The sequence below is a fragment of the Symphodus melops genome (assembly GCF_947650265.1).
Source record: "Symphodus melops genome assembly, chromosome: 10".
NCBI classification, from domain to species: domain Eukaryota; kingdom Metazoa; phylum Chordata; class Actinopteri; order Labriformes; family Labridae; genus Symphodus; species Symphodus melops.
This window is the reverse complement of record NC_136700.1, coordinates 3581200-3725378: the sequence shown is the minus strand read 5'-3', so window position 1 is coordinate 3725378 and position 144179 is coordinate 3581200. Positions and strand designations below refer to the sequence as shown.

General features: G+C 40.5%; 2 protein-coding genes across 7 annotated transcripts in view; both read right to left on the bottom strand.

The window, feature by feature from the left end:
• The window catches only part of arhgap42b (Rho GTPase activating protein 42b), a 58605-nt gene extending 43732 nt beyond the window's left edge, over positions 1-14873 (bottom strand). For all 5 annotated transcript variants that reach the window (XM_079354179.1, XM_079354180.1, XM_079354181.1 and 2 more), the window contains exon 1: positions 14560-14873. In XM_079354179.1, the coding sequence (XP_079210305.1) occupies positions 14560-14713 (154 nt within the window). In that variant the 5' untranslated portion in view covers positions 14714-14873. The remainder of the gene's footprint in view (positions 1-14559) is intronic.
• A 24496-nt stretch (positions 14874-39369) lies between these two features.
• On the bottom strand, positions 39370-140967 carry cntn5 (contactin 5). Of its 2 annotated transcripts, none has more exons than XM_079353292.1 (24): positions 140590-140967; positions 110155-110273; positions 97434-97640; positions 92247-92370; positions 91960-92135; positions 85099-85194; positions 80805-81008; positions 75137-75239; positions 70099-70280; positions 66904-67040; positions 66608-66737; positions 63551-63695; positions 59049-59176; positions 58467-58654; positions 56242-56362; positions 54654-54812; positions 51468-51617; positions 49762-49832; positions 42905-43139; positions 42698-42807; positions 42381-42567; positions 42076-42188; positions 40772-40940; positions 39370-40276 (listed from the first exon to the last, which is right to left on the bottom strand). In XM_079353292.1, exons 2-24 carry the CDS (start codon positions 110207-110209, stop codon positions 40173-40175), a joined length of 3294 nt encoding a protein of 1097 aa, XP_079209418.1. In that variant the 5' UTR covers positions 110210-110273; positions 140590-140967; the 3' UTR covers positions 39370-40172. The 2 variants fall into 2 exon arrangements, with proteins under 2 accessions (XP_079209418.1, XP_079209419.1); XM_079353293.1 differs by having other exon boundaries at positions 58479-58654; positions 140590-140966.
• Between the last annotated feature and the right edge of the window lie 3212 nt (positions 140968-144179).

Sequence of the window (144179 nt, the reverse complement as noted above, 5' to 3'; positions counted from 1 at the left end):
AATAAGAATAACAAGCCCTCGACTCTTCAGTGCTCCTTTCCAGCTCATCTGCTGCTGCAAAATGGATTTTGTGTTGAAATACATACAGCTCATACTGTGACAACAATAGTTTATCCAACCGGCTTTTAAAGCCTGCCGAAATCAATACTTTCATCTCCACAGGAGCATCAATTATTTGGAAAGCCTGATGGAGGAGAAACAAGCGATAATTGTCAGTGAGTGCCGTTTGCTTGGACATACTATAGTTGTGTCGTCGTCCTCCGTCGGAGCAGCGTAACAGGACTTTGACTCAATGAGACGGACACCCTGAAAGGCTCTGGAGGACATCTCCTCCACCTCTGGAGTCTTTCTGACCTCTTGTTAATGTTGCTGAGTGGAGACTCAACGTGCCAGCGATGAGCTCCCGTCATTTCTGCTTGGAATCTCAAGCTGCTGATTTCCGGTCGATGCCGCCTGGACGAGCTCGCCGTTGCCATCGATGAGCGATGATCTTTTTGCTTCTGACATTTAGACGTAGCTGCGACCTGAAAAACGAAAGCTTTATCGCCCCTCTGCCTCCAAAATCCAAAGGTACACATGAAGAAGGCTTTGAAATGAAACGGTAAATGTTAAGTGAAGCTGGTTGATCACTTTCCGCTCTTCAACACGCTTCACACAGGCTGCTGTGTACAACGACCATCAGTGGAAACTAATTCCATTCAAACACATTCATACTCCGCCAACGAAGCAACAGGAGCAGCTCGGTGTTAAGTGTTCTTGCCCAAGGGCACATTGGACATGTAGCTGCAGAGACTGGGGATTTAACCCCTGACCTTCCTCTCGGGAAGGATAAGAGACGAGCGACTCCGCCCACTGAGCCAGTTTCACTCCAGCCTCATATCTGGTGAAACACACTGCTAAACCTAAACACCAACATGGGCAGGAATTATTCACAACAGAGCTGAAACAGGAAACGTGGGATTGTCCCCCCCCCCCCCCCCGGCCACCCCCCCATGCATTATTTACTGACTTAGGGAATCACCAGAAATAATTTGACCCTGTGCACTGCTGCAGAAAAATATTGCACCGACGAGTACAAAAGAAAGTAAGTGAGTTAAAGTGATCCCGAGTAACAGCGGTGAACGGGGAAGGGAAGCAACGAGGAGAAAGGAAGATAAATGAACGGCTGGATGTGTTTTTTTTAGGAAAGAAGTGAAGGCATAAAGAGTTCAGAACAGCGTGTTGCTGAATCAACAGTTGAACTGGAAACTGTGGGCAGTGACCGTCTGCTCCGAGGATGGCACACAGACAGAATGATTGTCAGTAAGTTGATCTGTACCTGCTTTTTGTCATGAATAAACGCTGCTCATCTAGTGACCAGCACTGATTTTTAGTGCTGGGTAAAATGATTCCAAACTCATGACTCTCCATTTGTCAGGTCAAAGGCAGCCTTATTACAATGATACAAATCAGAGGTCACAGCGAGTCTGATGCTGTACTGCTACATTACTTTCCACCTGAGCAGAAAGGAAGAGACAGAAAGAAGGAGGAACCTTCTTCAGGTGTAATGGGGGGGGGGGGGGGGCTTCATGGTTCCCCTGATAGTTGGACTCACTCCTCTACGTCTGCTCTGACAGAGGCAGGAGTGTGGCGGTGAAAGCGAGCTGTGCTGTTCAGAGGAGAGAAGGAGAAAAAAAAAAGGAAAGGAGCGTAACTTTGATAAGGTGTGAATCTGAGGATGCTATTTACCACATGAAGAGTCTCTCTGAAGTCAAAAGAAAGAGCTCATTTACACTCTATTTATACCAGCAGCACCTTAAAATAGCACCTTCTAATTTTATTACCCTCAGCACACGTCTCATCTTACCCTGCCTGGAGTATTTCTACCCCTATCTGAGTTTGACCTGCACTGATGCTCCCTCTCTCAGTCAAAAACAGACTGACCAATCGTCCTGGTGGACTGTCCTCCTGAGCAGCTTTTAATCAAAGAGGAGACCTCTGACCATCCAGCCAAGACACGGCTGGATGGAGCAGCTCCCCGAGTCAGCGCCCAGTGTGTGTGTGTGTGTGTGTGTGTGTGTGTGTGTGTGTGTGTGTGAGATGTGAGAGAGAGGACTATGGCTGTCAGTCTCCACACAGCAGAGCCCCCATGGGTGCACACTTTATCTCGTCTCCAGGGCAACCGCATACTACCTAATTCCATCACCTGACAAGCCCTGACAAAACACAGACGACGCTGCAGGGAAAGTCTGCCGTTTGGATGCACGCAGAGGAAGAGGTGCACGGACCGCCGCGAAATGAAAACTCAGGACATGCATGGATTTGACATCAGCGCGATGCAAGACTTCGTCCACGTCTGTGGACGTGTCCTAAAGTTTGGTAGAGCTGCAGAAGTCGACTAATCAAAGAGTCAAATCAAAAGCAGCATGAACTGCTAATGTGTTGGCTAAAAGCTGCAAACAATTGCAAAAAATTGTAAAAAATTAAAAAAAACTTGCTGCTTATTTTCTCATGTACAAAAACAATCCAGCCTGTTAGCTTGAGACCGTTCAGCTGCTGGGAAAATCGATTGTTTTTGAAGTTGTCTCTTTGGGTGGTGGGATATTGAGATGAGCATTTAAGGTACCTGAAAACAATAAGATCATTGATGTCAGTTATCATGAGTTGCAGCTCTTTTGTTTTCCTTGTATTTGTATAGCTTAAGCCTCTCTGTCAGACTTTTCTTCGATCCTCGTGCTGTTATCTTCAGGTGCAGCGATGCGTCGATATTGTCCACGACAGTCGACGACAACATTTGTTGGAGACCGATGTAATCGTTGATCGTTCGTCATGTTTCTTCGTGCTGTGCGTCTTCTCGAGCCGAGCGCTGAGGAGGATCTCAGCTGGACATGTTGGACGTCTCTTCAAAAATTGTCTTCAACATTCAACTTAGCAGTCCAGCAGTCCGTCAGAGTGGGGAAGCTTTCCCTTAGAACACGTCTCATCTCTTTATCTCACCGCTAGCAGCGAGCAAACACTTAGCATAAGAGCTACCAGGCTTCAAGCTCAAGACAAAACAGAAGCTCAGAAGACACATTAAGAAATGTGCAAAACCTTCTCTGATCATTGGAATCATCATTTTAGTGATCACAGTCGACCAGCATGAGTTGCAGCCCTGGTATCTGATAACACTGTGTTTCTTCAGCTAAATTTGTGATCTGTAAATGCTGTCAGTGTCAAACTCATTCCTGATATTCGATCAGAACGGTCCCATCTCGCGTCAGCTATTAGACGCGTCATACTACCTAATTCCATTTAGCAGCATTTCTTTTTTTTAAGTGTGTGCAAAGTTTCCAAGTAAGTTGGATCATCGGTTTTGAAACGTGTTAATGTGACACCACGAGTCAATGTCTGAGCCATCACCTCGCTGGGAGAGACTAATTGGACTAACAAAGCGCAGAGCATAGAGCTGAAAATAAACCTCGAGCGAGGGCAGGACAAAGTGTTAGAAGAGGGAAATAGGGAGACGCAAGTGTCAATGATGAAATTCTTTAGAAGGCAGAGGCTGCTAATGTTCAGTTACAGTTTAATCGTGGCGTTTCTTTTAAACTATTATTGAAGCAAGACAAAGAAATAAATGCATGCCATTTATTTTTTCTGTCATTTAAACATGTTAACACGTCTTTTATTGTCTCCTCCTAACTGCAGCCTGCAGCGCGTCACACTGGGGCTCCTGGATTCGCACATTCCTTTCAAAAGGGGTTAAATTCAGACGCCGTCACAACCACCGCAATTTTTGCCCGTCTTGGTAAATCACGTTGCGTGTACTAACTTAACTTCTTTGCATTTTCTCCTCCCAGTATTTTGCACGCTGAGGCAGAAACGCCTCGTTTTGCAAATTCATTAAGGCAAACGTACTGTTTGGACAATACGAGTTGTTTTGCTCATATCAAAGAGCAATCCTCACTGCACGCCCGAGACTTAGCCAATGAGTGGCTTGATTTAGTTGATTTTTTTTCTGACTGTTTCTTTGAAATGTAATCTTTGTAATCTGAAAAAAAAATCAGATTACATAATTTACATAAGCAAAACTACATTTCTGTTGGGCAGTGGGCCCATCAGAGAATAAACCTTCATAGAGGCAAATAAGGTGGTGAACAAAGACATCTGGAATGACCTACACAAGATCAGATAGCACATTTTTTCATACATGCAAACGTTTAGTAAATCAGGCCCAAGGTTATAAAATATACACTCTTGCTGACTGAGGCTGCAACATGCCTCGACATGTGCAGCCCTCGTGTGTTGTCTGTGACCGACATGCTCCGCACAGCGCTGATTACCCAACAGCATCCTGGTTGTGCATTTTTACTCCTCGCATTGTTCGTAGGGCTTTTAATGAAGTACTTTAACGCTAATGAGTGCACGAAGGCTTTTAAAACCTTGAGTCACTGCATAAATGTGCTCCATTAAAAAGCAACTATCTGCACAATAAAGCATTCAGCCTTTTTTTTGCTGAACAGCTACGTATTTACACTTTCCGTCAAATGGCTCCGAGTGCTGTCAAGGTAATTTCTGTTTAGCATTTACCAGACTTTAGCACACGTCTTTGTCTTTCATTGAGGAGAACAAACGGAAAACAACAGCGTAGCCGGGATGCTCTTCTTTCGTACGTACGGACTGTCTGTCTGCACACGAGCACGCTGGTGAGAACCAGCAGCTACTTCCTGTGTTCAGCGAGACGCAGCGCATTTCACATGAGAAGGCGTTCAAGGCTTCTATGCACCCAGCTTAACGAGAGCTGAGGCGATGTCTTTGATGCACCAGTGGGGTGCACGGTGCCACTTTGATTCCATTTGGAGGGATTGTAACACGGAAGCGGCCCCACAGGTAAGGCCCCTTCAGCCTGCTCGCTGTAACATTCAGCTGTCAGTCGCCCAGCAGGAGAGAGAGAGAGAGAGAGAGAGAGAGAAGAGCTGCGTGAGGAGAGCCGAGCACACTGGCTTGCTGTACTCCTGCAGCATACTGAACGTTTCCCACAGCAGACCTCTGCATGAAACAAAAAGCCCTATCTAATGAGTGGCAGCAGGCTGTAACTTTAAGTAGCAGTTGGTCAACCTCCGGACTCATTTTTGAGGAGAGAGGTCTTAAAACTGCTGAATTAAACATGAAGGGAAGAGACGAACAGAGAGAACACTGTCTCTGGGCTAAAGTCATATTCCGTATACTCTACTATTCAAATGCATGTTGACCAACACTTCCTTTAAAACTCAAGTAAGAAAGTTCGCCGTGGTGTCAGAGTCCATCCACGACTGATATTCAAGAGAAGAAGAAGAAGAAGAAGAAGAAGAACATCCATTACAGTGTACTTACACCCATTGGATGCGAGTGCGGAGGCGGGCCAAACTTTTTTGACAACTTAACCACGGACTTCAGCAGCACCAGAAGTGTTACTAACGCACACACACACACACACACACAAACACACACACACATTCAGGAGTGGCATTTATCCACCCTTCACTCCATTAATCACGTCTCCTTTACATTCTGTGTGTTTCTGATACTGAACGATACAAAAGAGCAGCAACGTTTCGATCTTCTCCAGCTTCATCCTTTAAGGACATTAGAAAAGATGCATGTCCACATTGAAGTCACAATTCAAGCACAAAATGTATTCTTTAAAATGCAATGGTGGCTTTATAGTGACCAAAACAGTTGATTTAAACACAAGTCCCGCCTCTGTCAAAGCAAACAACCAATCATAGTACAGGATTCTCCCTCTAGCCCCCCTGTATGTGTGTGCTGACTGTCTGCTCCATTATTAAATCAATGACCTCAGTATGAACAACAAACAGGTTGCTGATGAGCTTCAGGATGAGAGAGATGCATTCGTCTCTGCTCACACTTCCCTGCAGAACACGTGAACGTCTCTGTCTGGTCTAAACGGTCGGAAAAACAAGCGTTGGAGAAGAAGGAGCCTGACCCTGAGCGTTTGATACGAGGCTGATGCAACGCCACAGCCAATTCTTAAACTCCAAAGAACAGGATCAGAGTTATTAGCTCTGCAATTCTGTGGGAATGAAAGAAGCCAGCCGGGCCGGCCTCCACCATTTATCACCCGGTCTGCAGCCTTTCGACGGAGTTGAGAGATTTTTTCCTTTCAGAAGACACTCTCACAGCACATCTGACACAAACTCTGACAGAGATGAACTCGCCTCTGAAGGGAGGAGAGCACAGAGAGGGGGAAAAAAAAACAGAGAAGCAGTTTCACTTGGATGTGTAATAATAGTTGGCACACCACTTCACAATAAGATTTTTACAGAACAGCTTTAATGTGTGTGTGTGTGTGGGGGGGGGGGGGGGCTGCTGTTCTTATCATGGCGCAAACAATTACCCAGAGAGACTCTTCAGAGGGAGACGACGGAAAAACAAAAGAGGGGTGCAGAACTGCCCCCCCCCCCCCGGTCCACGTGGAAATTCTTCATCTCTTACTTTCCGTTGGTTTGATAAAGTTTGCCTGAATGAGGCAGTCAGGAAATGTAACTTAGACATATGAACAACACACACACACACACACACACACACACACACCTATAAGACAACATCATGCTGCCATCTTCAGACCCTTACATTCTGAACCATAGCTTTCATCCTGATAATAAAGATATTAGATTTATATGTCACATTTCTGGTCAATGAGGCACTTTATCTACACTGAGCAGAAAAAGAGAAACGCACACACATATTCTCAAAAGTTCAACACTCAACACATCCAGCTGGAGAGGCGGAGAGATCTTTTGATGTTGTGGAGGTGCGACACTAACGCATCACTTTATTCTTCCCGGTCTGAAGGAGCCACAAAAGCAGCAGCGTGCGACGCCAGCCGACTGTTAACATGAAAATGGCGTGCTCCCTGACAATCACTCTGATTGGCAGTAGTAACAACGCTGGCGTCAGGACAGACCTCCATCCCGAGTCTAACACCTTTCCCTGCACAGTCTGAGCAGAAGCAGCTTTCACCACCACAGCGTCTAATCCTTGTTATCAGAAACCGTCCACACAAACAGCCGCGTCCCTCGCAGAGCCGCGATCACCGCTCAACAAGTCACTGAAACTCTGAACTGCTGTTTTTATCTCCATAACAAGAGCTGCAATTCATCACACGAGTCAAAGTGACTGCAATACATTCTACATGCTGTAATCCTGCAACACGCAGCCTGCTATACTGACTACACACACTGACTACACACTGCACATACACACACACTGCACACACTACACACACTGCACATACACACACACTGACTACACACTACACACACTGACTACACACTACACACACTGCACATACACACACACTGACTACACACTACACACACTGCACATACACACACACTGCACACACACACACACTGCACACACTACACACACTGCACATACACACACACTGCACATACACACACACTGACTACACACTACACACACTGACTACACACTACACACACTGACTACACACTACACACACTGCACATACACACACACTGCACACACTACACACACTGCACATACACACACACTGCACACACTACACACACTGCACATACACACACACTGCACATACACACACACTGCACATACACACACACTGACTACACACTACACACACTGACTACACACTACACACACTGACTACACACTACACACACTGACTACACACTACACACACTGCACATACACACACACTGACTACACACACACTGCACATACACACTGCACATACACACACACTGCACACACTACACACACTGCACATACACACACACTGCACACACACACACACTGCACATACACACACTGCACACACACACACACTGCACACACACTGCACATACACACACACACACACACACTGCACACACACTGCACATACACACACACTGCACACACTACACACACTGCACATACACACACACACACACACTGCACATACACACACACTGCACATACACACACACTGCACATACACACACACTGCACATACACACACACTGCACATACACACACACTGCACACACACACACACTGCACATACACACACACTGCACACACACACACTGCACATACACACACACACTGCACATACACACACACTGATTACACACACACTGACTACACACACACTGCACACACACACACTGCACACACACACACACTGCACATACACACACACTGCACACACACACACACACTGCACATGCACACACACTGACTACACACACTGCACATACACACACACTGACTACACACACACACACTGACTACACAATGACTACACACACACACACTGCACATACACACACACTGACTACACACTACACACACTGACTACACACACACTGCACATACACACACTGCATACACACACTGACTACACACACACTGCACATACACACACAAGTACTGACTACACACACACTGCAGATACAAAACACACACTGCACGTACACACACACAGTGACTACACGGACGGACCAAGCCCACACACTGCACTTACACACACACACACTGCACACTGCACAAACACACACACACACACAGCACATACACACACACTGACTACACACACACACACACTGCACATACAAACACTGACCACACACACACACACAGACTGAAGCATATGATGTCCGGCGGGCCCGTGCTATCAGAGGGAGGATGGGGGATGGTTTCAGTGTGTTTACAGGACACTTCCTGTGGCTGCGCCTGGGGAGCATCATCTGTCCTCAAACAAACAAACACTCAGACTTCTCTAATCTGGAAGGGCTTTAAAAATCTCCCGGCTTCTTCATGAAGTAGAATTTGACACTAAATATAGTCGTATTAAATTGCATAAATACAGAATTATGCAGGCACAGTTGGAGGAGGTAAAGATGCTGCTTACAGACTTGTTAAAAACAGTGATTTTTATAGAAGCAACACCCAAGTGTGTCAGCCTTTCATTATGGCTTGTATCTGAGGGAGAAGGCGCTGGTCTGGAGCTGCGTGGTGAACAGGCGTGACACACAGTGGCGAACATAATAATGTGCTGTCGTCTTGTTTAGACGGAGCTCATCTCAGAGTGCTTTTAAAAGCTTGTAAAAATTAAATGCTTTGCGGGGTTCACGAATCTTCTTCGAAAAGGCCTTCTTCGAAAAGGTGCCTGAATAGTGTGTGCAGAGACAGTGGGCACCTGGGGGAACTCTTTCACTTCAGCACAACATCTGAGCTCCAGGTCTGGAGAGAGGCAGTGATGAACAGCTTCCTGAAGAAAACACTCGACCAGCTGGAGCGACAAGCAGCCAACACAACGCTGGCTCTGCAGTGTAGAACAAATACTCACAAATGTGTGAAACGTTACATTTGATAGTTCTATGAAATGAATAATGGATAAAGTTTATCGATTCTCCCCCCAAAAAAGATAAATCATAAGAAGAATAGATTCATAGTTTGATTTTGATTCATGTTGAAACCCCCAACCACTAGAGGGCAGTGTTCAAATCTATAATCAACTATTTTAGTATTTCTGCTCCAACGTAACCACAACAGAAATGTATATTCATCATCCCTGTTGTTTTAATGATTGATATCATGGGAATGTACTGTAGCTTTTCAAAAAACTGCTTTCAGCGGTGTGTCGAGGAATCGATCCCAAATTTGTTGGCAGGGATTCGATGAGGAAGTGTTTGTTCAATTTCATCAGTCTGGACTTTTCCCGCATGCTTAAAAAAAAAACAATAATTCACCCAAACATGCAGTGCTGAGGATTTCTCCTGTTGTTGTGGTGTTGAAGGAGGGATCGATAGTGTTTGAGTTTTTTTTTTGTTTTTTTTTCTGGTGTCATGGCAACCCGACGTTACCGTACCAAAAAAAAACCCAAAAAGGTGTAGGAAACGGAGTGAAATAGGGTTCATTTCATCCTCCCTTTTGTCTGCGGCACTTGAGCGTGTATAAATAGGAGGATGAGTTAACACTGACGGACACTTTACCCAGCAGCCTCTGTCATCAGTGTGTGAATGTGGAGGTGTGACCGGCTGTGTAAAAACATGTCGAGCAGTCAGAAGACTAAACGTGCAGTACAAGCTTTACCATTTGGAGCATTAGCACACCTTTTCATTCAGAACTGATAGTTTCTATAATCATAGCATTCCCAACATAACACTCATCCGCACAGACACTTAATCCTAACACCTGCAAAGTGCTCGGTTACGCCAGTTTCCTGTCTTTACACAGCCAGAGTCGGCTCATTCTTTAACAACTGTCTGTGAATAATTAGTGAAGGACAAAATTCATCACCTGCAGTCTTACCCGAGGCAAAGCAAGTCTCCGAAGACACCGTCACTGCTCTGGAGCCACTTATGTGCCTTCAGTGCAAAGCGGTGTACAATGTTTTATATGTATTTAAATCGAGGCGCACAGCCTGTGGGTTTTAAGCAAAGTGTTGATGGTGCCACTTTGAGCAGCTTTTAACAAGACATGCCCACTAAATGTGGATCAGCAACCGTCACTGCGTAATCTGTTTTTAAAGACTAAAAGCTGACAAAACAAGCGGTTGTCCAAAAGGCGGGGTAAGCAACACACACACACACACACACATACACATTCATCAGTCAGCCGGTGAGAGTCAATGCGCTCTCTATCACTGTGGAGACGGAGAACAGTGGAACTCCCACAGGATGCACAGGTCAACACACAAAACCCAAAGGACTAAAAACTGACCGCCAATGACGTCTGCCGACCATCCAAGTTCTTACCATACAAACTGGTGAGCTCTGATCACTCCTGCCCACAAAGACCTTATCAGTGTTTTTAGTGTATTCAATGACAGGCTAGCAGAGGGATTTATACAAGGCAGGCTGGTTATTTACACCAGCTGTTAACAGCTGGTGCCAGCCGCAGATAGTAAGCTACAGCGTCTGCAGATAGATGAGACCAACACCCAGAACAAACAATCCGTACCAATAAAGGACTAGTCCACAAGCCTCCCCTTGAACACTACACTAAAGACTGTCTTTTTTTTTTAATGTTCACATTGTATAGAGAGCACAGGCTACATAAGTATAAGTTAAATTCCTTGTGTGTTAAACATAATCACCGGTGTTTGGCAGCTGCCTGTCCAACAGAAAACTAGCTAACTCTGCATGTGTTGGTAATTTAAGCCAACCTCATTTTGGAACCAGTTTTACCTGTGTGGCGTTTCACCTCACTATGGTTAAATTGTCTCCACTTTACTGGTTTAATCCAAATCGCTGAACTGCATCACCTCCTAAACTCATCTGTGCGCTGTGATTGGCCCGGCAGAAACACACCAGCCTCCGGCCCAGAAACATCCAGCATCAACCAAAACAACACAAAGGATCAAAATCAGAGTGGTGATTTAAAAAGCATTTCATTTTTGAAGGAAAAAGCTGCCAACTATCTTTACCAACAAGTGAGGAGTAACATGTACCCGACTAGACTCTGCACTTGCACGCTTCAGGACAGTAATCGATTTAAGATACTGCCGAGTGTAGTAACGTGTGATGAAACATTTCACTGCTCATTTCTGAACATGAAAGACAATCCACGCTTGATAACAGCATGTGCAGAACGATGAATCACAGCACAATATTCAATCCTGAAACATGAGATAATAACTATTAAAAAAGGGTCTATTAGAGGTCTTCCAGTAATGTCACCGCTGATGGTGGGTCATAAAGGGGTCGTAAACCTCTGTGGCATCCAGAGTTTAAGACCATCAATAATTTACCGCCGTCTCTCCTCTTCCTGTGCTCACACTCCGCCCCTGACTGAGACTCTTCAAGTGGGCTGCAGCTCGTCTTGACGAAGACAAACACAATCTTCCGACGCGCGGCGTAGCGGTGCTACATTTTTGGGTTCTGAAATGTGAGGGAATAAACATCGAGCTTCATCACTTGATGTTTTACATTCCTCTGTTTTACCTTTCTTGGAGTGGGGACATGTATTCAATAGGTCTTTAGATTCGCAGCTTCCTGTAACCATGAACTTATCAAAGGCAATCGAAGACTCAGCTCACCTTTCTAACGTGCATTCTGAAAACTGGGCGTAAAGGTCTCATTGGGTATTAAGCTGCATTGACCTTTGGCACCTTGCAAGTGAGTGTCCTAAATGCCATGAATAAAGCAGCGAGCAGGCTGTGTGTGTGTGTCCTCCTGTGGCGCCCTGCCCACTGACACAACAATATTTCTGCAGAAAAGCTACAAAATAGGTTTGGCCTTCAGCTGCCCTCCGAAGTGCTTCTCATCGTTTCTGTTGACATCGAGAGAACCCACAGAAACACGGAACAGAAACAGTGAAAACAACACCCACAAAGGCTCTCGACAAATCTCCAGATGCACTGAATGTCACTTTTCTACAGAGGCGTATCGCATTCACATGAAAAACTAGAAACCTGCTCTGTTCTTTGAACCAATGAGATGCAGGATCTTCAGAGGGCCAACGGAGGCTCTTATTTAAAGTAGCTAACATTCTCCATACTGTTGACTTCTTGTATTGCTCTTTGGGTCTGAAACAAGGGGTGATACTTGTGTGGTTAACATAGATGCTATTTTTATTAGTTTGTCCACTTTGCACACCTAACTTCGATCTTTGCAGTTCAGACTGAAACCCTTCTCTGGTCTGTCAGACTACATGCTTTATTAATAATAATGTGAGTAACCTAAAGACTGCATTCAACTGGACTGCCTGGTGATTAGAGAGACAAAACAACTGAATATAGTGCAACAGAGACACCGGTGCTGTGCTGGCAAATGAAAACACATCGTGACTGGTAATTTGGTGATAATAATCCCATTAATACAAGAACAACAGAGCAGGTTTTCATGTTCCCACGTGAATGCAAAATGCTTCCAAAGTTTTCTTAACCAATGTAAACGTATGTCATAGCAAACACTCATTATGTGTGACAGTTGTCCCATCAGTCTTCATCAAGCTCAACGTTCAAAAAGGCCGATTTGGTCTTACAGAGAAAATGGGGATATGTTTCTATTATTGAAATGTCTCATCAGTCCAAGTTAGAATTCCTCATTTTAAAATGTGTGGTATTGAAAAGTATGTAGGTTTTTTTTAAACTTACAATATCAATCTGTTTCCTCTTTTGGCTTAAAGCTGGCGGTGTATACACTTCATTATGCATCATTCTGTGTTGCCATCGAATCAATGAAAATGTCGACACCACATCCCACAGACATAACAGAGTAATAATGTGCTGCATGTAAAAACTAATGAGTTGTATCTGTCTGATATTCTACAAACTAGAAGAACTTTGATATTGCAACTTAGACCCCTGTTGAGAACTCATCTGTTGTATTTCAGCTTCAACGACAGACTCATTTCCTCGTTCGCCACAGCAACAAAAAGCAAACACATGTACAGTCGACGTCCTGGTAGGGGAAGAAGAGTGGAAGCACGAAGAGTGACGCTTTCTCACAGTAAAGGCTGACAGGACCACGCAGGGACGAATCATGAAAGAAGTAATGGGTTACTGCTGAGACTTTCCCATTCCATCCCAGACCAGCTCCTTTCCATATTTATCAGGCCCGTACTTCTAATATCTCTCCATTTCGCAGGCACACTTCTGACGGCAACAGACCAAACTCCCATCCCCACAGGGACACACAGCAGAACAGGAAGTGCAAACTTTAATGAGCGTGGTGGAATTTGAGAGGACAGTGACCCATGTCAAAGAGCTGAGACAGTCCCACAGCTCCCATTCATACACTTATTAAAAAATAGCCCGTTTTCATTAACTTTCGAGGGGTGACGTTAAAGCCTGAAGGTGAAAGCATCTCTCATGAATGGACTGAAGTTTATTCAGTCCAGCTCTGCCTCAATGTTCCTCACATGCCAGCATGAGGCTTTATGATCAGGTGTCATTAGAGTAAAGCAGTGGTGTCCAAACTTTTTTTCTTGCGGGCCAAAATTGTCACGTTAGAATTGCTCACGGGCCACAGGGTTTTTTTGTTTGATTGTTTTTTTTTTAAATATTGGAAGGAACTTTTTGTATTTTGACCTCTTCAAAAAATTATGTAAATACACAATAACTAATTGCAGTGGGAAACTGTTGTGTTCTAATTTTTTGTAAAGAATAGTCAGGCTTTTATAGGTATAAGAAAAACATAATGAAATATGCCATCTGATGAGGCCTGGGGCCAAAATCTTCTGATTCTTCGATTTGAAGTCAAGGGCCACAAAAAATCCACTCAAGGGCCACAAATGGCCCCCGGGCCGCACTTTGGACACCCCTGGAGTAAAGCCATTCCTATAATTGTTTTGACTCCGAGTCTGCAGACACAAAGGCAAACGACAGGATGCTTAAACAACCTCAAAGTAATGAAATGCGTGCAGTTGTTGTATTGGAAGCTTTTAGCAGGGGTATAAACGCTGACAACCCTCCTTGTTGAGACATGAAAGAGAGACAGGACCACTCTCACACTTTGGACTTCAATACGCGCTAATGAAGGCTCCCTCTAATTACGAGTCGCCTGTGGCTTTCAGGTAGTTACAGTTATGTCACGTGATCGGAGAAAGGAGCGCACTTACTCCTGAGCGCAGTGATGAGCATGTTTCCATCCTTGATGAGGTCTTTGATGAATTTGTTGGTCCGCTCGAGCTCGATCTCGTGACATTTGAGGCGCTCTCTGAAGTCCGGACTGTCCAGGAACGAGTCACTGAACTCCAAAGTGGGGAGTCCCATTGTACCCTCAACGACGAAAGACGTCCTGTCCAACTGTTCAACTGTGCGCACAGACCAACACAGTTTGCATCCCGCAGACCCGATGTAACACAGCCGTCTCCAAGTTTCTCCAAAAAAGTTTTCTCAGCCCGCTTACTTCCTCACTTCCGCTTTGATTTTCTCTAGGGGTTTTTTTTTTTTTTTTTTTCAGCTCCCCATCATAAACACTAGTGGTCGTGAGACTCCTGCTGGCAAGATGTGGAGGGCTTATAACAGTTTCGGTGGAACAACTCTGGGAGCCTTTTACTTAAAGATTACTGGACAGATTGCGTACGTCATCATATCGTGAAAATATAGCCTCTATGGTTCATGGTGCATCTGACAAAAAAAATATAAACAAACGGATATTATCTTGGTTAGTTCCTGGGAGACAGCATCTCCACAATGAGTTACAAATTATTGTTAGACGATGAATGAAAGCAGAGCTGCTCAGGATTATTTGAGTTCCTGGTGTCTCAGTTGTATACTGTGCACCTGTACATTTATACTTAACAAATAATCACAGACAATATAGCAAATATAAGAATATAAATTATGTTTTAAAAATACTATAGGGACACAAACCTTAATGCAAAATTGATGATGCTGCCAGCCAGTTCTGTTCTGAGTCACACTTTTAATTTTATCCAGCATCAATATGCTGTGTCCTTTTTTTAATGGAGATTTTCACAGCTAATTTAGACCTGCAACACCAGACTAGTGCAGGTATAATTTCATGACAAATTCTTTTTGTATCACATCCAAACTCTGCAACACAAACAGCTGAATCACGTAACAGGCTTTTGCACACATTTAACTCTTATTATTATTACTCTGAGCTGCACACTATATTACACTTTTTCATAATGTATTCCTTATCTTATTATTACACCCTCTGAGCTGTGACTCAGCCACATTTTAGGATTTTGGTTCCACTATGCCAGCAGGCTGACTTACTAAAGTCATGAACTGTGTACTGCGCGGAAATTATGGGTGACAATGCTTCATAGTGGAATTAGTGAGGGTTTGAGGAGAGGGATCTGAATTAATACCTTGGTAAATGGAAGTAATTAAACAAGAGCATAATTGGAGACGGGGGAATTTGTCACTTTCTCTTCAAGCAACAGGAAGGAATGATGATAATGATGTCTCACCCCAAATGAGTGTTTTGGTAGGCAGGACGCTGAGGCTCTGTCACCAGTGGCACTAAGTCTTTTGGATGACTCTTTCTTCTTATGGTGCTCTGCAGCATCAAGGGGCTGGGAGGAGGCTTTATCTTGGTGCAGAGCGTAAAAAACAATCTCCACAGAGATGCACATGTTGCAGCATTGGATAGAAAGAACACATGGTCAAATGAAAACACATTCATTATTTAATGCTTCACTATGAAGTGCAGACCATGTGCCCTTGTGAGGAGAGCGGTGTGTTTGTTCGGTGTCATTTCAAAGGTTGCCCAGTACACTTCCTCCTTGATAACTAACTTGCAGCCTTTTCCTAATAAGGAACCTGCTATGACTCCATGCAGCAAGGAGATAAATCATCAAAGACAGGTTACCTTCCTTGGTAGCATCTTAACAGTAGTTTGTTTGTTTCAATGTCATATTCCAGCAAAGGCCAGGGGTGTTGTGGTCAAACTGCATTTCCAAAACATATATATGCACGCACACACAAAACTATATAAGAAGTATATCAATAATAATTTATCGGGGCTTCGATTTGCATATCCTGCCTCACATTTAGTAAACATTATGAAGGTGTCATAACAAGGGGAAAATAAAGGTTGCCTTTGTGCTGCTGAATGAAACAGGTGTGGCTTCACATACATAGCAAACAACTTCATAAATGAGATGTTTTCTGAGATGAGATCCATTTATCCACAGTCATTATGGTCTCCTAAAACAGTTTCTCAATCCGAGGACCTGAATGACACAAGACAAACATTGTTTACGTCATGTCAGCATCATTAATCAGCCCTCCCTTATGAAATGTATTTATTTAATTTCATCATCATCATCTATTTAAATCCTCGGAAAACACATTGAGGGAGAACCCTCATTTGCAACGGTACAGAGGTATGTACATTAATAGAAAGGGGGCATGATACAAGTAAAGCTCGTCTCAAGTATCGTTATCATTTCACCTCTGATTTTAGTATCTGTCTATACTCTTTTTTCAGGGTTGATTCTGTGACACACATTCTCCAAACGTCTCAGGAGTGAGCTCCGCCCGAACAGCGACTGGCCTCTGGATGCACCTGAGGTATCAGCAGCAGCAGCTGCAACTGTTCCCGAACACACGTGCATTTATGGTGATGCAATCTCAAGTCTGCAAATGAAACCCAATGTGAAACCCTGAGTGATTCATTGGGAGGGTATAACACTTATTGTGGTCACCAGCACTAAAATCGCATTAAAATTGCATGTGACAAAGCTGGCCAGGGAGCCCAGACTGCCTGGGGGAATGTGATTATCACAGCCGTAATATTGCCCTTGGATGCCTCATCCATTTGGTGGAATATGACTGTGGGAACAGCAATGGTTCAGTGATGAGGTAATTCCCTGAAAATAAAGTGAATAGGATGTGCATTCCTGCAGTATGCTACTTCTGGAAGAATTATGCAGAAAAGTAGTCTAAAATATTGAATCGACGACGCACCAGTAGAGACTTGTGGACGAGTGCTTAACTGTATGAAGCACGCCTAATTGCAATCTAAAATAGCTGCCTGTAGAGTCTTTGAGGGAAATTTGGTTTAATTAAGATGATACTCAGTAGAGAGCTGTGTCCCTCTCCTCTCATATAAAGGCATTCACACATTTATATTAGTCATGCAAACTTGAGTCTACTGAGCAGCTCTGCACATGTTTGCACACACATAACACACACATTACAACCACACAGGCCCTGGCACAAATAAGGGACTGAGACATCTTCACATAATCAGATATGAGACACATCTTCCCACGTCCTCAGTCTTGTTCTCACTGCATTACACAGAGCCACTCAAACCATGCCTGACGGAGAATCAGCAGCTCAAGTGGAAAAAAAAAAGGCTTGAATTTCACAAAAGATATCAATAATCCATGCAGAAAACGCATTGATTAGCTCTCCAATGACTTATGCTCAAGTCAGGCAACTCCTGATTAGATTTCCTCAGATATCACTGCATCACACAGTGGGGCAGTGTGTGCATGATGAGATGTCTGCTCTGCTCTTGGTGGCGGCGGAGGAGGGAGGCTTTTGGTTTCGAACATGCCCTCATCAATTGCAGCCCCCCTGCCATCATTCTGCAGCAGCAGCCCTCTGGGGTGCAGTTTGTTACATCGACGCAGTGAGCAGAGAAACGTGATACATTAGTGTAAATGTTGCCCCCAGTTAATTGCTGTGTGCTCTGCGCAGTGGCGAACTGGGTTATTGGGTGAAGGATGATGACTGAGTGATGGACGAAGAATAATTTCAGTTTCTGCTGAATGAATAACGCTCAGTTCTCCATCTGAAACAGCAGAGATGATCGAGTTTAAGATGTCACACTTGGCATGTGTATCACTGGCCAGGATGAGCAAAACAACTGTGACCACACTAGAGGAAGACATTTCATGTTGCATTCAGTATGAGCTGTGACTGCACAATGTGGGCAGCATCAGATATAAGTGATTTTAGTGTTGCATTAATTATGCAACTGGGACAAACATATGAATCATAAAAAAGACAGGATGAGATGACCAGACTCCTTCTGATAGCAATTACCTCTCAATAATAGCTGCTTTTCCTCGATTAACAATTGACACTACCAGGCATACTCTTCATTTAAATCAGGTATTACGGTAATTGAACAATTTCCGGGTGACACTAAGCTTAGTTCCAGAGGAGAGCTTTTGAGAACGAGACCTGTCAGTGTTTGCTCAGCTAATGATTAATGACCCTAATTTAGCAGTTTTTTTAATCCAATCATGCTCTGACATTTCCTATCAGATGAGTCCTTCCTCATTCCTTCCGTTGTTTACCTCCTGACAGTGCAATCTGCCAAAAGTGGCAAGAACTCATTTATGACTCCCATGTCCAGATGACGTTTGAGCAGTTATGCACGATTACCTCCTCCTTCCACAAAGAGGCACCTCTGAAGCATGCAAGTGTCCACAGGGATTCCATTTATTGCTTTTCACTGCTCAGTGGAAATTGGGATGCTAAGCTCTTTTAGCTTGAAATGCCAAAGCCGCATATGAGTTGAGCCTGGTGTCAGGTAAAGGACACGTTGTGGGGAAAATGCAAGAGCAAGAGAGTAAATGCAGACCAGCGCACATGAAAGCCTCGACTGTGTCTTTGCTTCTGTCTTACAAATCTTCTCTGCACACAAAAGACAGGTTTCAGGAGCAAAGCGGCTTTCGTTTTTGCCTCATTGACCTTCATAAGGTGATATCTGTCCAGACGGACCTCCAGCACCAATTTAAGTCCGGGTGATAAATTACTTGAGCTGCTCCACCAGCTTTGTAAGCAAACACTTTGTTTGCTCTGCTGGGACTTTAGCTTTAATTTGGTCGGACACAAGTGTGTAAAAAAAAAAAGGCTTCCCGATCCCGGTGCAACCTGTCGAGACCCATAAACCACTCTTTGGCACCTTCATCTGTCCGCCTCACGGTGAGGTTGTCTTGGTACATCACCAATCATTGTACAGAATGTAAAAAGCTGAAACTGTGAGGCAGAGAATGATGCTCAAGAGATTTTACTGAACTAGAAAAGAGAGAAGCCTTTGTTCTTATTTTTAAAACCTGATGTAGGCTGCAGTTTGCTACTTCAAGAGCTGGTAGCATCTTTTGATTTCCTCCAAATCTCAGAAAAGACTTTGATTCCATTTGAGCTCAAAGTAGAATATTTCATCTGAAACGATGTTGGAAAAAGTGATGATTCACCTCACAGAACAGAAAACACTTTTGTTTTCCTTCCAGCCTTTTGACCATGCAAAACTAAATTCTGTCTGGAAGAGAAAGCGAAAACCAATCCAAATATTGTTGGAGTTTTTTTTATTACTATGTATGAGTCACATAAAATACAAACAAAATAAGAGAGATAACATTATAACACAAAAACCCAGTCCCACTGCAACCAGCACCAAAAGAAAACTATCCACAAATCCAAATCATCCTCACCCCAACACATTCCACAAACAACACCAGTCACTCTCATCTCAGTAAATTCACTGTCCATTTCATTTACACACAGATCACAAGCAAGACAGGCAGAGAGGAGGAGAACAACAAGACAACATCATTGCCAGACTGAGAACAGACTAAAGAAATAAACACTGTAACCAATCAAAATAGCAATGCTCAGTTTATTTAACTTCTCTTTTTTATACATAGGAGGTTTTTTTTGTTTATTTCTAAGGTGATATAAAGTTATTTTTTTCAGTGGTGCTGGGCTTTCTCTTTCTTTTTATTCAACAACCTGAAAACTATTTTTCCTATCTGACTATTCCCATTACTTCAGTGAAACATTCTTCGACAGATTGCACATTTAACTCAATCTGATTATTAAGAATTACTTAACCTTTTGAAGGAAGATTTTACACAAATGATGGATGTCTTCCAGTATAACTGTTTTTACTCTGAGTACAATGGCTGGGCCGAAGCATCGTTTCTCCTCTAAAACTAAGGTTCTTTGGTAAACTGTCCCTGATTCAAATAAACTAATAACTAAAAGAAATAGAACAAATAGCCTTAGCTTGTTTTTTGTACATCAGATTGTTGTTTGGGGTTATTCCATATCGAGGAGTTTTTGTGTTTTTGTTCTCTGATATTAAAATGTTACTCTTCCTGTCTGATTTAGATTTTCACCTCTTAAAAAAAAACACAAAAAAAAACATACAACGTGCTGATCCATTTGTTTCAAAAATGACTGTTACAAACATATACTGTCCCTTCTAAAACCAGTCAGATGCATTAACTTAACTTTTTTTTTGGCCAATCCATGTTAACCATCTGGGAGAGAATAGCAAAGGATTCAGTTGATATCCTGGTCCCAACAGAAAACAACAGATTGCATATGAAACTGGATCATTCTCTCTTACAGCTTATTCCATCTGGGCACCGTGCTTCAGACCAGACATCCTCTTGGAGTTCCATTTTGGTTAGAAATGATGCCACAGATTGTATGTTATTCTCATCAAATGTGGGGCTTTATAGAATTATTTGTTAATAAAAGAATTCGTTGAAGTCCAGAAGTAATTTTCTTTAGTCCAAAACCAGGATTTCAATCGAGTGTTTATCTTCCATAATCAGAACACATTAGCTGCTCCTCTTTATGGAGAGATTAGTTTTAGATTGGACTTTAACTGTTACAGTTATTTTATCTCATCTAATAAATCTAAATATGTCTCAGAGATGTGTTTTTGTTGAATATTTGTATATAAAGCTAATCCTTTTGCAGGAGAGAAATAATGAAATATTGTTCTCCAAAGCTACCAAAACATCTATTTTTTGCAGGGACAAAAATACTCCACAAAGCGGTCACAGTTACAAAATGTGGGTGATCAAATATCGCAGCCTCAAATTGTGTTATTTGTAACAACATAAGTTTTGTTCATTTTCTTTGGTGTCCTCGGTTTATTAGTATTCCTGAAGCAGACCTCGGAGAGCTGTTGAGACGCTCTTGATCAGATAAATCACTGTTAAGGCTTTTCATCAGAGAGAGAGAGTTGTACAGGTCCTCCCGTGCTTCACAATCTTCCTCTGGGACTCCAAATTAGAATTTTACATTTCTCAAAAACTTTTCCAATCATCTTCCCTTTTCATGGTTAAATTTAAAGTCCATTAGTTTTATGTCACCTACAGATCCAGTCTATTTCTCTTGCTGACAGAAAGAAAGGGGCCAAAGACATTCACGTCTGCAGAACATGCTAAAGGAGAAATCAGGCTTCTAAAATGCATCACTGTTTACTTGTACTTGTTTAATACCAAACAATGCAATCTTTGTTATTTTATGATCAACAGTATTCGGACAAAAAGTGCTGACAAAGTGTGACACTACATTTATTGGACAGGAAGAGAGATCAATCTGTCAAAGAAAATTGACGAAAACATTTAGGTACAGAAATGTTGTCAACGTGTTTTGTCCAACTTAGAAAGTGTGCAGGAGTTTGCCTGCAACTTTTGTCAATAGAAAACCGGAAATGACCCGACATTGGTTGCCTTGGACCTATGCATTAGTTGCAGAGGTATCAAATCAGGCATTAATATTAATAGATGTTTTTTTTTCTATTATCATATCCAAGATGAAACTTCAGGCATATTAACCTTAGCAGCAACACTTGGCTGCTGTACTGTTTTATGTTTAAAACCTGACCAATTAATTGGACAGCTGATAATATCGTTCATATCGTCTGAGGAATCAACACGATAAATGAGTGTGTATATCTATATCTATACCTCTGTGACGATCTGACATAGATCTCCTAAAGATATCAGCTGATAAATCAGCATCCGGTTTTTTTTTCCTCTCCCTGATATCAGTATCAGTATCGGCCCTCGATCCCATATCAGTCGGGCCTTAAAAATGACTACTGCAGACTTTGAGACATGTTTTGTATAAATGGGAGTGACATGTTGTAGGTATGTGTCACATTCAGTTACTGACACAAAGGCAGTTTTTGTTGAAGTAACTAGACGTGCTTTGATGGCACTAAGGCTCAGTCTCAGTTATTCTGTCTATTTCAGGTTTGAAGAAATATCCATGAGTCGAGGAAAGCTCCTTCAGAAGAGTCAGTTTGTCTTGCAGAGGAATGTGCTTTGCAGGAGAGACTTAATAACTATGCAAAGCTTTCGATTTTAACAGCACCCCTGAACATGTCTCCATCGCTGGTGACTGACTGATAAAAGCCTTGTTTGCTCTCACAGCGATCCCTTCAGCTCGCAGGTAATTGAAAAGGATAAAAACAGTCATTGTGCAGGCCATACCTACAAAGGAGCCCACACAACTAAAAGCAGTGTGAAAGGACCACCAATCAGCACAGATATTCATCTGGCTTCTTCCATGCTTATAATGCATTTATAATCGTCCAAATCCATCAGCACAGTGCACATCATGCGACAGGTAAAACACTGCTGCAGAGCACGGAGAGAGGTTAAAGCCTCAGCACTGTCACAGTTAAGACAACAAATTCATAACACAACCAGCCTCATCAGCACTTACATAATCATCTCAATAGACTGATGCCTCACAGTACACATTCAAGGTGCAGTAATGCTTCACACCTGTGCTTTTCAATCAAGCTCAGGGACACTTTAGATTAAGACCCAGAAACTAAGAATTCAATGCCAAGTAGTCACAGGTTTAAAGCATGTGTGATTCAACAACAGCCTAATAAATAAAGTAAGGAAGATACAAATGAAACAAGGAGAGTTGAATTTCCAAATGAACTAACTTTTATTCTCATTATATTTCCTTACAGTAAGGTTGACCAATTAGAGCATTGTTTGAATGCATAGGCACACTAAGGGAGTTATTGTTCTCATTCTCAACAACGTCATGTTTGGAGACCTTTCAGATGTAAATATTTGCTGTCATCAGATTTTATTTTGGCAAAACAGGGACAATGTTAACATCTGAATGGTTACTATTGTTTCTAAAAGTAGAAAATGACAGGACACTGGCTCTGCATTATCATTCATTCCCAGGATTTTATTGTTTTATCTAAAGCTTTGATGTTAATCCTCCACAAGGTTGTGAACATGTTCAAAAGCAGGTTTGGAACGATCAAATATCCTGTGTTTTAATGGTATTTAAAAAACCTGTCAGATCTTCAGTCATGGTTTAACAAAAAGGTGCTGCGAGTGGAAGAAGAACACTTTCGAAGCAGGCAGTGTTTCATGTGCAGGACTTGGTTTGCAGTTTGTGGCACAAACAAGAACTAACTCCACAGGGCTTCTGTTTTTATTACCTCTGAATCAAAACAGGCATCAGTAACATTTGATTTTTACCAGTTTAGAGTCTGTCATCATGCAGATGTTGTCAATGGGATCTTAATCAGCAAAAACTTGCAAATAAAGCAGAGCAAAAGGAGTACACAAATGTCCTCAGTTAAATCAGCTGAATCCAAACCTAATAATTATATTCCTCTACACAGACAGAAAAACATGTTTTTTCCTTCTGATTAACTGTGGGACTGTGTGTTTCTCTGATGGAGAAGACTGCTGGTTGAGAAAACTCTCTGACTTCTTGAGCTAGATAAACATTCGGCTTAGATCCGCAGAAAACTGTTTATTTCATTGAGCTCATGACAAGTGATTTTGTTCACAGACTTTAGAGACACTATCACAGTGTTATAAATTATGATGGATGATGAAGACGAAACTACCAAACAAGCACCATAACACCTTCAGGAGTAACGTACAATATTCATATAAATTCAGCAGCATAACATGAAAACAGAAACATCATTTAGAACAGTCTGACAGAGACTATCTTGTTTCAAAAAAAATATCTTTCACTTCGTTTTTTTGGCAAAAAGTTCTTATTACACTAAACTTTAATGCTGATTTTGTTTGAGGGCTTATTTTCACAAACATTGTTGTCTTTTTTTTTTCGACCCAGTGCAAACATTTTTTCAAGTTTGCCAATTTTCACCAAACAAGGCAAATTGTCAAATGAGACCAGATAAAGCTGCAGCTCGAAATTGAACTGAATTGAAAAAAGGGTTTCTTCATATTGTCCAGTGATGTACTTAATCCTGCCTTTTTTTAAAAACCCATCCAAGAGCTGTTTTCACCCGCAGAGACGGACCAGTCCTATAGAACATTTAAAAATGTTTAATGCAGTTCCACTTTATTAGATTCAACAGAGGCACAAACTATTTCCCCAAGAAATTATTATGTTGTATCATTGTTGAAACAGGAGCAAATTTAGACATGCTAGCAGGATGTGACTCTACAAAATAACTAAAAAACATATTCAAAATGTCATAAAACTTCCACAATGACACGGACAGTGGACTCTGAAATTACCGGATTCCAACATCAAGTCCATCCACTGTTTAATATGTGGTGATTAAGAGATTTAATACCCTGGAAACCAACATGCAGCGATCCCGAAATTTATGACCACATAGCAGTTTTTTGGTCCATTAATTAAATCAGTTTGGCATCCAAGCAGGCAGAACTTCATTAACCAAGAATGTTGACATTTCGACTCCGCCGTTTCTCAAAAGGTGTCCAAAATATTGCCTCACAAAAGACCCACAAACAAGAGCCCACCTCTACATTTCTCATCACCATCCTCACTGTGCAGCAGATGTTGCCCCCAAATGTCAACTTATTATTTTCACTCGCAAACAATATAGAGCACAGTAAATGAGATGCCTCTCAATTTGAAAGCCTTCCAGGCTATGTCTCAGCACCAGGTGAGGTCAGGACTAATGACCGTCTCGAGTGTCTGTAAAAACAGCATCAAACTCATCATCCCTCTCATCACCACAATGTCCTTACACAAGCACAAAGCTGGTAAATAAGCAACGGGGAGTGCCGACTGCAGCTGACAGAAGCTCAATAATCCAAGGTCAGGGCATTTAAAAGACAAAGACAAAAGGCTTATCTGGTCACTTTCCGTTTGTCTCCCATCACACAGTAATGCCAGTCAAACCCAATGAGTGACAGCTTCCACTTTAAAGATTTATGCTAATCTCAAAGGTTGTGTCGAGTTTGCCAAGTTGGCTGCGTGTTAACGTGTCAGGGTCCAAGAGTGGGTCAGAACAAAAGATGCCCAAAACAATAAAGACCGTCTTCCTTCAGGATGCAGCTTGATACTGACGAAGGTATGATGTTGTTTCTGTGTTCAATATTTCATTGTTTTCATATAAAAATACAGCAGAAATACAAAGAACAAAACCTCAGTTCCAACCTCTCTGCGTCTGGATTCCCCCCTTCTCTTGAAAGCAGATTAAACCCTCAGCTTTCATGTGTCATGTGATTTGATATGCAGCGTTGCCAAACATCTCTGGCTGCTGAATGAGGGGTACTGTAAGGATAGGACTGGAAAGGAGACATCTGATCTGCTGAGGCTCACATGTGACAAATCCCTCCGTGGGGTTTGTCCTAAAACAGCTGCAGATTAGAAACAGGCTGCTCAGAGGGGAATGTGACACAGCTGAACAATACAGAACAATCAAGTGATGTGATTGTAAACTAATTCTTTACTCCTTTCTCGGCATCATGATATGTTCTCATTTCAACAGATGAAACATGGAAATGTATATTTACTCTGGCAGCTGCTCTGCAGTGGTGAAAAAATACCATCTGATTTAGTATAAAACCGAGTGAGAATGGTGTGATTGCTGCTAAACATCTATTCTCTCGTATTGCGTCTATTGCACTGGGGCAATAAATCCATCTTTGTTGTTGTCGAGTCCAGTTGTGCTCGAGGTTTCTGCCTGTTAAGATGATGCTTGTGTTGTCCTGCTACTGTATCTTAGTTGAATGTGCTGTGCTCAGGGTGGATTATTGATGGGTCTCTGTAAATCATATAATAAAAATTTAGGCCTTGAGCGGCTCTTTCTGTAAAGAGTCTCGAAAGAACGTTTGTTATGAATTGTACAAATTAAGATTGAATACATGGATAGAATGGAGGAATAAAGGAGTTCTGTTTTGGAGAAGTAGTAGCAGTCTGAGAGCATATGATGCATACAGGTCGTAAAACCATTGTCAACCAAGAGAAAACTTTATAATCGCAGCTGCAAACTCTTTATATATAATGATGTTTCATTTTATTGAATTTTCAACTTTTCAATCCTGTTTCTGACCTGGAAAACTTAAGAGAACAGCAACGTTTTTCATTGAGCCTCATTTGCTCTATCAACTGTAAGGTGTACTGTATATCTGATTCTGACATGTGCAGCTGGAGTTGTTACAGCTAATCAAACAACCTTTAGTTAAAAGTCTGAACAAGTAGCTGTTTATATTGCATTCTGAACAAAGTCAATAAATCTTAAATACATTTTCTGAAAACAAGAGTTGAGTTATTTAATACCATATTTGTATCTTGAATCAGCCTTTTAAAATGTTTATTTCTGTCGTAAACATTAACATTTTAACGTGCTTGTTTATGGGACGTCTGGGGCTTTTTTAACACTGGGGGATACCTCGTGGTGCAGACAGACAGCCTGACCTTCTGACAGATCCATGAAGAGAGAGTTAGATAACATACCAGAGTCAACATCTTATCTAACTTTTGAGCCAAACTACACTATTTTTCTTTGTTAGAGGTCTCAGAAAAGACGACTTCTTTGAAGTCTTTTTTTTCTGTTTTTGTTTCTTTTCATCTGATTCCAGGAGCCGGCATGTTGTTTCTTTAGTTCTCTTTAACCCTCTCAGCTTTAAGTGGTGATCCCGCTGAAAGTTATAAATAGCCTGGTGAGCTCAGGATTTGTCAGTTAGCACAGAGTTCATTAGCATGCACTGCATGACTGATAAACCAAGTGTGGATTTCAAAAGGGAAATGCTAAGCATGCTTCATTTCTGCTCAATTTTTCTTCTTTTTTTTGTCACTTACAGGAGATGTCTGTCAAGTGTCGGCTGGCAGACGTTTTTCTTGTGTGAGAGAAACAGGGTGGGATGATCAAACAGCAGTTAGGACTCTGAAATGACATGGCTGAGGATGGCTCTTCATGTTAACAAAAGAAACATCTCACACCTCGCACGTTTTCTAGCTTTACTCATTTATTTGATCTGACCTCATAGACCTTCGTGTTGCTTAAGTGTTTCTGTTCTGCTTGCTTGCTTTTCATTATTTTTAACCACTGACATACTGACAGAGCCCTGCTCATGTACTGTGCAAGAAATCTGTGCAGATATATAGTTGTCATTGCTGAATGAACAATCTGACTCATAAAAATGTCAATATTCCTGCCAAAGCATCAGCTCCTCGGGGACAGTCCGGTGGGAGACGGCTCGAGCGGCGGCTTACATGTACAAAGATTGAAACTGAGGGCTACATGCCATTGTTTTCTCATCTCAGGCTTCTGGTAGTCGTCTTTTGTTTGAGCAACCACAAAGACTGTTGTATGGAAATGCTAAACTGAGATTAGCTCCAGCAGCCTAGCAGGCTACATGGCGCCTCAGAAGAGTGCACAGTAATCACACAGTTGCTCCGATGGTTTGGAAAGCCCTGAAACCCAAGCACTTAAAGCAAACTGCACAGCTGCTTCAAAAGACACCCAAAGGAAATCTCTGAAGATTATCCAGCAATTGCACAAGTTAAGACATCCAGCAGGATATTGTGAAAACAGTATTACATTGATTTTGTGCCAGTGTTCAATACAGTAAACAAATCAGTGGCTCTATTGATTCAGCAGCTCTGTTTTTGGGGGATAAATGGCCGTCTTGGTATCAAATGCGATCATGCTAAATCTGTATTTTCCCCACCACCTCCAAGATCTTCAGCACAAAAATCCACCTCATAGCTGCACTTTATTACAGCCATCTATCAGAACATGAGGTTGACATGAGTGCTGCGATGCATTGCCTTTACAATAATTTCAATTTCAGTGCTGTATCAGATCATTTAGATTTTACCAACATAAAGAGGATATCCATAAATCACTCTTCTTTGTACAGTCAAATTGTTTCCCCCAGCCTGATAAGCTCTCCTGGTTGTTAAAAAGGATAAATGTTCTTTCAACAATATGCTTATCTTCTCATGTGCAGCATCAAACATGTGTGCATGGCCATTTCAAATTGAGAGGCATCTCATTTACTGTGAGGAGCCTGCATGCTGTGATGTGTGCAGACGATAGCTCACGCAGAAGCCACTATTATTTGATGATTTATTGTAATTCTCTTACTGTGGGTATCTGCTTTGTTTTCAGATCTGTACTGTCTCGCTCCCCGTGGCTCTTTCCCGTCGTGTATTTTCGCCGTCGCTTTGTCACAACCATAAAGGAGCTGTCCAATGCGCTGATTCGTCTCCGAGACAACGTTAATCAAGACCCTCTCAACAGCGAAGGCCCAGACGTTGGGTCCACCTGAACAGTCAGTGTGGCCATCTGTGGCCCCATTCCAGCTGTTTGTCGAGCACGTTCAAACAAATTTGGCCTCTGTTCTCCTCTGCACAAGAAAATTGGACTGCCCAATCTGCTGTCTGGAGAAACACGATCCACACATTTGACATACTGGTCTGAACGAGGGTAAAGTGTAGCACTCCAGAGAGCAATTTCCTCATTTGAGCCAAAAGTCAATAAGGTCAAACATAGGACATTAATCACCCGTGTTTTCAAAAAAAAAAAAAAAAAAAGAGAGAGAAAATCTCTGCGTCTCAGTACAAAGTGATTTGGTTCTCTGCTCAACCTATGAGTGTAAACCGAGATTTCCAGCCTACAGCTCATTAAATCTGAATTGAATTTCTTTTCCGTTGCCTGTGTTGAAGATCTGTATTCACCTCGGGTGATAAACCTCTTCTGGCTACCAATTAAGGAAAAACATTTACATGCAGAGCCCAATTTAAATGCAACCACCATCAGAGCAGACATGCTCAATCACCTGCAAGTCTATCCCATTCATCATGCTCTTACTTACAAGCTGCAATCTCTCCTTGTATTGATTATGCAGCACGTGTGTGTGTGTGTGTGTGTGTGTGTGTGTGTGTGTGTGTTTTCCCTCCACACTTTTGGGGGAGAATGTAGCTCGACTAGGACACCACCTCAGGTTGCTGCTTAGCTTTGATGGTGTGAAACTGTCATACAGAGAAGACACTTGCAACACCTAGTGTAAGACATCAGAGGTGAATGATTTCAGCCTTCAGCACATCGGCAGTCTGTGCGGTAACGACGCTGCCATTGATTCTACAAGTATCACTGTTGTATCCACCCTTTAGATGTTGGCTGCCTGCTGGGCTTTGGAGCTTTACATTGACATAATCTGCTGCAGTTTGTTTAGACTGGGAAGAAGTCCTCTCGGCGAATTAAATTAAAGTCAGTTTCACAAAAGGTTCATCCAAAATCTTTCAGTTTTCACATGCTGCCCTGGTAAATTTCACCCTTTATCTTTCAGTGTTGAGATTTTAATCTTTGGATCTTCCCTGCCATCAGTTCAATAAAATAAATGCATTTGGTTTCCTGTGAAGATTTTTTTGACCAATTTAAACAAAGTGATATTTCAGGAACAGTTTCAAGGAAGACAAAATCACTGCAACAATATTCACAGGATTTAGGGGACGCCGATAGTGCAGTGGCACTATGCGCGTCCCCATGTATCGAGGTCCAGACCTCACGCGGGCGGCCCGGGTTCGCGTCTGGCCTGTTCGCGTCTGGCCTGTGGCGATCTTTCCCGCATGTCCCCCCCAAAAAAAAAAAAAAATATTCACAGGATTTATTTCTTTGGTAGTCAGTAGTTCATGTACAAAATATGAATTGAGGTCCGAGGATGTCCGTGTGTGTCCCACACAAAGACAAACTGATGCACATACTTGACATGATTTTTCCACCTTTACTTGATTAATCTCTGGATTAAATCTCTGGGTATTCTTGTGGTTATGTTGCACGCCCCATGTACAGAAGGCTTTAGTCCTCGTCGCAGCGGTTCGGTTTGAATCCAACCTCGACCCTATGCTGCACGTCATCCCCATCTCTCTCTCCTCCTGACATTTCCTGTCTCTCTTCAGCCGTCCTGTCCAATGAAAGCAACAATAACAGTACAAGAAAAACTGAAGTTGACACATTCATTTCCGTATGAAAAAGGACCAAATCACTCTTGTTGACGAAAAGGAAAACCTTCTTCCTTCATCGTACATTCTTTAAATAAACTTTTGCGTGCACTTGTGACACACAAAAAACACAAACACCTCCACTGACTGAAGCTTAAAGAGCTCAAAAAAAGAAACAAATGATTTACTAGACGTGAGATACTGACAATTCTCATTCTCATAAAAACCCACAAAACAAGTCATGAGTTAACAACTCGAATGTCTCACCAAGAAGCTGGAAAAACTTAGCTAACAGGTAACATATACATTTCACCTTTGCGCAGCATGCCCCACTATAAAATACCATAATGAGAATCAGACTACGGTCTATATCATTAGACTTGATGCAACACTCCTTTCTTTCATCTTTCTAATGGAAACTGTTTGTGTTAGCATTTAGAGACCTTCTAAAAAAAAACATCACACAATAAGCTCATTCATCTTTTTACAATACGTTAAATCCCAGCTCCGAGGAGTCTGAGCAGCTAATTGAAAGCAGTGTACAAAGAGTGCATCAGTGCTGTTAGTTCTTCCTTCTCTTCACAGAGATCACAATTAATGAGCGGTTCATACTCCATACATTCAGGGTGTCAGATAATGCATGCTGATTTTATGCTTCATGACAAAAAGAAGGCGTCCGTGAATTATCTGAGATGCTCTTTAAGCTCAGCAGCATCCTTGCCCAAACACTTGGTAAGTAGTCAGTGTGAGAATTAGACTCAAACTGATGCTTTTGAAGTAAATCAGTATTAAATACCACAGCTGTTGTTTGTTCGCATGCTGAGATTCACATTTCAAATGTGGGTGCATTTTGTGTCAAGCTTAAGCAACAGCATCATTTCAACACAATAAGTGTGAAAGGGCTTCGACTTTATTACGTCACGGAACTTCTCTGATCTTTTCTGCTTCAGTGTCTCACATGGGCAAATATGAGGCTTTTTCATAATCCAGCCAATTTAAAAAGTGGAGAAGAACAGGGGAAAAAAAGAAAGAAAGAAATGAGATGAGTGGGGCCTCTTTACTGTTTTATTACTTAGTTTCACTTTGAAGGAACCCTCAGATTGCCTCAACTGATCCTGGTTTTACTGTGGCCTGCCACCCAGGGAATCTTTAAATCAGGTAATATGTCAGCCCCATGAAAGGTTCGCTGCACCTGGCTTTACTGTAAAGTAGGCAATGAAGCTGTAAAAGGCCAAGCGATGAACTGGATGCTCTCTTGCACAGCCAGGCTCCAGACCAAGGATAAAGCCAGCATTTACCTTTTCTTTCTGTCCTTCTGTGGAGAATGGAGGGGGGGGGGGGGGGGGCTGCAGCAGGGTCTTAGCGACAGGTCAGGACAGTTCAATCCAGAAAGAAGCCAGTGCATTAAAGGGACTGATGAGACTTTGATTCATCAGGATCTAAAAGCAATGAATAAAACATCAGGTATTATCCTCAGATCCTCTTGTTATTAAGATCTTAAAGTAATGAATATATGCGAGACAAGGGAAGCTGTGAAGCTGGACACCTTTAATCCAATATACAGAGAAGAGGATACCTCTGAGTAGTATTTGTCGTCAACATGTACCACATGTCCAGCAGTACAAGACCACAGGTGCACCATAAAAAATGACTGAGTCTCACTGTCAGAAAGAAAATAGTTAACTAACTAAAAGTTAAATAAGGGTGTGAAGCAACAGCAGCCTCTATTTCTTTTCTGAGACGGTGGGTGAATATCTACCAGGAACACAATTAGTCGTTAACATCTGCAGACACCCTGCACTGCCTCGCAATGCCTGATTGGCCATAAATGTCAGAGACGAAAACACGGGACATTCTGGTGGGCATCTTTTTTTTCACAGATGCTGAACTTTCCCTCGTCCTCAAGTTATTTCTTTCCAGTTTGAGGCTTGTTAATGTTAATTTATGAGCTTGGTGCTGTCGCTAACATGCAGAGAGATTGAGCTGACGCTGCTATAAGCTCTTAACCCTTTGCCTTAATATCAAGCAATCAAGGTAAATATTCATTCCCCAACTGTAAACATGTTTATTTCTGATGTAAAGCAGGACTTTTGCAGCCAGCCTCAAATGGACATTTGCCACTTGGATGCAATGAAAAGGACAAATCTCCACTTATTCTCTAGGAAGTTTTCTTGTAACCAAACTTAGATTATCATTACATGAACTGGTTCATGTTTTTCTTTGTCTCTTTATGTATCATTCTGCAGGGTATACCATGCTGTGTTCCTCACACATAACTAACTTTGGTCATCTTTCCATCTCCTCTGTCTCTCTCTTATTATCTATCCCTCTGTATGTATTCCTCTCTCTCTCCCTCTGAAACAACTCAAAAGGCTTCTCATGGTCAAAAGCCCAACAGGTTTCCTTTAATGTCCATTCAAAATACCTCTTACAGTAGTTGAAATGCCATCAGCTCCAGCTGCATCTTCCTGCTGATGTTTGCTGTTTAATGTCAAACTTCAATACGAGTCATTCAGACCTGACAGCTTTCAGAGTCACACCCTGAAATGAAGAAAACTCCAGAACTCCTCGTAAAATATTCTACCCACAAAAAGCTTTCAGCAGGAAGAAATAACACAGAACGCACCAAGTTTGACATAAATGACATAAATGTAAGTAGTTCTCCGAAGTGTCCTTTGCCCACACACCAGTGGAGGGCGCAATGATTAGATAACAGTTACCTGAACATGGACAGTATTTGTTGTGCAGTCTCCATGTGTGTGTACAGGTTATCTTGATGGCTAATAGGCCGGCTAGCCTCCCAGGTGAGCAGTGCTCAGAAGACCTACTTCTTTATTTTGACTTTCAAAAACAGTTTACAGGTACACCACTGCCACCTAATGGACTGGAAGGTAGAGCAGTAGGCCTACACATACGTAAACATTCACTATGCTTCATTATGACAGGTTGTAGTTTTTTATCTGAAGAAAAAAAAACACGTCATTGTCCATGCATTATAATAAAACAAGGAATTTTGATCTCATATACATGTACAAGTTTTAACTTGGCATGAAGCATGTCAAGCTCAAAATCACCATCAGGTTCACATTGTAATTTCCAACGTCCTACACAGATGTATCATTTACTTTGCAGTCTACTGCCTCCATCAGATACAAACCTTTAGAGTTTTGGCCTCATGACTTTTTCCTGCCAGGCTTTCCTCAAGCAAAACACCGGTGGCCTACATAGACCTGCTGGGTTATCTACCTGGAATGATACTGACTTTGAAAAGAAGCAGTTAACCAGGGAGATTAAAAAGGCTTGACAGAGGTCTGCGCTGAGCCAACTGCTTTCTTGCTCGACCTTTAAATCTCCACACGCAGCCTTAGATTTACAAATCCATATCCGTTATATTTCGTCACACAATGGGTTCTGAGAAAAGCAGCTTGCCTTGGATCTCCAAATTGAATCAGCACCTCCACCAGTTTGCAAGGATGAAGCTGAACCCCAAAATGCGTTTAAACAGGCCACCCTAAATTTGACTTTGACTTGGTTAAAGGGTTCACACCTTCACTGCAAATTCAGCTTAATGTTGGCTTATTTGGGTGGCACGATACACACCACCATTCAGGAAATATATGCTGGACAGGTGCAGCAAAAGATAAGTATGTTGGTCTACAGAGGAGTTTCTTATTCTATGTGAGTACTAAGGACACATTGTGATATGTTCCAACCCTATAGTCTTGTGATATTTCAGAGCCTTCTGATGCTCGTGGTATTCAACTTTTGGTGAGATTATATCAACACTAGGTTCACTGATCAGGAAAAAAACAATTCAATACTGCACACCATTGCTGCATTCAGTATTTGGCAAAGGTTCAGGAGTGGAAAAAACACTAGAACTGAGCTGTAAAGGGTGGAAAGTTTAATCAACAGAATTTGTCTTTTTTTTCTCTGTCTTCATATTCACTCTTAAATGTGTCTTCCTAATGAGTCCTCTCAGCAGGGAGCTTTTACTTTAATTTCTTATGAGGGAGGATTCACACTAGATCAAATGAGCTGGCGTATCTGAAGAAGTTTCTCTCTAACACTACACCATCTGCTATCACACTGGCAAGAGCATTTGTGTTGGGAAAAAAAAAAACACATAATAGTTCTGCAACTAGCGGGGTCTTTAGTTAGACTTTAAACACTTTATTTTTGGAGACAAGCCCCTGACTTGGATTTCAACAAACGAACCTGCAATCATAGTGTTTTGTAGCATTTCGTCAGGCCTATTTGATGTCAAAAGTTTTGGTTTTTTTATGCAACACACCAACAACCCATGACATATATTGATTTATTAACAGATACTGTGCAGTCATTTTCTTTTTAACACACCCTTAGGAAAGAAGATTAACTGTGAAGTCTGTCCTGAGAGTGGTGCTGTAGAAAAGGTCAAAGATCATCACAGTCTGAAGGGTTTATCCGAGAGAGTGTGAATGCAGCCTGCTAGTTCCTGCAGTTAGTTTTCTTTATTATGATACTTAACAACATCTCTTGTGTGAAACAAGCCTGAGAGAGAAGCTCGAGAAAGAGAAAAGCTCTGCACTGGCTGAAAAAAACCCCCAACAGCTTCGTCCTTCAAGCAGCTTCAAAAAAGCTCTTAGATGTATTCAGCCCTACCTTTCAACCCTTTATTTCCTTTAATAAAAAAATCTACATTTAGTCCTTGATGTGAGTACACAGAAAACATAGGACTCCTCAAGAATGAATATGCAAGCTTATTACTTGCTTGAGAAAATATACACAAGCTGTTTTTCTGAATGAACATGAAACTTATCATAATAATTCAAAACAAGACTGTTTACTAATGGAGTTCACTACATTGTTTGATTTAAATTAAGAGGGTTGCATATCTATAGTAGGCGATTTTATTTTCTCAAGTGAATCACTTTTGATTTGGTTTTGTGTTTTAATTTTTTTTTTTTTTTTTTAATTCTGGCCACTAGTGGGGAAAAAAAACTGAAAAACTGAAAAAAAACCTGAAAACAAATAAACAAAATGCATCATTATTTTAAACCTGCTCAGTACCGCAGCACCAAAATACTGTGTGCCACGGCTGCCTGACTGTACAGATGGTTTTAGAGGTCAAACGACAACTTCAATTATAACTTCAGTAATTGCTGGCCTGGTGCAATCCAATGCTGGATGTTGACTCTTTGTGCAAAGCTGCTCCTTTAATCCCCCTGTTCACAGTCTTCAACACAACATGGCACTCTTCCCTAATTCTCATTCTCTGCCATCCCTGCCACTGCCGTGAGGGACCAACAGGCCGGAAATCCAAACATCACCCAAACCTCCAACAGCAAACACAAATTAGCCGGCTGTGTAAGAAGTCCCAACAGTTTGAATTTGACATTTCCTTCGTAAAAAAAAAACACAGAATGTTGTGTACTACAGTCAGACCCGTCACCAGACCTTAGTCTTATAGGGGACATGGGCATGCATGGGGGGGCACAAATATTATCAGCCAGTACGCATATTTTAATAATCCTATACTGTATTCGCGCAGCACGCAAACATCATGTTAAACATAACCAACATCAATAATGGAGAATCTTTGGAGGATCATTTGAATTGCAGTTTTCAGAGAAGGAAACACAATATGGAGGACATGTGTTACACACCAACGAGACCTACTTCATCAACATGCATCGTATGTTAAAACTACAAATTAGACTCTTATTGATATCTTATTGCATTGATATTGTGGGGGATGTTTGATACAGACAGACATCCGACATACAGATATTTTTATCTACTCATTTTAAACAGGTTATTCTTTAGCAGCTGATTTGAATTATATTAACTCAACTTTTTAAAAGGTTAGATGTAATTAACAATAATGTGTGCAATCTGCTGCCTCAATTTTATAGTTCCTAAAGTTAGGGCAAAGGTGTGTGCTGTGAGAACAGTCGGCATAGCCTGGATTTATACGGATATCCATGGCGAAATGAAGTGAGTAAGCCGGCAAAAACTCATCCAGCTTTCAAGAATCCGTGGTAACGTCGAGTGGCTACAGTGACTTGGCTACATCACATACGTAGCTTAACTTTCTTTTTAGTCAGTCTGTGATAGGCTGTTGCAGTGTAAATTCCCATTAAAGACAATCACACCACTGATTCTTTATATTTTTAAACGTTTACTGATAAAGAATGCAACATCAATGCAACACAATTTGCATCCCTATAGCCCGCCGATAGCGACGGGTGTGACTACAGCAAAGATAGGAAATAACTGAGATGATATCTTACTCCACATAAATAGAAACCTCATCTGAAGAATTTTTCATTACCACAGAGGGCTTCATATCACACACAGGATTTTAATTCTCCTATAACCGTATTAACCAGACATACAATGGTAGCAAATTATGATTTGAGGACACTTAATTAGAGCGTATTCAGAAAGATTGCAGGAAAAATTGAATTAGGTGGGACTGCAATCATGCTTTTTAATTCAGCAGAATTTGTAAGTGGTCCTGAAAAAGAAAATTCTCCAGAACATCAGAACATGAACACACACACATACACACACACGCACACACACACACACACACACACACACACACACACTGAGCCACGTTCAGCATCACCACACATATATCTATCTTAATTTTTAAGAAGCCTCTATTCTGTTTTGTATATGGGATCGGCTCCTGCACTGACGCATCGTCTTCGATTGCTTTCACATTTTATCTCACCATGTGTGAGGTCAAGAAATTCAACAGCTGACTCTGAAAATGACACAAAGGAGTGTAATGTACCAGCTTTGTGAATGCAACTCAACTCAAGATCAAAAGCAAGACAGACAAATAACACAAAGCACAGAGAGTCTCTCTCTGTCTGATATTACAGTTTACCTCTTACTGTAGCTGCAGTGCCTGGTGGAGGGCTCTACGCCTTCAGCTATTATAGGATGAGTGTTAAACTGTGACCTGCCTGAAAAGCAAAGTCACAGCTCAGCTCTCAATCACTGAAAAATATCTGACAACGACCCCACTGAGAGAATTTAATACTTGACTTTGTAAGTTTGAAAAGGCTAAAGGACATATAGTCACTGATGAAGACAGAAGTAGTATAAACCGATGCTTGCTGGATTTTTTTGGATGCATATAAGTTAAGAGGCTTGTGATTAAATGCTTCAGGATTCAGATTGTATATCATGTGCATATGGTGTTTCCTGCAGAAAGCATCACTGTTGAAAAATGAACTCTTTAATGCAGTATCATTAGAAGTTATATAAAGTAGTGCACAAGTCCTTCAACTTGATGTTTCTCGGATCCTAAGCAGCCCTCCTGATGAAGTGTCCTTGCAGCAGAGCAGTTGAATCCTTCCACTTTAAGGCCTGCTGAAAGATTATGTGAATTTATGTGCATTGTTAAAAACTGTCAGGGGGAAAAAAATATTTCCCTTTTCAATTTCCGGATAGTTTACACATATTAACCATAAAGGTATACTGATCAGACTCATCTTTAAAAAAAACAAGAGCGAGCAAAAAGTATTCATTGATCTCAGAATAATGACAAAAACAAAAACATTACACTAAAGTTAAGTCAAAAGAATCTTAAGTTTAAGAAGATTTTGTTTTGGACACAATGTAATTGCTAATAGGGTTGTCTCTGTGTTTTTCTCAAACTATTTTCATTGGCCCTGAAACTATCTACAAACATTGAAGTACAGTATTTCCAATCACACGCTCATGTGCACACACTCACACTCGTACTGACATTAAGCATAGTGGGAGTTCATGCTTTAATTGCTGACACTAGAGCTTCTGGCTCTCTGATCCAAATGGGCCCCCTTGCAGGATAGGATACATAATCCATTATCATAAATCAGAAGAGCCAACACCGACAGGTGCTGCATGAATAATTAAAGGTCGGTACATTAGCACTTGTGCGGAGGTATGTGTTTGAGCCGACGTCATTGAACAGGCTAAAAGCACCACAAAAACCCTCCATCTACATTAAACAGCTTAATGCTTTGCACTACACAGGGAAATGATGAACACGACAGGGAGAGGGAGAGGGAGAGAGAGAGAGAGAGAGAGGGAGAGGGAGAGGGAGAGAGAGAGAGAGAGAGAGAGAGAGAGACCAACCTACCCATCCTCCTCCTGTGCATGTAGCCAAAACACAGAGGTCTGACAGAGGAGGAGTATCCCTGGGATAGACGGCGCTCGGAGCAGCGTTTGTCCTCTGCATAGCTGTGTGGTCCCATCTCTCGTGCTTGAGCTGGTACCCTTGTCTGAACCTCAGCAAGCTAGCCACGTTGCTGTGAATGTGTAATGGAGAGTCCAGGGAGCTGCAGGCAGGGCAGGGAAAAAGGTCTGCTCTGGCAAGCAGGTCTTAGGTCTACAGATCTTCATTCTAACATTAATTACACTTGAGGCAAATTCATTTGGATTCTTGCCCAGTGAGAGATAAGCTCCTACTGCAGATGAGGCAGCAGAGGAGCCAGAGAGGAAGGAGAGATACTCCTGATGCTGCCCTGTTCTGCTCTGCAGTGGCTCTTTTATCACACTAAGTTTTGTGGCCTCTAATGCCACGTGTGAAGAATTCAATCATCCAGACATAAAAATACAGAAAGGTCTGATAGCCCTGCAGCATTCTTACAATGACAAGTGGAATCTGTGATTGAACTTTAAGTCTAAGTTTATAAAGTAGGGGATACATAATAAATTGATATCACATGTAATTAATGTTTTGCATTCATCATTTGTTTATTCCTGGAATAAGATACTTACTGAATTCTTTTATTTTGAAATGTAAAGATTGTAAAATGATTTCCTTTGGATCCTGGACTATTCATCTGACAAACAAAGCCTTGTGAGGCCCTTGGTGTTTGGGAATCATTGACTAGATGAAATGATTAATTTGTTCATTCAAAACACAACAGACAGATCTGTATTGCGAGTTTTAGAAATTACAAAACAACAAGTTTTTAAAAAATATACATCACATTTATTTGTACCGATACCAAGAGTCCGTACAGAGTTGTCTTTGTCTATTGATGTGTTTGGGCTCTACAGGTGACGACCTGTTTCCTACTTCCATACATCCAACAGTCAACAAACTGGATCACCAAGCGTTGCTTAACCACTACCAAAAAACAGAGAGTTTGACATAGCACACAACTGTGTTTGTTCTCTAAAGGTAACACAATGTACAAAAAGCAAGTCTGGAAATAGTAAGATTCTTGTTCCCATATAAAACTTTTTTTTTCTCCTCAATGTGTGAATAAGAAAACAATGCACTTATCTCTACTGAGCTTCTGCTGCATTGCCTGTTAGGCGGCCAAGGGGTAAATTGATGCAGATAAGTAATGAAAAGAAACAGGCCGGCTGATCCCTGTAATACGACCACAGCAGCTTTCGAGGAATTGTTCACGCTCTGCAGAGCCACAGAGCTGTAGCAGCCGCCTGAAAGTGGTTAGACGCCAGTCAATGAGGGCAACACATGATGTTAGAATGAATGACTAAACAAATCTTTCCACACAATGTTCACTACAGTACACCACTACTGTCATGGTGGAAAGTTCTGTGCAAATCAAATGTCCAGGGCCTCGGAGGAATCGGGGAACTAAAAAAAACGTGACGTCTGAAGAGCTGCATGTTAAACTCCCCTTTGGAAGACCTCGGCCCTCTGGGATGGTTTAAGGCCAAAGCAATCAGGCAGTCGGAGGGAACATGGGAGCAGAAGACTGGTGGCTCCCACCGTGACAGTGAGGACGGCACAGTGGCCTCACCAGGAAGCGGAAGGCACCAGAAGAACCAGCAGCAGTGCTGTCCATGTTAGGCTCTGTGGCGGGCAGTGCACCGAGCACTGGTTGCTTTTTGCTCGAACACCTGAGACATGGAACGGGGAGAGAGAAAGGCACAGTGCTCATGAAAACAAAGTTGCTTAACTAAACCCATTCATAACTTTATTGATCTTTTGAATGACTTATTCCCGTGGTGATTTGTCTCGTGGGAAAGAAATAGAGAAATGTCTTTTTTAAAGAGAAGAAAATGGACTGCGAGTAAAAATGGAAATGAGACGGAAAACAGCAATTCATCGCACTGAAAAGCCGCCTGTCCACGTCACACTCAGGACTGCAGACTTGCTGCTCATCCTGTTGCTCAGAAGTTAATTGGCTGTGCAGGAGTAGGAAGGCTTGTGTGGGCGATGTAATTAAAACAGTATTAGCAAAAGAAAACTTGGCTCGCACAACAGCTGTGGCGACTCAATTAAGGGCAGAACATAAGATTAGTACAAAGAGAAATGAGGCTGTGCATAGAGATGGGATTTCAGAGGTCATGTAATGCAGCGTGAGGGAGGAGACTCGCTGACTTCCTGCTTACCGGAGGAGGTGACCAGTCGGACTTGAGAGCTGACCGCTCCCTCTCCCCCTTCACTGAGAGCTCGCACTTCAATGATGTAGGTGCCTCCCTCTGGCAGTGAGACTATGGTGGACGGGTTAATGGTTCTTGTCACCTGGTTGTGGCCTCTGCCCTCCTGTTTGAGTAACACCTGCAGCACAGCATTACAGCACATTCACAGGTCAAACTTACAGAAATAAAAAAAGACATTAAAAGTTTTTCTTCAGAGACAGTTCATTTCTCTGTCCAACAAATCCAGATAAAAGCAATGGGCCTAGGGTGGTAAGGGGGACTAGTGGATGTATGTTGTTTTTTTATTGATTTGTTTGTTTCCACGTATTGCTCTGTTTCCATCGAGGACCACTTTGCAAATAAGTGTTTTAAGTAAAGTTTTTATGTGCTATCCTCTGGGATCATAGTACTGTGATACACCTTGGAGTTTAGCTAATACTTTTAAATGTCTAATAAAAATCACATCAAATCAAAAAAGCTTTTCAGTAATCTGCGATTTGTTTGTTCTCAGGCTAAGCTGGAAATGGATTGGTCATTTTTAAAGGAGTGCTATACATGATTAGAAACTAGCTTTACAGTAAATACTTGAATATCTACATTGCCACACTTTGTGAACGTCTATAAAAACAGGATTTTCAGTGTATAATTTTATTTATTTCACATACTTTATGAATCCCTAAGGGAAATTCTGGTGTTTATTGAAAGACATGATTCTCACACAGGTGCACTAACAGGACCTGTGGACATGCATCAATGGACATATGTTAGGGTGGATGATAACAGTAGACTTTAGAAAGCCTTATTCCACACTCAGCAGTGAAACAGAGGGACTTTCATATGTGTGGATCATTGTTGGATGCATGTATAAACGTCCTACAGTTATTTTACCTTCTACTGGATAATGTTCTGTGGCCCCTCTCACCAGCTAACATAACTCTAGTTTCTATAGTATGAGGAGCTTGTTGTGAACTCCCTCTCTAGCCTCTCTTTTTTAGTTTTAGTGGTTAGATGTATGGCTTTAAAATCTTAAAATTAAAAATAGTGTTTATATTTGAATGTTTTACTTCATCTCAGTTTTACAGTTATTGTCCCTTTGATGATAACATTTGATGAAATACATTTGATCCATTAAGTGAAGTGTTATCAAGCAGAGTCTTGTGTTTCTGCTCATTGTGGTAAACATTTGCTCCTATACATATGAGGTCTTTCCATGAATGTTTATGTCTTCATGTTCTGAAAAGTGAACAAACTCGACTTCAGACTCGCATATTTACCATGTACCCGATGACATCAGATTCGTTGTCTTTGGCCTTCACTGGGTCCCAGCTAAAAGTCACGTTGTTGCCCTCTTGAATCCACATGAGGTTGGATGGTGGCTGAGCAGGAGCTGAGGACAGAACGCAAAAAAAAAAAAAAAAAAAAAAAAAAACTCTGGGTGCAAATTCAAACAGACTTTTAAGCTGAGTTTCAACCAACTGGGTCAATTACTACACTTTCCCCCGGGGATTTGGAGCTAACTTAACAGGTAGCCTCTATGCCATAAATAGCACTACATGATTAGTGTCAGTGCTGCACTCACGGGCTTTCCTGGTCCTGGCTGTGACAGCAGCAGTGGCAGGACCCTGGCCGATGCTGTTGAATCCTTTCACTGTGATGAGATACATACTGTTGCCCTCCAGTCCTGTCAGGACCATGGAGGTTTCATTCTTTAGAGTTCTCCGTTTTCTTCCAGACTCCTCCGTCTCTGCATCTTTCCAGTAGCTGACCTGTTAACAAAAAAGAATACGCCTCGAAATAAGTAAACTCATAACTCATGCAGTCAGGCAATCTTGCTTTGGAAAACTGTCCGACAGTGATGGCAAATAGAAAAGTGGGAAGAAATCAGTTCACAAGCACCTCATATCCTCTTGGTTTTCCTGGGCCAGGATTGGGCGGTTTCCAAGTGACCCTAATTTCTGATGAAGAAATGCTGTGAGCTCTCACATCAGATGGTGCTTCTCTTGGCTCTGTGAATATGAGGTCAGAGCGAAGGCTTTTAGAAATGCTGAAAACTATTCCCTCTGTGCTTTTCAAATCCATGCGACCCCAAACAGTGAAACTCACCCCCCTCGGCAGAGTGGATGACGACAACTCGGCTGAACGGCCCGTCTCCTTTATTGTTGTACACTCCGACCTTCACTTCAAACGGGGTGAGGGGAGGGAAAGTCTCGTCTCTGTATTTGTACGTGGTCGAGTCTGCTGAAGTCACCATCTTCTCCTTCCAGCCTCTGGACCCGTTGGCACGAAATGCAACAATATACCCGAAGCCCTCGCCGTTTTGAAACTCCTCCGATACAGGCTGAAAATACGGGAGAGAGAAACATAAGGATCAAAGAGCGTCTTCCACTGAGATGAAGCGCAAACGTGGTTTAACAGCACTGTGAAGGTGGATTATTTGCATATTTGCAACATCTTCAGCATGCATATTTCCAGGTTTCGCTTCAACCCCTTCACTGTAGCTGCCTGCCAGTTTTAATAAAGATGCGGTCAGTCTCCAGTAATGGAAACAAATTATATCTGGCTCAGTTGTTCCCAGCATTTAGCAGTTTATCTTTCCATGTGTGACAGCAGGATTTTTGGGACACGGGTGTTGTGTGCTGGATTCCATGTGTATCTGCGGCTTTTCTGAAGTGGTGAAACTGGGAGCCGTCTTCCACAGCTGCTCCGTGTTTAATCAAGTCAAATGGCAATTTATTAAGTGAGCCGGAATTTAATTAAAATATGAGCTGCAGGGATTGAATCTTTGGCTATATTTAATAAATGACAAACACCTGTACACCTGTTTCTGGCTCCGAAAACGGCTCCTGCTGTAAAGTGTCGATTTGCATAGGCTTCAAAGTAATATTGTCCCTTGAAGGCATCCTCCAAATTAGCCATCCAGTCTGCAGAAGGTTTGTTGCGAGATAGAGATGTAGTTCACATTTCACCAATCACAATGACTGCATAATTACAGGGATGATCAGCGGAAATAAATGAGCTGCCGTCAAAGTTATCATTGAAGCTGGCGATACTTTTCAAGAGATGCAAAGGAGTGAGAGTCTTTAAAAAACAGCATGAACAAATTATCTGGTTAAGCCCAGACAGACTTGCTGGTTTGGGAACGGAGAATGTGACAGAAAAGTGTGGACACGGTGAGCGGGCGGATCCACCTGAGGAGAGTCTTTTGGATGAAATTGAGGGGCCCCGCTGGGCTCAGTGACGGTGACTGTGGGGGCATCACTAATGGTCCTCGCAGTGGCTCCCCATGAAAAAAAAAAAATGAATGAAGCTGCAGAGAGTGTTTAGTCATTCATCCTGCTTAATAACCCTGCCCACCATGGCCGTCCAGACTCTGACAACTCTCCACAGATGATTGGAGAGGCAGAACTGCCATGCGCTCACATGCCTCGACTGCCAAAGAGGGCCGACATTCCTGCTCCGTCTCCTTTAATATCCATCTCCATTGATCACTGACAAAGTCCTGATTTATTTCCAAAAGCATTTAGCAGGAGCGGGGAGAAATAGGGCAGAGCTTAAAGTGACTTAAAATGCCGAGCAGCAAAAGGAGGGCACTGCACTAAGTGAAGCGTCTCAGCACCGGCCCGTTGTTCTCTACAAAAACTGACAGAATTATCAATGTGTGACCAATTATTGCACCGTACAACGGGGAGAAACACTATTTTGAAGGTAGTACTTTAATTCTGCACTTTGTACACTTTGGATGGGAACTGATCTCATGGCTAAAACCTTCTGAATAAAACTAAGTAACAGTCAGACTCACTTGTATGCTGAAGCTTGAACAAGTTTTTCCAATCTGTAAAAGAGCTGAATATGTATGCACAGTTTCTTGACAATCACACAATGAGAAATGAATCCATACAAGAACTTATTTCACTAAAATCACAGTTTGTAGCCAAGATTGAGCAGAGTGTGAGGGCTTTCTATATCGTGGTTTTATGTGTAACCAAGCACCAGGCGGCGATGTGTGTAACATGTAAGTATCCCATAATCATCCTGCCAACACCGGGTCCCGTAGTTATTTATAAGGGGGTCGTCATTGTGTTATACTAGCTACTCTAATGACACTCTTGAGTTATAAATAGGAAATGGTGTAGAAGCAAACACCACCCCATCTGGAATGGACATTATCCCCTATAATGTGCCACCCAGGGGCACTTCTGCTCATGTGAAGGTTATCCTCCCAGTGGCAGTTGGGCTCCCATACTTAATAACTACAAGAATAACTGTCAGTCGCTTCCACATCTGTTCACTGTTCCCCTGTTAATTTATCCTTCAACTGATCTCAATTGCAAATTTTCAGCTTTCCTCATAGTGATTCTGTACATGCGGCTCCTTGAACCTGGCCGGGAGCCAAGCTGTCCACTTGGAAACCGTTCATACTAATTTCCTCTTTACTCGGTGTGTGAGATTTATTACCTTTTGTACAATCATTGTCAAGATTGAGATTGCAAACAGATAGTCGTAAACACCACTGGATTTATTGGGAACGACTCAGAGATTCAAGGTTAATCATCATCGCGCCTCTCTGGTGGGACCAAATTAAAAATTCACAACATCTTAATCACTGGGCCGGCTGATGCTGCTCTGTGTAAAACAGGGACCACACGGCCCAGCTGGCCTCTTTTCAGCTCGGTCAGCACATTCTGCAATTGTGACAAAGTTGTGCCCTCAAACTCCGAGACCCTGGATGGTTAAACAAATTTCCGGCAGATTTAAAGTGGGACCCTTTTTGAAAAGCAATGTGCTCCGTGTCAGTGATGAAGCGGGAGCTTTTGCCCTGCTTGTAATGAAAATCTGCACATGAAAAACACACTTTGACTCAACCTCTTTAAAACTTACAACCACGCAAGTGATGAGAAAATGAACGCACCATCCTGGGCTGAAATGATTAGATGCCTGCATTTAAAGATCATCTACTATATAAATCTGCCAATAGCCTTGATTTCAATTCAATTTAAGGATGGGCTTAGTAAAATGATCCATCCTATGTTTAGTCTCTGTTGTATCCTCTGGAATACTAATGCTTGTTTTGTTTTCTCTGCTGCCGCCATGAATTTATTTCCCTTGGGACCAATACAGTTAAATCTTTATCTCACACCCGTGCTTCCTCTTTACAATAACCCCTTCAACCTCTGATCTAGTGGAACAGCGTCCTGCCCCGCTACACTGAAGCAATTTCCCGTTTGGTTTGTTCCTTTGATGGAACGGTTGAAGCTTTTCTTCCAGGCTCAACCTGCTCAAACCCTCCCATGTAGAATTACGATTCAGTGAAATAGAATGTGACTGAAGATGGGTCCACAATGTCGTTCATCTCAAATGTGGAGGAAAAAAACATCACTTTGCCTTAATGATGGGCGCTCACCCAAAACCTCCACACAAGAAAGACCCCTTTCTCTGCTGGTGATGGGAATCTCTCTTTTCTATCAGAGGGGCCAAGGCTCCCCCGAGTTCAGTGCATCCACACATGGGTTATTTCACCTTTGTCTCCACAGCTCTGCTGTTGACCTTTCTGTCTGCAGCACTTGTGGAGTTACACAATTAAACAATCGAGTGTCTGCACCTTTCTTGGTTGGATCGTGTTTCTGAACAATGACACCAACATATCTGAATTTAGCCCAATCTTGAAGGAACAATTTTAAGCTAAGGAATCTGGCATGCTGGTGGCCTAGTGGTTAGTGCGAGCTCCCAATGTAGAGAGGCAATAGTCCTCCAAGCAGACTGCACAGGTTTCAGTCGGACCTGTGGCTCCTTTCTTACAAGTCATTCCCCCACTCTCCCCAAATGTTGGCCTCAAGGCATGAAAGCTAATTAAAGCCAATTCTTCTGAGGCAGCACTTCGAGACAGTAATCCACGCCTTTGTAACCACTCGGCTGGATTACTGTAATGCATTGTATGTGGGGGTTAGTGGGGCCTCCATCGCCCGTCTCCAGATGGTAGAAAATGTGGCTGCACGTCTTTTAACTGGCACTTGTAAATATGACCACATTACCCCCATTTTAGCCTCCCTCCACTGGTTGCCTGTGCATTTTAGGATCCATTTTAAAATCCTTGTATTTGTTTTTAAATCCCTCAATGGTCTTTCCCCGCCCTACCTCTCTGAGCTTCTACACTCTGACACACCGACCCGCACCCTCAGGTCAGCTGCTCCCGAGGGTGCCCAAAACTGAGCAGAAGCTCAGAGGGGACCGTGCGTTTTCTGTTGCAGCTCCTAAAATATGGAACGACCTGCCTCAGCACCTTAAACAGGCTCCTTCTCTGTCTGTTTTTAAATCACTTCTTAAAACCCATCTTTCCCTGGCCTTTGACACAGTAAGATGATGATTTTATTTATTTTATGTAGTTTATGTATTTTACAGCATACCATGAGTCATGTTTTTATATCTTTTAAATTATTGTGTATTGTGTATTACGCCTTTTTTAACTTTTTGTTAATTTATTGTACTGCACTTTGGTCAGCTGTGGTTGTTTTAAAGTGCTTCATTACATAAAGTTGGATTGGATAAAAAGACAAAAAAAATACTTCTGTTCTGCAGCTAAAGTCTATCACTGCATTAAGGCACGACAAACTGATGTGTATTTAAAACACCAAGCTGTGGTAAATTCAATGATTCAGAGCTCTGCTAATTTAACGTCCTTTTAAATGTCAGCTAAGAGAATTCACCTGCTTCTTGTCATCGGTTTTAACTGCAAAGTAATACAAAATTAAGATCAAGTACACCTGTTAATGGACTTCTTAAGATGAATAAATCAACCGCAAAATGTTCTGAATTTAACAGCTGCTCCTTTACCTTAAATAAACTGTGCACCATAAGAATCTCCCTAAATAAGACCTCCACTACACACAGTGTTTCACAAAGATTGGTGCAGAAGTTGTCTTTGCTCAGATGTTGTCAACCTCTGACGCTCAATGTTGTTCTTTAAATACACCTCCTGCAAATCCCCCAATGCATCCGTCTCTTCTAAGAACATCCCTACACTCTCCTCTCTTTATTTTCACTTCAGCTGCTGAAACTTTCCTCAATGTTTTAATTAGATCCCACTTTGATGGTTCAGGGAATACGACAGGAACAAACGCAGGTCCCCGGCACGCAACACGCAAAACTGCAGCTCGTCATCCATTCTCACCTGAAGTGAACACAACTGACTGTAAACTAATGCAACAATCCGTGTATCTTAAAATCATTAGACCGTTTCCTTGAGGCAGAGGAACCTCAAGGACCCCCGTCTTCCATCAACTGTTCTTCATCCCCCTTAATAACGTCTGACAAGTATTCCCAGGTAAGAAAAAGTGAAGGTGTGTAATGAATGGCACATGCAGTAGCTACCTCGACATGATTATTAAGACACACTCACATGCGGGATGTATTACTTAGTGACAGCTGAACTCCCCAGGGAACAATGACAAAGCTGTAGTTTCAGAACAGAAGTTTAAAGTGAACCTTTGTTCAGCCACATTGTTTTCACTCTTAGATTACGACACCGATTCTCAGCCTGCGGGTTTGAAAATGTTTATCGTGGCAGATGGAGGATGATAAAATCTCATACATATATATCTTTCATCACGATTTATTTATTTTTTTACTCTTTTACATGTGGTGAATAATAATATTAAGTGATTTACACAGCAGGATTCTTTCTATATTTAATCATGTAAAGATCCCTGAAATAGTCATCAGTCTGTTTTCGTACGCCTCCACCACAGCGGAAACTTTCTTAGTATGTATGTTCATGACTTTAATGCACATTATTCATATGTAGGCAGGGAGGATATTTATTATTAGTCTGGTTGTGTTTCAGTGGTGATTATTCTAATTAGCTGAACGCGTTTCCTCTCTAATGTTGCGTGCAGGATTCTCTTCATGCTTCTTAGTATAATTGTGATACCACAGATTATTGTAAGCCTTCTTTAAAGGTAGCTGAGTTAATCTGCTTTTTTTCTGGTAACAGGAAATGTGAACTAAACTGGAAAAGGTGATTTAAGGCCAAGGATCGAGCCACATGTGTCATATGTGACTCATTTTCTCTCTCTCTTTTTTTTTTTCAAACTAACATGAAGATGAACAAATTGCTGTTCCTTGTTTGTCTCGTCGCTGGTGGATAAATAACTTGACAGGAAATAAAAACTGAGCATCTCGAGTTAAGCCTCGTCAAACCGGCCGACACTTAAGTGTTCTTACACCCTCAGTTCAGAAAAACTGCTACACTAAGAAAAGAAGCCTTGAACGTGGAGTAAAAGAAGACTTCTATGAAAGACCGATACTATACAGTATCTCAGCACTGGGAGACATTCAAGAGGCCAGGTGTCATCTGGAGTTAATGTTTCAACCAAGAAAGAAACATACTGTGCAAAAATAATGACGACTTAATCTCCAAGACATGAAGAATATCAAATAAATGTGCAAAAGTCTGAAATCTGAACTGCGTACCAATGATTTGAAACGCACAGCATGTACAATCCACCGTAGTTGGTTCTCAATGAAAACAATTTAAAAAAAAAAAAAAAAAGAGGACGTCGAGGCTGGCGGGGAATCATGGGAGTTCTCTCTGCTACTCCCTCCAGCAAAAACAAACTGTACGTTGACCGTAGTCAAGATGAACGGGTGAAACCGAGCTGAGGAAGAGAATATGTAAACCAATGATGTCTCCAAGTCGACTTTACAGGATGTTTTTATTGCAGCAGCACATACAGCAACAGTCCGGCAGTATGGCAACAGTAGTAACAGCTGGTGTTTCATGGCGACTGCCACGACAGACACATCCCATAATAAAATATGGATTTCTCTGGGTTTGTTAGCTGCTGGAAATATTTGAGGTAATGTAAATACTCGTATATACACTTAAGGATCGAATGTGACAAACACGTTTTTGTCACATAGGTTGTCACGCTGGAGATACAGAGGGTGTTTTGCATGGAACCTACCTCCCACGAGATGACCAGCTCATGCCTGCGGCCGTTTCCCCCGCTGACGTTGGCCGGTGCCACTGATGGTACTGTGTGAAAGGGAAAAGGTTAACAGTTAACAGTTAACTGCCCCAACACCAATAACACATGATTTCAAGTTCATAAGGGACAAATTCTCTTATTATAACCACATAAAATTGAGCTAAAATAAAAAATCTTGTTAAAGTTTTTCCTATGATTAAGCAAAACAGTAAATGAGTGACTCAACTGAAAAAAAAAAAAATGTCACGATTCAGGTAGGAAAACAGGGAGGGAGGACCCAATTGCAGAAACTAAAATTTATTTAACAAAAGGCAAAACAAAACTAAATCCAAAACCTCTCGAAACACGAGTGACAAATAAACACAAGAAAAACCAAAATCCAAAAACCACGAGGAAAATCCAGGGAGACAGGGAGAAGAAAACCACAGGCCACGACGACATACAAAAGACAATGATTCGACAAGAGGGTAAAAACACACAGAGACTATATAGACAGGGGTAATCAGACACAGGGGAGACTAATCAGACAGGTGAGGACAATCAGGGTAATCAAGAGAGGAGGGAAACAGAGCAGAGAACACAAGACCAGGACACTGAGAACTACAAAGTAAAACCTGACACCGAAAAAACACAACCTAAACCTGATAATACAAAATAAAACAGGAAACACTAAAGACTAGACTTAAAACAGGAAATAAACTTTCCTCGGGATCAATAAAGTATCTATCTATCTATCTATCTATCTATCTATCTATCTATCTATCTATCTATCTATCTATCTATCTATCTATCTATCTATCTATCTATCTATCTAGGTAACATAGAAACACACTTAAGACTAACGAAAACACAAGACTATGAACATTAAAACACACAAGGGAAACGAAACAGAACACTTAGGAAAACTAAAGCAAGATGAAACAAAACCGAACCATGACAAAAAACCCACGCTGTTATAATGTTGTATAAACATTCTTGAGGGAAAACAAACCTTTGCATTATCAGAAAATATTTTACATTCATTGTTGTTTGTCTGTATTTGTCCCAGCTTTTTAGTACCTGTCAATCATCTCGAGGGTGACAACAGGTTTTTAGAGCTGCGTCATAATTAAGCACCCTTTTGCTGACATTTGGATCATGGATTATAACTTGAATGTCTGATACCGGAACATTTGTGTGGAGCCAGTAATTAGTCTGTTAATTATGCTGAGGAGAAAGGACAGATTAAATAAGCTTCTTCCAAATGACCACTGACCTTTGTAATTATTACATTTTCGAGATGAGAAATGAGCAGTCAGCGAAGCGGCACGCCTCATCCAGTCTGTCTCAGTTCATTTTTTGCCAACCATAAATAGTTTACTCTGCTGTGTCTTTGCCTCGAGGCATTCAATGACTGCCTGCTTGAGCAGAACCACTAAACTTGTTGAAATTCATGTAAGCAGCTTATTTTCAACTTCTTGCCCAATTAAAACGGAGTATATCAACAATGGAAATGAAACTTGGTCATGAAGTGGCGTGTGGGGGCACAAGTTAATGTAAGCTCTCTAGCTACAATAAATCTTCAGCTGGAATTTGAACTCAGTGTGTTATATAAAGTTCCTGGATTCAGGGTGATTATGTCTGTCAAGATGTGACTTGAATGTGGCTTCTATCCAGCACTGATGACAGCTCAGAGGACTTACCTGCTTCTTTAGTCCTGACTCCTCTCGAGGGAGCACTGGGATCTCCGGTGCCGATTGCGTTGCTTGCCACCACCCTGAACTCATACTCCACCCACGGGTTGAGCTGCACAGCCATAGCCGACTCCATGTCGCCTGTCACCGGGTCTGGGTCTGCAGACAAGAGTGACTCTGATCAGGATGAGCAGCACAAAACAGCTCCTGAACTGAAGTTCTCATTTTGTGCAGTTTGTCTTTGACTTTTGGTTTGTGGTGATTTTGGTGCCCCCTGTGCATAAAGCTGTTCATCTAATCTTTTGCTGTCGTCATGCATAAAGTATGTGTAAGCAGGGAAACTATCTAACCTGTCCTTCTTTAGAAAGTTCAATCAAATCACTAATTGTAATGGAAAATATCTGTTTCTTTAGCATGCCTGCCCGACACTTCTCCTACGGCAGCATTTCGTTGACGATCTTGTTCACTTCTGTCGATCATATGAAGACATCAGTATTCATTTCAGTCTATTTCAGAACTAGCTCCAAACTCCTCACAGTAGCTTTAAGTAACTCTCTTGAATTACTCGATCGATTGAGTAGAATTTGACAGACTGTGTGAAGATGACACTCTACACTCTGACTCGTGCAATAGTTGCCTTTCATTCAACTATGTGTATCCGTAAACATAAGGGGAAAGACAGAGGAAGAACACGGTCAGGAAGAATTATTATTCAAATTTTCGATTAGTGAACTGAAAAGGTTTAAACTATTCACCTATAAACAATGAAAATCAGTCTGGGTCCATTTATTCTGGTGAGGTGTTTATATGAAGCATTATTATTCAGTCTGGGCTTTTAAAGGGACATTTAATCTGAAAAAGTCGGCTCTCTGTTAATGGCTCTAATGATCCTAAACAAACAGAAAAGGCAATAAGGGAGGTTTATATGGTTGAGCATTCTTGCAGAAATTGCTGACTTTCATTGCTTTGTTGCTGGCTAAGGCAGACATCTGACCTCCAACCACACACTGCACAGGTGTTTTTATTTGGTTTTTTTCCAATGCTGAAGGCCTGACAGAGACAAGCATGAGGTGAAGATGTCTGGCAGAGCTCCAACATGCTGATGTCTGTGTAGCAAACACTCTGTCTCACCTGCAAAGCATTATAAGTCTGATAAACTCAGACTTCATGCAATGTCTTCCAGTCTTTATCCTTTACATGCTTTTGTTCCCTAAAACTGGGGATAATTCCTAAACTGTTAACACCTGTAAGTAAAAGCTGCGAGTTGACAGTTTAAACCTCTTAGCCATTGTTTCATTCTGAATCCAGTTTACCGCTGAACAGAGCCAACAAAAGGAAAGAAAAAGGAAACAGCCATTGTCTTGGTTCTTATAGTCTGCACAGTTTTGCCCCTTCCCTCCGGATTTGCTGTGACTCTGCATATTTTAACACCAGCTGGTGACGAAACACATTTACCTAAACCTTGCATTTGATTTGTTGATGTCTGAACAACAGCTTACAAGCAGCTTTAGAGCACATTTGGAGGTACAACTCATTACATGTAGGAAAGCTGATTTCAATCAAGTCTTCTGCAGGAGACCGAGAGAGCGACGTGATTACACAACATGTCCACAAACAGAGAAACGTCAAGATTTATGAATGTACTTTGAGTGGCATTACAAGCAGGTAACACAACTAATCTAGTTTTTTCAGGCCTTCTGTAATCCACCTTTGTCAATATTGATCCTGCAAAAACAAACAAACATTGACTGAGAGCATATCCGTGTCACAAATGAAGCAGAGGTCTCTCTGTGCTAACTAAGGCAACATTCAGCGGTGCGGCGACGCTAACACTCTTATCACCCAAAGCAGCTCACAATGAGAGCGAGCTGTCAGGCAAGCTGCTCTTCAAACACGAGCTGATAACTCTGTTTGCAAGGAGTGGGAGCTAAAAGCCCAATCCCCTTCATGCTAATCTTAACAAGTTCAACACTGACAATACATCACAGAGTCCTAATTGTGCTTTATCGAATTTAATGTGGTTGAACAGACATGATGTGAGAGGAGTGTATACAAAGTATGATTTATATATCTGTGCGGATGAATCATTATCACACCTTAAACTCTGCTATTATTATCTCACGGCATATTAAGATGGATTACACACAATGCCTAGTAAGCCTTCATCCTTTTAAGCTAAGCGAAAGTAATTGATAGCTTTTTTGTCAGGGTTCACAAAAAAAGAGGCTAATGCATTTTTTTTTTTAAATGAGTGCATTTATATTAAATGAACATGGATAAGTCTTATAAATCAAGACCAAAAGGTTAATTTCCTACTATAATCGCTGATATATCACAGAATAAATTCAAAGCCATTTCATACGGTTTTAAATTCTTTTTGAACAGCCAAGATCAAATGTTCAAAAGCAGCTAGAGATAGACCTGTGTTTCTACTTTTTTCAACAGGCATCTAAAAAAGTTCTGCAGGTTCGTCCAGAACAGACCAGCATGTCCAGACTTTTCAATAAGGGTCGCCCAGTTTGGGCACAACGTACCATTTTGGCCTGTACACAAACATGCAACTTTATTATATATGTATACTTTTATTTTTATCTGTATCTATATGGATTGGTGTGAGGTATACAGTATGAACAATGCATGTGGTTGTTGAAAATGTTCTTTATCTCTTGGTTGACATCTGAAAATCTGTTTTTCTTTTCTTTCTCTCAGACCACCAGCACTGCCAGAGGACATAGATGTTAGCGTGGGAAAGCTACAGGCTCTTTCTGTTTGGACCTGTAGTCCTGTGCCTTGCTTCAATTGCTTTTCAACAGTGAAAATGGGACGAAAAATATGAGTTTAGAGGATTTCAAGGATGAGGATACACTGGCCTTCACAGATAATACACAGAGCTAAGAGGATGCTACATGTAGGGACAGACTGTAAGGTCCCTCAGGGTGGACAGCTCGGCTTCCCCTGTCGTTATTGCAAGCACTGAGGAAATCATTGCTTTAACAATGAACATCACTGAAAGACATCCTTATAAAACACTGTGTGAATATTTCATGAATAACTAAAAACTAATTATGTCCCTTGAATCCAGTAACCTTGCTCTAGTTGCCTTTTTTCTCTGCTCCCTACATGACTTTGGGCTGGATTAAGTCCTCACGTTAACCTCGCTGATCTAGATAGTGCAATCTGCACCTTATTGATTACCTGTTTTGACAGTTTGCCAGCCTAATGAAAATGGGCTGCGGGCCTGTAAATTATAGGTGTTGATAGGGCTGTGGTTGTCCAGGCCACGAGTCCAAGAGAGGGTAGCTGTGGTTTCTGTGATCTCCTCCACTATCACTACTCCAGGGGGTCCTGGAGGACCTGGTGGAAAGACAGAGATTACATTACAGGTTTGAAGGGCTGAACCACAAATGCTTCAGAAATGTCAAGACACAGGGGAAGGTTGGTATTTAAATTAATTCCAAGCTGGTTCATGATTTGAAGTCTTTATTATGTATCGTTGCTATTAGATACACTAATGAATGCAGCCATGCATAGATGTGCAGCTGTTTGCATATGGTGACAACATGAATTAATCGTTGTTATCCCCTCACAAGCAAACTACGAAAGAAATTCACCATTTTGGCTGACACAGATCTGTGTGCAGATGAAAGGATTCTGAATCTTTTTGAGCCAGTCTGCCAGTTCTGCTGAGCACGTCTGTGTGGTAGACCTTCCTGTGTTTTAATACAGCTGAACATATGTTTACCTCACTCTTCAGAAGTGAATATAATCTGCAAGTGCAGCAAACGTCTAAGGACTCTGGGGGAAACAGCTGTAAACAGAAAGCTGGCAGCTGGCACGCTCAATGAAAACCAATGTACTGTGTCCCCAAAAAGTGCCCATTAGACTGTTCCACTGAAAGGTGCATTTGCATTTCAGGACATTAAGATGCATTCTGTGTCACTATAGGTACAGCAACCTCTTTTTTGTGTTCTCAGCCCCGTGGCAATTAATTCTCCTCTGCATCATTGCTTAATGAGAAAAAATACATCACATAACTTACTGAAGAGGCCTGAAGTCAATGTCACAACAAAAAAAAAAATGTTTTAGGGGAAACAGAAAGATCCAAAAGGCAGTGTAAAAACTTTAATAGGACAGTGAGCTGCATGGACAACACTCATTCTGATATTAATTATCATCCACAATTAAAATCAGCATCACAGTACCTGAGAGCCAGACTTTTTATCCTGTCTGTTTTACTGCTCATATTAAACTTGTTCATGCAGACAGACCGTCTGTCCAGCCATACTCACTGTGACCATAAAATAATCAGTCCTAATACCCAAAAGGGGGCAATAAAGTGGAGACAGTCATTGTTCAACAGTCTCCTCCTGGAGCACCTTTTTTTTTTTTTTTTTAAGTCTGATGTGATTAACCAACTCCTGGACTTGTTACAGTTGAAGCCTTATTTCCTACATTCACAGAAATTGTTATATCATTCTGCAGAAAAGGGACTGTTAGTAAGTAAAGATTATTTATAAAGCGTCTTTCAAGATCAGACATCATACAGTGCTTCGGAGAAAGAAGTTAAGACAAAGCAGAAACATGAAAAACAGACAGTTACATAAAATCAAACAAAGACTGAACAGATCTTTCGCTGCTTTTTCAAAGTGTCTCACTTTGTCATTACACACTTTACACTGGACTAATCTTTCAACAGTTATCTGTATCAGAATAACATGTGGTCACTTAAGTGTAAGCAGTGGGTCACACATCACATTATATCAGTGATGGACCAATCACTCACCTCTAACAAGAAGCTCAGCCTCTGCAAACACAGTGTCAGCTCTGGTCTGGGCTCGGCATCCGTACTTTCCAGCGTGCTTCAGCAAAATGCTCCTGATCATCAGATCCACTGTGGAAGACTGCTGCAGAAGGCAACGAAAACAACAAAAAAAGTTAAGTGGTGAGGAAGCCTAAATGTGCTTGACAGGAGAAAGTGTGATTCCATTACATCGTGTAGCGGCTTGAGAGATTTCTGTTTAATTCAGGTGCTTGCTTGCTGCTACATTCTTCAGCTCCCAGTATTTTCTGTGTGCTGAAATGAGAAATGCCTAAGGCGAGACTGGGAAAAATTCAAGGTCTACAGGCAGCTGTTTAGCTTGAAACCTGATTAAAATTACAAACCATGCATCAGCCAGGAATCTGTTGGGCCTTTAAAGAATTGTCACTGCAAATACTTTCCCTGCAGAGCCTGGCGAGTAGCAGAGGACACATCAGGACAGATGTGATTTTAACATCCACTGTTGAGGAAGGAATAGAGACATAAACAAGACTCCCCAGTCTACAGCAAATGTGGCTTTAAGTCTCATTTTATTGTGTACACATTAATGTTCCTTATTAAAAAGAATGGGGGGGGGGGGGGGGGGGGCATTTAAAATACTGCTTTGTTAAAACAATTAAAGTGAATCCATCTTTGGGCTCTGTGAGTGCCAACAGAGCCCAAATCTTTTTTTATCGATAGTTTGCTATGTATTTAAAAACGATGTAGAGTCTGCCTGCATCATGTGATGGAAAAAAAAAGACATTACCAAATATTGGACTTCTGTTTTTAGTGGAGTTTAAAAATGTGGTAACATGATAACCCAATATCAGTTTTAAGGTAAAGTGTACTTCCTGAAATGAATACATCAAAAAAGGAACAATCGGACATAATGACGTGACAACATCAGCTCTGTTTTAAACGTAAGGATGTATAGTATTGTAATGAAGTGCAAACTTTCCCGACACTTTCTGTGGTAGATTAATATTAACTGATCACCACAGACAACTCAAATATCCCATCTAAAGCTGTATGCACATGAGGAAAGTACAAATCTAAAATTTAGAGCTTGACAGAACACCTGTCTACCATATATGCTTAACAAGGTGAAACATGCGGGAGCAAGAAAGTGTAAAATACAAAGGTCAGGAAGGGTCCACTGAAAATTAAAAAAGTGAAAATGTGAAATGGAAAAGTTTAAAACAGTGATGTAGCCTTGAAGGGAAGAATAAGAAAGCTCTTTGTATGTGTACATTATGATATTCTTCTACGATATCTTCCGGAGAGGATCCTTTACCCTGATCCTTGACCTCTTTAGAAGACTCACAGCGAACAGTAAGACTCCTTCATTATCGTCCCCCCCTGATAGAATGGGTGTTTTATGAAGTATGTATCACAGTTTAAAACATTAAAAGTGTAGAGGGAAATAATCTTTGCACTTAAAGATCACATCAGTTGGATCGTTCGCTGCAGCTTGTAAACACAACATTCAAACCTGGCCCCTCTTTCTGGGCTTGTCGCCACTAGAAGTGCGCATATACTGCAGGCTTAGTGAGTACATTAACTACACTGCAAGCTACCTGAGAGTATTATATTTGTTGTAATGAAAAAAGGTGTTTAGCTCTCTAGCATAAGCTAACAGCCAGTGTTTGACATCTGCCTCTCCAACAGAAAGCAGAGCGACTCCACGTCTGTGGGTAAAAGCCAACTCGAGGATCACCCACGTTCTGGAAGGAGCTTTGTTTGCGTGGCATTTTGCCTCACTGTGATTATATTTTTTCTTCTTTGCATCTACTTCAGCATCTGCAATGTTCCCCGGTTTGAATGGCGTCCAATTGCTAAATTACATCCACTCCCAGTCAACCGAAACATCAGAAAACGGGCAGAGGACGGGCTCTCTGCAGCCACAGTCACCACAACACATGTATGGAGTCACGGTTCAGCAGCTTAACTTTTCTTAAAGTCTATATTAAATTTTTTTAGAAAACAGCTGCAGGCTCTATCTATAAAAACATTGATTCACGAAGTTTATCAATCAGAGTGTTTTTGAAAAGATGAAACTGACAGACATTGGCTTTTACCTGCAGATCAACAATTACACACAGACAAAAGCAGGTGACAAAGACAGATAGATGGACATGCAGAATGGCAGACAGGTAGAGAAAAGACCATGACCGGTACAATGAATGTTCACTTAGTTTTGCTCTTACTCTCGCTCTTACTGTTTGGATGTATTCAAAATGTCCTCCGTCCTGTTGAAAGTTGATTGGTTTCTGGTTGAAGAACCACTGGAAAGCCACATCCAGCGACGTGTCATGTGCCGCCTTACAGCTCAGCACCACGCTCTCCCCCACCGTTACCTCCACTCTGCTCGGGCTCAGCTCCACACGCATGGCCTCTGGAAGCACAAAGCTGCTACAATGTCACCTCAGGCTAACCAAAAGCTAGCGTCAAGCAGCTGCATTAGACTGTGACATCAGTGCCAGAGCAATCATGGGAACCCAACCCTAACTCGGGCAAAAACACTCACCTTTGTCAGATAAATATCCTGCTCGGCTCTGATCTAGACTGTGTACATTGCATCTCTGAGACAGAAGCCTTTACACTGTTAAAGTGTGTCCTTGTAATATGATTCTTGAATGTGAGAGCCTTTCGTTCACGCTCGAGCAAGCACAATACATTTCCTAGCACCCAGGCAAAGGTGGGGAGAAAAAATGACATTGGGGACTGTTTACTGGGTGCAGACTTGTGCTAATTTGGCAGAAAATAAAGGCCCCCAGGGCATCACTTACCTTTTACCCACAGTATGGCAGTCATCTCTGCAGAGCCCAGCTGATTCTCTGCCCGGCATACATAGTTCCCCTCATCTGCTCGGCTGGAGTTAACAATTCTCAGAGTGTTGTTCCGTAACAACATAATCCTACGGGAAAGGAGACAAAAATCAATACTTGCATGAGACACAAATTCACCTATGAACAGTTGCACTACAAGCGCAGGCGTGAGGTTACACGTGTGAGGTTGTGTCAGGAAACCAGAACGGCAATATTCACCGGGGATGAGAAAAGAAAAGTTAAAGCAAACTGCTCGGATACTCTTGAAATAATCATTCACTGGAGATTTGAGAAGAAAATATGAACCACACTTGAGTTTACAGCTAGCGAGTTATTATCTGTGAACTGAAGGACAAAAAGCCTCTGACAGTAAGTTGTTTGTGTGTTGAGAAAGCTCGGAGGACTCGGGGATGCGAAGGAAAGAGCACTGTTTGTATTTGCTGTGTAACCTTCAGCGAGGGAACGTGAAAATAAACCTTATTCACCAAAGATCAATCAACAATTTCAATGTGTTAATGAAGGCGATCTATAGATAACACTAAGTAGGCCTATCTTGAACAGGATTAAACACAGATGCTCTCAAAGATACAGATAATGTTAATGGGGACACATTTGCAGTAAAAGACAAAGAAAGTGACAGCAGAGTATTGACGTGAGCAACAAAGAAACACTGACTTTCAGTGTGGGCACAATGATGCACCGTACCTGTTGTTGTGCCTTTGAAAGATAATACCGGAGTAATGACAGAGTCATTTTAAATTCTTTAAAGCAACATTTTAAAATAGCAGAATTTTTTAGCACACACCTAAACTAAAACTGAAGCAGATGCTCTGTTTCTATATTCCCTCTTCATCAAATATGAATAAAAGGTGCATTCATCCTGCACAGTGCTCATGAGTCCACCTGACAAACCCTAAATATTGCTGTGTTCAATAAATCTAAAGCAAAAGCTGTCAAACTGAGATGTGCATTTCACTGTGCTGTCCTCCTGGGAAACACAAATGTAATAGACAGAAAAAGACAAGAGTATGCGTGCATTCATAAGTATCCAGCAGAACGATGCATGCAGTCTGGTTTGAACGTCTCTCTTTGTCTTGTAAATAACAGCTTGAAAATGAAGTGCTTGACAGCAGAGTAACAGCACATGTGTGTGCAGAGCAACTCAGAGAAGGAACCATGTAGAAGAATAATATTATGATTTCAGTTGGGCCTCTGCCTTCCCCTTAAGAGTACAGTGCAAACCCCCTTCTTATGCAAATACAATATATTTATATCACATCTGATTTGAGCAGTGCCTGCAGAGGTGGAAATGAATATTTACAAAGTTATTCTTCGTTAGAATAACAATTTCATCCCCGAATCAAACAATCAAGATGATGGGGTGTGACACATTCTCGTCTTTCAATTTAACTCACATTGTTTGGCATTTACATCGACAACACTAAGCTCTTTCATCATGGGCGAGGTGATTGAAACGGGCAAAGAGACGCTCATGAAGGCGTGACCAAGCCCTGTCACACAAAGACAATTCAGAGGCAATCTGCAGCCATGAGACATTATTTCAAATTAGGGAGGAAATCCAAATCCGACAAGGACACAGAGGCAGAGAGGACAGGAGAGGGTCCGTGAGGTATACATGATATGAAAACTCATTCAAACTTCCGATCTTTCAGGGAAAAGATTAGACAATCAAAGCGATACTGAAGCAGTGAAATATGTGCTTTTAATCTGAAATGCTTCAATCAATCAATCAAATTGATACATGATTCTTATTATTTATTTATAAGTAAAATATTTTCGGTTAACAATGCTACTGCTCCACTGTTGCTCAAGAACACCTCAGCAGTACCCAGGAAGGGACCTGGCAGCAACCGTCAGTACTGGGACTTTAACTTGCGACCCTCAGGTTACCAACCCAAGACTCGACAGAGTGAGCTCCTGCCCTGATGCATTTATAAGAAACCAAATGTATGAAAGACCTTTCAATGTTTTTGATAAAAAAAAAAAGAAAAAGGCCAAATTGTTCCACAACTCTTGAAACAAAGAGTCGGAGGCTTTCAATGGAGTCTGCCCAGACTTTCAAACTAATGGGATTAATACTTTCTGTTTAAGAGACAAAAGCCTCGAACATTAGCGGAAATCCATGTTCATTACCAACCTTCATTAAGTCAGCACAGCTGTCAATGCCAGATAAACGTGGAGCCGTTTCGATTCCTCCCGTTATTCCAAGAATAGAACGTCTTTCCACCCATAAACTCTTTCCTTTACAACAGGTAATGGCAGAAAATCTCTACAGGAGTCACCCTGTCCAAGACCCCGACATGAACGGCTCTTCTTGTTTATTTCCCCCTTTTCAGATAGAAATCACTATTTCACAAGTTTGACCTCCTGATGAGCTAAAAAACAAACAAACACACACTTCTCCACCAAATATATCTATCTACTAGACAACTGTGCTGTGATAAAAGTGCTGTGCCCTAATAGAGAGTCAAAAACTAATTAGATTTGTGTGCATAGCAGCTGAAGAAGAGTCTGCAGGGAGAAGTTAACTCAATCATTAACAAATGTTAAAATGTGAAGATTATGAAGACGATGAACCACATTTATAGCAGCAACACTTTACAGATAATAATGACTAATTATTCTGAGGGGAGAGATCCATACTGTCTGCCTCGCCTGTACTTTTTCTGAGCAATGCATGGCTCTATTAAGAGATAAAGTGACAATTTGATCTGAAATCAAGTAAAGAGTTCAGACACGTATGAATCCTGTGTTGTGCTCCGACAACACCAAGAAAACAGATTTGCAAGGGTTTGACAAATACCTCAAAAGCTTTATCTGATCAGACAAGAAGGGGTCATCAATCACCATTTTAGGGCAGCGCACTCACTTATTTATCCCCATCCATCAGCTCCACTGAGGCCAGCTTCTTTTTTGAAAGAAAAAAAAACATCCACAATAACATCTGAGGACCTTTCTTAATGGGAAAAGAAATATTTTTTTGCAGATATGCCCTACCAACCCCTGAATTAACAGTGTCAAACTAACTCCTGTGCAATCATCCACCTGTTAAATACTCGTCACTGCCTGTTTGAAGCAGCAGCACACAGACGATCTGATTATCAACTGGCTGCCCTTGCTGCGAGGCTGTCGAACAGACTGCTGAATCTTGGCTGATAAATAAAAGGTCTTCTTCTCTCACTCAGAACTTGGGACGCTCAGCAGTGACTGATAATTTCGCTGGTGTCGCTCAGTTTGATTGATGGACCCCTCGCTCTGCTCGGCCCCCTCTAGCTGAGACACAGAGATGCTTCACGTAAAAAGATGATGCATCAAACTGAATGTGAATTCAAAATGCAATTGCGTGCTCTAAATTGTCAGCATCCCTGAGCAGGAGGTAGGGTTGAGGAAGGGTCTCTCGAGCTTTGCCAGCACCTTAGGTGTTTTATTTCGGTAGTGACACTTAATTTCAGTTACGGTAATGAAACTGTGATGTGTTACAACAAGACATGTATGCAATTCCTCAAGGGCCCGAGCCGGAAAGATAGCACTCACAATTATGCCATGAAAATGAGATGAAAAACATTATGAAGAAATTGAGGGAGGCAAACTTTCAAGACTTCATACATATTTTACAGGCCGATTAACTTGCTCTCATAATATTCGATTCTCTAAATTGTGCAATGGAAGACAATCTGACACTATTTATAAAACAGAGCTCCAGCAAATCTACCGCTGTGTGCAAAGACAGTAAAACAACTTCTGTCCCAGTGATAACAGCGACACTTTACTCCTCTCCAAAGTCTGAAACCGTTTAAAAAGGATGTCTGACTCAGAAGAAATCATCCTCCTATGTTTCACTATTTTGGATGCACAGAAAAGAGCTCAAGGCCGATCATTGCATTAGCTATATTTTATGGCACTAATTGTAGTTTTTATTTCGTTTACATTTCAGGACTACAAATCATATATCCAAGGAAGCTCGGACAATAAGGATGAACTGGACACTTTGACTTGTTTGTCAGCAGCAGAAATGGGCTATGCTGTTTCTTTGAGATATCAGTTACTTCTGTATGTATAACTGATTAGATTAGGTACATGTCAAAAACATGGTGATATTATTAACTATTATTTAACTTTACAAAATACAGAATGCTGAGAATGTGAGTGAGAGACTGCTGTCGGTTTTGCTGAGGTTTAATATGGTGACCTTAGTGTATGATCTCAGATGCCAGCTTTTGCACAGACAAACAACTGTGCCAGCTAAGTGTCCTTGAGCAGAAAACTGGATCTCTATCAGCTCTGTGGCTCTCACAAGCTGCATTTCAATGAGAATTTTCTCGCACAGAGCAAGAACTCAATGTGTTTATAATGATTTCATTAAAAAATGCAACCTGACAACAGAGGTTGAGGAGATATTCAAAATGAAAAGGCTTTATCTTTGTTGTTTTGTTTTGCTTTACCTTTTACTCTGCTGTATTCTTCGGTCTCCTCTCCTCCACGTTATCCGTGGCTTAGGTGATGCTCTGGGTTTGCATTCCAGTGAAACATCTTTTCCAAGTGTGGCGATGACCCGGACAGGATTGTGGACAAAGACAGGTGCAGACGCTGCACGGGAAGGAGACACAATAACTTCAAGTAGAAGAAAATAATGCAGTCACTGAATGGCTAACATAAAGACTTTTTCATTTTTTGCAAATCATTATTTATAAAAAAGTGTCTCTTGTCAAAGCAGCAGCATACTTTTGACATCTTTTGTGACGCATGCAGAGATTTCATTTCAATGACTGAAACATCTTTTATTGATGATAAACTCTGGCAAACTTTTCTGGCAAATAAAAACATCATCAAATCAATAACTATTGTTCACCTCATGTTTACATGCAATGTGAAGTTCTTATTATTTAGAAGTTAGTATTTACTGAGCCATCGTGCACATCACATGCTCCTACTCCTATTGTGTTCCTGCAGTTTCATTGTGGCTCTTGGATTTCTTGGTTGTGAGTGAAAAGAGTTAGCCTTTCTTCGTTTACCTTTTATTTTTGACTCTCATGACATAATGTTCATATTTGTCATTTAAGTGAATAACTATTGGAATAATAATTACTTATACATTTAAACATGAATCATGCTCTTACTTATTTATAATGTTTATTTTTTATTTTTTTAAACTCAACACTTTCATTGATTAAAACGTGAGCAGTGATTTGACACTAAGTGCCGGCCTGAAGCTGATTGTATAGCCGCTGCTCGATAGATAACTAAAGTGAAGAGACTCTCGAGTCGCCCGATTCTGGAGTTGTTTTTGTTGCTGCACCTTTGTGATGAAGCCATGCCTTACTGCAGATTGAATCATTGTGTTTGCTAAGAGGCAACATATTCATAAATGTAACGGCCATTTTCAAAGTAATGACTTTAAAGATGCTACAGGGTTTAGACGTTTAAACGCTGAGTCATCTAAATTATAACTAGATATTCCACATGAACTATGAATGCACGTACGTGTGAAGAAAAAAGCTTTTATATTCTGCACAATAAAGTCCCATCGTTCTTAATTCTGTGTTAATTCAGCACTCACTTCAGTTTATAAACATGCATTGTGTTCTGCAGCTTAATTACTGAATAATGGCCATAATGTTAATGATGACATGGTTGGATGGTTTGAACTGCTTTTAATGAAAGTTGTACTTAACCCATTTTAAACAAGGCTGCCTGAGTGAATGATAAATACATTATACAAACATTTGAACAATCATGGCTTGCTCTCAGGGATGAATTAAGCGGTAATGGTCTAAATAAAGCTTCAGGCTTCTAGTTGACGTGGTGTTGGTATACAGCTGCATTAAACATCAAGGCCATCTACAGGCTGCAAGGCCCTGTCAGCTCTGATTATTCAAATCCTGACTGATGCTTTATAGGTGACATTATACACAATGACAATTCAATTCCGTCTGTAGCTACAGGCTGACCCCTCTCCCTCTAACACTTGTGTCTTTGAGCCTGAGTAGTTGCCTGAGTGGCAGAGGTCCCTCTAGACACAAAAGCAGCCGAAAACAGAGCAGTTGCTGTGTGTATTTGTTCTAATCAAAATAAGAGCAAGCCTGCAGCTGGTGGCAGCAGTACCCTTATTACTTCAGCCGGCACCCTCCCAGAAGAGCTGGATCTGGGACAAGATCACAGGCACGAGGGCAGCCGCTGCCCTGGCGTCGCCTCCAGTGATCGCTCATCTGCAGGCTGTTATTAACCATGTAATCTGTCCTGATAGTGTTTGCTTGTGGACATCTCCACGGAGCACAGGTCACTTGGAAGAGATACCTTGGGGGTATAGTTATGAAAACATTCATCACAGGCTTCCAAACATCATCGTTGTGACTGTGACTCTGTCTCCTCTTCAGCAGAGATAAAGCTTTTCAAAATGCAGAACTTCTCACTCTCACACACATCACGGTGGAGCTCAAGCTGCAAACAGTGACATTTTACACCGATTATAAACTGATGCTTTGAAGATGCACGTTTTATAGATTTTGTGCACACACACAAAAAAAAAAAAAACGTGTGCATTTGCAGCAAGATTTTTAAAATGCCACATATTCCCCTTTAAAAAAAGGGCATGCCACACAGACAGTAAATCAAACTTCCCCCTGGGGAAACATGAAAGGGGAACGGGTGTCACCAGATGTGTCCCAGTATAGAAGATGACAAGGAGAAAATAGTGCTTCAACACAGAACCGCAGACAGCCATCCAATATGACTGTTATGTATTAGCCTGAAGCCTTAAATCTCAAGCACAGAAACCCCATTTTAATGTCCTTAAATTCAAAAGTGCATGCAATGGACGAGATGAACAAATAAGGAAACAAATACTCATTTCAAATACTAGAAAACACTGTGCATTTTACGAGTCTACAATTATTAATAATTACAATTGATCATCAAATTATAATTAGAAACTCTCGACTAATAAATACCAGATGAGCGTCGTGCAGGAAGTGAAGCTTTTCTAAGTAATGGGGATTGTGATGTATGCTGTGCTTTGATGATAAACGATAGAGCTCAGATAAGATCCTAATGGAGTCATTAAACTCCATCAAACAAACCACTGATGGCTCTCTCCCAGTGTTTGCTCCCATTAGTATAAATCTATACCTTCAAGTCATGGCTTTTCATTCTCAGCAGGATAACGTAGTACTGTTCCGAGGCTCTCGCCTACTTGACGTGTGCAGACAGCTCATTGACGATAACCATAAGGGTCCTTCTTTTATTCATGACGTCCACTGCCGGGGTTAAATCAGGGACCATTGATTGGCAATCAGCACATCTCACAGTTTTCCCTTTCCTCTCTTGCATTTCAATCTCCCGTACCCATCAAGTGGAACCTGGTTCACATGCCAATACTTTGTCCGAGGTTATAGTCTTTGCAGAGTATTAAGATATAGGCTTGGCTGAAAATGGCTCCAACATTTAAACCTCTATGCTTCTTCCTTTCTTACTTAAGTAAAAACTCCAATAGTATAACCTACCTAAAATTGTCAGTTCTGCATTCGAGTAGATGGCTCCATATTTATTTTCAGCAACACACTGGTACATTCCTGAGTCCGCCTGCTGCACTTTGTGTATAGTCAGCTCTCCGTTCAGTGTTTCAACTCGACCCTGTAACCAAAAAAAAGCACACAAGAACATCATATCTGAATATAGATATACTTTACATGATAATGCTGCATATAATGGATGCAAACTTTCAAAGGAATAATTCAGATGTTTCATGGTACAATCAACCAAAAAGAGAGGGTAGCGTGCAGTAAGGTAAGGGAGGTACCTGGGATGTCAAGGGCAACCCATTACGGAGCCAGCGATAGGTGGGCCTGGGCCTCCCCATGGCCTTGCACTCCCATTGGAGCTTCTCTCCACTATCCATCTGAGTATCATTAATCATTCTGACCCACACAGGGAGGGCTGGAGACAGAAAAAAAAGATTTCAGAATAAGTAATTTATCCTTGAAAGCCATACGAGACACACTCATGGTTAGTTGTACTTTCACAAGAAGAAAAAAGCATATTCTTGAACACCTTTGAGTTTAAACTTTGATCTACTTCTGAAAGGTTATTGTAGAGAAAGAAGCAGATATATGGTTAAGCATCAATTTGAAGACAAAAGTTCCCCATGTGACACGCTGGCTGTGTCTGAAATCACACACTACTCACTATATAATGCACTATATTACAGCATAGGCCTTTTTGTGCTGTCTGAATAATGAGTGAGTGCAGTTATAACCTGTACAGTAGACTTATTGTATCCCACAATGCATTGTAAAAAAAAGAGTACAACCGACGGTCACTAACCAAGCACCGTGGTGCAAAGCTTTGACAAGCGGAACGGGAAGAGCTCTCATCCGTAACGGACGGACAGAGAGGAACAAGACGCACAAAGAAGTTCAGATTAAGAGGCTGTTTGATCAAAATCTCATTTTCAAATGACTTGTGTCACTTTTACTTGGTGATGATGACAGACTATAGTCTGTACGCTCAAACAAAAGAGTTCTTCACTCATTAAAATTCTGTACTTTTCTTTATTTATTATGCTACTCCGTTTTTTAAACATACGTATGGTTAGTATAATATTCATTATCACTCATTTCCATACTGTAATTTACCGGGAATCTTGATCTTCATCCAGCATAAAGCTGCACTTTTTTTTTTTTTTTTTTAAGCTGTGCAACAGCAATGACGTCTTTATCAGCATCCAGGGAGAGAGAGAAAGTAGTGTCCAAGGTACTTGTTTGATAGTGCTGATGAGTGCACTCTGTAGTTTTCTACCGAGGACCCCCTACGTAGGGAGGGGGGGGGGGGAATTCATGTGTCATTTTGGACACAGCACTGCCTCTCTATAGTCCAGCGCATTCATAAATCACTGAACAGATTTGTCTCATACACCACCTGATGTGTATCTTCTCCGTCTGATCCTCTTTTAAGCTCTTTAACCCTTAAGAACTGAAGGGGAACGAAAATGCTCACCTTTTTTAATGAGGAGCTGACTTACAGGGAGGAATGTCTAAAACGTGTACAGTGCAAAATCCCCGTGTTCTTTGAGTTTGACAGAAGTAAACCTTTAAACTTGAGAAAAATTATCCATAAATGTAGTTCCAGTAATAATAATAATTTTAATGAATGTCTTTTGGAGTTTTTTTTTTTTTAGTTTCATGGTTATCAATCTCGTTCTAAAATGTTTGTGAACATGCTCTTTATCATCCTTCTCCCCCTGCATGACTGATCCGTGGCAAAGGAAACCAGGCAACGTCCCTTTTCTTCTCTTTCTTCTTCCTGTAGCCGACTTGTTTGTTTCCAAGGCTGCGTCCACAGTTACTTTCAAACTCCACATGCTGCAAAGACTCTCTCTCTCTCTCTCTCTCAACTCCACATCTGAGCACTGTATGGGCTGTATGTACTTTCTTTTCATCTTGTAGTCTCTTTCCAACTACGGAGTCTCATGCAGTGTGTGGGTCTGCATTTTTTACTTCTTGTACATTAAAGATTATAAAATGTACACAGACATTTGACTGGGGCTCGATCACTCTGCCAGTTCTGTGTGATGAATGCAAATCAGTGAGTCACTGATCAAAGCCCCATTCTCCTTTAATTTCCAGCTTCTTTATTTGTGCACTCGTGTTGTTTACAGATGCACATGTTATCATCAACATCATTCCATGGACTTTAATCAAAATATTAAACAAAACAACACTTAAAACTATCACATGTTTAACCTTTTCTTCTGTGTAAATGTGATTGGCCTTTTTGCAAAGGTATCAATAAAGACGTGATTTTAATGCTCTCTGTCCAAAACGCTCAAACAGAAATTGGGTTTTCTGCACACTCAGCCAGGAATCTGCTGCAGACTGACTTAAAACTAACGGAGCTGGTGTTTTTAAATCTAAAATAAAAGACCTGGAAGCAAATTCTTTAGAATACCATTGTTTTTAGCTCGACTGCTTGAACTACTGACCCCCAGATTTGACTCATAGATGGTGCCATTATAATACCAATTGGTTTTGTAAATTGTACCTTGTCTCCCTTTTTGCATTTGACTGCAATTATGTGTTTTTTTGTTGCTGCCTGTCTTGGCCAGGTCTCCCTTCAAAAAGAAGTTCTTAATCTCAATAGGACCAACCTGGTTAAATAAAGTATAAATAAAATAAATAAAAATGAATTAACTATGTGGTAAAAGTCCTGTGTACAGGAAGGAGAAAACCCGCACTGAGCTTCTTCTCTTACAGTAACATGCCGAGCACGTTCTTTGCTATTCTTTGCATACAGCGGCACCTTCGTGGAATACTTTTCTTTTTGGGTGGTTTGATTGAACGATTATGGTCAGGGAGGTCTCCCTCACAATGGAAGTTCAAACTAGCAGCTGACCTGTGTAAATTACATTTAGCGTGAGCCTGCTACAAATTAGGCTCCCTATTCTCCTTGTGATGTCAACAGAATGGAGGTTGCCAAGAAGTGCAGGGCCTTGAAAATGTGTCCTCCCAAGGCTGAGGCAGTCCATTATCTTGGTCTTGTGCGCTTGGTTCAGACAGGGAGGGATGGGGGACATGCACCCGCACAGATACGTTTCTGATAACAGCCGAAGGTTCAGCCACTTTCTTAACTCATAAAGTAGAAAATCAAGATTATATCAATCATATCATGTTTGATCTAAATTAAAGCGTTAAATGATGAACATAAATAGCACTGAGGAAAGAAGTTTAGAATGAAACACTAGAAACCTTCCTTCTCACACAGCTCTTTAAATGACATATCTGTCACATCTTCAGTTGTCTAGAATAAATGTGGACTTCCTTAAATCACAGTTCATTTGATAAATATGAGTCAGTGTTTGGTTATCTTCCCCTCAGATTGACCTCATCTGGTCTCCATCCTTTTCTGATTAAAGCAGCACATCATGAAAAATGTCTTAGACAGCTTAAAAGACAGCAGTAAATGTGTTTATATCCTTGTGTCTCACGCTCAGACTCACTGTACACTTGTAGATGTCCTTTGAAGGCCGTGCCTCCTCTCGGATTCTCAGCTTTGCATTCATAAGTTCCCGAGTCATCCAGCTGAATGTTGGGTATTTCCAGTACAGCCTGCGACTTCCTGAGTCTTGCTTTCTTGGGGATGTTGCCATTTATCTTCCTCCATGTGATTGTTGGCACTGGGCTGAGAGGGGAAGAGAAAGGAACAACACGCAGTGTTTACACACAGAAGAGGCTGTCAGCTGGCCTGATGTAATTAGTTTTTGTAAAAGTTTTAATGAAGAGTCAGTTTCTCATGTTTCATCAAATTAAAAACATTTCTTTAAAGGTGGGTATATTTTTATTTTCTAATAAAGTACTCCGCCACCAGTCAATGACCTTAAAGCTCATATGTGGACACTTGTCATCTCTTTGCCAATTATTTCCTGTGCCACTATCATAAGTTTACAACAATTTTTTTTTTTTAACAGTCAAATTAACCAGACATCCTGCAGCTTTGGAAAGTCTAACAAAAAAACAATGTGTTTTGTCACTTTTTTTGACACCTTCCCTCCTGCAGGGATTTCCAAAATTAAAAAAAAAGACTTCTGAGAAATAAACTTTCAATGGCAGCTTTTTTTGCGAGGCTTCAATATTAATTAAAGACTATAAACCATTAAAAGAAACCTCACAGGATCTTTACATTAGTAATCGAGTGTGACAGATATTTGTGTATACATTTATTTTGATGAATCATTTAGACTATTTAAATAAATGTAAAATAATCTTCAGAATAATCAAAATAAACCATCAGTAAAAAACATTAAGTCATCTGTAGGGACAAAACACATTATTGTGTCTGTTGACCGTGACAAGTATAGGCGATGACATATGAGTCCAAGAAGTTGTCCTCCTTTTACAAAAACAAGGCACAGGACAATTGTCGAGTGGCGCTTAATACTTAAAGGAGAACCTGGATACAACAAGTAAAAAAACAAACCCTCAGTCAAACAAAAAGCTAAAAAAGGCAAAAGAATTCCCCATAAGTGAGTCAATAAACGCTCAATAATCAGCATCATTGATTCTCCTCTACATGTGAATCACTGATCTCTGACCTCCTGTTATACATTAACTGCAGCAACCAACACACACACATCAGACCACAAGTTTCAGGGGAACGGAGAACATATTTAAATCAGCTATTACAACACCCAGATAGATTTCTGTGATTAGTGTTGCGGCACCCGTCCCTGTTTATTCACGGCTCGCCCTTAAAGATGCTCATGATCGATGATGCACACATGCAGGCAGAGAACGTCTATGTGCTCGGTTTCAGCAGCGGCCCCATACGACAACTAGATTTGACAGGTGTCTGAAAGATGGAAATGTGACACCATACAAACCTCCAGTGAACCCATCAATCATTTAGGCAAGATGGAAATGTTACATCCCTGAGCTTTTTTATCTGCTCCAAACTCACAAGGACATCCAAGTGCTCTTGACTGCGTGAACTCGAATTAGGATTCAGCACAGGTTTTCTATTAAACACGGCGTTCTTTTTTTCCCATTTTTGGACAGGAGTTTGTCATCATGTTGTGCGTACACTATTTCTTTGGACATATTCATTTACTTTGTATTTTTGTATGGCTACATCATTACCTTTCAGCATGCATTAAGGCTGCCACACATCACTGAGAGCGTGCAAAAACAGTTGTTTCAAAATGGACTACAGAACTTCTGCTTATAAAGCTGAGAATAATTCTGTCACTTTAAATGAATATCTAATGAAAGGTTAGGGAAAAAAAAAAAAAAAAAAAAAAAAAAAAAATATATATATATATATATACATATACCTGTATCTTTTATAAGGCACTAAAGTATTAATGCTCATTCATACATAATCACAATATCACCAATCATATTAATATTTATGCACAATACATTCAGTTATGCACTAATTATACTGAATTCTTACCAACTACAGTAAATAATCAAACATTATTCTTTGCAAATTATTTAGAGAACCATCATCATTTAGATATTGTCACTGGTTTCTGCACATTTTCAGAATAGACAGCTTTACATTGAAAACACTCGGTGTATCAATAACAAACATCCTCTCACACAGCATGGAGTGCAGAGAGTTTGTGGAGCCTGAGGTAAAACCAAATATCTGTGCTCTAATGTGGCTCCATTTGTTAGTACTTGGCATTCTGGTTTTTATGCCCTCCAGTGCTGCAAAGAACAACATAAACAAATGCAAGAAACAGGCACAGAGATTGAATCAGTGCTCATGAATATGGCATGCTGTTGTTTAGAAGGCCTTCTTTATATGTTATTGATGGAGAATTTTTGCTGGAGACCTTTGCTCCGACTAAACTCTCGGCCAGTCGAAAAACAGTGCGAATCTATCGAGACCTTGAGGGTCTGGAACATGAGTTTGAGTCCGCTGCAGGATTTCTCTTTGGAGGCTGAATAATGAGCACCAGGCTTGTACATGTCGACAGCACTGAAGGTGGGCAGGAGGGAATAGGCTTCTTTTCACTTTCTAAATGTGAAACTCTGCCTGTCAGTGTCTTCTGCATGAAACTGTAAGCATAAACTCCTGAACTCCCAGGCTCTGGTCATATCCGTTTAATCAAAGTGTACACGCTGAGGGCTTCCTACCCTAACATTGTGAATGTGTTATACTCAAACACTCATACAGTTTATGTAAGAAGCTACAGTTCGTTATTTAGGATCATGCCCACAGACAGGTTCTGTAGATTACATCTTAATTAGCATTGGCACAACTGCGGTGCCCTCATCTGGACTTGTTCCATAATAAAGGCTGAAAATTAAATCTAATACTAAAATACAGAGAATGAGTTTGCTCCCCATCATGAAGATCAAGATACTATCGCACCACTTAGCTCGATTGCTAAGCTCTCAATTTGTGGGTCCCTCATGGCAATGCTATACTATATTTAGAAATGAATCAAACTGCAACAGAAAGCCCTACTTTAAATCAACTGAGCAAAAACAGCTGTCTTTCAAAAGCATTAAGTGTATAAAATGTTCTGTAGTTGAGGGGCACTTTGTGTTACTGCTGACCTGTGTAGCTCCATATGGAAAGTAACTACAAGGGTTTCAAGAGTCTGATTTTCTCTGGGGTCACTGAAACTAAAAGTACATTGTCTGCTCTCAGGCAATTTAGATGAAAGCATCCACTGCATGCCACATATTGTGCTTTAAGTGGAAATGAGTGGGAGAATGTATAACCAATCAAATGTACAAGGCTCTTTGAACTCAAATCAACTTCATACTGTCATTTCCTTTGAAATAAAAGCAGCTAACACCACTGCACTTCCTGGAGTTTCTTGACTGTGAAGCCACAGTTTGAAACTCAATTTGTGTTTTTCAAAGCTTGTATAGCAGCATCTGTAGTAGGCTAAAATAAAATCCAGCTCCTTGTCTTGTTTCTTGAGGCTATGGTCCCCCAAACAGGCAGCCTCGGTTCAAATCCCACCTGTGCCCCCTTTCCCACTTGTCTTTCCCCACTCCCCCCTCTCTGTCCCTGATTTCTGACACTATCCATTGTCCTATCTCTAAATGAGACACACACACACACACACTGAAGTGAAAATTATGGCCTTTTTTCAGACAAAAACTCACATTAAATAAGTCTTTGAGACATTACTTATAGTTAAATTAAAAGGGACCCACAATGTAAAACTATTGAAAGTTAAGAGGACCATACATCGTTTCCCTTCTCATTGTCTCGGTATCATTAATCCCTTCTGCCCTTGACTGTGGCCTACAAAGCACTGTGACTGGTTAATATCCCAGCAGACAATCACTTCAAGGAGCTTTGGCATTCACACACAAAGAGCTCTCCTGTCCTGTCTTAGCTAGTGGAGCCATCATAAATATTGATCAACAGCAGAACAAAACCCATTTTTACTTCATTTTCAGTGCTATATAAAGACTGGCATTTCTTAATAGGGTGCATTGATAAATCATTCATCTCTATGTAAAAGGGTAAGTCTCTGGGATCACTGTCTGAATGAAAGCCGTCGTGCACAAATGACTTCACTGAGGGAGGCTCAGGACGAGTACTCCAGCTGTCCTACAAGCATCACGAAAAACCCTGCTGCTGAGCTTGATAGGAAAAACAAAGAGCTGTGATATGATAATGCAGTGTCTATATGTTTAGGAAATGACTTAGCATAATTAATTGAAAAGAAGGTAAATAATTATGAGGTCCTTAGTCGTGTGTAGATCAGAGAATGTTTGCACTTAAGATGGGTGTCAGCCATGAATAATTCATGATGAATAATTCTAAATAAAATGGAGTGGGGATAGTAAAAGATTGTGTTATACAATGAAAATGACTACTTATACTGTCAAAGACTTCTTTTTAAAAAAAAAAAATAATAATAATAATTGCCTGGTTTTCGTTTACAAATGACGCTGACTTCTAACCTCCACAGTTAAGCGGTCACCATTTTTCTATTTTGAGATATTTCCACATGAAAAGGAGCTGTTTCTGTCCACCATGCAGCTGAAAATGCTAACTTTAGAAACCGTGGTAAGTGGTTTAGATTTGAGTCTCTGTGGACAAAAGTGTGTTTTCCCCCTGGCAGACAACTATAACCATTTTTTTCCTCTCACAGACATAACCTTGGCTCTCTACATTCATAACAGAGCCTGAAAGCACCCAGGAAACACAGATACATTAGGGCTCTCAATTATGTGAACACACGGGTCCCTAGGGCTGAATTCCCTTCTCAGTCTTCCCCCCATGCACTAACATGCCATCTTACAGGCGAGCTACGACGCTGCACATCTCTACACTCACTTAACATCCTGCCTAAAGACAAGATATGCCTGGTTCCCATTCAGGTAATGCTATAACGTAATTTAAGGAGGAGAGACAAAAAAACACAAGGAGTATTATCTAAAGAATCTTTCAGCTACAGAGCAGTGATATGCTGTGCTTCATTCTTCCAGGTGATTAATATGATAGCGTTTTAATAAGCAGCTAGCCAATATTTGAGCAATATGTCCTTGTTTACTTACTTCCCCAGAGCGAAGCACTCCAGCCTGACAGTCACTCCCTTGGCAGCCAGGACAGATGTAGGGAAATGCACTTCAATTTTAGGCTCATATTCACCCATGACACCTGGAAAAGGTTACAAAAAAGAGGAATAGCAGACATTACCACAAAGCAGATTGAAACAGCTACTTAACCCCCATTTCACATCATTCTCATCTTTTCTTGTGTAGTGCTGCTCCGAGAGCAGTGATTTAAAGATAACAGGGACGCTCACTTCTTGTGTTCCAGGGACCTTTTTTTATGAATATGTAAGCAACAACCGAAGAGGAAATATAATGAAACAGCAAATCTTAACATCATGAGGATACCTGATGTATAGGCCTCTCAAAAAACTCCCACTGCTTTGAATCATAGAGTGTACAGGTGTGGGACTACACATTATGCACACCATCTGGCTCACTATCTTTCAGCAGGCGACCTGTTATTCACACATATTTATCAATGGAGTAAAGTATAGTAGTTTGGATCAGTTACAGAAGAAAATATAGGTTTTGATCTCTAAAATGTAGAACAGAGTATTGGAAATAGATATAAATTAATTAAAACATTTTTTAACAGTAGATTTAATTATTTGAGTAGAAGGCAGCATTGTGAGCAAAAAAGTGCTAACTAGCAAATTCTCATTCAAGCATGACCCAAAAATTTACTTTTGAAAGAAATTCTCACACATTCAGATTTCCACTCTAAGTTCACGAATGAAGGGCCAGGGAAACTTTATTAGGACCCAAAAGATGGTAGGTTTGGAATTCCAAAGATAAAAACACATTACAGCAACTCTAGTAACATCCAGACACAATATATATAAAACAGGCAAACATTCAAATACATTGGACGGCCGAGTGGTTAGTTTGCACACCCCCATGGATGGAGGATCTAGTCTTATGCAGCCTTGGTTGAAATCAGACGTGGGGATCCTTTCCACACTCTTTTTTTTCCCCAATTTATAATAATAATCTAATGTCTCTTCAATTATAAGAATAATCTAATGTCTCTTCAATTATAACAATAATCTAATGTTTCTCCAAAAACAAGTCTAAATGAACATATTCAATTCAATGCAGTCGGGACGAAGTGCTTTCAAAGACTCAAAAAGTCATAACCAGAGGACGTGTTCTTTCTTCCTGTACAATATGTTGAGGGGACCATTAATATCATTTAGCAGAACAATACGTTACAAGGCACTCAGCAAACTCTGAGTTACACAGAAAAACACCTTCACCTGGGATCTAATTACTGTTACATGGCTTATTAAACAGGAGTTTGTGATATGAATATAACATAAGCATTACACTCATTTGAAGATTGTGTAACACACACCCACACACACACACACACACACAATGATTACATCTGAGCACCACTGATGGACACGTTCTGAACCTGAGCACCTTCCAGTGTTCACAACAAAACACATCAGATCGTAAGCAGTGCTGCTGCTCATGCACCGTGACGTACACGATCAGTAAGACAAATGACCGGCGTGACATTTGAGAAAGAATAATTACACTCTGACGTGTCGGCTACCTGACACTTTTTATGTGATAAAAAGAATTCTGCAAAGGAGGAGTGCCGTTATTGAATTGTGACCCACTATGTATGGAAAAGGAGTTTTATGATATTTGTTCCAAGAACTTTTCAATTTCAATCTCATTCTCAACATTTATGGCTCCGGAGCAGCCCTTCACATATAATGAATTTGCAATATTTCACTGGCTCATGCCACAGTATATTCAATATCTTATTCAGTCTCAGTTGCTAGAGCTGATAGAATTGAAAGAAATAAAGTGTAGGCTGGGTAATAAAACATTACCGTACCTAATTTGTTGCACAGCTTTATGTTTTATGTTCCAGTTTCATTTATTAATCACTGGAAAATTGCTTCGTTTTTTCTGTTGTGCTCTGTTCTTCTGCAAACTAATTTCAAAGTATAAAGCGTGTCCTCAAATTTACGGGAACTCCAGGCTAAGAGCGTTAAAAAACGGTGTGTTTTATTAGCGCTCTGGAGTCGATGGGCATTTTAAGGTGTCTCTCAGAAGCACTAAGGCGAGAGAACTTTGGAAACTTTGAAAAGAAAAAAGCAATAAAACAAACAACACATTGATTGAAACTTCGAAAAAGTGACTTAATAGTTTGTATGTTTTCGTATGGACTCGCAAGATCAAATTTAAAATATCTAAACATGCTTATAAATATGAATATGATACTTTTTGGATCACTACAGAATAAAAAAAACTAATTTCATTATCAGGGTCAGCTGGACTTTTCCCCGATTGTCTTCAGAAATTCATCCTCATCTTTATTGAGCAACGTGCCCTGAAGGCATTGGTGAAATTTTTTACTGCGCAAGCACCAAAGCCGTGAATTTGATTACAGTCACACAGAAGGCTGTAATGTACCAAATGATATCTAATAATGTCACTTTAAATATTGATTCTTAGAAGATGGGATCTTTGAAACGTGTCTTCTAGCATCCAATCTGGAGGCAGTGATTCTACACGGCGACAGGGAAAAGGTGTGTTTTTCCAACCCACACACGAACCACTCTGAAGCCTTTGTACTATTGTTATGATTTAATTACTTCACTGTAGCAGTATTACGTTGCTGTGCTCTGCATAGAACAGTGTGTACATTTACAGTAAAGGATCATCTATTTGTTTTGACTGCACCACTGAAAATATGCCGGTTAGCAATAAAATCACGCTGACATCCAATATGCCTCTGGGCCAAAGGTCTTCCATAACAATTTACAGTGTAGTACTGAGATCGTGTCCCAGGAATATGTGTCTGCAAACATTATGCTTCCTGTAAATGTGAGAAGAGGGAAAATGTCTTGTGACGTTTGGTGCCTTGCTCAAGGGCATAGATTTCTTTCATACATACCTCTATATAAAACATGTTTCTCTTCTTTACTGTCATTTACAGGAGTTGATTTCATATATACTAGATGTTTTTGTCTGCCACATAATTTAACTTTACCTGTAGTAAGGACTTAATAAAGGATGAACAGAACAGAGCGCCTCTCATATCTTTTTGTGTTTGCCTACTTTTCTCACTCAAGTCACAAACACAACATGCCCATTTTTTTCAATCTATATATTTCTATTAAATATGTACAATTGAGGTATATAAACCTTGTTATAGATGGATTAGTCTTTTTATGTGTAATTGTCGTAAATTCAGCTACAAACTCAGATCCTTCATAGTTGAGTGTAGCTCAGTATGGTAAATGACCTGTCAATCACTCCGAGCATGAGAGGTTTTTTTTTGACAGCCGCCATCAACATACATCTGTGAAAAATCTGCTGCAGATAATGTTTCATTTCCACTAATCCGACATGAACAAGAAATCAAGCTGCAACTCCTTTAAAAACAGCATCCATGTGAACACACACACACACACTGCTGGATATAAAACATAGAAATAAACACAAGATGAAATCTAGACATTTATAACAAAAGAGGGAGGATGGCTCACAGCTTCGATTAAACTATCACATATTAAATGTGTATGTCATCCAGCTGTGGTGTATTCCCTTTAATTTATGAACAAATGCTAAAGGTGTTCTGATCCACAGTCATTTCAGAGTGACTGTCATTAAAGTTTAAACAATGCACTACTGCTTCTATTTACAGCATCCAAATAAATCAAAGTGAGATGAGCACTACCTCTGTTTTAAACCAGTGCTTTAGTCCAGAGCTCAGTGCTTAGCCCCGCTCTGCTCAGGGTGGATCGTGAATTGACGATCAATGGCTTGCAACAGAGTATAATGGAGCCCAGATGCTTGTTTTGATTAAGAGACTCATGGTTGGAGCTGACAGTGGTTAGCCACACACATGAAGCCTGAAATGTCTGCTGTGTAATAATCACTCACTTTCACTGAGGCACAGATTGTAGTATCTGATTGGTCAGAATCCAATGACTGATAGGTGCACACACACTTTTCAGTGTCTTTTCTGGGAGTTGCCAAAGCAATTTTCAGCATTTTAGATCCAAATTCACAATAGCGAGGGCAGCTGAACATCATGACATTTATCAGGCTAGAGGTGCCAAGGCATTCTTTGGCTAAATGGACATACAGCTGTAGAGATTTGGTTTGGCTGTGTTGTGTTGCAGGTGAGAGTGCTGTCCTTCAGCCTGCCTCATGGACACATATCACCATGTGGATGCTGCAAAGGTCAATTTTCTTCATCATTTAGAAAAAAGGTTAAGGTCAACTAATTCAAGCATGGCACGTCATTTTACATCAAGGTCAACTGAATATCAAAATACTTCTATTTTTTCTTTAACATCAAGCCACAAAAAGGTTTAAAATAACTGTAACATACTGAATGACATTTGATTATCAACTCCCTTATTTCAACTTTAACACATCACATTAAAACCTGCCTCACCCAAGGTCACAATTTACTTCCAAGCTTCCTGAAAAAGACAACGTCAGCTTTTCAGGAGCCAACTTTAACAGGAGCCATGTCTTCACCTTTTAATTAACACCTTCACTTTCCATCTCCCTGTCTGCCAAATGGCATCATCCTGCACATTAGCTGGATTTGCAAGATCACAAAATAATTATAAGAATCATGAGACTAGCTCACGCAGTCGAACTGGTATTGACAAATCTGTCCTTGTGGACCGATTACAATGGCACGTCTTAACATAATCAAACCCTAATTATGTATTCTTTAACAATTGAAGCTTTCTTCTCCAACATGACCTCTATTACAAAGCTGCATCTCGGTTAATGGCAGATACAAACCAATTTAGCACGGTTATGTTCTAAGTATTATTTACGTACCTGTGGGCAATTTATTGCGTGGTTATCCAAATACACAACAGGAATCTTGCTGGAAGGGATATAATGCCACAGAGGTAAATTGGTGTTGCAACATTTGGAGCAAACCTGGTTCTGAAGCGCACAGGCCTTTTCAAAGCTTCACTGGGGATGTAATCTGAGCAGCGCTTTGAAACCTTGACAATGACAGGCACCTGTGTGAAGTGATGGACGTTTCTCTGTGTAGTCGGATGTTAAAAAGCCTGTAGGTGAAATCCACACCTGAACCCAACAAACGGCTCAGCAGCACGGCTCCTGAGAGGCCAGTATAAAAGAGCAAAATCCCATCCAGCAAGGGCCATTGATTCAGTTAATTTTATGCTGGAAAATGATTTCCCTCATGGCCAGTTTCACTAAAGCACATTGTGAGGGAAGACGACTCCCCACACTAATGTTAAAGCATTGCTCACTATCTATTTACTGTGTGTATGGAAATCATAACGCCCCCCACTAACAGGAGGCCCAGTTGGAAGCAGAAGACCAGACAACTTTTATTAACCTATCAGATCTGAAAATGTTTCTCCAAATGCATTCAAATAGAATTAACTGTACCATCAGAATGTTAAATATGCTTTTAGATTATGATGTGTGCAACTCAGAGGGAGGGAGCAGGATCATGAAATACATTAATAAAGGAACAAATCTCAATATTTTTATGCTTTTAAACAAACGTAAAAGGGAAGCGGTCATACTTTTTGTGTGGTTTATCCCATTAAATCCATGAATTTTGTCTGCCTACGACATTCATACTGTATAAACCAGGGCAGCTGATGTATGAGATGTTTATATCTGAAAGCCTTACCGTCGGTTTTCAGTGTGAGGGGTGTCGGAGGGCTCAGGACCCTTGCGTTGGTCACCGTGTTCTTCACCAGGCAGATGTAACTTCCTACGTCAGAGGGTTGCACCTTGGAGATGTACAGGTTTCCTGTGTCCTGCGAGATGAAGCGCCGACTGTCCTCAGCAACGAAGGACGGGAACTCATTAAACACCCAGCTGTAGATGATCTCTGTGAGAGAGAGAGAGGCACCATCGTGCAGATCAGAAACAGCAGAGCCTCTCTGACTGCTTGATGTAAACAGCTTTGAAAGTTTGCATTAGTCTTATATACACCATCTCCAGAGCATTATGCCTTATGGAGTTCAGTATGTATCTCAAACAATCCTGATCACACTCTACAAGCCTTGTTTTACTAACATATATCACATATTCATATTCAATAAGTCAGAGCTGTTCTATTTGAGATGCACACTCAATACTAAACAGAATGTGCAGGATGGACTTTTCACTGAGTTTTTGATTGAGTTTGTGCCATGTGAACTTCTCTGACATGTTGCCAATTGCTTTGCTCTGAAAAAGTTACAATACTGAATTAATGACAAGAACAACAACAAAATATTTATTTATTTATGTATTCATTATCTTTAAACATAAACATAAGTGATGAGTACAGGAAATAGCTCAAATTGAGCAGCTTATTACATACAATGACTGGTAGTCTTTAGTCTAAAAGGGCTTAAGGTCATTTAAGATGAAAAGGTCATGTTAAAAAGGGCTGTAATGAACATGTGAGATAATTTTAATGAATTAGTAATATCGTCAGAAAAGGTAAAATTGGTTCATGATTAAAAACAAAAGGAGCATTGATTCTCAAGAAAAGTATTAGAACTTCACAAATTAAACAAGATACACTTAATCACATTTCTCTAACACTAACACAGTATGTGTCTAGTCTTTCTACAAAGCCCCTGATTATGAGAAAAGTTTGTCCTGTCTGTTTTTTACCTGCTCCCAGACACATCTCATTTACATTTAAAGCTACAGACACATAAGCAGCCTTCTCTGAGCAGGGCTGACATAGGCATGATCACATACAGGATCAGAGTGGATTTACAACAAGACACTTCAAAGACATGTTTAGGGTAGCTCTGAGACTTATTGAAAGGAAACATTTTATTTTTTTGTTTTAGTGTGAGCTGCCTTCACATCCAGACTAAAAGTTTGATATTTTGGTCATGGAAAACCATTTGCGATGGTGTTAAGGATGTAAACTTTTGATCCGTGGCAGACTTGGCAGCACAGATGTTCTTCAGTGTTTAGTATTCTGCAAGACTCTCACTGATAAACAAATTCAAATGCTGGAAAAGAAAGTTGCACAATGCTTAGAATAAAATATGTGGGTTTGCAGATAAAAGGGCTGGAAATAGTCATCAAAGTGACCCTGAATAGTAATAAGTGGGTGATAAAATGATCGTGTGGATAGAAGCAACATGACGATGAGGAACATCGAGCCCACGTTGACATCCTGCTGTTTGCTTTGTGTTATTGTGCTTCCTGTAGTTCGACACAACCACATCCATCATTCTATTAAAAAAAGATGATGAAGAAGATTTTCAAACTCTGAGACAAACTCATCCATTCAATGTTCCTGACAATATTCCCCAACTCTTTGACTCGCATTAAAATCTCTCTGTTGTGAATAGATTGTTTTTTAACTATTTATGTCCCTGTGCTAAATAATGAATGAGTGTATCAAAGTACTCAGATCATTCTACTCAACAGTGACGTAAGCTCAAAGCTAGTGACTGCAACAAGGACGGATATCGTAATAAATACAGGATTCTGAGTCAATTATTGTTTTCTATGGATCAATTTGCAAAGTCAGCATCACTTGCTAAATCTAAGGAGAGGACCACTCCAGTATGAGAAAGGAGCAGGGACCGAGAAACAGGAACCGGTGTAATCCAGGCCGTGAGATCCGACATTAACCACTTCTGTTCTTTATATAACAGACAAGAAAATATAAAGATTCTTGGATTCTTGGATTATAATAAGGTATACATGTCTCAAATTCACCACATTCATACACTGTAGGTTTTATTTCGGTCTTTATACATTGGATTCATTATAGTAAAACTATTTACCAAAGACACATAAAAAGCCAGTGTTCAAAGCCATGAAATGAAAAATAATAAACTTTTCACGTTTCGCTGATTCCAAATTATTTTCACTCATGAGACCTAGTTTAAGTGTCATCTTAATGTCTTTGAGCCCTCCCACAACCGACTGAAGACAAACCCTGTTGAACACTCCCTCTACTTTATGAATTTCCTCTGTGACACGCTCTGACTCACCCCGGCATTCATCACAACAGAAAAATTCTCCATCTGTGGCATTATCAAAAGACATTTAGTTGTCTGAGATCATTTTTCATGTCAGCAACATACATTTTTCAAGTTGTAATTTTACCTGTTAATCTTAATTCTAGTTATATATGTAATCATGAAAAAACAATTAGAATGAAGGCCCAACAGTCTGATGAGGATGATCTGCAATTTACAAATATGTTACATTACATCAGGCTTTCAAACTTTATAGATGGAATACGATGCTTTTTGAACCACTCTTTACAGATAAATAATCTCAAAATCACTCTCTGAAGCTGCTGAAGCTTTAAAACAACAGTCATGGTTTGATCATGGACACATGGAATATTATTTTTCTTACTGTTACACAAAATGTACCATGATGTTCCCATCATACAAAGAGGAAGCCTTCAAACCCATTTGATACCTAAGCAGCCTATATTGAGGCCTTGACAGGACATAATATCCATAGATTTATTTTACTTTCTCATGATGATGAGTCAATTGTGGTCGTTTTATCAAACGTTAATTTTTAGCCATTTTATAGAGATCTCAAGGAATCCACTCATAATGACGGGCAAACCAGCATTGGTGTTCCGAGATAACTAGATGAGTAAGATGATATTTCAAGAAAAAAATAAAATCTACTCCTTGTCATGGGAAACTGAGTAAAATTCATTAACTGGATGTGCGTCTGCTTAAGGCTTCTCTGGATTATCTCTTCAGAGCTGGTCTTTTATATCTCTTCTTTAAATTCGTTTGCCATCTTCAGTTGATAAATGCTAATTCCACACTCCGTCACAGTGAATTTCGTTCCTTCTCTCAGACAATAACAACAAGAATGCACAGATTAAAGTATTAAAATTACTCACATCGTTGTTTTCCAAGACTAAGCTGTTGATATGGAAGTTATATGATGATATCTGATGTTAAATCTCATTGTTCGAAATTGCACATTTAACTGTTCGCCGATTGTATCACATATTCTGTATTGATCAAGTGGGCCAATCTAATACCAGTAACATGAGGGTCTTACAGAATGTCATCATGAATGAAACCTGGGCCAATTTAAAGCTCATAGCTGCCGGACTGTAACAAACCTTAAATGACAGAAAATCTTTATTTCCATTATACTGATCTCACGCCGAAACATCATAACCACTGTTTGACTTCCATGTCAGTCACACTTTTAACCATCAGAGACAAAGGCTTGGTTGAATGGGAGAAATAAAATCATGCATCCATGGCGTAGTAAATACAGCACAAAGAAATGACATACAGCTGCTGTAAAGGCAACAATCATGCTGTGATTGATGGAGAACTTTCACGATAAAAATCATCCACACTACACTTTAATCTGTCAATCATTAGTCATCATTAATCATTAATCGTCTCTTTGTTTTATCTGCTCGTCTGTCACTGACTCTGGTTGCTATCATGTCATTCAAAAAGGCATCCAGAAATGGAAGCGGGTGCTGAAGAGCACTCGGCAAACACTCCCATGGGTGCAGTGCCGCTGATGCAAACAGAAAGCTTGGATGATTCATGACACACAAAAGAGCCTACATTAGAGGACTACTGCAGAGAGAGGGATATTCAAAACATGCCATTAAAGAACACTGTCTATGGGAAATAATTGGCTGTATAACATTTTTTTCTAATTCTAATGATCCAGCAAATTTGATCTCTGAGAATCCATCCTATGTGTATCCTATATGACTTTACTTGCCATACTATTCAAACAGCATGAAAGCATAGAGGAAAGAGGGGACGGGTACACAACCTAACCCAAATCAATTACTACAAAATGAGGAAATTATTAACCTTAACAGTTATTGGCACTTTGATCAAAACTAAATGTGATCACAATTATGATGGGATTACTGACAATAACGATGGTAGTAAGAAGAAAAAAAAATGTTTTTCTTCTGTCTCTGTCTGAATGTCTCTTACCTGGTGAATGAGGAGGAGGGGTACACATGAGTACCACACCTTGGCCTTCACGTACAGAAACTCCACCTCTGGTCTTCCCACTAAAAGCACCGAGATCTGGTACAACACACAAAAAGAATCCTTCTTAACATTACTGGAGAATATAACAAGAAGAGTTACTTTGACAGTGCAAGACCAATTAGCCCTTTAACTTTAATAAATGATGGGAGAACACTTTAATTGTAATATGGTACAAGGATAACTTTTCAGTCAACAGTTTGATTCCTGACTGCAGTATCTCGGGTTCAGCACACAGTTGATTGTGTTTGGGCTTCTTGTCCTTGTTACAACACCATCAACTCCCACCGGTTGCCTGCACAGTGATTAACCTTAACAATGGCAATTCAATGGTTAAGGTTAAGCACCTAAAGGTACTTGATTAAGCTTTGGCTCATGGCTAAAAAAAAGCCAACATTAATCAAAGGTTTACTGCCTCAGAAGGTCTCCATTTCCATCCTCCGTTCCAAAATAAAAGTAAAAAGCCACAGAACTCAGAGATGTGCAAATTATCATGTAGATGGACTTTGTTGAAGTTGTTGTGCTACATTGCTCACTAGGCATATTGTACTAAAGCAGGGATGTGTATGATTAGCTGATTAAAGTAGTAGTATGATCATTGTATTAATTCAGGCTCAAAATGGCCTTTAAAGGTTGTGTGTGTGCTGGAACGCAGACGCCCACTTCTAGTGAAGCTCCAGCTAATTGCTAATGCTATTCAGCCAGAATGCTCTACTACTCAACAGCACAGCTCTACAACACATTAAACAGCTGAAATCTTGTTGTTTTTGTTTAATCTAGAAAATGGAAATCAAGTTGTATACAGGATGTGTCAGGTTGGACTGGTATACTTCTGGATGGGGCAATGTGTAACCAGCACGGGCTAGCTGTTTAAGCATCGCTAGCATTAGTCACACTCCATAAACTAATTTGGCTTTGTTTACCGATAGATGCTTTGAACCTTTGTTCAGCTATGTTAAATAAACCTTTCGGATTAGGATTCTTAGCAAAAGTTGTGAGAATAAACAATCCCTAATAAATCATTATACTTTTAGAATTCAGAGCCTTTACCAACAGCATATTGAATCCTGTAATATGACAGGTTTGTTTTTCACCTACTGATGTTTACTGTATGTGCTAGTACAACAAAGCAGGCCACATTTGGAGTCCCTTTGCAGCCTTCTTGTTCCAAAAACAGCCTGTTTAATTTCTAGTTGAAGCGACTCCAAAGTGTGGAAAACGAGCGACAGACTGCTGACCCAGGGCAGGTCCCCGCGTCTCCACCACTTTCATTTCATCACTTTGAGGGGCAGTGTTTACCGTCACCCTGGAACTGGTGGATAATTATGCCTTCGAGTGACTTGTGAAACCTGCGTTTCTTTTAAGATTCTGGCACATTCAATAATGATGGCTTTCATCACGAAATGTAACACCCGGCCAATTTCCTGTCAAAGTGTATATCTCTGTTTTTTAATCAGCGTCTTTTTCTTCTTGTTAAAGCACTAAGATGTGTTACATTTTATATTCTGGTCACGTACGTTTAAAAAAAATATATTCACCAGGACAAGAAAAAAACTGCTCATACATGAATAAATGTACAAACAAAAGGTAAATTTAAACCATTAAAACCTGGAGAGAAAATAGCTCAAATATATCCAAAAAGGAATAGGGGGAGAGTAAATATTTAATGTGCTATGCTGCACTTTTTCTGGAGAATAAACCAGGAGTGCAGCCTGTCATACATCTTGGATTCAATCCACACCACATATCAACCTTCCATGCCCACAAATCAACCTCGGCCTGTGCAGCAAACAAGAGGAAAATCCTGAATAAACAGTAAGCACAAAGCAAGGATTTCTAAAATACAGCCGACTGTAGATAGGCTAGTTCAGCTCCCTATGTAATTAAATATGAACGAAGATCGATTGAACCTTTACCTTAAATTGATTTCTAACAGATTGGATTTTCTATTCAATGGAGGAGTAAACATTCAAGCTGAGGGCTTACTACTATTTCTTTTTTATTGTAGCTTTCTTGGACTGCTATACTATCATGACACTGGGTCCTGTTATCTGGGCCCATTTGCCATGTTTGACAAGTGTTGATTTATTTGTGCTAACAACCTGCCACAGGGATGGAGAGCTGCTGATGTTCATGTTAATTATTCATTCACAAGTTGCCGTCCCTGGCCTGACAGTTTTGTAAGAGAAGTTTTTGTTTCGTTCTTTTTAAACTTGAACTAAACTCATATGTTTTTGCAGATTAATGTGCTGTCTTTTATGTGCAAATAGACGAGATGTAGGTGAAGAAGATCTGTCTAATATTGATACACAGGGTTAGGACTTTATTAATTGTGAAGAAATCAGTGAATGAAGGTCCCTCAGTTGTTAATAACGTTTATTTAATATGATGAAGAACAAAAACAGAAATAAGTGACCGACAACACTGCAGCGCTGTAAATACAGTATTATTGTGTCGACATTTTTTTCCTATGAATTATTCAGCCAGGCCGCTTATGTTGGAAACTCAAGACTTCCTGCCTAATTTAATAAATAATAAATGTAATTTTCGTCTCTATGTGTTACAATTTGGCTTCTGGAAATGACTGTAAAATGTGTGTACTGTAGAATGGTAACAATTCCACCTAGAGTACGGTATATCCAGTGAAATATACCCTTTACACTCATTTCTAAACATGACCAGCAATCAAGGGCTTTCCTGGAAAGCATCAGCAGGCCCAGACGAAATTATACATTTCACATTCAGGCAGCAGCAACACTGGCTGTTTGGAGTAATAAGCCATGCTAAGCAGTAAAAGCCACCCTGACTGAGAATGAAAGGAGGAAACCTCGATAAAAAGGAACGATGCTGTCTGATTGCCAGCTGAGAAGTACATTATTGAAGCACATGCATGATCACTTAACATGCAAATACATGACAAACAAATAAAGACCAAACGGATGCGCCAATGACTTCTAAATAAGACAGTCATCTTAGAAGAATGCATATGGTAGTGAATCCAGAGCTGAGGCTCAAATGAATCTCTCACTGGCCTCATCATTTCCCTTTCCAGACCACAGCTCTGTCAGTGAAGCTATGTCAAACCCTTTCATATGTAATGTCAAAACAGCCTCAAAATTACTAATAAACATGTGTCCACATGAATGTTTAAAATTCAGGAATGCAGTCATGTAATTTGTAGTGCGCACAGGAGCAGGTGCTCAATGCTAATTAGTTATTTCAAGATGAGTTTGAATTCAATCAATGGGCATTAAATACATATCATTTCAGTGTGCAGAATATTGGAGTGTGGAGCGTATGTGTGTGTGTGTCTTCAAATGCCCAAGTCGAAGCATCCCGTTAATTTCATTTGTACTGTACTGCTCAGAGTGGCTCAATACCTGAGCCGCAGCCAGACTCACGTCTGCAGAAAGAGAAGGAGTCTTTGGGGAGTAAGATCAGAGGCCTCCTTTCTGCCTGCTGCCTTCAAAGTCACAGCTGAAAAACAGCCCAAGTGTGAGTTCAGCAGCTCAGAATTTCAAAACAAAGAGGAAAAATAAGGCATCCTTTCGAAACATCTTTGGAGCACATACAGGACCAGTGGACAGAATATAGAGAGCACTGAATGCTCCTCATTCACTCCGTCTGGTCCACTGTTCATCTCTCCTGATTCCCAGCATCAAGGCTGCATTCAGTCTCCCTGTTTGACTTAACAACCACCTGGTCTACAGGGTGCAGAGGAAGGCTGCACGGGAACTAAATGTCAACCACTACTCAGCCCTGCAAAATCTTTTTGGCTTACCAGCTCATTTATTTAGCCCAACTGAGCATTTGTGTTTTTGTTTGTTTTGTCTGACCATTATCATAAACCAACATTTGTAACAGTCAACATCCAAAAGTCTCTACACATACAAATAAAAGACTGGTATTGCGAGCACCTACAGGACACCTAAGCAATGACGAATCACGACATGCACAGTGAAGAAATGAGGGTTCAACATGAACATCTCGACATCAGGGACCTCGGCTTAATTAAATGAAACTCTCCGTTGTCCAAACAAAAAGTGACTTTTCTTCGGTCATTTTTATTTATAGATGGACTGCACATGTTTAGCCGATTTTATAGTGACATCATTAAGTAACAATAAAAAACTAACATCAATAAAAACATTTCAAATACTAACATTACTGTGACTTGTTAAACTGTTTGGTACCAGTGTTGGCTGACACATGTCTAATATGTTTATCAATTCTTTTCAAGTCTTTATAAAATATAAAAGCATCCAATTACTTCTGTAAAACGCTCCGTTTATGTGGAAAAGATCAGCTCATGTGTATCTGAACTTGTTAAAGAAGGGGACAACTGTGTCAGAGCCTGAAAATGTGCAGTGCCAACATGAAAAGGGAACAAAAAAGTTGAGCTCCACGCTGAGTGATAAATACCCACCATTTGTTATGCTGGAAAAGAGAGGGAAGGTTCTGCATCTAAATGTGTGCTGCAGGGCACCGCTCTTTGTTTCTGTGACTAGCCTTTGAAGGGTCGCATTTGAAGAAATGTGGACTGAGTGTGAGGCTATTACACATTGATGCTGTTGAATATTTGCACAGCACAAAGCACAAGAAAAAGACAGCCCTGCTGCTTCAGACACAGAGCAGTCGGGGATAACATTAGAAAAGAAGACTATATTCTGTCATGGGATGAATTAAAAGTTCAGTTAGCAGTTACAGCTATTAAGCCTGATAAGCTTACTTGGTAATCACCCTAAACAAAGAGCTCTGTCTATCGACATGAAAAAAAAAAATCAACAACCTCCATCCATTTAAAGAAAATCATTTTTCAGCATTTCTTCAGCTGTATGGTGATTCTATGTGCAATACAACGAATCACACACGGAAATCTCAGACTGCTTCAACAATAACAACAACAGGTGGTGAGATGAGGGATTTGTTGCTGACTCTGTAGTACAACGGAGACAGCCCCACATGTTTATTCAATGAGTGATATTTACGGGTTGTGACTCCAAACCCCAGGGCCACACAAAAGTTGCAGCACTGCAAGTAAACGATATGATTAGTCAGAAAGAGTTGAATAATAATGAAATCATGTTGTGGCCGATTATAGGCTATATTTGCTGTGATACTTTTAACCTGACACAGTCAGGGCTGCAGATTTTACACATTACTCTCTGTCATCCGCCACCAACTACAGGATACTCACTGACTGGTCTGTTATAGGTAGAAGAAATTCCAATTTAGTGCAACAGTGGCTGAGGTGCAGCTGATGTGTGACGGACAGGTGGCCATCGTCCCAACTGACACACCTGCCAATCAACCCCACATGACCCCGGACACATCCTCTGCTGCAGCTCTATAATGTGGTTTTAACCCTTTAAAAAAATTTAAGATCGCTGCCAAGGCACAATTTAAGTAGTAATTTAAGAATATAGATTAGTTTTGTGGGAGGTCCATGTGAATGGAGGGGGGAAACATTGTAACTGCTTCTAACACCTGAAGGAAAGAAAAGGTACCAGGTGTATTTCAGAACACCATCTTGATCTGTAGAAGACATTACTATGCCTGAATCTCGCACGGTGGCACTATGAATCTAATGGATAATAAAATGTCAAGCAAATGTACAGTATTTATGTCTAACTAAAAATAGCTCCCCATGTCTCGGCTTGAAGCTTGGACTGAAAAATGAGTGCCATCACGTCACATTGCTCATTCTGAGGCGAAGTCGAACATTTCAGAAAGAGAGTCTCATGCTCATTTTTTACACACTGATTTGACTCTGAAGTGCAGAGAGGGGGAGGAACAGATCGTCCTGGTTAAGAGGACAGATGAAGGTACATGTCGAGGTGCAGTTTCACTCCCTCAGTAACTAGCAGCACTTTTTTTTTTTTTTTTTTTTTCCTAAAGTGTCTGTCTGCGCTTCACCATCTGGGCATGTTTGCCTGCCAACACAGTCTGGCTCTATATTTAATTTAGGACAGGTCTACTTCTGATTCATGCTCACTTTTCTGATTACGCTAATAAACAAGAAACTTTCAAAAGAAGTAATCGAAACAAGAGCTTCCAAACACCTCTAAAACTTTACTTTAAATTAAATAACTCTTATAAAATCCTTTTCCTGTCTTTGCCTGAATAGTTTGAGGCAAATCTAGCAATTTGTTTCCCCAATTATCATTGTAAAATAACTACTAGAGGCCCCTTTAACACACAGGAGAGCTGATGTACTATATTTTCTACCAACAGCTCATAAGTGAGGTCGGTGATCTCCCCGTGGAGATGCCAATAAGGCCGTAATAGTCATTGCTCTTGAGGAAAACTGTAAACCCAACAACGCATTTCCTCAGAGCATAGAGGCCCTGGTCTCTCTCCGTGTGTGCTGCCTCAGCCGGTGTTGATGTTTTGGAGTTAGGCCAGGGGATTACTGGGAGAAGGAATGTGCTTCTTGCTCTCATTTACCATTGAGACGTGGCATTTGAGGGCACATACCCTGTTAGCAGTGCAACTCAACAGTATCAGATGGAGCCTCTGGGAACTAAACTCGGCAGCGAGACCTCACCGTAGATAGCGTAGTGTTTATTTACCCCTGGAACCAAACACGTTTATTTTGACTCAGAGAGACAAAGAGCTTGAAGCTAATTATTTGCTGCACACGAGAGCCATGTTCTTCTGAGAAAAAAAAAAAAAAGTTTTTTTTTTTCTAACACAGCCCTACAGAGCTTCACTCCGCTGTATAAAGTGCATCATATGTACAGTACTATTTGACCTTCTGTAACTGTGAAGATATCTGACTGAATAAATGAAAAGTCCACTCACATGCAAACTGTAGAACAGACTCTCGACTGAGCACGGTCCCAAAGCTGTTCTCTGCTTTGCACTGGTACTTCCCATAATCACGGATCTCACTTGCATTGGTAATAATCAAATTTCCATCAATGAAGCTGTAGCGATAATCTGCCTCTGCGTCAACCTCTGTCCGATTGATGTACCAACTGAAAAATCAAGAGAAGAATTGGATATTTAATTGTATTCCACTTGAATGGCAGGCTAATGATACGTTAAAGTAGGGCTGCAATTAAGAGATGGGCAAATATATGTCTCACCTGTATGTGGGTGGTGGATTCCCCCGCGCTTCACAGTGCATCACCACTTTCTTTTCATCTGAATCCAAAGGAAAAATCACATCATCTGGCTCCTGGGTAAAAACAGGTCCAAACTCTTCACTTTCTACAGGAAAAAAAAAGAAAAGAGAAGAATGATTGCAATTATCTCGGTGGGAGAGCCATCCGGTTTTAACATCCAATTTCGTATTCTACTTCCCCTCCGGGTTGGTTAGCACAACGCTATATTTCCCGCAAACCTCTATTGAAGTAAACAAGAGATAAGCAGAAATGTAGAGGCACAGAGTGACAGAACTACAAGAAAATACAAAACTCGCAAGGTATTTTGCAGCAGAGGACAGGTGATGACACTAAATATTGTGGAACTGATTTAGTTTTTCCAACATTGGCGTATCCTTCGAGTCAGCCTTAAAAAGCAGAGTCTAAATTTGTTTGAGAGAGAAAGCCTGGAGGAAGGAGGTAAAACATCTCCTGAAGGCTAAAGGGGGGTGAAGCAGTTTACCTGCTCTGACATGATTCATATGGTGACAAATAAGAGGCTTCACACATTTATGTTCAACCTTTAAGCTACCAGATAATTGCTTCTTCACATTTGGCCACTGTGTTGTTAAGTTTATGGGGCCGAGTGGTGACACAGCGGCCCTGTTAACATGAGTTTTTTTAAACTTAGCACTCTCTGTAGAGTGTTTCTAAACATGCAGTCACATGACACCTAATGGATGTGGTTTGTTTACTGTGACAGAGCCACAATGTAACCTGGTTAGGCCATGTCAGACAACTGTTCCCTCTTCTGTCAGTTCAGTAAAATTGTTTAGTGGAGTCAGATTTTTTTTTAAAAGCAAAATTAGTAGCAATAGAAGAATCCTGTTGTAGGTATAGTAGGGGAATTTTGGTAAACTAATCTTTGTAGCAGGAGTAGCTAAGAGCAGAAGGTGAAACATTTCCTGTACTGTCATTTTGACGGCCTGCCTCCTGATTGGTTCACAGTTTTATGAGAGGTGCGATTGCTCTGAAGAATTTAAATTGCTAGTGGGGTATTGGTTTGCTGTTTTATGAATGTTCATTGATCTGTTGATCCAGTGGGGTTTAAAAGGCAGCATGTGCTGACTATATTTCAGAGAACTGTGACGTCTTCTCTCTGTGCTGCACGTCGAATGTTTTCTAAATCACATCACCCTGTTTTCGTATTTCTTTAGACAAACTAGCAATTCTCCTATTTTTGGAAGACATTTCTCTGACAATGTTAATCACACAAAGTGGCTCCATGTGGGACTTCCACATTTGTCATTGCCTTGGTTAGAAACGATGTAAGAAGCATTTATCTTTAGCTTCTTCATCTTTTCATCTCTGGCAATAATACAATATCACTTAATATTTTGTAACTGTTTGTAAATAAGATAATATTGTATGCCCTTGGTACATTTTAATGTAATTACACAGATGCACACGTGATAATCAAATATAATACATGAAGAGTGGTTATCTTCCACGGTGATGAGGTACACGTTGTAGTCAAGACCACACTAACTGAGACCAGAGTGCTCTGTGACCGAGACAAGACCACAACATTTAGAGATCAAGAACATAAATATGAATATAAGTTCATCAACACACGTACAGCTGAAGTGTCACTCAAGAAGACCGTAACACTGGGAAGGTTATGGACGCAACCAGGGGGATAAAAATCCAATTATGAGTGAATATAATTTATTTGTTCTTTTAGAAAATGGGGTTATAGCCACAGTAAGGACGTGAACAAAGAGCCAATCAGTGTCAATCAGAGTGTTTATCTTTGTTAATACATAGAGTATTACTGATATCTCTGCATTAAGACATTAATGACATGTCTGGCTAACTAAAGCAAAAAAAGTAATTTAATACCTAATTTTAGTACTATGCTAAAGCACCATGGATTTTGTTACAAATGCGGCCAAATATCAATAAGCTTACAGCTTGAGTCTTTTTTTTGCTTGTCAGTCGTTGTTTCGATCTCTCCTGTTTCCTCCGAGTGCTCGTCTGTTTGATCTCACTCTCTGTTCACAGAAGTGATGCACTTACTGTGGAAGACTTTTGAGAAATATTGCATTTCAAGGAATTCAGACTCGACAAAAGAGTACTATAGGTTTGTCAGTGCTGTTCGGGAGATCATGTCTTATAACATAAAGATCTAATGGAGAATAAAAAAAATAAAAAAAAACGTTCATACAGTGTTGTGCTCTTTATGTTCCCATGTCGTGACACAGAGCAGCAGCTGAGTTTCTTAGTATGTCGATGTTCACCTTGGTTAAGACAGATTTCATAATAAGCTCTTAACCTAGATACCATTACATGACAACAATTTTCTTTTTCATCTGCAACCTACATCACACTAAAGACAAAAGAATGTTTTATTTTCTAAGGGTGTGCAGACACCCACTCTTTGTCAGCAAATGTAGTGCTCCACGGGGATATAAAAGCTCTTAAAATAATACCCTAATCAGTGGAGCGGGATCAATCAATATTAAGCTACAAAACCTGGCTGTGCATATTAAGTCAAGCAAACCATCGATACTTGCAGTATTACTAGTTCTTACAAAGCAGCAGCAGGTCTTCTTAGTTCCCATGTACAAGTCCCATCATCCATCAGGACATTAACTAAGTGGTCTCCACCTGCCCCTGTTAACTGAGGCCTACTGTGTGGAGAGGTTTTTTGTACTTGTGTGAGGTTTATTATTCATGTTGAGTTCCAGTTTCAACAAGAAAAGATGCATAATTTTTGAAAATCTACTATCAAGGTTCAACAGAAAATCACAAGGGATGTGTCTGCTGATTTCTGTAGGTCACAGACTACAGACAGCTACTAATGAAATTAAATCTGGCTAAAAGGGGCTTCAAATCTCACTATCTGTACAAGTCATGTAGATGTCAATCCTGTTATTTTTTTTATCTTTTTCATTGAAGTGCTGGAGTGAAAAACAAAAGAGAGATCCATATTTCTCTTTGACAGCCTCTTCATTTAGCTATTGTGTTGATTGTGATCTCTTTGGATAAATGATATAATGCAACAGTTCTCATCTGATGGGTCGTGGAGATGTTTGTCGTTGGTAAACATGTGACTGCAGCACTCTGAAAACATGTTGGTGTTGTTCCTTCACCTGTTTAGTACCATCTGATGTCCCAACTGCACAATTTATCATTCAATAGATAAATCAAAAGTTTTAGAAATTTAGGTCACAATTTTCATAAAGGAGTTGGTGGTGGCTCCTTATGCGAGACCAGTTAAGAACCACTGCTATAAAGTATACTGCAGAGAGTGGTTGTGAAGAGCACTGAGTTCAGCAGCAGAAAAACTGTGCTTGAATGTACAGTTTAAGGGCAAACTTCTTGTTTCTGTTGAATTTGTCTGGTAAAAGTATGAACATGACTTTAGAGGTTATACCTGCATCAACATTAACGGAGTGAAGAATACTTGTAATCCTTAAAAGGACATTGAGTTTCCTCATTATTGTTTAATGCATGGAGCCGTGACAACCTGTAACACATGGTAGAAACTATTTGAAAACATTAAAGAGCTGGATGAAACAATGAGCAAGGCAGGTTGCGGGGCTTAGAGACATATGGTGTATGTGTGCATGTGTGTGAATAAGATTATAAAGCCAGCACATACACAAGCTTGGAAGTTGTTTAAATCGTTCAAGCTCGAGTGCCATGGCCATCTGTCAGTCACAGAGCCAAAAAAGCAATATCCCCCTTTAAGCCACCAAAGGTGCATTACTTTTTGGCATCCATTTCCTCCGCTGAACATCAATCCGGTGCCATGGTATAATGCTCTTGTCAGCACTGACAATGGGGAGGCATTACTCTCGCCTTGGTGATAGAGATGTAACTCATTTTAAGGCTACACAGTGATAATGCTGTCAGAGAGTGAAAGAGACAAGGATGGGCTGAGGGGTTCAAAGAGAAGAGACAGTTAAGACTGAAAAAAAAGAAGCTAATACAGTAATAAAAGTGTGTTTTTATTCCAGATTTCTTCTCTTGATGTGGCTGGCTCATCACTTTAAATGTGTGCTGAGATCAATTCTGCAAATTCAGCAGCTACTTCAGATTTCATTAATGAAGCCCTCCATAAGCAATGAGCATGATGTGATTGATCACATATTAAAGCATCAACGTGTCATTAAATCCTGCAGGATTACTCATACTGTAGGACAAGATGTAAGCAAGTGACCCATGTAGATTTATGACGGTGTGTTTCCATGCTGGCTTTGGAGTATTAAATCTTCCCTTTGACAAAGACATCCATCATATCTATAGTTCCTAACTGACAGGAACACAGAGAGCTGGATATTGCCATGATCCCTCTTCAATTTCACAAAGGGCGCGACCCCGGCCACTGCAGACCATGCACAGCGATGATGGATAGGTGAGATTTATTTCCAGACCAAATCTAAACAAGCGGGAGGCCTTCACACTCAAAGTGTGAGCAGAGATGGCCGACTGTTGGAGGAGGGCAGAGATAACAAAGTGCATTCACACCAATCATGTTTGGAGAGGTTTATTCATACTCTGGAAGGTCGACCGGTTTGGTTTGGGTCATTTCAGCAGGTGAGAAAAAATGTCATCTGAACCAACGTGGAACCTTCCGTTAACACTAATTCTACCTGAAAACCCTGGTCTCACACTGCAGTCAAGTGTGGGGGGCATAATGGGAAAAGTTGGTTTCCAACTCTGGAAGTTCATGGAGCTCCTTTAAGTTGGAGTTCAGTCATATTAGAATTTTACATGATATCTTTAGAAAATGGGCTTTCAGAATAAAGAATGTAATCCAGGAGTTATAGCTGGAAATTAGAGGTGCTTATGTTCAAACCATTGCGAGCCATAAAGCCAAACAAAATAAAGGCAAACCAGTCTTTACACATAATCACTTTCCTGCTACTTTCTAAATAACTACTACACCACAGCAGGTACTACATTTCTCATTAGCCCCTGGCCATGGCTGCATTCAAATGTGGAATGCAAAACAAACACTTTAATTGTACTATTAAAGAGCCAATTGTGTGGTTATTGACATTTTGTACAATTTGTTTGCAAGTCTGAAGATGAACTTTAACAAACTCAAAGCAAAACTTTTCCATTTTGGTTCAGACAAGAGCAAACAAAGTGTAGTTTTGAGCGCACCATTAGCTTTACCTTCACTCCTGTAGTCCTCCTGAGAGCTGAACAGACTCACAGCTGACAGGGGGTGACTGGAGAAAGCGGGCCAGTCAGGAGTCACCAGCCCAGCGCTGTGGTGTTGTCGAGGTCTGCTGCGCGAGTCGAGCGCTGACGAGCTGTCTGCTTTCATCCGTAATATTGCTGCATATGATATAGGCCGTGCTGCAACCGCTCTTGCAAAGTCTGGAAGAAGGGGTGAAACACAGCAGGGAGTCACATTATGTGCAGTCAGTATAATGGTTCTGCTGCTCAAAGGTGGCAAACATTTGGACTGAAGAATGGTGCTATGGATGGAAAGTATCTACACCAGAGTACATACGGACAGAAAGCTTTTTGCAAATGCTAACTGGATGCTCTAAAAAATGTCAAATCTGTCATTTCTGATCCTGCAACTCTCTCCTACCCTGCAGCAACCGCTGCTTTCCTGCCATTTTCAATCACACAACCTCCCCTGCACCCCGCTTCCCCAATCACCCTGTAGCGTATATACCAGACCTTTTCCAATTATCTTCTGCCAGATCGTCTTATGTGCTTTTAACTTGGCGATGAACTCCTTCCTACCTGTTGGACTTGTGTTCATTTGCCTGATCCCAAACGGAATACATTTTCCTTATCTTCTTTGTCAGACGGCTGTTGCAGAACATCACAAGTGAAATTGAACTTTTAACTTCCCCCGGTCTCTGACTTTTGAGATTAAACCGTATAACGGAGCCGCTACAGTAACACTACTGTCGCTACTGTAACCTCCATAATCAACGGTTTACATTTTGTACTACCTTCCTAATACATTAAACCGATGAGCTCCCATGCCACTGTATAAGTAGAGTTATATATATTTTTTTCATACATAGAGTTTTACAGGTCAGAAATGTTGCTGAACACATGAAAAGAAAAGAGTGGAGACAGCAGAAAAAGGGAGGTGTCAAGATTCAGAGACAGCTGTGAGTGAAAAAATGAGGAAAAACCTGGAATGCATTTCCAACAGTCTGCAGAAAAAAAAAATGTATTGTTGAAAAACCAGACACAGTATCTGGGATTTCTGCAGAAAAATCCATATTTAGGAAAGTAGGAGTAGATTTGGAGGTTTCAAGCCTCAGTGAGACTGGATCTATTGCTAACAAGAACAGTCATTGTCCTCACCCAGCAGGGGCACGTGTTTAGTAGAAGAGAAATTAACAACAAACCTACCTCCTTATAATACATGTGTATTCTCTGTTTCTAGAACAATGCGCTGAGTTTCCTAGTTGGTTTTCAAAAAAGTCTGTATTTTCTTGGAGCATCTACGTTATCATGTAAGTTCACCTATGATGCCTTTCGGCAAAAAGATCCACTTCTTAAGCGGTACCACATACACTCTGTACTTTAGAAGTCACTGTTATCAAAGGCTCACGAATGGAAAAGTGCATCGAACAGAACGGGAGAGAAACAGCTCCCTTTAAAGTGAAACAGCCAATGATGGTTCAGAAAACATTCTCTCTGAAATGTAAACTACGACTGTTGAGTCTGTCACTACTCATTGCCTTCACCATATTCTTCTCCCACTGTCTTTTGAAGAATTCAGTCCACTTCATGTTGGGTGATGTGCCAATGTGTCGTCTTTTATGATCTATGAATGTAACAGCTCGAGATTACAGACACCATCCTTTCACCCAGGACAGCTGATCATCAGAACTTTTTTCTTCTTTTTTTTAACAAAGCCACTGTACAATCTGGCTGAAAAAGAAAGCTGCAAATTAGAGCCGATATGGAAGCATTTCTGCTCGGCTATAATGTATAAAGAGAAATTCAGAAGAGTAGAAAATCTACGCACAGCCGAAGTCGAAGCGGAGCTATACAAGGGTGTGTGTGTGTGTGTGTGTGTGTGGGGGGAGGGGGGGGGGGGGGGGGGGGGATTGTTTTGTACTAAATGATAAAGTGGTGTGAAAGAACTGAACAAAACTGAGAAATAATTATCTGCCCTTGGGGACTTGTCAGCTGCAAAAAAAATAAAAAATAAGTGAGAGCGAGCAATTACCAAGTTACATTTTGTTGAGAAAAGCAGGAAAAGGAAATCAATTGATAATTAAAAATATTCTCAGTTTAAAATTTGTTATGTAGTTGGTTGGTAGTGGGTTTAACAGTCTACGTGGCTGAAAGTCGGCTTTATCAGTGTTTAAGCTCCCAGGTGGCTAAACAGAGCAAAGCCTGCTATTAAAGATGTAACACTGATACATGTGTGCACCTGCCCGGGGACAGCAGATGGAAACTAGCATTCGCTAAATCTGGTACAAAGCATATTTTCGAAAGATTAATGTATTTTGTACATTGTCCCTGACAAATAAACTAAACTAAACTAAACTAAACTGATGAAGCCTCACCTATATATTGATCATAACATGTATTTATATACGAGCACATACTGCATGTGTAACATCCAACTAACATGCCACACTGTTAGTTATTATCTCTAAATGCTCAACAGTGGTTTTGCTAAATATGTTCTCAGCCACTCAAAGACATGTTTTTTTTACTGGAGTGTAGAACCTTTTTTTTTTGTTACTGCTCTCTTAGGAAAGGTTTTATTGGTTTGTCAGGATGAAATTGAAATTATTCAACTACTGTATGTTAATTTTCATTGTCACGATTCCAGAATTATAAAATTACAAAATCAAGTGATTCTCAAAGCCAAGTACTTTTGATACTATTATTAAAATGACAGAGATTGCAACGATTTAGGCAGCATAGTGATGCAGAAGTTAGCGCTGTTGCCACACAGCAAGAAGGTTCCTGGTTTGAATCCCCCTTCGGAGAGGACCTTTCTGTGTTAAGTCTGCATAAGCCGCTATGCATGAGTGGATTCTCTCCAGGTACTCCAGCTTCCTCTCTCTGTCAAAAAAAACATGCTGGTTAGGTTAATAAGAGACTCTAGGTTGCCCATAGGTGTGGATGTTAGAGTGACTGGTTGTTTGTCTCTGTATGTCAAGTCTGTGATTGACTGGCCACCTGTCAAGGGTGTTAACACTGCCTCTTCCCAAATGGCATCTGGGCTCAGCTCCAGCCTCCTGCCTCCCGCCACCCCAAATAGAATAAGAGATATGAGATAGAAGATATTTACGGTAATGTTGCTGATCATTGTGAACTACTTCTAGCCCTTTATGACTGAAACAAACCTTTTCAGGATATAAGCCCCAAACTTGTATAGTATGATTCTGCACTGCTGAGCATCTCCCTGTCTGACAGCTGTGCTCCTGACAGCAGCACTGTGGTTTAGAGAAGCAGCGAGTGATGACAAGGAAAGAGCTTTTTATGAAATAGGTTGATACTGTTGAAATATGACAGCTGCATGAGTGTATGTGTCAGATTTCAAAATACTGTGAGGAGAAATAGACAATTTCTCCTAGTAAGTGGGAGATGTTAACATGTCATTGTGCCTGAATGAAAATTGCCACACAGACAATATAAAGGCATTAATGGTTAGAATAACAAAGTAAAGAAGACCATCGGGTCTTATTTGTTGCAGAATTGTTGATGTTGGCTTACATCTTGATGTATTTGAGCCAAGAAACATCCAAAACACTATAAAGTTCATAGCATATACTTGTCATAGCTGGTAAATGAAAAGAGCGGTGGATCAGGTGAAGCTGGGAATCCTACATTTGGATGCAAGTTGTGCAGGGCCTGTAGAACAAGGGTGTTCAGCACAGTGATGAAAGTGCTTGAGCCAAGGCACAACTTTCTTCCCGTATGACCATGGCTTTGCCGTTAGATTGACATTATATTGATACTTTTTTTATTTTGCACGCGATCAGAGAGATGCTGATTGGACAAAGAGTCAGTTAGAAGGCTGTATTTTTGCACTGCTAAATAGTAATCCATGATAGAGCCCCTTTCCTCATTGATATCTGTTGTGGTGGAGCGTGTTACATTGGCTGGTAAGAGATCACACTGGATGTCCCTTCAGTGATGGCCAGTAATAGATCCTTAATGGAGCAAATGGTAACATGCTATTTAGAGAGAGGGTGTTAACATAGCTCATCTGGTTAGGTACAGTATTGGAGTTAGGTACAGAAGCAACATGTGGGTCAGTACTTTACAACTACCAATGTTTCCTCAGCCTGAGAGCTAAACTACACTACCGCAGGATTATAGCAGGATTGCTAACTCCCTGTGGTGAAAACAGACGCTAGAAAAAGCTGCACAGCTGCACAGAAACTTCCATTGTGGACTGAACACGATGGAAATAGTCATGCAGGAAAACACTTTAAACAGCTTTTCCCTTTGTTACCCTCAAAAAGAGGTAGTTGACTTTTTTTCCACTTTTGTGTGACCTTAAAGTTACTGTACATTGCATTGCTGGATTAAACATCTTTTCAATATCTGTCATGGAATGTTTCAGGTTCAATGAGACACAAAACTGTTTCGTCAGCTGCAAGTTTCTTTTCCCTGGAAAGTAACATTTTATAGACTAGAGCTGAATGCTGACAAATGCAAAAAAAAAAAGGAAAAAAAAGAAGAAGAAGCTTTTTTGTTTGTTTGACTACTGCAGTCAACAGGCACTTGCTCTTGTCAGCTGTCACCTTCATCTGATAAAAGCAATGACCCTTGCTGTTCCCACTGATCCCCATCTTTCACAGGGTGCAAAATCAGAAACACTCATTGTTGTTGAAAAGGCTGCACCTGCTGCCTTTCAGGGAGCTACGGCGCAATGCCGTCGGTGATCGTGTCAGGTCTTAACACCCCCCGTCATGATAACATCAGCGAAGGAGACAAAGACCGCTTTAGACTTCAGGATGGATCGCAACGTGTTCCTTTACCTTGTCCTCTTTTATCCCAGACTGTGGGTTATCTTTAATGGAGATCACCTTTCAGTGTAAAAACAAGCATTTTATAACGTGTTCAAGCAAGTATAGAAACCTAAAATGACGACACAACCTGCTCGTCCTCACGCAGGGGTAAAGGTGAGGCTAAATTAAGATGACATGTTTTAAGGCAGTAGAGGAGAGACCTGGGGAAACTCATCTACATGTATTGGGTCATTGGGTTGGCACATAGCAGGGGAAAAAAGTGCGAGTCTCAGGTTGGTCTGCAGCCCCTTGAATATGTTGAGCAAATTAATTTGAATAACATACAGTAAGGAGGTAAGACGCTCATGGGGCCTCAAGTAGACCGACATGATTAGCCATAGCCTGTAAGATTAATGAAGACCTTCACAGGGAGATTATATTGACTGAAGCTGATTATGCTTGAGACCATTTATTCAGCTGAATATCATTACAGAGCGAACAATCCATACATCATATGCAACCTCACCTCACCTCATATCACAGCGGACGACTTGTTAAAGCCCAGTAATTTTTTTTAGACCCTCGGTGTACTTTGGAGATTGCCAGAGAAGCAATGAAGCCACAGTGGTGATGAATGATAGAACGGATTATGTTGTCATTTCTCTTAATGGGAAGTATAGAAGTCTCTATCCAGCATGTTCTGTTAGTTGGAACATTAGATGGGATGGTTTGAACGAGACAGGACGGTCGCCGTTGGTGGAAACAGAAACCCTGGGGATTGGACCTGAAAGGCGAGTGCCTCTGCTTGTGTTGTTCAAATTGCCATATTTGGAATAGAAAATGCATTAGCATGTGTAATAGTGAGGCAGGCAAGAGTCAAAACAGAAAGCAGCCCAATAATTAAAAATATAATAAGACAGGCAGTAACAATGAATACAACCAAGAACACACAATGCCTGACATATGACATTTGGAAACAGAGAAGCTAAAAAAAAGAAACAGGAAAGAAAGGCAGGCAGGTAAATAGACGTGAAACTAAACATGGGCATTCTGTCCCATTATTAAATCAAATGTGGCAGACAAATACATCCGAGTTTTCCCAGCCAACAAAGGAACCATCCAGTGCAGCCTTCTTAACCCAACATATCACGAGCAAAGAGCTGGCAGAAATTAAGAAGTCTATATAAAAATATACCGGTTAGCTAGTGCTTGTGCAGCTGCTGAGGTTGCTAGGCGACAGGAGCAGGGCTTAGAAATGGATAGGTAAGGTTACTGTAGGAAGAGCTTGTGATGGAGATGGACAATCCTCAATATACCAGACTGTCTCATTCCAGTTTGGCTTGAGCAGTCTACTGAGTCTCAAAAAATGTAATTTCTATTTTCTATCTGAAATAATAAGCAAAAGACAACAAACGTATTTCACAAGCGTTGGCATCAGCACACAGGCTCATTGTATGTTCTCATGCACTCAAACTAAATATAAAAAAATCCCAGGGTACTGATTGTAGTGTTGATGACTGTACCCTCGAATGCACTGTCACTGCCAAGACTTGAATGTTGCGTCCAACGTTTCATGCCTGCAGAAAACAACAATGACTTCTTTTTTCTCCTCTGTATTTCAGTTCCTGGGCTCAAGCTTTGAGTGTAGGAGAGGCCCTCAGAGCTCAGGTTCTCCTGCCAGATGGAAAAGGTCCATCATCCCTGACAGTGGCACCACAAATAGATCCTAAAGTGCGAGCAATTTTTGTGTACAGTGTTCATAACAACTATTATCCTTTATGTATTTTCTACGTTATTTGAGTTGGTGTGGTGTAAAAGCATTATAAAGTAAACCTCCAAGGCTTCAGTGTGACTTTTCACAACGCTCTGAGTTTAATGTTTATCTATCAAAGTATGCAATCACAACAATGTATTCATTGCATGGTCCAGCTCCGAGGAGTGCATGCAAATACTCATCCATTTCCGACATGCAGCCATATTTCTGGTGCATGACTCTTTCGCCCTTGGTGAAAATGACTTCATGCATCACTTATACAGTGGTGCACATCTATATTCCCTGCAACCTGCTTTTAATATTGAGGAACCTGAGAGTCAGGTGAGGAACAGTTAAATTACTATTCCACACTTAACACTGAGAGCAACATTGTATTTCAATCAGAGGCAGACTAGAGGGAGAGAAAAAAATAGCCCCAGACAACATGCCAGCCCAGCCCACTTTTAGAGATGAGTGAAATCTAATTGTGCTGGCCTCTCTGAGTCGGCGTGATTTAAATTACTATGGAACAAAAAATGCACTGTGCTGTGGAGATAGGTGCAAAGAAGAAATGAATACTACATGTGTCCTATTCTCTTCAGAGTGAGGCTTTTGTTGCATATTTACACAGAACAGTAGGTCAAAAATCCATAACAAAAGCCATCATGTCAAAAGTATCATAATAGACAAAGACTGCCTCACACCCCCGGGAGTGGCTGCCATCGCCCCTGCTGCAGATAATATTGAAAACCAGTTTGAAGTGCAGCCCTTTTACTAAAATGTGACACATTACTGACTGAAGAACACTCAGTGCTCAACGCTGTTTTGAGTATAATGGGGGGGAGGGAACACTCCTTTAATCTATTTGCTTTGTTATCTATCCAACATAAGTGAAGATATTATTGGGCAAAATGAAAAATTCTCATGAAATCGTAAAATCTGTGGACTTTAAATTCTACATTGTGCTGTCTTACAGATGTTCAAACTTAATATTGTTCTTGTACAGTTTAAAATAATCGACATGATGCTATCAGGACTGCAGAAACAAGCAGCACAATTTTAATCTAGCTGATTGACTTCCGTTTTATTGGGGCTTTGCTTAGCGTTAGATGAGTGGGTGGATAACGACAGGAATGACAAATGTGTGAGTCTGTGTGTTTGGGTATGTCAATCAACTGATTTTATTCTAGCTTGTAACAAGTGTAATGATCGACTCATCAAGTCAAGTCAAGTACAAGATGTTATCAGAGTCAGCTCAGAATTAACTCCAGTTGCATATGAATTGACAGTGCAATCGGCTCACCGTTATATCAGTAAAAACAATGAAAAAACAACATTTCAGTATGAAAATACATTATGGCCATTAGATTTTGTAATGTCAGAGTGTAGATAAAAAGTGCACTGGGTTGGTTGCTTTAATGAAAGTTATACCAGTAAATGTTTTAATAATCAGTTCAACATAAACGCCACACCCTTGTGCATAAAGAGGCCACACTGGGATGTGTGCAGAGAAAAACTAAGATTTAATGTTCGTCCAATGGAAATTATTTGGAGACATAATTGTAGCTCAAAGGTTAATGACTTGCCATTTAATAATTTGCTTTTCATCACATTTGATTGACAGTAAAAACATGAGCAGAACTCCCCAAAGGGGACTCTCAGTTCCTGTGACATCATTCAGATACACAGTTTTCTTAATTGGAGACTTAATTTATGAGCGTCTATTCGTCTACAACCTGAAATGTTTTAATTGTTTTTTCCTTAGGAAATGTATGCACCTTTTACATGACAATTCTCTTAAAGACAAAAGTGGACACGGTCACATACAGTAATTCCCTCCACATGCAATAACCAAGGTGGAAAAATCAATCCAGGGATTAAACCCTCAAAGTCTTACGAGACACCTCATTTTCTGGGAGGCAATTATTTTGCACAGCAGTAAGACAACTTTGGTGAATTAGGTAGTAAGAGAGAATGGATGCCAAAAAAAAAGCAAGTAGAGCCAATTCTGTCAACTCTATCCACCCAAGGTACCATGGAACCAACGCCTAAGATAAGAAAAAATCAATGGACAGAATGGACTCAACTGAAACAAATTAAGTGCACAAGCCACTGAACTCCTGTTTATAAACCTGTTGAACTCGCTGAAGTCATGACTTCAAACCTACAGCTTATCCATGTTGACCTCTTTCTTTAAATGAGATGCTTGCAGGAGTTTAGTTCAAGCTTCAATACAAACACCAGCTTAATGAGGACTATACATTGTAATGATATTCACCATGATATGAATTACTGAGGATGATTGTGAGTAGGATGCCAGGATAGAGTGAAAGTGAACTTAAAAATGTGATCTGGATGTCCAGTGTGAAACATTTAAATGAACGTGTACATGGTCCAGTGAAGGCTTTGAGTTGTTTTCTACAGAGACATGAGGCAGTGTTAAAATTCAAAGCTCAACTCGCAGCATAAATTGCCTTCTATACAGTCCCCATCCGACCAACACCAAGAGTAACTGGCTGCTTTATACTCTCCCTGCCTTAGATAATTAGTTGGACCAGACCACTTTGGTCGGAAGAAAACAATTTGATCAAATACACATGGAGACAAGTAAACAACATAACACAATTCAGAGTTTAAAGAAATCTTTTTTAATCATGTAATTTCCTGTAAAATATGTATGTGAATGAATGAGCGGCCTACTGTTTCTATGTCAGTAAACCTTTAGGAAAATATCTTCTGGATTTTCATTTTACTTTGGGAACTGATAAAATCATAGTTCTAACTCTACAAAGGTGTTAATGCATACTCTAGACTAATGATTCACTGCTCACAACATGAATACTTTTCAATCATTTTCAATGGAGTCCCACATTAGACCTTAGTATTCAAGAGTTGATTTTCCATTAAGTTTCCATTTCTTTCACCACCACCGGCTGGTAGAGCCATGGCCTTTGCTATCATCTCCCATAAAGCTGACAGACACCCACCACAGAAGAGACCTTTTACCGAAACACCTCAGTGTCTGTGTTGGTCTGAAAGGCTTTCAATAGTCGTTGCACTTTGTGGTTAGACTGTCATTGAATTATTTTTTTGTTGTCTTTGAATGAGTGTCAGTCTGAGTTATCAATTCTGCAATCTGACTGAGGAAATATTTTTACACATTGTGTGGGCTAAGTCATGTTATCTTGTTCAATTCTTGAAAGCTGATGAAAAAAAAAAATTGAGCTTCTTTATGCTCTTTCGAGGGCACCAGCACAGTATGTGACAGCTAGATAATGAAGGTGGCTTGAGAAAAAAAATACACTTTACTCCATCATGCTTTTATCTGATTTAAGAGCTGTACAAGCTAAATGAGTGGAGTTGTCAGAAGTGCAATTATCTCAATTTTGCAAATATCCAACACACTGTTATAGACTGCAGCAGCAGGACCTGTAAAAATGGTCTATGGTTGAATGTAGACCCACTGATTTAGTCTTGACACCAAAGACAAATGGACAAGTAGCTTCAACTGTGAAGTCAAAACTGTTGAAGGTGCATGTGAAGCCTCTGGTTCTGGTTATTAATATAGGTGTGTCTCTAGTTGAAGTATTTCTTTAAACATGCTGTGAGGAACTTCGGGTTATGTCTCATATGGTGGTATGTGAAGACAGGCACAGGAAAGAGTCCTAAAAGCTGGTAGTGAGTTAGCATTTTAGCGCCATGGGTTCAAAATCAATCGTCCGCAGTGTAGTTCACTTGTAGCATAACAGTAGCGTTTTACTTCTCACAGGTGCATTATAGTTCACATTTCATAAAAGTGATGTTCATCTGTAAAGAGGATCAAGCTGAACAAACAGCTACGCATCAGAAACGTGTTTACCACATAGCTTATTTTTTTGCAATTATCCAAAATCCAATGCAACAATCCCATAGGCTAATTCTCATTCGAACCCATGGTGAAGCTACTACCGAGTTGGCCTACAAAAATATGTCATCAATTAGCCAGTCTGTTATAATTTTTATAATATTATTTTAATATGTCTGTATGAGAGCAAAACAATGTCTTTCTTTTGAATGTATTGTTTTTGTGTAGTACATAATTAAAATGAAGAGTAAAATTGATAATACATCACAACATGGATAATGATTTAAATAAGTAGTGAGCTTGTATAGTCAATATTTCTCCTAGTTTCTCCCACACATCCCCACGCCTCTTTAAAAATCCCTTTCACAAACTCCATGGGGAGGCGAGATTTACACTTTAAAGACAACTGCTTAAAATGCTCATGATTAGACTACAATAATCCTCCAAGTGCTTATGCAAATGAAACCATAAAACAGTCTCTCCTTTTGGTATGGACACAGGGAATAATACATACAGTAAAATACCATACACTGTATTCTATGGAGGCTTTAATCTGCTCTTTACCTGCAAACAGAGACAGACATATTGAAAAAGCTTTGCAGCTGGTTTATGCTGCACTGAGGCTTCTCATCTTGTCCATGCAAGCACAAACTGTTACTACCCACTGGTGCAGGCTGCAGCAGTGTCCAACTAATTAGGTACCAAGGTTGTGAATAACACTAAAACCACTATCTTGAGCATAAAACCTTCTCCCATGATTGTAGAAGAATAAATCATCTTACCATTTTTGCTTATGAAGCGGTTTGTGTAAAAATAATAATTGCTATTAGAATTCACAATAAAATTAAGAGGAATACAGTGGAAATAAATCATTGTAATGTGCACAATATTTTAAACAGGTGTACACCTATATGAAAATAAACTGTTTTCTTATGCAAGGCCAGGCAGCGCAGTGTCACAGACTAAAAGAGCAGCAGTGTGACAATGTTAGAAGTTACAGAGAGCAGGGTCACAATGAATAACCTTCGTTCCCTTATTCTGCCCTTTAAAAGTCTGATGTTTGCCATGACATAAAGCCAACAAAACAAGCCGTAAACCAGGGGCATGCAAAATGTCACCTTTCAAATCTCCTTCATGTTAAGATGGTGGGCACCCCCAGGCCCACCTGCAGAATTAGCTGGGCCCCTGAAAGGCCCGGGTGAAAAGGGCACTCGCGTTGTATGATTAAAATCAACATGTGCACATTCTATCAGTAGTATTAGCGCTAGCCTCCTGGCTAACATTAGCTGCCTCTGCCGGGCTCCCATCAGCCTTTGGAGCCCACTGAAATAAATCAGCTAACAAGTTCTTGTTGGCCTCAACTACCTCAACTTTGTTATGGGTTACAGAAAAAATTCAGTCTGTCCTCTATCAGGATGAGCGCCATTTATTCAGACTCTGACTGACGCTGGAAACCAAGCTAAGAACATGAGAAACAGTTGTCTCCATTTAATGTTACAGTTTAACAAGCAGACCAGTGAGGTCACCGCTCTGTGTCTGACTCACAGAGAGCAGCTCCGAGACGCACACAGTGCATGAACCCTGGACTGGTGGGTTAAAAGAACCATTAAAAGGGCAGAATCCATTAGAACGCGAAGCACATGCTCAGGACTGACTGAGAAAGATACTTGATCTGGAACTTCAAGTTGTGCAGAAGCTGTAAATCGTACCAGTCTGGATACTATAGGTAACTTAACTCAGTGTAAGGAGCAGTGTCAATGTCATGCTTGGATACAGTCGTTTACTATACACAAGAAGACCCTTAAAAGGTTTTTCATAAGCATGTTGCAGGGGTTGTTTATCTCTTTGATGGTGTACAAAAGCATCGTTTAGGTTGAATTTCTTATGCCAGCCAGGCCTTCTGTTAAAAATCAGTCACAAAAAGAAGACTGTGAAACGACAGCAGTAATGCCGCCTTATCACAGGCTGGTGCCTTTTCTGAGAGTCTGTGCTGTTTACAGCCACAGCAGGCCTTCACTGAAAAGGTGTGGAAAACCCTGTCAAAAACCTGAGACTCAGAAGCCAAACAGAATAGAAATGACCAATGAGCCGTGGCATCTTCAGTTCGTCTCAGATTTAAGTGCAGAATTCATCATTTCAAAGATGTGGCTTCATCCTCCAAGTGTGAGCATACAAGCCTGCTCTCAAATCTATAAAAGATGATTCTGCCTGCTGCATCACGTTTACAACTGCCACGTACACGACAGGTTTCACTGTGTGCTGTACAGTTTCTTCTTAAATCAGTGCTGAAGAAAACAAGTCAAAGTACCAGCATTTCATAGCGTTTGAATGTCTTACCTGAAAGGCAACTGATGATAGACAGGAGCAGAAATGGTTTCCATGGTGACCCCATACTTGTTAAAGAGGGTCCCTTCTGCAAAAATGTTAGCAGGTCTGCTTCTTCATTAAAGCTGCGCCTAAAAGCAGAGAAGAAAAAATAGCATCAACATAGCTCTCATTTGAAGACCAATCCTGGAGAAAACCACAGCACTCTAATCTGATTAGATCATATCCCTGCAGTTTGGATTAAAAAAAGGTGGCTAATATGAGCCTCAACTAGTTTACGTAAAAAGATCAAAATAAGAGGTCTCATTGTGTGAAAAGTACCTCAGCTAAGTACAGCGGGTTTTATTTCTTCTGCAATAATTGGTATAAAAAGAGTCACAGCATGTGCATGCCTCCCTATTTATAGAACAGACTGTGTGATACAGAAGCATTAATACGATCATGAGCCTAATGTTTAAATACGCGACATAGGCCATGTGTTGTTGCATGTTGTCAGTTTCCATCACTTCCTGCTTTTCCCACACCCTCTCTAATTGCCCGCGGTCTCACACAGCTCTTCAAAGTTCCCCTCATACTATGAGACTGTTGCATGGCTGGTGCTGAAAAACAAATCACACGTTTCATGGAATCAGTCAGATTGTTTGTGGCACGCACAACACTAATTAGATGGGTTATCAGTTATTTGTCACTGTCACAAGATTTAAACGTATTTGTATACAGAAAAGCTGGAGCAATATCCAGTGTTTGCGTGGCTTATTTCCAGAGCTTGTGAACTAAATATTTCTCAACCTTCAAAGAAAATGAAAACTAGAAAGTGTTTGCTCTGATAGGTATTTAAATGTATTCGTGACAAACAAACATTCAAACCCTCTCACATTCAGTTCACATGAATGAAAGTGTGAAGAGTTTGGGTATAGTAAGATCGTCATTAAGCTTTCAGCCTTCAGATTGTTGCTGCTACTGTGAATCAACGACACTGAACAGACATGACAGTTAGCTTTATGAAAAATAGATGTTTCCCAAATGAATACAACCATGCATTAGCATTTAATTACAATATCATGTTCCAAAAGAAGAATGCAAAGTGGAGGCTCTGCAGGCCCCAAAAAAACTGTCTTTCGATCGCAAATATTTCCGTATGTTGAAGTTTTTTCTGTGGTAAGGATGTGTGCGATCATCCGATCACGCCGGTCAAATGCTGAATTAATAACAGTAATGCTGCCGTTAGCAATAGCTACTGGCCTAATGCTGTACTACCTTAATGTAATCTAACACAATAGACCAATCGTATCTCATAATGTATTGTATGTAGTCTGTGCCAATGTGTGAAATTAACCTTCTGACCATGTTAGGCTCCCACTCGACCATTTATTGCAACAAAAATGTGATAGGTTCAGACTCTTCTTGAGCGCCTTTGAATGCATGCTCGCCCTTCCTTGTTTCTGTCTCTCCCTCGATCTGATTTGCAGGCTCTCTCATCTTCATTTAAGGTGTCTGTCATTTAGATCATTAATGCAGCGGCACAGACAGCTCGGAGATTTGAGGGAAGCATGTCCAGATCCAGCAGGAGTCGTCTCACATCCATCATTTATGCCTCCTTCTCTTTTGCCTCACCTCATTTGCTCCCTGTCCTCCCAGAATGCAACAGCAACCGTCTTAGTGGGTTAAAACAATTAGAGACTTCGCAATCAAGCTGTCTGTTTTTTGGTGAGAGAGGAACAAACACAATGAGCCGTCATTTTTGCAAGTTTGCTCACCTTTTGTAATCAGGAGTTTAAGCCATCTTTCTACAACTGAAAACAAATGAACTAACTGAAAATGAGGGGCCACACTCTATATCGCTTCTTCTCCGTCTTCCTAATTTTTTTACACTGTCTTTGCTCACTGATGCAAAGAATGAAATAGCTGAAGGTCTGCTGTCTAGACAGCTGTCTGCAAGGGATGGTGAAAACATTTCTCCTTTTTGGAAAGAGGTTCTGGCCCTTCTCACCTCACAGTGAACTTTTGTTAAATCTCACTTGCAAACAGCAGCAAAAAAGAGAGCAGTGTGATAGAATGCGAGTAGAAACCCATGGCATACATTAAAACACACAAATCCCTGAAGGAGAGGAAGCCTTCTCTGTCCCTTTCTTCGCTTTATTCTTGGCTGCATAGGTCAGCTTGTCGTTGTACAAACCCCTTGCTACATGTTAGAGGAACAGAAATCCAGCGGCATCAACTCAGACTGGCAGCGTATCTCGGCAGAAGAGATGACAAACTTTTCCAGGGTCATGTTCAAACCGAGCTCTGCCCTGGTAAAGCTGGTCTTTTGTCAGTTTGTAAGGCAATACTTTTTAACCTCAGGCATAGCCAAACACTGACAGGCATCTGAATATCTTGCTATGTCACCCAACGGGCAACTTTCAAAGCTGTTAAAAAAAGTGTGCAAATGAGTGCAAAAAAACCGACAACTCCACAAGTGTCTGCTTGAGCCTGACTGCAAAAGATCCCAAAGTCCCAGACACACCCCATGATAAAATATCATTTTTTACAGCAGAAGTTTATTGCCTGGTCCAACAATACAATGTTGGTCTGATTATTTAAACTCTTTATCCGCACACACTGTAAGGGTGGTGGATTTTGTATTACTCAGCCTTTCTGTCGGGCTCGCCTCAGCTCTAGCTCTTTTCTTGTAGTTGGGTTGACTCAGAATGTCCAATATGGCAACCACCATCCATGAGCTTCCAAAACAGCCTTTTAGGAACCGATGGGTGATGTCACTCAGACTTCTTGCATGTTTCTTGTTTATGGTTTGGTTTGCACTGATAGTCACAACCAGCTGCATAGTTCACACAGTGTCTATGCACTACACTCATTACTGGAGGATACCTTTGGAGGGCCTCTAAGAGAACTTAGGCTAAATTGCTGGTCTGAAAGATTTGCTTCTGAAGCTCGTTTCTCAGGCCCGTACTGCATCTCGCATATGTGTTGCGTTAATTTTGGTACATGCGCAGCCAATGTGACTAAAATACAGTAGATGCAGGCAGTCATCACACACATGCAAAAGCAACGATTATTTGACCTCACTTTGATTGAACTCTTCCATTTAGAGATCGTTAACATCATACGGTAACCTTGTCATGAATGAGATCTCTTTGCAAACTCCACATTTTTTAAATTCTTCTGCCACACACATCCTCACATTAGCATGTTCCACATTAACAATCTGTAACAATGAAACATTAACAATTCAATTATCCTGCTGCAGCTTTCAGTCTGACAGTACAATGAATAGGTTGATGTCTCGTCATAGAACAAAAGCTTAACACTGAGCTTATAATCATTCACGACCCACCCACAGTGAATATCAACGTCTCTGAGACTGAAGTACAGCTGAGGAAGAAGAAGAGGAAGGACGTATTGCAGTAGAGCTGGTATAAAGATAAACTTGGTATTGTATTGAAAATAGTTTTTGCAAAGCCACAAAATGAAGTGTATCGCACCGCAAATCTGTTTGTAAAGTATGAGTCATTGTACAGTGAATGTAGGTCCTGTGTCTAAACTGGTAAAAGAAAGTGCCATTAAACTACTTCTTATATCCTTTATCAGAGTACTCACTGTCGAGTATTGATCGCTGTGAGAGAACATGTGTCTCTTGTGTATATCAACTAAAGCTGATCTGCAGTCAGACAACCTAAAGTTCACCCCACTCGACAGCACAGGGTCTCTCAGAACTCAGACAGACATGCCATTTGTCGACTTGGCTTTATGTATACATATATATATATATACACACACACATATATATTTGCATCTTCAAGGAGATGCAAAAAGGCTTTACAAAGAGCTTGTATGGGTATGGGAACAAATTGTTCAATTAGATAACTAGACAACTGTAGACAACATAAGAGACAGGAACTGACATGCAAAGCACAGAACAACAAATAACCCATAATTAAATAGACAATATAATCCTAATTCAACTACCCACTTAAATATATCATATGTCCACCCTTCTTCCATTTTCACTAATGGACACTGACTGTTACGCAGATTGAAACCAATGAAACTGCAGCAGAGTCATCGTATATCCGAGAGACGCAGATTTCAGTCTTTGTTTTCCTTACAGTAATAACCTAGAAAAACAGCACAAATCTTTGAGCTTCTGCATAGAAGTGTGTGCCACGTTTCCAGGTGTGTCCCACATAGATCAGGGGGCGGTGAAGCTGGATCCTGACACACTTCTGTCCAGGCGATCACAGCACAGCCAGATGGGTATTAATGAGGCAGCGCGCAGGGTGAACCAAGGTGCACTGACACTTCTTAATGCAACGCCTCTACCTGGTCTCGTGTCTGTGTTTCTGCATGTCGTGTTAACACGAGAAGCTAATGCTGACAATGTTTGCCAGGCTGAGGCTGGACAAAACAAGCATCGGCTGATAACATTAGCACAGACTCTGCACTCTTGTCAGCCCCGAGAAGCTTCATCATTGTGTATTTTCAAGACCAGGCGGCGACAAAGAAATAAATGAATGATGTTTGCACTTCCACAGCCTCTGCTTTGTGCTGTAACAGACACGTTTGCTGTACAGTTAAATGCCCGCTATTCATCAGCTCTTAAATAGCAGGTAATTTAGAAAAAAAATCATTAAATTGTGGATTAACTGGCTTGTTTTCCTTTTTCATGCTCCAACACAAAGTCGTCATACACCGAGCCATTTTATTTTTACACAGAGGGATAAGAGCAACACAGGTTGAGTCACAAAGACAAGCGGAGGCAATGATGACTAATGTAATAGCCAGATAAATCTCGATCCTGATTGTAATTATCGTTTTCTGAACCCACCGTTTCACCTTGTCACAGATTCCAATTAGCATACATATTGTGCATCAAGGAAGTGCCATCCTTGTCGAGTGCAGCACTTGTTCCTGACAGCACATATTTCCTGTGGTTTTTCCATCATGAGGTTTTTATTTTTGTTTTATTGTGTTCTTTTGTAAGGGGTGAAGGAGGTGTTTGAAGAAAGATCGTTTGGTTTGAAAATCTGCTCTGAAGGTCTCACTGTAACCCTTTTAATCGAAATATGAATATTTGGCATTCAAACCAGTCAGGATGTAGATATATTGCTGTATCACAATTTGTACCATCTGCAGTAGTATTGCCAATAGTTCTGTAAAGTGACATAAGTTGGTGGCAAAAGAGAAAAGAAAGAGCTCTGCCTTCTCCTCAGTAGTTTGAACTTTGTAAGGCTTACAATGTTTATGAGACAGAGAGAGACTGACATTTCACTGCTCTCTTTGGTTCCCCTCTCTGCTGCTGTGGCTCATTGATTAATGGATATTGTGATATGAACCTTTGGACACAGGGGAGTAAATTAGAGATTTTTTTGTACAAGACAAGTTCATAGTTGCTGTAATATGAATAGTCAAACATTTTGAGTAGATCTTATACATAATGATGCTCCCCCTTCTTCCACCGAAGAGACTACAGGTGCAACTTGCCTTCTGGCTATTTGTCTCATATTTACAGTATGTTTTATGCATTAAAAAAGTGAACAAAAATGCAGTGGATGCTCAAATACTGTGCAGCTTGAACGTTTTTTAACATAAAGATCAATAAGCATTCACCGTAGGTGGACACAGACCAGGAGAGAAAAGGACACAGTGGCACCACATGCCAGAGTAGTGTTGGAGTTCATTTGGAGAGCCGCCCGCAAGCATACCTTGACCTACTTCAAAAGCTTCATTTTTACAGTGACACTTGGACCTGGACCATAGTTGGTCTTTGTAACCCCTCTCTCCCATACACTTTCATCTGTAAGTGTTCAAGCAATTGTACATGTCATCATGCTCAAACAAGACCTGGAGTGCTTTTCTCTCTTAAGTTACTCTGCTGACTCCAGACTTTGTTAAAGCTGACTTACTCTCTTTAAACGGCTGTGGAGTGAACACAAGCATTCCGCAGTAAAGCACAACAAAGGAGACGTCTTTTATTTTATAGAAACTGCATCCTCGGGGAGCCTGACAACTTGATACACAAAATCTGAAGTCAGTTCTCTCAGTTACAAGTGACTACTTCAGGGGTATATTTAGCTTCTTTGTCTTGGATTGGTTTGACCTTCATGAAAGGCTGACCTCTATGAAACAACAAGCACAATTTTTGAATTAAATTGGAAGTCAAGATAAATTTCAAAAGGATTCAACTATGCAGCCAAATTAACAGTTTTGTATTTTTTGTGCCATGTTGGCATTATTGTAACATATACTCATGGTAACTTTTTGTAATGTTGAGTTAAGGAGGATCGCAAACACTTTGGGAATTCTGTATTTCATCCTACACAAGCTCCTAAGCTCTTTAGAACGAGTCTCGTTACACACACGGGAGGTTTTAATCCCAGTACAAGGGGACTATGTTTAAAGATGATAATAAGGGGATTATCTCACCACAGTTTCCCTCCTTTGACCAAAACAAGCCCTTTGTTAGAGGGAAATCTTCCACAGATTAGCCTTTAGCTTCAGTATGTTAAAGCAAGCTCTAAATAAAAAGTAGCAAGAAGAGGCAACATGATGCAGGAGCGGGTGCTGCAGAAGGTTGGAGAAGTGGGCTTTTGATTGTAATTTCACCATTTTCAGAGCCTTGACTGGCAGAGTAAATATGGCTGAAGTAAACTCTGTGGTTGACTAAATTCTATTGAATTGATTCCCCTCAGCAGACACGACTGAGCATGCCCTTGAGCACTTTACCTCCATTTGTGCCAACAAACATCCCAGTGGCCAGCACTCAAACTTCAGTAGGGAACGACTAAATAGCTGTGTGAGTAAAAGGAAAGAAACTGCACATAAAGGAAGATTCATACTAGATTCCAAAAAGGTTCAAATAGTATTAACGCAATGTTCTTTTCAGATTGAACGTGTATCAATTGTCCAACTATCAGCCCCCTCAGTCGGTCAGGCTCCCACTCCCTCACTTGTCACTCATGGTGATGAGCTGTCTGTTAAGAAATGGCATGGAGCCTACGGATGAGGTAAACAGCATTTATAAAGCCATCAAAGGTGTTGAAGAAGCAGCTGGTGCGTGCAACGCAGCCTATCTGTTGGAAGTGTCAGTGTTCACCCACTTTCAGAACGGGTCCTGTCTGCAGCAGCAATAAATTACATTCTGATTTTTACCATCGGTTCTTAAGCTCCGGCCAATAGACTCCTCAAAGACTCCAATGTCAGAAATCTCATCTTTTTTCCTGACTATGGTTCAGCTCACAAGTGATCCACTATCTCCATGTCAACTGCATTCATACATGCACAGCATCATTACGGTTTTTAAAAACTACCATCTCCTCTTAATCCTGCAGCGGGACCACACAGACCTGTGGGGGTGCTGCATTAATGCAAACATCTATAGAACATTACATTTCAATCTGCAATTTTCCTGGAACTGCCTTCTACTGTACACGAAGCAGAGCAGTGGGAATGACTCATACAACATTTAATCTCATGTTTACAAGATGCTATCTTTAGAACTCATTCTTTCGTTCAATAATGAATTAGCCTATGGAAACTTTGCTTCTTTAAAGTGAGCGGAAAAAAAGCAGAAAGCAGACAGAAAGTTTGACAGAAACATAACGTTATGAATGCAAAGACATAAAAGTGTTTCATTCTGCACACAAAGATCAATAAATAGATCTGCATAGGATGCTTTTTCCTTTATTAGATTTTTTTGGGGGGTGAGCTGAATGTGATGCGATTACAAACAGCACCCTGATTCGATCCACCATTTTTGTCAATTGTTCTCACGTTTGGGGGGGGTGTGAAAGCAGCAGGGATTTTTCTGGAAAAATTCCCCTTGAGCAAGTGGGAGCGGTGATGATGACGTTGTATTCTGCAATCTGTGCGATCTTCATCCCAATGTTATCCTGCTAACCACTCAGTTATTTTCCACTCTTTCGTGTATGTTGTAAATACGTTATTATTTCAAATTATGAACAGCATTGGTTCGAGCCATCATGTTCATGTTGGGTCTGTCCTCCATCTTGGTGATTTCTTTTTACATAATGGCTCGCTTCCAAAGACTTTCAGGAAATTCAGGTCAGAGTTTGAAAAAGGTAAAATCAGGAAATCATCATGAAGCTCATCCAGTCACTTACAGTCCTGCTTCCGCTGATATGGCTCAGATACACGTAATGTAATATGAATGAACTCCATTTACCCAGCAGATATACAACCAGAAAATCTTTATTTTTGTCTGCGGGAATAATCCATTACAAGCTTATGTACTTGCTTTGAAACAGGGGAGCAGATGCATTTTGACAGGATAGCATTTTTATTTAATTACCATCACAAGCATCCTGTTGTACAGCACGAGAGCAGCTTTGGATCGACACAAGAATGACTATTAAGTCATATTTTCTCTGACAAAATACTATATATATATTCTCATTTGACTTGTTAGACATGCACAGGAGCTATGGAGATCTTGTTACAAGGTCTTAAGGGATACATGCACTTAATAAGGACATATAAAGATGTGTAATAGTCGTAGATTAACTTGATGTCTGAAAAAGGCTTTTAACTTCTCACTATTGATGGTTGACGCTTGAATTTAAGTTTCTGACTATTTAAAGGGACATACACATGTCATTGAACTCCACACAGTTGAAGAATGCACACTGAGTCCCCTTGAAAAGCAGAGAGACAAACTGTACTGATGATGTCATTCACAGACAAATCCTGGAGCTGCTTCATAGACAGTAAATAATGACAAAACTCCAGGGACTGTGTAACAGCACCCACAGAGATTTTCACTGGGACATGGGGACATTTTCTGAATCACAGCTGAAAGCCCCACATTCAGAGAAAACTCATTTGGATGCAAAATTTAACACGAAAATCCTCTGAGCCCACAGCGTCATTCATTAATGCAGTTTCACTGGATCAGCTCCAAAAAGGTCACCTGATGACATCACGATTCAAGGCTTCCAGCTTAGATTTATGGCTTAAGGAGGCACTGTGTTTGTAGGCACTGAATTGCCTGAAATAATGTGAAAGAATAGAATGCAAATTGAGTGAAAGTGAAACTTGTCCTCAAGATAGTTTGTGGAACATAGAAACGACAACCAGGTCATCTTTATCACTGCGACTGACTTCTACACAAAGATGGCTGATGGATGTTTTTATTGTAAAGAGAGGCTTTGTGTTTTAATACTTGATGGACAACATGTTCATGTGTCTTAGAAACACTTTCTTTCACTGTGTAGAGACTTTAAATTCTATACAGAAAGGGTTCCCAACCTCCGACTCCAAGATCTCAGGTCTATTTTTGACAGCATCGCCGTGTGGATCCTGAGGGGGGGGCTCGGCTTTTTTTAAGATTCAAGTAGGGGGCTCCAAGGAGAAACACTGAGAACCTGCAGGATCTATCGGACTTGATAATCTGTTGTCTTTCTTTTTTTAATGAATTGTTTTCTTACTTCTTTGTGTCTGTTGTTCAAATGAGCTAAGAGATGTGTTTCAATTGTCCTTCCTCTTGAAATGTCACGTCTATGCGATGGGCTCTAGCATATCAAGCAGGGAGCTTTCTTCACTTACAAGAAAAAATATCAGGAATCCAGAAAACTCTTCTCCGTGATTGCACAAAGCTATGTCCCCTAATTTAAAACTCTTTTCATATCATAGCTGCCAATATGTCCCTATTTTCCTTACCCATCATCCTCAACATTACGTACAGAAAAAAAAGTATTTTAACAGCATCTTCAAGTCTAACAAGAACCTTATCAGCCGGTCATTATCTTGAATGAAGCTGAGATGCTTGCAATGCATGAATGGAACAATAAGGGCTATCAGCAGCATTCCCACGAGAGACAACATGTTCCACTCTGTAGTCATTAAGTCTCTCGGAACAATCCTCCAGTGATTTTAAAGACATACTATAACACTTCAAACTGTATCAATCAAACTCCAGGATGAACTCGATGAAATTAAGGCTACTGATGGTTGTCCAAATGGGTAATGAAATGTGTGTATTCTAAGCGTCAGTGCCATGTCCTAAAGCCTATATGAGCTGTATTCATGCATCAGCTCCATGCCACTTTTGATGCTCAATTTTCCTTCCAGCTGGAAAGAATGTCTCAACGTTTGTGTCAAAATGCCTCAAAACCTCCAAGTTTGAAGTGAAAGTGTAAGCTGGACGATTTCTGCAACAAGATACAATTAAAGTTATTTTTAGTAGCCTTGCAAAAAAGTAATCACCACATGAAAAGGACAAAAATTTCAGCCCAGGAAATGTTACTCATACACCCTCAGACTTGTTGGTGCAGTGGTAGAGCTTCACCAGAATCTCCCACACATGGACAGAAAAGACAACTTTGTGCTGCCCACGCTTCATTGGTGCACAATCGTAGAGACTGGTTGGTGTAGATAAAGAAAAAAGAAGAAGTGATTGTCACACAATACATGAGGGATTCTCGGAGATGAGAGCATCATACCTGACATTCATCTGACTGTTCCAGTCGCAACAAACGATGTGTGAATGCTCCAAACAGTTTCCTATTCATTACTTGAACAGTTTATCTGCCTCTATCTCCTTCGTCACAAGCGACATCCCAGAAACTACTGACCCGATTTTGACAAAACTTGGCTGAATGATGTGTCTTTATTCTAAGAAGCAGCATTCCTCTAAATTACAATGATTTGTCTAAGGGGCCCCACAGCAACACAAAGAGTCATGTCTCAGTCCTGTCTGACAAGCCGTCATGAACTTTTTTGTAGGGATATAAATAATCCCCAGAAATGTCCCCAGACTGACACAACTACAGTAATTGGTATTTTCCACATTTTGCAAAACAAAGCGGATGTCTTCATTACTGCTGGGTGACAGTATTGTTTAGGTCAAGAAAGAAGCTCCGTATTTTTTGTTAGAGGGCCATCACAACCCAGATTAAAATCATAATAATTTGGACCATGATACTGAACATAAGAGGCATATTGGGGTTTTTTACCATTAAAAAACACGCCTGACATGAACCTCCCTGACAAACACTACTATTTGCTAGACACTAGCTGTTTTTAAATTGCCCCCTGGGGACAAATAAAGTTTTTGCAATTGAACTGAATCTGCGCTCCTGAAAATATCAAAATAGTTTCCGGAGGACTGCATCGGAAATTCTCCTGACCTGGCGGTTCACATGCACCTCAAAGCGGATGACTATCCCTGTCAAACAGGAGGTGGGATGACATAAAAAAAAAACGAGATGGAAGAAGTGGACGAAGCAACAGAGTTATGAAGAAAAAGAGTGGAGACGAACATACTGCTGGAAAGAAAATATAATGCAGTCTAAATACGTTTACAGAGATCATTTTGACGTGCGCTTCATTCAAAGGACATCAACGTCACTGCTCCCACTCGCTCGCTCAAGGTGAATTCTCCTGAAAACATATGGAAACAATATTGAGTCCGAGTGACGAATTTGGCTGTTTGCGTTCACACATACTGCTCCTCCTGCAAATATCAGGAGGAGTTTTCTCAAAGTGTAAAAAGCCCTGTTACTGTCCACGAGTCTGTATAACACATCACCACTTTGTCAGCACATTGCAAATCAGCCATAAATTCTGCTGCACTTTCCGTCTATATCTTTATCACTCTTGACGGTTTACTCTGACTTAACAGAAGCCACTCACTCACCTAATTCTTCCACCAAAATTCATAGGAGCACATCACTATGTCGGTTATTAGGAAACTGATCCTCTGTGCTCTGGTGCCATCACAACGACGTGCGCTAACAGGGCTAGCAGAGGATTCAACACAAGGCTGCCTGGTTTCTTCCTGTCCTTTATGCTCATGTGGTTAACCATTCAACAGTGTATTTGCTATAATTATATCATATATATCATTTACATATATCTTGGCCTACATACATCTTGTTGTCTTTTTGGTCAAATTGCTTCCAGACATCACTTTTCCTGGTCACAGCTGACATGGTGCATTCAATACTAACTAAGTTGAATCATTGTAGCCCAAAACGATGTGTGCTACTGCAGTAGTGAAATGTTGAGATTGGTTGGAATGTGAATACTGATGTCAACAAAGACTACTTGAATAATCCAGTAATGGGAAATGCATGGGAATGCTTTGATCACAGATGAAACCCTGCAGCTTCCTTCAAAAGAGAGTTAAAAGCTAAAGGACACACGGTTAACATGTGGAACACAAAGCTGTTACAGTGTCCTACCCTGACTTCAGTGAGCCTCCTGACGTGCAATTATCTCTTCTGTACGTTCAGTTCATCCTTTCTACCACATGGTATAGCTGTCTCAGGTCTCCTGCTGCCACTTTTCACCCCTCAATGGTTTTAATTGTCCTGATGACCTCAATCAAAAGACAATTACCTAAGGGAAGAGCAGCACAGGCAATTATTGTCTTCAGCGCAAGATAGAGCACACCTGAGTGGAGCGAGCACCTTTCACAGTAGTAAAATTACATGTGCAGCCTGTGACGGATGCTGTGATGAGAGAAGGAACATTATATACTGTATGTGCCTGAAATGCTTATGGGTCCCTCAAAGGAGAGCAAGTGTAAGAACACGAGGACACTTCAAAGCCAAAAGAACAGGGCGCTCGGTTAGAAGCAGCCAATATACATGTGCGGGAATTCAGGGCAAGCTGACTCAAAAAATAGGTTAAGAAGGAATGCAAGAACAGATACATTATTCTTTATTTAAACGTGTCTGCTACTAAGAATTGAAACAATTTTTTTCTTATGATTTAGAAATGATTTTACACTGGCCGTGCAGTCTGCAGATTATTGATCGTGCAGATTGTCACTGCAGTAAAAACAAGGCATATCGCACAGACCTATACACAAAAGAAATGCACTGTCAGACATTAGAATCAATCATTGTTTCAAGAATCAATGCAGCGATGCACACTGAGACTCCCGAAATGACAGTCATTCATGGACAGAGGGAGGAGTGAGCCACCAAAAGTGTTTATCATCTCTGCAGCTGATGGGGATCATGGGAAGGGCAAACTGTTAGTTTGTGTGTTTATGAAGCGATTGATGAATCCATGTGACAAACACAATGAGAAATTCAATGATTTTGTAAATGCAGGACAATATATTTCAGGCTGTGCATAGCGGCTGATCTTAAAACTATGGCGTAGAATGTCAATATATCACAATGAAATGCAGCACAGTGTTGTCCTCGATCAAACAGCAGTTTCAACATTTAAAACTTTTCAAAGAACAAAGAACTGTCAGAACTCCCTGTTGAGAGGAAAATCTGAGCTCGCCAATTTTAAATGTCACTGGTCCCGTCATCACGCTGCTACATTCACAAGGTCATCTCACTCAAATGAAACTGGACAAAAACGTAATATCCTTAAAAAAGGTAAAACATGATTTATTCTTAATGAAACACCCTGCCCAAGTGTCTCCTCTCAGCCCTCTCTTCCATTTTTTACTGCCTTATTTTCAAAATAACAAGGATGTCAGGACAGTTTAATGTTGGAGGCCACAGGGAACTCCACAGACCTGACGTAGAGGTGGTTGCAGGGGTAGCACACACGATCTTGAAGCCTCTTAAAGGTCGAAAAGAGGCATAGAAATAATCTTATAATCTTTTTTATTGTTTTTTTTTAAACGTTTTCTTTTTCTTCTTAATGTGTTCTGCTTTCCTGTCTTATAAGAAATGCCAGAACACAAACAGTCTACCTCTGCCTCTCCTTTGACTTTGTTTATTAAAGAAACAAGTTTTCATATCCGTAACGGCATATTTGTTCCCATTGTCTCAATTGGCATTTCATTTCAGCATTTGTTTCACATGAGATACGGCATGTGAGCACAGTGGGAGCTTCACACACACACACACACACACACACACACACACAGACACACACAGACACACACACAGGACTGTTTCGCCTCGCTAGCTCCAACAAAGCACATCCCCAGATGTGGGGTGAAACAACTTCTCACCATTCTGCAACTGTGCATTACACATGGCACACGAGGTGCAACAGGGGCACAAGTATCCCGCCTTTGACAAGCAAACTGCAAGCACCATATGGGTACTTAAGCCTACAGAGCCATGAGCCCAGAAAATGAATGATCCCAATTCTCCAACTGAGGTCTTTATACCAGAGCTGTTGTTTTTTTTTTTCATTTATTTTACTTTACAGGGATAATTCATATTTTTTTAAAATCTGTACATATTGTCCCTGGCCAGATTTTACAAAAGGCTCCCTGGAAAATCTAAACAAATTCAAACATTACTAAAAGTTGTCATGATACCACCATTTTAAAATTCAATTTCATATTGGTTAAAATCAAAATATTAATATGTAATGAAATAGAAGAACATAAAATTGGTTAATTTCTTGATTTTATTTATAGAAAAAGTGCAGAAGCTTTATCTGCAATTTAGACAGTGTCCGCTCCTCTGCTCTGTTTTCAGACATTCGTGAAAATGTTGCCTCTTGATGAAATGCCAAAATGACTCGAGAAATTTTTTTTTTGTATGTCAGAGCAGCTTTGAGTTAGAAATCAAACAGATCTGTGGGGGATTTTTCAACTACAATACTAAGAGGCAAACAGCAAGAGTTTCATTCATGTCTCTGAAAGACAAGAAAACAGAAATCACACTAATTTATGGGCAATGTTTTAGTACCAAAACATTACCAACGTATTTCGGCCTTGTGCAGGTTTTTGAACATTTAAAGAAATTTACTGGTAATGGGTGCCGAGGAGCAGTTTTTTTTTTTTTTTACTGTGATACTGTTACGTTTGATCATCAAAGCTAAAGATTCTGGCACCATGACGACCCTACAACATACCGTAGAAGTTCTTTCAAAATAAAACATAAGGCTAATTAAGCTGTTAATAAAAAATACACCAAGACAAATTCCTTGTATAAGTAAATGTACTTGGCAAAAAAAACAAAAACAATTCTGATTCTGATATAGAATGTGATGTCAAATATAAAGTAAATGGACAATGAGCCATGCAAGTTTCCAAAGAATGCAGCTGATTAATACTACAACTCTGTGATTTATTTGATTCATCTTCCGCCCAAGACACAACTGTGGAAACTGAAGAGGTGAACCCCTGTGGGAATCATCTTTAGGCAGTTTAACTTGCTCAAGTAGGGGTTGGAATATCCCTAAGTCGGCTATACTTTACATGCACGATAAAATGTTTAAAACTGACAATTGTCTTTATCTTTACTCGAAGTGCACTAAAAGAATCCTGAAACAGATCAATAATCCTTGGATGAAAAGTTTCTCTGTAACTCAGACTCTGTCTGAGTCATGCTGCTACACCCAACCCACTCCATTTTGTTATGGCAGGGCAGCAACGTGTTTTTTTCCTCAGTTATCTCCCCTTTAAAAGCAGACGCCACATAACAACGTTTCCACCAAATATCAGGGCTTGCTTTGTTATTGTGGAGATTTGTCATTTAAGGAAGAGAAATGTTGTTGCTGCTGTAGAACTCACAGAAACACCAGAGGGAAAAGAACAGCTTCTTTTATGCATGATGTGCAGTAATTTGCAGATAGAAATCTTTTTTTTCCAAACATCACTGGCATGGCATTCTGTTGTAAAATGTAAGACAAATTTTTCTTTCTTCCATTAAAACAATCTTCCGAAAGCAATCACCCGACATCTGCCCTGCTTCTTATTTAGTCCTTTGGCAAACTCACACAGTTAAAAAGAATTATCTACAGTTGATAAAAATAAGTCTTCTTAAAGCAAATTTGAGAGGGCAAATGTTGAATGATATCGTAAAAAACAACGGTGAACTTTATAAATAATTCACTGTATTGGCGATTAAAATCCCTACAAGGTCTCTGGCCTCACTGGAAGCCCGGATAGAGTCTCACCACAGGAAAGGCCATGCTGTTACAATATCATTCCCCCAAGGAGCTGCACAGGGCACAAACACCTGCCCTATCTTTTTATAGGGAGGAGTGGTACAGCTCAAAAAGAGGTCAGGAAAATCGTGTTACCGCCAACCTTGGTTGTCGAGCTTCTCTTAAAGTCTGCCTTTCCAAAATACACTGTTGGATATCAACTTCATCACCACAGATATAGCAGAGATTCTTCAGCTTTTAACCTCTTAGATACAAAATACTGGGTGTTCTCTGCTCTTTGTGGAAGTGGCTGCCAGAGACCTTGGTGTTTTATTTTACTTTTGAGCGTTATTTTGATGCTCATTGTTCAAACAGGTTTCATGCACATGAGAAGTACTAACAAAATAAGCACCTCTTTATCTCGTCAGGGTGTACACAGAGCTGTTGGTGCCATTGTCTCTTCACCGCTTCAAACGTGACCTGCTGCTGCTGCAGTATACTCATTACTGCGTAGAGACGGTTTGAAAACATCACTCTGGTTGAGATCTTCCCTGGCTAACAGTCAGATTAAGAATTGAACTGAAGATGTATTTTTCACTTCCTGAACTCTACATGGTTGAGCATTGGATTATTTGACAGAACTGTACTAATCCCACATGGGCCAGGGCTGACAGGGCTCTTCTGGGTTTGCTTTACGATGCGGAAACACTGCAAGAATCCAAGATGTATTGATGTGCAACGCCGCTGCTCACTGGTTGTCTTGAACGTGTCATTGCGTGGTCATGACAGGCAGTGCCACTTTTCAACAGCTTTTCTCCATCATGATAAAAAGCTGATGCATTTCAAGAAAATGGAGGACGGTGGCCAGCAAAACATTCGGATCATGTTTTTTGATAATTATTTTGACTACATTCCACCTATTTAAAAAAAGGTGACTAATAATTAATTTCACTGATCAATCTGTCCCCTCTGAATCATCTGTTCATCTGATCGCTGGTGGAGAAACATCTGACACGTGTGAGACAGTTGAACAGACGCTGTCTACAGGGGAACACGTCGAAGGTGTGAAAGTGATAAAAGGATTACACTGACAGTCTTAAGAATGAGCAGGTGATAAGCAGGAGTCCATCTGAAGTGGCCTTTCTTTTTATAGATGCCATTCTAGTGGATCACTATCAGTGCAGAAGCACATCAGGTCACCACAGTAAAACGCTTCAGCTCTTTCAATGAAATGTGTTTACCTCCAGTTATTTCCAGCACAGATTCATCAAGAAGACAATCACTACATTATTTAAAAAAATAATAATAATAAAAAAACTTTGTGCTCAAAATGTTTCATTCTATGTTGTAAAAATAACTTTTTGATGACTGTGTCATTGTTCTGTGATTCTAAATGATCAGAACTACAAATGTCCGTCCTTCAGTGGTGATTTTCTCTGATAAATGATAAATGATCTGTGATTGTTTGGTGCTCCTTGTTAGATCAGACCGGCCGTTACTCTTCCCTCCCAGCATACCATTCAGCCTTGACAATCAGAGTTTAGATCAGCCCCTTTAATGGCGTCATAAATAAGACTTACAGCTCAGTTACAGATGCGTCAACTATTTGATCGCTATCTTCATTCACTTTCATGAGTTCATGTTAAACCGGCCTTGGTTTAACAGAAATTTTGAGTTCTCTTCATGTTAAGGTTTGCACCAAAATATTTCCCGTGTGTGTGTGCACGCGGGGTCTCTTGAGTGAAGTGAAAAATGTGCCCCTGGCTGAGAGGTTGCACCACCTGCTCTTCTATTGTTTGTCACTTACTCGCTCTGGCTCCCACTTCTCTGAGTGTTGCATCTCTCCTAAGGGCTCCTTGAACATGTGATATTTACTATTTTCAGGGAGATAAACAGAAGGTGCACCTTCTGTTTGAACTCCAACAGTAATATATTCTGATAAAACTATTTCACGGCGCAAAAACACAGCTGTTAACTGAAAAACGTCACAAACAGATTAGAATTGAAATTATTGGACATTCGGGCAGGTTTACTTTGATTCAACATAAATTATTCAACAAGACATGACTTAAGAGGCATGTGATTTGATCAGACCATCCTAAACACAAATCTTGCATCCATAGCACACCAACAAATGCAGTAGTACGAGTGTGTTCATAATGAGTTTTCACAAGGAACAGTTTCTTATTGCATTTTATAGTGCCATCTTTTGCACAAAAAGGCAAGGCAATTAGACTACACTAGAGCATTTAAAGCATTAAGAGAGATATGATATAAAGCAATCATTTACGTATTTGAAAGACGGACAAATGGCGGCAACAAGAACAAATAGTGATACAATTAAAAAGAATGATGTTAAACGATATGAATTACAATTACAATTGTACAGCTGTTCATTACTATTTTGTACATATTTCATATTGTTTTATAGTTTGAATATTTAGTTTATTCTGTTCACATTTTAGATCCAAAATTCAGATTACTATAGAATAGCATAGAACGCCATCGTAATATAAACCTCAGCTTGACAAACACACAACTCCTCCATGGGAGGAGTGCTACTATGTGACAGAAGGAGCAGACGACAGTTAGCAGGTAAACCCGCGTTTGCAGAAAACAAGAGTGTAAAAACTTAATTGTATGTCCACTTAGTTAACTAAGTTCGGGAGCAGGACCACACCTCCAAACACCTGACAAACCTTCAAACTCTGTCCAAGCTCAACATGAATGTGTTTCCATGCTATTTGTTTCTCTCACTCTCAGGTGCTTTATACCTCATACTGTGTATTGTTGGAGAAAATCCCCTGCTGTAAAAGTACTGAAATTTGACAAACTGGTCCTGAGCTTTCCATCAAGATCCCAATGAGGTCATCGTGGGGTAGCTGACCCCTTTCATAGGACGGTGAGAAATGGCACGAGACGTCAGAGACTTCATGTCAGTACAAATATTTCCCAACTCGGCTGTTTAGAGGTGTTGCATTACAGGAAATCAAAGGGCAGCTCACACATCAGACGACTCACAAATAATGAGCCTGTCAAGAACAGAGCCAGGTCTGATTAAATATACAGTTCAATTATTTATGTGTTTATCATAATGCTCATGTCTTCGCGAAAACGGTCAGCCGTAAACGATAAGCGATGGTTTAATGGTGCCACAGTGCTTCAGGATTCTAATCCTTCAAAAAGCTGACTGAAGTCTTTTTTCAAGGTTTTGCTTTATTCCAGGTCTCAGGTCAGATAATTGGGTGCAGGTAGGTCACGCAATAAGGGGAATTTTTTGGATCCCGATAGGCTTTCGAGGGCCAAGGTCAACAAAAAGGCCGCGCCGAATTTGTAGATTATGCATTGCAGAAACACTGCAAGAATCCAAACCTGATATCTAAACACCTCTGAATCACTTAGTTTAAAATGGTTCCTCAAACACAGATCAAACTCATTTCCAGCGTGACATTTGAGTATGGCAAAGAGCACCACCCCTAAAAGCATTGGGTTATTCAAAGGTTGAAGACAATAATTTTGCTTTAAGAACATCAATTAATTAATGATTTTTTTTAAAACAACCGCAAAAACTGACCATGCTATAGGAAGCTTTACACTAAATAATCGAGCAGATCCTGTAATGTGCACAATGAGAGTACACACAAACGTGTACAGTAGCTGAAGTATCACATGGAATACATTTACATGCATCTAGCTCATGTGCACACACTGAATGCCTGCAGAATCATAAGGTTGCTGCAGACACACACAAACATAACCAGTCCTGAGCACCTGAAGCGCCACACTTCAATTTGTCCCCATTCACAGGAAACGACGGAGCACAGCTTGTGTGTGTGTGTCACACAATTGTGCTTTAAATGAGCTCTTCTGAAATTGAGATTTAATGAGTATGTGATCTGGCACATGAGGGGACCGTTTCTCTCCAGGCTCTTCGTTGGATCTCTACAGCCAGCAGGTCAGGACAGTTAACACGCATGAATCTAACACTGTTAACAACACACACACACACACACACACACACACACACACACACACACACACACACACACACACACACACGCAAACAGTTGATACTTACAAAGAATTTATCTGAATCCAAATGGGCTAAAAAAAAAAAAAAGGTAACACTGATGTTTTATTGTGATAGTTGGCTGGTTTAGCACTAACAGGATGGAAAACAAACAAAAGAATCATGGAACAGAAGATTCGACAGCTGCAAAGCAAAACTCGCCGGTACGACCGAGAAGACAAAAAACACAGCTATTAATGCCTTTGTTCCCAACATTGCTTTTCTGCTAAGAGCAAGTAAGAAAAACAGATGACTTCACACAACAGATAATTGCACAGCAACACTGTCAGCTTTACACTCGAGTTGCAAGTTCAGAAATCTATCTGTTGGAAAAAAAACAAGCTGCTTTTCAGAATACTTCTTTCCTACATGTTATATCATCATCAACAACATATCTGACACGCACCTCTGTATAATTAGTGTATGTACCAGCACACCGAGATACCTCCAGATGACACACAGGAGACAAAGAGGGAAAAATGAAAGGACAGATGGTCTTTGGAAAGTATGTGCTTTGAGGGTACAATTCCTGTCAATTAGCCAGGACACTTTTGATGCTGATTAAAATGCATGCTTTCATTTGAATTGTTGTGTGACTGCAAGCATGCGGTTACAGAAAGCAACAGAGATGTGCAGTGTGCGGCAGGTTGGAGAGAAAAAGCAACTATTAGGTTTGAATCTAAGCAAAGGTCGCATCCAACATATCCATAATGTGACCTGATTTCTCCTGCTCAAATCAAGAGGCACAAGTTGCTATGGTAACTATAGCATGGTCCATAGAGTTAAAGCTGGCAGTAAAGGTGCTTTTGGAAAACCCTGCAATCTCTGTTCATCCTCTGAAAAAAGCTCTTTACACGATTGTGTCAGGGTTGTTGTGACAGGGACGGCATTTTGAACATGTGGTCACTTTTTTAGAATCACAGATGAATAGTGGAGCACAGCAGCCACCGACTGAAAAGGTATATATGAATGTGTCACATGCTCAGTCCCAGTGCAGCGCAACACAATCCCATGGCACAACTGTGCCAATGATCTATAGATCTCATTAAATCTCAATTCATTTGAATGTGATACCCCTGCCTAGTTCCCTTGGTGATCAAGCACCTTCATCTATTTGTTGTGAAGCTACTCGCTGACGAACATCAGCCGCTACACTGGAGATTTCATTTTAACATGATTCCTTTAATTAATGTTCATTAATTGTAATAAACAAATAAGAGATAAATGATAAAGTAAAGTAACGGTGAATCATTAAAAAGTAAGGCTGTCAAACAATTATTTCTTTAAAATCATAATAGCTGAATTTCAGTTCGTCGCGATCAATCATATTTTTAATCACGCTTTTTTGTCTTAGGCTTTTATTTAGTATTTTTGTACAGCCTTAAAGTGAGAGTTATTTACTTCCTGTTTGAATTCAACCCCGCTTTTTATATTGAAACACAACAAGGATCTGTTGGTAGATCACAGCTAAAAGGAACGGTAAAGAGGGTAAAATGTTGGTGTCATAAGGTGGATAGTTTTTTGAAGTGAAATGAGACATTCGAGGATGCAGCAGTGTTGTTCTGCTCCATCGATGTGACTACAAGAAGACGTGTAGAGGCTCAGCTTAGCTTGGCCTCAAGGGACAAAATTGTATGCAATTAATCGAAATTAAGAAAAACCCAAGACATTAATGTCTGACCTTTATTAATATTGATTAGTCAATGCTGACTGACCTGTTAATAAGGGATACAATGGTAAGAGAACAGGATTACCATAACACAAACCAGGATGCTGGTAACATTAAACACATTCACATATTCACACAGTTTTAAAGGTTGAGGTCTTCGTCTGGCTGTTTCAAACATCCACAACATTTGGCTAAATGCAACTTTGAATCCCCTCCTAAAACCATCACTGCTGTATGAAGGAAATGTATAAAGTTGATCAATTATTGAATAAAATTTATTGTGTTAGTTTAGACACGAAGGAAAATAATTTCTGTAATGATTCCAACCTTATTAAAGTTAAATGTCATCATCAAATAATTGATGAATTGCTAGTTGTGCATATTGATGACCTGACACGTGAATGGAGACTACTGTTTATTAAAATGTACTTTAATACAGGGGGATGTTGTTGCTATGACAATAAAGGTCTTTGTGTGTATATTCATACACCTGAGAAAGCCAATGTATTAGTTTTCCATCATGTGTGTTCCAGCACACATCTCACCATCGATCAGTGCTCATGTCTTTGACAACCACCCCGGGGACAAATGACGTTTTTTTTAATAATACAAATTTATTCGATGGAAGTTTAGAAAACTCTCCTCTGATCATACAGTGTAGCTGAGAAGACAGATGATGGAGAATAGAACGAGGGTTATCAGTAAGTTATCTGACAGACACATTTGTGGGGATGTTACTATTGTTTCTTCTGCTGAGCCAAAACTGAAGTGAGGTAATAAGTGATGCACACAGAACTGTCCCAATTGTGCTCTTAACAGCTTTGGTCCCTGGAGCACTTAGGCCCCCAAGTGCACTTTCAACTCGTGCACATTTCGAGGAAGACCTTGGATTGGAAGAGCTGATATTGTAACAGGGCCTGAGACTGAATGTGAACATCAGTGTGCTTGTTTACAAAAACCTCTAGAAGGTTGTTTTAGCTATATGTTGTCAAATCCAGAATAATTAACAGCAAATAGTTGAGCCATTATTGACAAAGTGACAAGAAAAGGATGATCCTTCAAACCGTGTCAAACCATTCCACGGATCTTCTCACTTTCATCAAACCCAGCAGATGAATTGAATTTGTCGTTCTGCTCAGTGATAGAGTTGGTCATCTCTCAATCCCCAGCTCCAGCAGCTACATGCCCAATGTGTGCTTGGGGAAGACCATTAACCCCAAGTTGCTCCCACTGCTTCGTCAGCATGTAATACTGACGGACGCTTAGTGCAAATATGAAGGCGTGAGTTGTGATATAACAGAGCTTTGAGCGCTACACATGTTCAAGTCCATTTACCATCTCCATGTTCTTTAGCAATGCAGCTGACAAATTAAGTAGCTGATCAAGTTTAAACCTAAAAGTCTCAATTTGCTGATCATTTGGAGCTCAGAGATTAAAAACTGTGGATGAATTAAATCATAGTCACTACAAAATATATATTTAAGACCATTCTTTCCTGACCGTTTATTTTTAATAGCTTGAGGCTGCTTTTCAATATTTCACTTTACATATTTGCTAACAATATTGTTCTGTCATGCAGTTACTTCTTCCATTAACCTCCCATTGTATTGGATATTACATTTATTGATCGACCAGACTGCTGGAAAATGAGACAACCCAGGAGCCCCTCACTCTTTGCCCACAGGTCGCTGAAAACGTTTTACGCAGAGCTCCTCATTTTAAGAGACCTTATTTGGCCGGTTTAAACGGTGACACGTGAATTCACAAGTCAAACGTGAACAAATCGCTGCACAACACAAAACGACGGTAAACGACGGTAGCTTGTTTCAAATCATAATCACTGCAGCCATGATGCTCTCCACACCTTATCAAGAGATTGTGCAAAAACCAAACATCAGTATTCAACACTCAATAAGAGCTTTAAATAGAAGCCTTAGTGAGAATCCCTCTCTACTTTATTTCCTTTAAAATGCATCAGTGCCTCTGTCTCATCCCAATGCCTAATGATGCTTCACATAATCCGAACGTCTTGGGGACATTTTGCTGGTATTAAGTCCTACATTTGTTAAAGCATGCTCTCTGTATCCGGATGTTCTCTGCAGAATATGATGGTTAATGTTGGTAGGATACACTGAAGATGTTCATTTACTGTGTTTATAGTTCATGTATAAGATCAAGATTTGCATCAGGAAGCCAGCGCTTGCATAAAATCACTAAACATCAATCATTACGGCTTCATACGAGCAACTTTATGTCAGAGCGACAGAGAGGGAGTGATTCTACATGTACCTCACATGAGTAGAATGAATGTGGTGTTTGTCACAGGACAATGAGCAGGGAAGTACTGCACAGGCACAGCTAAGCAGAGCAGCCCTGTAAGTTGTATTCCGACAGATACCTCCATACACATCTCGTCTCTCGGGAGAAAGGAGGCATGAGAGTGGAACGCAGCAACTAATCACGAGCCTGCAGGATGCATGACTTAGTAGTGTAAGAAAGGTGACCCTAAAACTCTCCTCCTCCTCTTTTAATGTGTTTTCAAAAGTGCCCACTGGCTTGTAAGAGACATCCCTGTGTGCAGGAGTGAGTGGACACTAAGACGGCTTTGACTAAAAGACATCTGAGAGCGACTGAGCGCTATTGTGACCTCAGGGCTTACTTTTATGGATTCAAAAACTTCTCTTGCTTCTGACAGACCGAGCAGTTCATCTCTAAATGGCATGCATGATCAAAAACACAAAAACGCTTTGAAAAACATGTTGGCAGCCTTTTCAAGAGCCAAACAAAATCCTACACGTCCACACTTACATCCCACCTCAGAGAGGAAGACATAACGCCACAAAAGCAGGTGCTGTTTTGCAGGTGACGATGACAGTTAGAGCCTGACTGATGCATCAGTTGGCAAATGTGTCAGTATCTGCATGAATCTTTTTCAATATGCTCTGAAATGAAACTTCTGTTCACAGTCAGTAATGCAGGAAACAATGCTTGTGGTGATTTAGAATTGGCAGCATCACAGAGATTGTCCAACAGAGTTGGCTGAGACTGAGAATCTTTGAAACACTCTGCACTGTTTGACCCTCTAACGACTTATGGTTTCTCTCATTCGACGACAGTAGCTGGAGAAGAGAGACATACGGACATGGTGGGGGGGGGGTGTACAATGTATGGTTGTAGTAGAAAGGTGAGCAGACAAGAAAAAACTGTTTGAAACTATTGGAAGATATTAACCTCACAAATAGCACAACTACCATGATGCAGCACATGAAAGGGCGCTACGTTCCACATTAGATTTGAACCCAGCCAACCGCTGGGCCAACCACTTGGACGACTACAGCATCCATAAATGGGCCTGTGTGCACTAACCGCAGCACCATCAGCACCCCATTATTCATGAATTGTGACATAATCGTAAGTGAATGCAATATCATGATACGTATTGGATAGTGAGTTGAGGGCGTCAGTAAATCTCACACTGATAATTGTGTTATTTCTTTGAAAAAGCAGCCTTTTCATTGGCCATGCATAGTACTGGTGCAAAATGTATAAAATCTATTTTATAAAAAATCACTATATTGTTTGCTTGTTTTGGGATTTGGCTCCTATAAAAATCCCAATAAAACAATATGAATAATGCAACAGCACAGATTTTAAGAGCTAATAAATAATTGAAAACATAATCTGCAAGGATGCTGCATGATATTTGTTCTAAGAGTTGCTTTTACAAGAAACTGAGGCGTTCTTTTGCATTAATGAGCCAGCCAAAGGACTGTCAGCCAACAGGGCCTTAAGGCATCTTCATTGGGGTTAAAGATCAAAATGTAAAAAGGGACTTCTACCTAATCAGGCATAATAATAAATGTTAGTAGAAAAGTCATTGATCTCTGGAGGTGCCTTTGATTTCTGTCGACACTGTTGATGATTGCCCAGAGTTACTCTTTAAGTCTTCTGAGGCCTGACTTATTAAGATACCACAGAAATCGAGGAAGACTTGTGAAGAAAGGTTTGAGCTCCAATGAATTTTAAGTGGGCAAAAAAAAAACACCTCACACTTATTCTTTAAGGGATCAATGTGCTGTCTAAGATAATGAGGAGCAGAAATAAATGTGGAGTAGAAAAGAGACTGCAAATCAGACGCCATTACACTGAAAAAAAAAAAAGATTTTGGAATAAAATGTCTCTTCACAGATTAAGGGACAAGAACATACATACGTTTGTATAAGTGTAATGTCAGATTACAGCAGAAAGGCCTACATGTCATTTCACATTTCTCTACACACACTATTGTTTACTGATGTACAAATAATGAATTCATGCCAACAGGCAAACCATATTTTTTGACTTTGATGAACCAGAAGGGTCAAAAGTAGCTCTGTAATTTCAGCTAATCTTTGGTTTTGTACTATCAGCATGATGCAGATATCGCCTTAGACCCTGTGTCTCGACATTGTTCGACTCCCATGGAACGGCATAGTTCGTTTTTTTGGTTTTTCTTTTTTACACCTTCTTCTCACTAATCTTTCTCGAGCATGAGATTGTTAGGCGTGTGGAAGATAAAAAAAAAAAATCAAAGAGTGTTGTGCTTCATCATGGCCCTGGAAGATAAGGCCCTTTACTGTCACATAAAATCAGGAGCTGCCTACTGAAAAACACTCCATCCCCAGGCCATTCCCCACCACCGCCATCATCACTCCTCTCTCTGTACCATCTCTACAAATACTTGATGTTCACATCACTGACAAACTATTTCAAAAGACGCATTAAACCTACTGGCACCTATTTCAGTACATGAGTGATGTAACTAAAGAAGAAGTCCTGGGTGACTGAAGTGGAGACGTTTACCCTGCGGATTTTATTATCACCTGCAAGCTAAAGTTTCACTTTGTTTCCCCAAAACTGCCAAATGAACTATTTGTTTTCTGCTCGTTTTTTGTTTTCAGTTCTACTGAAGAGGTTTCATACATGCAATGAATTACCTTTCACAAGCACAGATCAGAGACAGAGAGAACCAGTGGGTCTCTGCAGGTGATGTGCAGAAATTAAACACAATGAGGACAGCACAAAGACAAACCGATTAAGAGGCGGCATAATTAAACAACTGGAGGCTGTTGGACGTATTAGCCAACCAAAACAAGTTATTTCAGCCGTTTAGATCAGCAGTTAACTGCCAATGGGCCTTAAAGCTGCAGAAACCAAGAATGAAAGGCGCTGTAGTGTTTCTCATGTTAATTAAATTACTGCCTCACATGTGTTCACATTTGTCATGGTGCACAGATTTATTGTACAATCTGCTGGTTGCTTCACAGGAGACGTTTCAGGGCGCAGAGACCAAGATATGAGGCACAAACTCTTTTCTTTACAGGGGAAGCTTGGTTGTAATCAAATTAACAACTTGTGTTAATTTCATAGTTCACATATGCTTCAGCATGACAACATCTGTCTGTTTGACTCATTGGTCATCAAATCCAAGTCATTCATAACAGTGACAAGTGGAGGAGGGTACTGATAGTCTGTCTTTCTTACGCAGATGCTTCCAAGCAATTATATAAATTAAGTTGTCAGATGAGTCCTGAGGGACGTTTGTCTTCCAGGCTCTGATAGACCAGCAGGTTTTTCCCACAAAGTGCGAGATAGGAAGGCAGCGAAGGACGGGCTTTGCCACTGTCAAGATCACCCACATTTCTTAAAAATACTTTCTTTAATCTAACAAATGCACGTCATCCCCGATCGGAGCGTGGAAACATGCGGCGGTTCTACATTCTTAGTCACTGTTGTGTTTTGAGAGCAAAATTACACCCTTGCGTTCTTTGGACAGTGGGAAAAAAAAATAATAAAAAATGTTGTTTACAGATTTCAGGATGCCCGGTTGTTCCCGCAGACAGCTTCTCCTTTTGTCACTCTATAAGAAAAAAAGAAAAAAAACACAATGCTCCATATACTACTGCACAGTGTACTATCTCATCCCTGACTTTGAATATTTTTGCTCACATCCTACAAAAAAAAAAAAAAAACAGTCAGTAGGGACATGCAAGCACCAAGTGTGATCTTCAAGACATTTTTGTCCTTTTTTCACGTTATTAGTCTCAGATTTGTCGGTGAAAATAGGGCTCCCTTGGGTGCCATTGTCTAGCTGAGACAGTTTCTATCCCTGGCCTCTGTGTTGTCACTGCTGGTATGCAATTTTTTTATTTCATTTTATTCCCAGGGCTAGTTTTCGCCAGAGTTGTCATTTTCAATTAGCCATACCCTAAATGCTTGTCTGTTCCCTGTGTCAATAACTATTTCCTTTAAGATGATGGGACAGCTGTGACTTCAAGACTGATTCCGTTTTCCATCAAGGTTAGCCAATCTACTCATTTGCATTTCATCGCACACCTGCCCCCAAGTGGATGCCATCATTATGAAGCATGTATTGCAAGCAAATAAGTAGTTTACATGGAATAAGGATATGGGTAACCTCTAATTTATGCCGAGTGAAACAGGCCCAGCTGCTGGTTCCCTCCATCTATTCCCCTGTCGTGTAGGTGAAGCTCCTTTTGATCAGGCCTGTCTGGTGACTCTGACTCCCTCAGTGAGATGAACCATTTTCAAATGATCTCAGGAAATTAAGCTAAGCGCTGGAGTGGGCTGATATGACAATCGTTTAAGCACATTAGGTCTCATGAAATATATATCTAGATTAACATTATGGCAAATTATGGCCCATTTAAAATCACAAGCATGCCTTCAAGTTAGGCTTCCATCATTAACTCCAAATAGACGCTGTGTAATTCAAACAGGAAACCCTGGCAGCGTAAGATGATGTCGTAGGGTTCATGGTTTAAGCTCTGATTTACAGGTTTTCCGGTTAGATTCAAGTAATTTGTATTTTAAAAAAATCCTAAGCACCTTTAAAAAGGCATCTGTTAATTAATGACAGTCAAACACTGGACCAGCCTTTAGTTAAAAAGTAGGTTTGAGCCTGACAGGAAACAGAGCAGTTTTTATCTAAGAAACAAAACGGCAATTGATTGTGCTGAATTCGCTAGTGTTTCTTTACATCGCTGCAGAATTGAATATTGATTTTGTCCATGTGCAAACGACATACGTCAAATTCACTGTACAGCACTGTAGCATAACTGGAGTAGAGGATAGGTGGTATAACAGTTTAAAATAGATGTTCTCAACTCACAATCCTTCAAAGAACGTGAACAAAATTGTGCTTGAAGCAAAAAAAGACTGAGTAGGCTTTTTTTCTCTCTGTGCATATCCCACTCTCACTTACACCATACAGTGTGTAACTCAGCCTGGGGGTCAGAGCCCTCCTCGAGTGCCCCGAGAGATTTCTGAGTATCTGACCATGAAAGTCAGAAAAACACATTTATTCTAAACAGCAAATTATTAACACATTTTTCCTCTTATTGTCGACTTTTTAAATGTATCTTTTGAAATTTCAGCCCCAAAGCCACGTTGCAACATTTACATTTGTCATGTTCGGATGCCGTTTGTGTTTGCATTAATAACTCAGTTCAATTTGTTTTCATTGTAGCAGTGTAATATAACACACATGCAGGCCTCTCCACTCATCTTACAGCTGCAATGTAAAAACAGAGCAAGGTCCCACTTTCAGATATTTATAAAATGCAAACATTCAAAATGTGTATAGATTAAACACAGATAGCATAAAACCTAAATATAATTCTTGTCAAATGTTGGAGTAAGTGAATCATGCGAAACCTAGCAAATCTCTATAGATTTGTGGTTAAACTCATCAGAAGTTTTAAATATTTCAGTGACTCACTAAGTGACTTCATATATAGACACTGGCTTTGAAATAATATGACAACGTTTCTCAGTATCTCTTAATGGACCGGCATTATAATTTTAAAAAAGCCAAAGGGAGATTTACTGACAGCAGACACACTTCACAGGGCTGTATTTCCCCTTTGTAGACTCTGTTTCATCTGCCCTGTTTCATACACCTTACTAATTGCTGTCACTAAAAAGAAGTTCACATACACAAGACAATACTGGAAATGAAATTCCTCATTGCATAATAGCATGAAAATACCCCCCTCTCTTCACCCATGTACAGCCAAATCAATGAGATCAAACAAGAGGCTGTGCAGCCCTGAGCCACAATGCACAGCCCCACTGTCACAAGCAGAGTCAGATGGTAGCATTAAACTGAACGTTGAAATGCAGTGAAGCAGCAGAATTAGAGTTTGGGAAATTAGCATATCTCTGATTAGATAATTCCTGCGGGTCTACTTGTGTGGTAAGTGGTGTGTTAGAAGCCCCCTGCTCTGCTAACCTAAAGATGCACTCCCCCCCAAAATAAAAATAAATAAAAGGGACCTGCCTCTTCCCCTGCAGGAGAGCTATCTTCTTTCACTAAATATTTCCACGGCTCTCTTTGAGCTCCCATCAAAAGCAGCAACACCTCAAACCCACTTCACTCTAAATACATTTCAAAACGGCTCTTCCTTTTAAATGCTGCTGAAGGTTTAGTTTAGGGCACCTTTATTTCAGCTTACATTTTATCACTTCCTCCAGGTGGAACAAATGTTAGAACTATCTGTGTTTTTTTGCATCCTGGCACTAATAAGCTCCATCAGCCCATGCTTAATTTCCACTTATTTCACACTTCAGGGAAAGGCAGAAGTTAGTGCAACAATGAAGCAGACTGAAGGGCAGTGTTAGTAACTGAGTCTTATGAAAAGAATAAAAGGTATGAATCCAAAACTGTTCAGCTCCTGTTTTTATTTATCAGGATTATTTTTTACCAGTAGGCTATTGTCAGCAGAACTCTTGAAATGTAAATGTACATGCTTAAAGCCTGTGCCTCCTGAGACGCCACAACCCAAGCAAAAAAACAATTGCACACAATTAAATGAAATAGTGAACTTACGGATAAAGTGGCTCTTTGCTTCACTTTTTCTTGTTTCTGTCAGATGATATCCGTCGGGTTGACGGCCGTAGTGTCTCTTCCTTGCAGAGATTTGCAGCGGTGCAAAGAATATCAAGTCCGGGGTCCTTGTCTCTGCCGCTTTATCTGGTTACCCAGCGTAAACAGTACATCCTCGTGTAAAAATAAATAAATAAATAAGACAACAATAAGAAACTGATTATTTACTTCCGTGCTCTCCGCCCCTCGAGCGCAGAAGCCTTTCTCCCACTTCAGGGAGCAGTAGTGCCGCCGCTGTGCGTCGTGCTGGACGGAGGATTGGTCTCCTCTCTGTCTGTCAGCCTGTTCGCTGCAGCCGGCTGAGGCTCTCTGCAGCGCAGCATCCGAGCTCACTGGAGCTGAGGAAGAAAAGGTGGCTCTCAGTGAGTTACAAGGAGTGGCTTCGCGTCAGTTTCTGCCGCTGAGAGGGATGATAAAAATGTGTTCTATTGGTTTTTTTCTTAATTTCAGCAAGTTGTTGAATGGAGTAGGCCAAAAAAAAAAACAATTTCCAAATATTTGTGTGCAGAGACAATAATGTGGTTCCCCCTATTTCCAGTCTCAAAGACAAAAGTGAATGCAGTAGGCTATCTCTTCTTCATGGCTCATATAGTTGCATTTTGTTATTAGCTTGTCATTAGGTTATTGCATTAACATTGCTTTTACTTACACATTGTAGTTCATACAGTGACAACTGTGGGCAGAAATGACTCATAGCCAATACAATGATGCACATGTTAACAAAACTCCCGAGAAGGTCTTACAGTGAGTTTCATTGTGTGAGTGCAAACAGCCACATTTTTTTATGATATGTTCTGTTTGTCTTTGCTTTTTCACTGATACTGTGAATATGCCAATCAACCTAGCATTGACATGAAGTAAAATAGTCATCACAGCATCGGACTGTAAATACTGCTTTATCTAATGTCTCTGGTTTAAAGGTTCTTTAACATCACGTCCGGTCTCCTGAGACCTCCTCCTCCCACTGCAACTCAAAAAGTGAAACCCTACCAGAATGTTTTTTAGAATTCAGTGCATGTGTAAAAACAAAGAAAAGAATCCTATTGGCTTCATTTTGGTCAACTAACTGAATACATCAAAGCTAAGGTCCAAATTCAGACATACAAGCATTGTAACCTTAAACTTGGGCTATTTGAATACATACACAAATCTTTCATCAAAACTTCAACTCTTCAAACGAATGATGTAAAGGTTGCAAGTCCAATGAATTCAAAGAATTGCATTCATTAATTGAATAATGCAAATTTGGCTTCATGTCAGATAACCCACTAAGACAAAATGCTCATAAGCATGATGCGACTTTCAAGCTAATGGCCTATTAGAGTTTGATGGTGTTATACAATCTTAAAGGAAAGCTCTGAAGCTTTTTTGTAGTCATCACTTTTGCTGAAAATTTTAACATTCTTTGTTTAGCTGTCCAACACGTGCTTTAACCTTGTAGAGCAGGGCTGTCAAACTCCAGTCCTGGAGGGCCGGCTTCCTCAGACTGTTAGATGTCTCCCTGCTTGGACGCAGCTGAATCCAATGAGTGACTCGTTATCAGGCTTCTGCAGAGCTTGATGACAGCACTGTTTTAAAGCAGGTGTGTTAGAGCAGGGAGACCTCTAAAAGTCTGAGGAAGCTGGCCCTCGAGGACTGGAGTTTGATGCCTGTATTGTAGAGGAAGCATCTCAGAGCTTATCTTTATCAGAGATTCATTAGCCTAATTCATCAATTAGTCCTGAACTTTGTGTTCTGATTTGACACTTTCTCATTTGTCTTTGTCTCCTGTCAAATTTTCCTTTACGATTTATCTGCTCATCAGACTCTGACTTTTATTAGTCTGAGCGGGACAGAAGGGGCTTAGTGCTTGGCCCACGGATTTTTTGACAGGACAAGTGTCTATTGATGATAACAATTGGCCTCAGATCCATGCAGGCCTTCCTAATCAATAGACCACTTTACTACCTCATTGAGCTTCAAAGTCAGATTGAGAGGGTCTTTCTTTTGAAGCTCCAGACATTCTGTTATGTTTTTTGCTTTTTTATGTCCATGAAGCCTTGTTATTAAATTATAGTTTACTTTGAAAGTAGATATTGAAAGGTCTTTGAAACCTGTCATTATTTAGAAACTAGAAAAAGAAGCAACAAGCAGCATTAAAGAGATATACAGATATTTACAAGGAGCCCAGCTGTTCATTGTGAACATATTCTCACATATCATGAGTAACTTTCTCTGAAAACTATTATTTTTCCATTTGTCTTGAAGAAGCCTTGTTTCAACTTGTTTGAGAAGATATTTACAAATGATATTCAAAACTTGTCTTTCCATATTATTATGTGTTTTTTTTAACTGTGCTGGTTCTTCTGCACTCAAAAGAAATAACAGCAGGGTATGTGTGTCATGTGACTGCACCCTGCCCTCTTAACCGGGCATTAATGGTACTAGACTGCAGAGTATGGATTAGTTCCTTGTGTTTCACGTATCCGTTGCATAGCTCATATTGCCACCCTCTGCTGTGAGTGTTTGACTGACAATATGGAGCTAACAGCCTATCTCTATCCCCCATCATTAATTAAACAGTGCCCATGACTGAGTGCTCTTCCTATTGCACAATTGATCCAGTCCAATGCTTGTAGCTCTTATCAGCTCATAGATGGCATCTTTTTAAAAGCAGTATTTTAAGGGGCCATTTTACAGCTTTGCTGTACAGCATAGATATGGTTGGTGAGTGTTGCTTATAGAATATACTGTGAAATATATTTCAGCTGGGTGTATTTCTCATGTCTGTGCCGTTAAGCTTGGTAGTTTAGGGCTCTGCTTCCCAGTCTTGAGTAATGTTTTAGATTTAAAGGATATGGCGTATTCCATTCGTCTTGCACTTTAAAACCACATGGCTGTAAACTGTGTAGTGTTATTGTTCCAGCGCAGTGAATATATGCTGTACTGTTATCTCTAATGCAGTGGCCTTCAGTAGAGAGGTCTCCTTCTAACACCATCAAAAAGTACAAAAAAGGTTATGAAACAGAAATTACAAGCAATGGAAGTTCAAGGAATCAACATAAATCAGGAACACAGCTTGTTCTGTGTCAGACTCTGATGTTTTTAATCTACAGTAATATTTTTAAGGTGGTTCAAGTTAATGTGAGTTTTAACCAAGTGTAAAAAAACATTAATCGTGTAGGCTTTGTACATCTAAGGAGCAGATTTAGTGGATGCATTTCCTGCAGTTGATTTATTTATGGTAATTCATCTACCTGTGGAGCAAATAAGATAAGGATGGTAATTAAACTAGAGATAAAACCACAAACATGTGCCCTATAGCGACATGTTAAAAGCACCATCAATCACATGACTTTGTTAACAAAGACACAAGAACAGAAGGGCTGACCTGTGCACAAGTCTACTGCAGCATCTGGTTTGGTTCTGCTATGCTGTTCCAGAGAAACACGACCAAGCGGGTGTTATTTAGAGGATACTGACAACAGAGCATCCCATACTGGAAACTCAGATGATGCAGTTTTTAGAAGGAACAATTCTGAATAGTTTTTAGA

Coding starts and splice junctions, on each gene's coding strand:
- cntn5 (XM_079353292.1), bottom strand. CDS start 110,209: ATGGGGTCACCATGGAAACCATTTCTGCTCCTGTCTATCATCAGTTGC. Junction 81,009..85,098: donor CCCTCCTCCTCATTCACCAG/GTAAGAGACATT, acceptor TCTCTCTCACAG/AGATCATCTACAGCTGGGTG. Junction 58,655..59,048: donor TGCCATACTGTGGGTAAAAG/GTAAGTGATGCC, acceptor TTGTGCTTCCAG/AGGCCATGCGTGTGGAGCTG.